We start from the raw sequence: 144,179 nt of genomic DNA, 5'->3' as shown, positions 1-144,179 counted from the left end.
GTCAGAGTGGTTGGGATACTGTCTACCTCGCCGGGATCCACTAAAACCCCTACAGCACTCACCACATGACCTTGAGGCTGAACTTCTCGCTGAAGAAAGTTACATTTCTCACCTATCAGTTTTAAAACCATATTCGATCAACCGTTGAAACACTGCTTAAAGTCTGTCCAGATGTTGTTCGAGTGTGGCAGAGTAAATCCTCAGCCAGCTAATTTTATACTTATCGTCTAGGTATAAAATTAGCTGGCTGAGGTTCATTTCGCCGAAGATTATTTCCATCACTCTCTGAAACGTACTGGAACTATTGTACAGTCCTTGTGGCATCCTTTCTAATTCGAACAGGCCCCATGGAACTCTGAAAGCGTATAAGGTATTGAATCGGGTTGCATTCCAATTTGAAAATAGCCATGAGACAAATCCAGCGAGAACAATTTTACCTCCTCCCATGGCCTCAAGTGGAAATGAATCTTTTACTGTCAGCTTACGATAATTGATTCACAACCGTAGCACTCCAGACTTCTTCACCAACACTTCTGGACTGGCATAAGGGCTTGCAGATCCCCGGATTATTTTCTGGTCCACCATGTCTTGAAGTAGCTGCTTAACCTTCGACATCTGAGTAGGTGGCACACGTCTATATGGCAGTCGAAATTGTGTATCGTATGGCAGCAGACGGCAAAGTCCAAGGTCGAACTCCCCTCTGGAGAAAGCGGTCCTATTCTTGTCGATGAACTCAGCAATTTGCCTTGCATAGTCGAGTTGTAAATGGCTCAAGCTCACCCCGATCGGAAGGTCAATTTGGGTACCATCCTCCATCTCAACGAATTTGCCAGGCCTTCATCCAATGGACCTTCCTCAATAACTGTTGGCACATCTGGTGGAGGACGGTTACTTGGGACGACCTCAGGCGTAGCATCGACAGAAATCTCTACCTCTTCCATAGAACATGGTTTGGGATTCTGCAGATACTCCAGTGGGCACACTTCCCAGAAATTAGACCCCGGCATTGTATCGACATCCTCATCTATCAGACTAACTGTGTTGACAGCCTCCACAGGTAGAACAGTTGTCTCTTCGGCATCGACCCTCACCTCTACCTGAACTTCACTCGAGCTCATCTCCAGGAACTCCAAGCTGTCCAAAGCTAATTCTAATACTTCCCTGCAGCCGGAGTTTCTACATCCTGTCAAGAGCCTCAACACATTACAACCTATTAGGAGCGGATAATCCTCTTTCCTACCACATGCCGGAGACCAACTATCAACAACCAAAAAACTGATCCAAGCATCCCTCCCATTGATTGCTATTGATGTATCAATATACCCTAACGCTGGCATCCCAGTCTCCTCAAGTCCAACAACCAGCACTGGCTTTGGTAGCCCTCTTAATTGGCCATCTTTCGGCTCCAGCTGTCGATGAAATAAGTCAGATGGGATCAGGGATGTCTCAGCTCCTGTGTCCAGTACACAACCAATATCAACTCCTCCAATCGTCGCCATCATAATCTCATTGACTCGAGCGGCCCTTCCACCCTGCCCGCAGTCACTTCTGCTATTTCTGACAGGGAGGTCCACTCGATCAAAGTTGACGAGGAGCTAAGAACTCTGCTCCCTCGCACGCAGGAAAAGGGGGAACACGGCTAAGTGCCTGAAAAGGTCCGTATTTGGAACAAAACATCGTAGATAGACACCTTATCCCTCGTCACCCTTAATGTGAATGGGTTGAGGGGTGCCCCAAAAAAGGTCTCGTCTGCTGTCGGGACGGCGTTCCCCGGATGGGGTTTGGGGTGGGTTGGTTGTTGGGTGTGGGGGTTGTGTGGCCGTTGCATGGTGTGGGTTGGTTTTTTCTGTATGTGGTTTGGAGTTGGCCTTTGGGTCCGTGTCCTTGCACGTGACGTTAAAGGCTACGTTAGTGAGGGATTTGTGTTTGTGGGTTTCGGTTGGGTTTTTGGTGGTTGTTTAACAGTTGGTTGTTTGTGGTGGTTCTTTTACAGACTGATTATTTTTGGTTCTGTTGACCTTTGGTCCGTGTCCGTTTTCTTTGCACGTAAAACGCAGGACATCCTGATCATCAGTGATCCCACTGACAGCTCCGATTTTAACTTCTGTAGGCGACTCCTGCACCTCGTCCACCTCGCCTCTAATAGTGCAGCCTACAATTTTCCCTCCTGTGAAGCTGAAGGTGCATTTGCTTGTGCCTGCGACTGCTGCTAAGAATGCCAGGCCCCAGGTCGAGGAGCCCACCGGTTGGATCCTGATCTGGTGTCACCCTGCTGGTTGCGACAGTTTGATGCTTACATGTCCCTGACTATTACACTTATAGCAAACAATCTCTGGCAGTGTTCTTCTGGGGCCGGATAACTTAGACTTTATCGTGGCAAGTTCCCCGCTTAGACGTTCCACGGCATCGTCAAGACTCTTCTGCCCAGCAAGGAGGTCAGCAATCAGGGACATCTGCTCAGGCTTTGTAACTTTCGGCAATTCCACCTGAGCCTCCCTCGTCCTGATCGTTCGAGCAGGTGACTGCAACTGTTCAGTCTCCTGAAAAAGGGTAAGGGCTTCCTGCCGCATCACGTCGAAACTATCATCATTTGTTGCCATATCAATTCTCTGGAGTTCCCTTCTCACCCACGCATCCCGGGCTCCCTGTACAAACTGTTAGTGCATTGCTTTATCTCTCAAGTGGCGGAGAGTGCTGTTTTCCTTTTCTGTTGGAGCAGCCATCTCCATCTTAGAGTACAGCTGCTTCAGTGCCATACTGAAGTCTGACAGGGACTCTTGCTCTTGTTGGACCCGGTTGTGGAAATTACCGCGAAGATTATGCACGCTTTCGTGGGCACCAAAACACATCTTTAAGGCTGCACAACCTTTGTAATTATCCTTCCGTTCCATTTTTACACGGAGGGGCACCAAAGTATCAAGGAGGGGCACAAGCAATTTTATGAGAAAATAAATATAATGCATTGTGTTCCAGAACGAGACGCATATAATATCATGCAGTTACAGATTGCTCTTGTAGATATATATCACAACTAAGTACTCAAAGCGCTGTTGCAATACTTTCTCCTCGTGAAGTGTTTCCACTACTTCTTTGATTGTGTTTATATTGTCAGCATGCTCATTGAGGACTCCAATGTAGTGAACGTTCGACTTCTCTATACTGACTGCCGCAGTACTAGGGCATATAATATTAATGTCTGGAAGGACAAGCTTCCCTGTGATAAACCAGGCTCTGATGTAGAATGCTTAGCAGTGGCATATTCCATTAACCTAGACACTGTTTGATCAACAGCAACACCGCTCTTGAGGCTGAATACTGAAGCCATAAATTCTGCCATGAGGGCGGGTTGCTCTCTTGCGCTCCCATGTCACACAAGGTCTTGCAGCTCTTCTGAGTTCATCAATATTTTTTACAGTTACAAAAGGTGGCAGCAACACTTCTTGATCTGACTGGCTCTTCTGTGTAGCTGCATCGGAAGAAAAGATAGATGGGAGAATGGCTGAAGTGCTTGACCCATGTCAGAATCGGAAGTTTCATCAGAAACAGCATTTATGAGCATAGTTGGTTGTGGCTACACAATTTGGTAGCTGGTTGCATGAATTCCTCTTGGTCCACCTCCAGCATTTACACTTGCATGAACAGACGATTTGTCAACATTGTCTACAGTTGCAAAAGAGAATGCATATTTGCTGAGCACATTACCCCTTCATACTTAAGCCTCATGTAAATATAATCCAATTCATAGTCCCTTATTTTTTGACAAAGATTACACAATTCCAAACCGGTTCAAGATCCTTACTAACTCATCTGAGCTACCTAATCCATGAAAAGTTTCTCCAATGAGTGTATGAATGGGATATCCGCACTTGTCATCATGGGTATAGACTGCATGGCACAGTCCAAAAAAAAGTACGCAGCTTGTGTCGATAATCACTGTCTTTGTTTAGTTTTGTTTGAAACAGATGCTGCTGTAACATGTCTGATGTTGGAATGTACTCTCTCTCTGCTCTTTGTGTTTCTGTCAGGGTGATGACACAGAAAAAAAATTCCAGACAATAGGTGGCAGTTGCTGAATCTATGTCAAAGCTTCAAAAAAATTTGAAGTCTGATGTTTTCTTTCAATGTCTTGCTGATGTTGTGTATTTTCTTGTTCAAAGTTGTGGCGTCAATTTGAAGTATCTCTGAATCATTGTTCCTCTGGAATTTCTCCGGTGCTGTAGATGTAGTTTATGACTGTTCATTGTTATTGCTTACATTGAGTTGACGTAATAAGGCTTCCACTGCATCATCACCTTTTCTCCAAAGCATCGTCCCAAGAATAGGTTCCTTCCGTATTGTTGAGTATCTCATAAAGTCCCCAAGACAACTTAGTAACTTTGATAGCAAGGTTGCTTGAGTACTATACCAAGGGGAAGTGTCTCTGCCAGTCAAAGTTCTACTAAGATCATCAAGAACACCCTTATAATATGCGCATACACGTCACTCCAAATAAATGGAGTGTGTGAAGAGAGGTTCTGAATACAGTAAACAACAGCATGGTGAATTGCAAGGTTAAAGAGGACATGACATGATTTTCAGTTTACCCTAGAAATTGCTTAAATACCGCGAAAACAACGTGAATAGTTAAGTCTCGTGCATACATTCCTCAAAATTATTCAGAAATGGAAGAATTAATCAGGCAAATTCAGTCCGAAACCGCGAGAAAGCGTAGTAGTCATGAAAATCACGTTACACACCAATTGTCACGTGATAGATGATTTTCATGACTACTACGCTTTGAGACAATATGCCTCATCTCATTGTTGTTGTTTATGCACTGGGTTGCATGTAACTGACGACTAGGCGTACCATATTTGACATAGAATTCTGTCAAATGGAGAGTGATAACAACTCAAGTTTAAGTGAGAGCAATACTGAGTTAATTTAGAGTGTTCCTCTTCAAGTTTTAACGAAGATTCAAACGAAGAAGAGGATATTTTACATGAAGAACATCATGTTTTAGGGCTTGCTTCTTACCAGTTCGAACCGGAGGCTGAGCCATTGGAACATCTCCAGGAAGCAGAGATCGATCATGAAGAACTTTGTATAGAACGGGTCAGTAAGCCAGTAAATACATGGTAGGATACTTCTCATTTATTGTACCAATATTCTCTCATTTCCTAATTTCGACCAAGACGATGTATGGTTGCATGAAGGAAATGCCCACTTCAAACTTCCATGACAACAGAACAGTAGTATGTAGCCTATACAACGAAGCATGTAGCCTATACAACGTAGCCGAACCTGTGAATTAGGTGTAGGCTAGTCTTTAAGACACACGATCGAACTGCTTACTGTTCCGTACGCTGATACTAGTATTACTAGGGTAGGCCTAGTGCTACTGGTACAGAGGACATAACTTTTCAGATCCTCCATTTCTGATTTTTTCGTGACAATTAAACGAAGCCTTGGCAACTTTTGCGATTTGCGCAGCAAACTGTTTCCAAAAGTTCCAAAATTAGTTCGCAGTAATTTTAGTAGGCACAGGGTCTATCTAGTATCAAATAGGCCTGTATATGCTACCTGGGGCCTAATTGTTGCTTTATAGAGCCTACAGGATTTGTATCCAAATTGAAATGATGAAGATATATATGAATTGGGTAGTTTGTTGCTAGCCATTCAATGATTAATGGCGTATGGAGTGTGGATCTAACGTTCTATGGAACGCCGTATTCCATCATGTAATACCACACACGTCAGTGTATTGAAGTGTATCGGCAAACCTGCCGATGTCTAGATTGCGATCATGCAAACAACGGCGCAGGTACATCAATTGGTTTGGTTACGACAGTTGCTCTGAAATATTAAGAATTTTGCATGTAATTAATTCAGATATATCTGTTTCATTTCGGACGATACAGATACATTGCGTACAGACAGTTGGTGAGGTGGAATTACGGCTACCTTGGAAAACACAATAGAGTGATTTTGCCTTCTTGTGGTGTGATGAAAATCAGACAGACTTTCCCGCAGAATTGTATGCTGCTTTCAAATATCCTAACCTCCAGTTTCGGGACTAGAAAGAAGACATGTGTAACCTTCAATACAAATAAAAAACTGCATTGTTTCACTGAAATACTGTTGGAGGGTATTGAGAATTGATTGCACTATGTCAGTCTTTTACATATGGAAAAGTTACCATATTTTTGTCAACCATTCCCTGAAATATATTTTGTACTTCCAGTATCTAGGAAAGATACTGAATAAACATTTCCGTTGGGTTGACAATGCATGGGGTGCAAAGAACTTATGCCAAAGACTTTTGCATGGTGCGGTACATGTGCACATAGCCAAACGCATATAGTGATTGCGCACAGTACTGTTAGATTGTGGTTTCCAGCTTCAAAGTGTGTCATCTGCATGTAGCTCTGTAGATAATTATGTTATAAATTATTTAACAATTAGATTCAATATCATATTCAATTTTATGAGAGGGGATCTTCGATTACAGAGCCTACTGCTGAAGATAAGAATTTCAGTGCACCATGCAAGTGGAATTGATTCAAAGTGCCAGCTGATTGTTATTATTGTTTCATGCACTCATTTATCATTTAAGTTAATATATGAGATTGTTTTCAATAACAAAGGGGATAGACATTGAATTATGGAGGTGTTTCTGTATTATCTTTGTCAGAATTGAATTGTTTTTCTGTACAATACTATCACCAGATACAAAGTTTCCAGCTTAACCAACAGCTAAAAAGGGCATTGAATTTCAAACTCCCTTGAATTTTCACATTACGAGTCATGAAAGCTTGAAAAGTTTTTTATTTATTAAGACATGTCAGCAATTGCCAACCAACCCCTTCCCAATGGCTTGAAAGCAGCCATTGATTGTACCCATGATTGTACCCATGATTGTACCCATGGTTGTACCCTTGGAAGTACCCATGATTACATACCAAATTTGAATAGAAAATAACAAATAATTTAATAACATGATAACGTAATTTAATAACAAATACAAAAAAGAAATTAACTATTAATAAATAATAACTAACAAATAACCAAAAAAGGTACAAATTCCTCTACAAGATATAATAAAAACAGGGTCCACCGCTATTTTGAGGCTGATTCAAAAACACTTGAAGCTCCTCTATTCTTTTGAACCTAGTCATCTGCCGCTGGAGAGCTTCTTCATGTGTTGGTTTAATAATGAGGGTGGGACAAGACTTATGATTCATATGGGGAAAACATGGTCGAATCCATAATCGTTCCAGCAATTTTTCAGAGGGCACAAGTGTTTTATTCAAAGAAGGGCATCAACTCATAGTTTTCTCTTTCCTTTGTCCCATGAACATTTCCATAAATATAATCCCAGCTTCCACATTTTCTCAGCTTCATGGTGTTGGTAGGCTTTGCAAATTTGTAAACTTACTGTATGTGGGTTTTACCAGGCGTTTCCTTAGAGTATAATCTCCACTTTTTGCCCTGGGAAAGTCTATTGAGTACATCAACTGGCCAGCCTTGTTCTTTTGCCTGGGCTCGTTCGGAATTCTCGTTATAGTGAATTGCAGCCAGCAGAATTGTGAAAGAATAGATAAAGATAAACTTTTGCTCAAGCTCTTTGGATATTAATCTTCTGAGGCTGAATTTATCAAATTCCAGGACATACGTTAATAATTAATTTGTGGCATTCCAGCAAGGAAACCCACCTGCATGTCATGCCTTCATATGAGTAAACATTCATTTTTTGGTGCGAATTGGTTGATCAGCGCATGTAATGCTTGGATGTTGGAGGTCTGCTCAAGAGGAGACATCTTCGATACGTCATTCAGCATCGTCTTTTTCTCTAGCTGAATCATCAGCAGTTCACATGCCTTTGTTCCTTAAGATACCCCAAAAAATTAATGAATAAATATAACAATAAGTAAAGCAAATTCAAGTCCTTACTAATATCATTGCAACTATACTGTACATACCAGTTTTCACCCATTGTTTGGGTCTGTCCTGTGGTATGGTGGGATGTAAGCACGAGGTGAATAATTCCCCAGGGTGGTCTGCATGGTTCCCAATCGACAAGAATTTGTGCTTCATCAGCTATGGGTTGCCATGAGGGATGGAGGCCGCACACCAATATACATGGTTGATGATACTCCGTATCCACGGGTTCACACCTTCACATCCCTTTTTCTTGCCAATTGCTGACAGTTTCTTCTTTATTGCTGAGAAATAAATAAACACAAAGTGAAAATTACAGAAATATAAAGAATACATTTTGCAGAATAAGTATTTTTTCTAATGACAGCTAATAGAAACATTTATGAGTAACATGTGCTACTCTTGGAACTACAATTGACAATAGACATAAAATCTTCCCACTTAATAAACTTACATTTTGCTATGTGCCACACATAAAAGTGCCTTACGTTCAATTAGTCAAATTTCCGTGATCCACTTTGCAACTTTACAATGCCGATCTGTGACAATGTTCTCTACAATACAGTCTGAAAAAAGTTTCTCCTGCTTCATGCATGTCACAGCTCTCTATAATCCCTCCAGCTCCATGGCATTGCTGCTGGCAACTTCATTTTTATCTCAATACATTAAATGTATAGAGATATTGTAACAGTAAATGGGACCCTCTCTTCTCTTAAAAATTTTTCAGCGTCTTCATACAAAGTTATTTTTCTCTGGAATTTCCAGAGCAAGCATATATCATAAAGGCCAACAAAAGTCACTATTTTTTATTCCAGAATTGTATCTCATTCTATGACTTTTTCACCGATTTATGTCCAAATTTGGCCAAATCACTGTCAAAAACAGTTCAAACAAACCTTTTTTGCACACGCTCCAAAACTTGTTTGTTTCCTTGTTTTTATTGATGATTAAGCCCCGCCTCCAAGTCTGGTTTGTAGCAGATTGGCTATGACTCATGGCAGCTACATGTTAGATATACGAAAATGGCCACCCTCACGACCAATTTTCTGTACCTTTGTGAGATACGCTGCTGGTACTGGTAGTGTATTGCACACTAATTCCATATACACATTGTTGTACTGCATTTAATTTATATTAGGACTTCGTCTGTTTATAGCTCCATGGTTTTAGTAATATCAATTTAAGGATTGTTCTGGTGTTCAGGTAGTTTTTCAGAGCAAGAGTCATGATAAGTTTGTTTGATTGCCCATCAGGTATTTTGTATAATTACGTATACACTTTGTTGTGCTGCTGAAGGCTTCAAGTTTAGGCTATGCGTAGTACATTCTATATTAGGCCTTCATTTAGTAATAGCCACATTAGCATTGTACTGGTGGTGTTCAGGCAGTTTTGGGCCAGGGTACAGTAAGTTTGTTTGATTGCCTTACAGTGTGTTTTAATTTTAAGTTAAGTTTCCAACTTATTTATTAACTATGACTCCATAAATTTAACATAATGTTAATGGGATAATACAACAACTATTCATTTGGAATAGAGTGTATATTGTGCATTTCTAGAATGAAGCATCATTATGAATTAACAGCTTCTTTGGTATATTTCTTTAACCCCCCCCCCCCAATGAAAAGAATTAAAAACCAAAATTATAATCTATCACAATTTATTTTCACTGGAGTATGTATAAAAGAGGAGCCGGCCATAGCATCACAACTTTTATAAGACTATAAAAATGGGATAAGGTTATGTTTTATTTATAAGGATATAATAGGGTTATAAGAAGTATGTTTACCTTTCTTTTGAACCTGTTATGTTTGACATCAAATATACAAAGAATTAAAAGAAAATACTAAAATGGAGAGGAACTGTGGTGGCTATTAAGGGGAGGAGGAGGCCACCCATCACTTTCGATTAAAAACTTGTAATCTACTTGTACATTCTTTTTTCCAAGTCACAAATCCACGAAATCTTCATGTCAAAAATTATTGAGATGGAAAAACGTGGGTTGTTTTGATACTTGGAAGTGTACACAGTTTTGATGGTAGTCACCACTACAGTCTACAGTAACGTACAGTAGGTCGATAGGCCTAGCTTTCTCAAGGCGGGCATCAAGAATATGGTCGAGTTGTTCGCCTCTTCTTATTTGACTGTTGTCATTGACGTCAAACTGTATGACCAAAAATATTATATATATTGATATTGATAATTGTAGAGACAGAGCAAAGATATGAAACTAGGAATTGAAATAAGAACTTCCAGTATTGAGATATTGCGTCATTGATGCTCTTGTTCTCTTTGTGAGAACATTGAAGTGAATACATATTAATTATGACATGAATATTAACTTAACCATTTAAAGCTATGGATCATTCTATAACATAAAGAGGCAAAGATTCTGTCTAGAATCAAAATATAATTGTCAAACAATATCCAGAAATTTGGAGTTTGACCAAATTGTTATTATTCAATTTCTCAAAATGTTTGGAACAAAAAATTTGGAGCAACCAATTGAAATTGTTTTACATTTGTAATTTATGTGGTATAAGTGCACGAGGGTATCAGACTTCCCCCTACTGATTATTGCAGCAAATAAAATGAAAAGAAGATATTGCAATACATTTCAAGATCACTTACTTGGACTAGCTGGACATCAACAATTTTGTTTGTTTTCAGCTCCATGACATTGTAGCTGCCAAATTTTGCTGTATGACCAGGGCTGCCAGCTCTTGCATCACCTCCAAGGAAAAGGGGCTTTGCTGCAGCTTTCAAGTTAGCAATAGTGACTTTCTGGCACTTCTCCCACACTTGAACAATCCAGGCTGACTGAAGAACTGTTGGTGGCGGGAAAATGTTCTTTCAGAGATGCACTGAACACTGATGTGCTGCAGGACCCTCAGGATTTTAACAGGACTTGCGCCTGCAAACAAGATTGAAGCTGACAATAAAATATTGCCAGCAGGGGATTCTTTCAGCATTGGCTGGCTCTTCCATGTCTGACTCCAGCTGCAGGTGTTACACTTTTGCCGAATGCAAACCATAGTTCCAATGGTGTTGTTTACTTTGGCTTTGCAGGAACCTTTGCATTTGAGACAGACTGCAAAGAGGGCAAGTCAGCAGGACCTGAATACCAACAATTTTGGCTCCGCCCAATCGTAGTTTCTTCGGCACCACTAGAAAAAGTAAATTCAAATTTGGCAAAAATAAATACAAGAGTAAAAAATATGATACATGTCGTGCCAGAATAGTATAAGGGGTTAACACAACATAATAAAAAATCAGGAAAAAAATAAACAAAAGCAAAAAAGAAATTGCTGCCAAAATATGTAGCAAAACTGTATTCTTTTTGCAGCTTCTTAGCTAATGATGACTTACAAAATTTCTTCCATGGCCAGAGTGGCATAATTTATAAGGCTGTCTCCTTTTTTATTATCGTGTTTCTGTACTTTGAAAGTTAAGTATCATTTAAAACCAAGTTGCATATAAGGCTTGCTGGGACATCATGTTTCCTTTAAAATAACTTTTCACTTCTTTTTCCCATTTTGTCTTCTTTCCACATACACACATGACCACACCTGACAACAAAGCATGCGCTGTTTTCCGTAAAACAATCTTTGTGATAAGCATTCATACAGAAATTGAATGTAAAGCAAACTACATAGGGTACTGAATGACCGAATATTGATATCACCTTGTTGACGCACTCTCACTAGAATGACGAGACTCGTCAGATGGATGGTACTCCTCAATTTCACTCTGCTCCCCCTCCACCTCCTCAAAATCAATATGGAGTTCAGGTACACCTTCATGCAGAGGTGAGGATGTCTTGAGACTCTTTATACAGAGTACACTGTACCTTCACATCCACCATCTCCCTAAAAGTTGAAGTAACTGAGTTGATTGTTTGCGTTTCTTTGGAGAAAGAAAAAACCCTCTTGAGTTATACAGTAGTAACAGTACCAGCAATAAACTGAAAAAAAAGGATGAATTGCAGTAACAATTTGTGCTGTGACCATTTTGCATATACACCATACAAGTTCACAATGTTATAAGCTTTTACATGTATGGCATGGTGCATATGAATAAAACATGAACAAGACAAATACTTTGTGCTTGACGTTGCCTATCGCTCGCCCTTAACAGGACGCCAGACCATCACAGGTTAACTCCCAGGCATGGCTGGTACTCATTTACAGCTGAGTGGCGTAGAGCAATCGGAGGTTCTATATCTTGGTGAAGGACACAACACAACAGTTACGGCTGGTACCTCTCGGATAAGGGTTTGACTTTTCACCACTGAGCTGCTGCACCTCCATTGCTGTCAAATGGCCCTAAGAAAGTTATTGACATATAGATCTAGGATATACTCCTACCTTTAGTTTTCATCTTCTGTTTGACCTGAACAGCCTTTGATCTTCTGTACGGTTTCTCCTTAAACACAACAGCATCAGTCTGGCATTCACGGTTCTCAGTAGTCACCCTAAATACAAGTATTATAAATGTTAAATATTCATAATAATATGCTATGACCAAGGATGCAAGAGCTTTAAAAAGAAGCAAACATCCAAGTAGGGTTCAACGGTTAACCTACTGAACGGCCAGCTAAACGTTTGCTGTACATCGTAATGTCAATTACCCAATCGCTAAGGCGCGTCTCTGGATCATGTTTTCCCCGAAATAGACCAAAATATCCCAGAATGAGAGTAATAATATTGTATGAAATATGCAAATGAAAATCAAGCAAGAGAATTACAATTGTTAAGTGTATGGCATATAGCACATTTTACTAGGGCAGCACAGCACACAAGAATATGAAATGTACCTCTTCAAACTCAAAGGGTGTCTCATCTAGTGGTTGACTGCTTTGCCCAGTGGAATTCAGAGAAGAATCGGCCTGACGCTTGATTGCCGCTAGGTCATACTCTGCTTCAATCTCTTTTACTTCCTGAAAATAAGAACTCAGAAAGTCAGAAACTGTATTATACAAAGAAGAAATATAAAGTAATTAGTGAAGGCTGATTGAATCCGAAACTGTTCATTGTATACGATAATTGTAAAAGGCCTAGACAGGACAGAAAATAGAATGGACTTACCCTTTCCTCGCCCTTCGCTCTGAACCGTTGTTTCTTCTCCGTGGGTGCTGCAGAAGGCATAGCAGTGACGTCTGTCGACTCCACTGCAGTAGGGTAAGATATCCTAACACTAGGCTTACGCTCCGAACTAATATCAACACTGCTTATTGATGTCGAAGTTGCGGGTAGGCCTACATGTTCCATACCTGTTTTTTCCTCCTAAATGTTGGGTATTTATCCGGAAGAATGCTTCGGAATCCCTTGCCTGAAATGCCCCCAAAGCCAAACTGCTGTTGAAGGTTTGCAGCAATTGAGAAACAATTCTTGTCGAAGTGATCGCTGCATATCACAGTATGCTCAGTAGGCCCGTTAAAATTAGATCGCGTATTGTTCACAAAGGATACCCAAAGTTTCTTAGTTTTTTCGTCGGTTGGAAATCTATGGGTGCTAATTCCTTTTCCAGAAACGTTATTACACCCATTTTGCAATTTGGTAATACGGATGAATTAGCGTTCCTTTTTCACACTCCAAATTTAGGATTGATGTAGAGTAGGTTGTACACAAACAGTACCCTACAGTACCCATGTGACAGTACTGCCTCAGGTTGCGTCACTTGGTCAGGTGACCTTACAGACCTATTTTTCGGAGAGGGGATTTTGGAGGGAATTTGAAACGCGAATTTTTCACTTATATGAATTTTTTATTGGCTACAAAACTTAGCATTTCGTGGAGTAAATATACTTGAGTATACCAAACAGGGTGATTAGTAAAACCATGTCATGTCCTCTTTAACAATATTTTCGGGGTTGGCTGGGTTGCTAAACATATCCTTGGTACACATCCAGAAGCTTTGATAGACTCGAGTCGTAAGCCTTCTGGTCCAAAAAAGATCCCTCATCATGGAATCTTCTTAGGTTTGAAATGTCTTTCAGACACTTCATACACACTTTCCTATCAGAAGTTAAGTTGGCCCTTTTGTCACCAATTTCTTCATAGTATGCTTTTATCCTTTCAAATTCTGGAACTGTGTGACCTTGAACCTTTTTGTTCAAGTACTTCTGGCACATACCGCATTTTGTGGCCCTTGGGGAGTCGTACCATTTCATATAGTTGCTTCTGCATAGTGCTCCTTGAGTGACATCTACAGGATCAAATTTGTCAAGCCCCATACATGCTGCAAAAGTTGGCCAATTCCCGACTGGTGTTGAAGCCACACTGTATGCATCACACATGTCAAATGACTGAAAAAGACATGGCGCTTTCCCTGCTTTTTCCGGAGGTTGCTCTATGGTAGAATCCAATTCATTGTTTACATCATGTATTTTACTGGCTCCTTGATCACTAACTTCACACATGTATGATGTACTGGTTCCTTCATCACTAGCAACATGGAAGTGTAATTGCTCCTTTGACACTAGGAACCCCTGGTGAATCGTCGCTAGTAACCTCTGGTGTACTGGCTCCTTTATCACCTTCTGATAGCCTTTTTGACATTTTCATGTAAATCCTAGGAACTGTCGATCATACCTTTTGAAATCATTTATATCAGTAAATGAAATTTAGGGAAGAAATTCAAAGAATTATACAATTATACAATATATAGCTATATATCCAGTCTAAAATGTCTATTATTGAATTTATAAAGACTTGTTCTTCAAATTTCCCAAAAAAGTGCGGACTGTTGGACTTCCATGGACACAATCAGTCTTAATGGGCAGGAATGACGTCACAATAACACTAACAGTATTTCAAGTACATCATAAATGAGTTTTGCCAACTACTGTACAGTCTTTTACAGTATAAGATGTATAAGATGTTCGTAAGATAAAGTATGTCTTTGCTAAACCTTTACTCTTCCACACGGCGATCGTATCCCCATTTTGGGTGCCCCAATTTTGACTACCCCTCCGACGCGTGTTTTCAAATAAATACTTAAAAAGTCAAGTAAGGATTAATCAACCAATGGCAAGTGTGCCATCCAAGGGGTCCAGAAATTCAAAAGTTTTTACTTATACTCTATACTTTACGGTAAATGCATAACCACAAACTATGATTAAAATAATAATAATTAATAATAATAATTTCCGTTTTGCAATACATTCAGTAACACACAATGTATCAATAAGTTAGCCACTTCTTTAGACAAGCATTTATACAAAAATCCACTCAAACAATTTTGTCATGTTCAATTGTATTTTTTTCTGGCCCTCAAATTATGTACAACTTTGTTCATAGTAAAGCACTGACAGAGCTTCAAAAAATGATAATTCGTCTCTGGTGAGACCAAAGTTCTGAAATCGACGCGGGGACGCGTTCTCTTTTAACGTGCGAATATTTCAGACGATTCGGAAAAAGAGGGCCCTGTTGAAGATATTGCGGGAAATGCAAAAATAAAAGCATTGACGCGCACGATAAAAAATTGTCGCACGCGCTGACCAGAGAGCGACTATTTTTTGGGGGAGGGGGGGGGGCTAAAAGGAATGACAGATTGAAACTAACCAGTGAAAATCATATTTGTTCAAGGTTTTTTGCTCCTTTGTAATTCTGTCTGGAATGCTGCATGATACAGTTTGCTGTTGTAAGAAAAGAAATTCTTCTATAACAATTGTCTGTTTCTAATATGTGGAAAGCGAACACAATTCAACATTTCACACAAATACAGCCATCAGTGATTCCTGCTATTCTACAATATCCGTATGTACTCTAATAGTGAATTTATATAATTGTTGATGCCATGTACGAAAAAATATACAGTATTTCACTTTTTTGATAGCTAGAAGTAATGATTTTAGCAGGGGGAATTTTTTGGCTACAGCATTTTACCAAAAAATTCAAAAGATAGCTTCAACAAGATCATTAATTAACAAAATGTTTATCACTGATAATTAACCAATTTCCCCAAAAACCAAAATCAACATATTGAAATGTACGCACTACATGAATTCCATGAAATTCTGAGTGTTTCACACATACTTCCAGAGCTAAATTGAAACTTGAATAATGATTACTAAATTAAGAATAATTCGTAAATTTCAAAAAGTAAGAAAATACTAAACAGGAGTTAAAAACTTGTATTCTATACCTCAAAATTACATCTGTAGTGGAAAATTGTTTATTCTTAAATTTCTTTTGTTACAGGATTATAATACAATCGATCGAAGCAGCCCTCACCCTCTTTTTTTGGGAATAAATGCTGGATTTGTGCAGGAAAAGTGAATTTTTAAACATCACTGTAACCGGCTAGTTTAGCTAAAAAATGCATTTTTAGATATGGGGCCACTTTTTTGTCCAAAAAGAAAATCATTAATGTAAGTAGTTTCCATGCATCTGACCATCACGAGAGTTGCAACACACTGAAACAGTGAGGATACTTAAAATTATTTCCCAAAAAATTGAACATAGCTTCGCCGTATGCGGGACTTTAAAAGTAAAGTGCCGCGGACACTTTCAAAAGGTAACATAATTTTCACCATATCTGTCCTTGTTATAAGCATGTTGGTGTAAATATCATAAGGTGTGTCGGAATACGAACATTATTTCCCTGGAATGAGCTTCCCAGACTACAACATAAACTTCCATAGCCTATAGGTCTAGGTTCGATTCGGATTTATTCATTAAGCTTAAAAATAAAGCTTGGAAACTTTGTCATCATTTGTATTTATGAGAATATGGATGCTTGATGACTTGATACTATAGTAAGTACTGAGTACTGAGAGAAAAGTAATGAGATTCTTCCAACACTGATGCCCATAAGAGTTGCATTTAAATAAAATATAAAATATAAAAGTATTGTTTCTGAAATTAAATAATTATTGTTGTTTATACCTAAATTAAAGGCTAAGAACATGTAAAAATGAGAGAATGGGACGGATAGAGTACCCGCAAAACTTACGAACAGTTTTGACTGGGTAAAGGAGGTGTTTTTTACCGGATATAGCAATGTATGTTTGACTGAGGGCCCTCGGTCAGAAACTGAAACCGTACAAATAATTTTTTTTTGGACAGGACAGTCTCTAACCGGTAATAGTTCCATCTCATAAATAAATGCCTAATGGGCCTTATAATATTAATGAAGATTAAACAGTTAACATTTTCAAGTTCCTACTGAAATATATTATTGAGATATGTTTCTCCGAAGGCGCCCAGCCTAGACAAATATATTCCATGAAGTTGAACTCACCTGAAGAGAAAGTTAAACCACACCTGACCCAAATGCAATCACACCCTAGCGAATACAATTAAACCCTACCAAAAATGCTGCAAATAAGACAATAAACAATACGATAAATGTTCAATTGTTATAGGCCTAAATGATGATGTGGATGATATTTGTAACTTTAACATCAAGGATTTGGATCATGACAAAGATACCAACAATGGGTATGCAGAAACTGCAACTGGTACAGCTTCAAAGACAACTGCTACTGGTAGGCCTAAAAGAAATTCCTCCAATCCTTCTAAATCCAGTTCAACAAATGAAGAATTTGCCAAAGATATACCAAGGTTTGTTTATGTCTTAATATTTGTTCATTTTATATGCTTAATACTTCATTTCAATTTAGCAAGAAATCCATGCCAAATATTCTCTTAGCTAGGCCATTGTCATGACGTCGGCAACCCTTAGCCCGATACCTCTACCGAGGCCACCCTTTATTTTATAGAAAAGAATTTAAAATAAAACATTGTTCATCTGTCCTCGACAAAAAAAAAATCACTCTGTATATTGACCGTGTTTGACAATATAATCCATGCAAGTTTTTCAAGACAAATAACAGCATTACTACTGAAATCACTTCAAAGGAATTTTGGAACAAATAAGATAAATAATTAAAGTTAAGACTAGGCCTACTTTGATTTATAGGCTAGGCTAAGAGTAAGATTAAGATCCTGTTATGATACATACTTTGTTTTGCTGATGGTGGTCAATAACAGTTAATGTCTTTACTATGGTGGTCCACTATCATTACAAAGCAAGTTTGTAACAAATATTCGATTTATTGATTTATTAATAAAATGAAAGGGAATGTTATTCCTAGAGCATGTAGATTTTACTTTTATACCACAGGTTAACTTTTGACTTCAATTTCTCTTACAGTACATGCGACAGGTTGGCTGAACAAGGAGATCTTGATGGTATGCTGCTGCACTGCAATGATCTAGAGGAGAGTGGTTTCACAGAATGGTAAGTCTTTTGAAGTTAGGAATTTCTGATTCATATACATGTACTCTTACTCCACAAACAAGCAAAAATCTGTTAAGTCAATCAGAAATTGCTCAGTTATGGTATACACACATGTTTGGATCAAATGTGGTCATAAAATTTGGGTCAAATGTTACAAAGGGGTCATTAGAGGTCATTGTGTAAAACATTGTAAGATTTCAGGATTGGCAATTACGATCGTCGTGTTGTGCTTCTTTCGGGATGTTCAGAAATTTGGTTTATTTAATCCTCGTTTGCTGAAAGTCGGCAGGCTCCTTCTCGAGCATAGACGCCAAACTAGCAATGCCAGTCTCATATGACCATGCACAATTTGTTTTTGACGTCTATGATTGAGGAAGAGCAGATAGATCTCTACAATACAGAAAACTTTACGGCAATTCAAGATGTTTCTAAGTTGAGCAAAAAGGACCAAACATAATGCATTACCCCTCCCACCTCCACTGCCAGAATAGAATTTCATGTAGGAAATCTGCCCAAAGATGTGCACTAAAATTTGTGCTGGTGATAATACAAAAGAATAATGAAATAATGTATTATTACTGTTACAGGGAACCTTCTGAGGATAGATAAGAAATAATAAACCATGATGAGAGCAACATAACTGAAGACATTGAAGACTGACTTGATGCACTGGAAGAAACAGAAATATTCTTTGACTGCCAGCAACCATCAGAAGATGATCTACAAAAAATCAACCCAATTCTGAAGAGAAAATACCACTATATGCAGGTGCAAAACTTACCTTGGGTGAAAGTATGCTCCTGGTGATGCTTTATGCCACACGACATAGTATTACTGGTGTAGCTTTGGTTGACTTGCTAACACTCATATCCTTGCATTGTTTAACCCCTAACATATGCAAGACCAGCCTTCATTTCTTCAATCAGTTTTTTTGGAAAATTCAGAACCCTATCAAGTTTCATCAGTTCTGAAGTTACTGCCATTACCTCCTAGACAAGGCAAAAAACAATAGTTATTGCCCAGTATGTTCAAGACAATTATCATAGGAAAGTAGCATATCCTATTTCATTGAAATCCCAATTCTGCATCAACTTCGATGTCTTTTCAAGAAAGATGGTTTTTATAAAGATCTGCAACATCGGTTTAAGAGATCTAAGAAGTACGATGATAACATTGAAGATATATATGATGGTTTACAGTACAAGCAACATTTCAAAGCAGGTTGAATTTTGCAGGAAAAAAAATCGCATATCTTTTATGTGGTACACAGATGGATGCGCCATATTTAAGTCTTCCAAAGTTAGTTTATGGCCATTATTTTTTGCAATAAATGAGTTGCCATATACCAAGCGATTTCGGAAGGACAATCTAGTCTATGCAGGATTATGGCTGGGACAAAATCCTGCAATGGCTACTTTTCTTAAACCGTTTCACCAGTCTCTACAAGAATTAATGACAGGAATTTTTGTGGAAGTTCCTTCATGTAAATTCACCAGTCACTTTAAAGGCCATGGTATTGTGTGGAACTTGCGATCTCCCCGCAAGATGTTTAATGTTGAACATGAACCAGTTTAATAGAAAATATGGTTGTAGTCTTTGTTTGCAAAAAGGAACATCTACAAAAACAGGAAAGGGTAGGACTTGGACTAACCCATATGATCCAGCCAATCCCAGTGGTCCTAAGCGAACACAAAATATGTTAGTTGATGATGGAAAAAAAGCTTTCAGAGAACAAAATGTGGTTAATGGAATTAAGAGGCCCACATTCCGCACTGGTACTGGTTGTGATGTGGTACATGGGACTGCTGTGGACTACATGCATATACTGTATTACTTGGAGTTGTGCGTAAATGAATGCACCTATGGTTTGACAGTTCTTGTTCAAAGTAGTTATTTTCCCTTTCAAAACATGTAGCTGAGGTTGATGGTAGAATAGCCAATATTAAACCACCACACACAATCTCCAGGGTACCAAGAGGGGTAAAAGAGAACCTTAAATCTTGGAAAGCATCAGAGTTTAGGTCCTGGTTGTTTTATTATTCTATTCCCACATGGTATGGTACTATGGGTGACATGTTTTTCCATCATTTTGCTTTACTTGTAAATGCTATATTTATACTCAACAGCGATTCTATTTCTGCTGAAGAATTTATTCAATGTGAAAAGTCACTACAGTTGTTTTGTTCTATGGTGAAAGGTATATGACTGCTGTTGTTCATCAGCTACTACATCTCACAGATGTTGTCCAACACCTTGGTCCCTTGTGGGTGCACTCTTGTTTTGCCTTTGAAGACACAAATTGAAAACTTCTTGATATGTTCAAGGGGACAAAGAAACCACATCTCCAAATTGCATCAAATATATTCACAATGTTAAAGATTACAGAGCTACTCCAGACAAAATTTATTCAACCAGAAGTTCAAAATTTCATCGAAAACCTTTCAATAAAGAAAAAGGTTAGTGCAAACATGGATTCATTCAAAAACAGGAATTGTTGGAACAACAAACACATTCATCCAAGATGCTCGTTTTGTTTCGCTTTTGACCGAATACTTAGGCTACCTACCAAACAAATGTTTCAAATTTCTTCGCCTAAAACTGAACAATATTTTGTACCAGAGCAGTGAGTATACTTTAGTTCACAAAAGAAATTCTTATACAAAGTACAAAGTTAGTAAAATATATTATTATGGACACATCAATTCTTTTTTGGAAGTGTCAGAAAAAGTGTAGCTGCCTGGAACTAAAATGTTTATGTCCTGCAGTATATCTTGCAATTTTACAAAATTTGGGGACCACTGCTCAACCTTCTTCAATGAAAACTCGTCTGGTGCCAAGTTGAAGCATATTTCTACCGTTTTGTTGCAAAGTCAAACTATCCATGTTATAGAAGTTACGGACCTTCTTGAGTTATGTGTTTTTATTTCATTTCATGATAATTTAGCTAAAGGCTATGTTATTCAATGTCCAAACCTTGTTGAATGCGACTGACTGTTAACATCTGTTAACTGGAAAGTGGGGAGTTGTCAGGGTGAGTGCCTCAGTAAATGTTAATTTTTTCAAAGCACCCAAAATGATTTGTACTGGTAACTGGGACCTACAATCTTGGACAAAATTCCTAATTTGGACACCCCTACTCAATGTTGGTGATTCGCTTATCTAGGGCTGGGGGATGGGTTGGTTAAACGACTGTTACCATCATTTCCTATGAAATAATGCAGAGTGCAACAACAATTTGGAGAAAGATTGTAGCTTGGATGTAGTAAATGTTCTTATGTTGGAAGGAAGAACAGTTGCCTCTTATGAGGCTTCTGACTTACATTTATATTTCTGATTTGGAAAATTGTCAGTATATGAGATATGTTTGTACATGTTGATGGAGTTATCCTGGGCCGACCTTTTACTATCTATCCATGTACCTGTTTAGATGTTTTGATACAACTTTGACCCAATGAACAGTGTAGTAGTCTAGGGTTCATTACGAGATCCTTGAAAACAATTTAATAAATGCCTCCTGCACAATTTGAACTCTTGTTATTATTTTTTCATTGTTTCATGCATATCATAACTATTGGTATTTCAAAAGTATGAGATTAATGTCAAACTAATTTTCTTGTATAAAAATTGTTATGTTTCACTATTATTGCTGCAATTATAAAAAATATATTAACTGCACATTTAAAGTTTTTACAGAGCTGCCAAATGCACAATTCAAATGTTGTCAGGTAGTGCATGCACTCAATTTTTTTCAAAGTGCCAATTGCACGCATCAGATGTTACTTGCTGCAATCGCGGTTGGACCCACCTGATGTGCTATCATTCCAAAGTTTCTACAGTACACATCCCTGCTTTATCCTTTTTGACTAATTTTGACCCTCTTAACGCGGTTGTAACATGTTAAATAAAGGTTGTGGTTGCCTACTCAATGCTGTTCAATATAAAAATGTATGTATGTATGTATGTGTGTATGTATATATATAGATATACATATATATACATATATCTATATATATATATGAATATATATATATACGAATATATATATATATATATAATATATATATATGAATATATATATATATATAGGACAGGTTTAGGGTCGGGGTCAATGGGCAATTGAGGTCAAACGTAAAAATGGTACTCAATGTTCCTCAGGCTATCCACCACAAAATCATTCAAGTGGTAAGTTTTATCCATCTGCTTCCATGTCTTGACATGTTATGACCTTGGATGACATTTGAACAGCATCATAACCATAGTGATGAAAGAATTATGTGAAAGTATAGTGCCGTAATATCATTCCAGCACTGATCATAACCATAGTGATGAAACAATTATATGAAAGTATAATGCAATAATAGCATTCCAGCACTGTTCGCAGGTTAATGCTATCACTGTACTAGTTTCACAAAATTGTTCACACAATTGGATGAATGGCGCTAAGTCCCAATCACAGCATCATGACAAATGGCTCCTGGTTTTTCACAATGGTATGACCACTCACATACTTACAGAGCACACACAGTGACACACACATACAAGAAGCATACAATTCACCTGATATCAAATGAAATAATCAAGACAACAAACTTGGTGATCACATTTGTTTTATTTGATCATGTGAACTGGAATACTATGTGTCAATTGCAATGAATACAACAAGGAGAATACCACTAGGCAATCAATGATCAGTCGAGACCTAAATCAGCTGGGTAGCAGAAAAGGCTAAGTATAGCCTATAAATATTATGTTTAAAAATGTACAATGGACGGAAGAGCTGTATTGACAATAAAGCAATACAACTCCCAGATGACATACAGGAACCCGTATTAGTAAAGACTCTTGAAGGCAGCTGGACAATTGACAAGGATGAGTATAAAAGGATGAGTATAAAAAATAGTTTATAAAAAGCAACAACTGGAATGGCAGGAGTTGAATGGCACTTGTAACATCCGGATCACCTTGGATGCGGTTGGGGATTCAAGGCATGTGTAGCATAAAAAGTAATAAAACAAGGGCACAAGGGTGCAACCACTGGGGAATGTCATGCCCCCAGCCTTCTCGTGAACCCCCAACTTTTTGGAAGTTTTCATACTGTTAGTGTGTGCCTGTTTTGTGACCCCCCCCCATTGGACCCCCAACTTTTATGAAGTGGTCTGTTTGACCCCCCTCCACAACTTTCAACAGGTGGTTGGGCCCTTGTAATAAAATGGATATTATGGATGTACAAAATGGAGGAGTTGCAATTGCAAGAATTGGTAAAGCAATACAACTTCCTGATGGCCTATTACAACCTGTATATGCACTGGGGAGACTGTGAGTGGGGTGTAAACAGTCAAGACTCTCGAAATCAGCTGGAGAAGCTGACAAGGATAAGTATAAAAATGTACTCATAATATAAAAACTTTATAAAACTTTATAAAAACAACAGCTTTAATGGCAAGAGTTGGTACAGCACTTGCAACATCCTGGTGATTTTCTGGGACTATCGATAGATGAGTCGCCTTGGATTCAAGGTATTTGTAGCATAAAAATGACAAAATGTATATTAGGTTAAAAATGTAAAGAATGGAGGAGTTGCAATGACAAGAATTGCTGAAGAAATATAACTCCCTGTTGACCTATTAAAACCTGTATATGCATTGGGGAGACTGTGAGTGGGGTATAAACAGTCAAGACTCTCGAAATCAGCTGGAGAAGCTGACAAGGATAAGTATAAAACTTTATAAAACCGACAGCTTTAATGGCAAGAGTTGGTACAGCACTTCCAACATCCTGACGACCTTGTGGGACTATCGGTAGATGATTCGCCTTGGATTCAAGGTATTTGTAGCATAAAAATGACCAAATGTATCATAGGTTAAAAATGTAAAGAATGGAGGAGTTGCAATGACAAGAATTGGTAAAGCAAGACAACTCCCTGTTGACCTATTAGAACCTGTATATGCACTGGGGAGACTGTGAGTGGGGTATAAACAGTCAAAACTCTCGAAATCAGCAACCACGGTATTTGTAGCATAAAAATGACAAAATGTATCATAGGTTAAAAATGTAAAGAATGGAGGAGTTGCAATGACAAGAATTGGTAAAGCAATACAACTTCCTGACGGCCTATTGGAACCCGTAAGTGATTTGAGGAAACAAACTTGCAATACAGCACGACCAACTTCCTCATGACCCAATGGGACCCACTGCAGATGAAAGTCTCCCCTGGATTCAAGGTAATTGTAGCATGGCAAAACTGTACAAAGTGGAAGAGCTGCAATGACAAGAATTGGTGAAGCGATATTACTTCAGGATGGCTTATTTCTCCATAGGTTAAAGATTGCTGTGATATTCGTACAAGTGTAAAAACGTATAAATGCGCAGTTTTGATGACAATAACTGTATAGCAATACACAACTGCCCTATATCAGATGAATAGTCATTAGCTCAAGCCAGGACCCCGCCCTCCCCTCCCCTACACAAATACCTCCCAAGGAGAAACTTCGGCTGAATATATGACTCTGAAAAATAGCCATCACTGAAGTATTGCACATTTCAAGATGAGCATTCGTACTAGTGTATGCAACACCATGTTTCTCAATGTGGCTGTGATCCACAATGCAAACGTTCTGCTATATTCACTATTCTCTTCCCTAATGGCCAGCTGATTAAAAAAAAATCAAATTTCATTTAACATCACTAAGCCGTAAAACCTGATCTAAACCAACCAAATCGAGCCCATCGAGAATACACATTACACTCGCACAAGTTGACTGGGAACTGTAGGGGTTACTGATATTACAATTCTCACAACTCTGCGCAATTTTATCTAGATCAGGCCTCCAGACAGTCAATTTTATTGTTGAGACTTCCCATCCCAAGACGGGCCCACCTTTTATGGCAGGCATATATACTCTCCGAGATTGTTGGAGTGCATACCAAGCCTTAAGCTACATATGAGCGCTATATAAGCCTATATACATTATTATCAGTATCTGTTTAGGTCATTACCTGACCCAATATGCAACCAACAGGGAACACTTTCCCACCTTGTAGACGTGATCTGTTTGTAGTGTCATAGAATCTTATCTACTACTGGTCGAGACCTCAGCCCCTACTGAAGAGGGGTTCCTTGAGCATTAGCTTATTTTGAGCCTGGGTTAGCAGAAACGGGATGAAGCTGGTCAACCTTTGCCTTAAAGTCCTCGAAATGTAGGAAAATCTGGCCCGGGAGTGAAGTGGACTTGTTAGACTGCTGGCAATACGTCTTCCTTTTGTACTTCTTATGTCCCTGGGTTGATCCCCCCCCCCCCCACAGCTTACAACGATAGGGCGTCATTTGACTTTTCTTGACGGATCCGGACCCCTCCGAAGCCAATTTTCTCCTCCTGTACACAGTGGATTGCGCCAAGGAATGCTGGGATGTTGATGGCGAGTACATAGTTCCACTGGTCCCTGGCATAGACACTGGGAACAAAACAGGTGCTGTGGGAGATGACAGCAGAGTGGATGATGAAGATGCTGGTAGAGATGTCGCAGACGAGGACGGCGTCGGTTGAGATGTCGGAGTTGTAGTTAGTGTAGTTGGCGTGGAAGCAGGCATCTAAGAAGCAGAACATGTTGGTTCAGGAGCCACATCAAAGAGATCCCGCCTCACCTTCAGAACACTCCGTCCGGATAATCGGTCTGCGGCCTAGAGGTCTGGGGTCGCACCTCTGGTAGCTCTGGTGCAGGATGCAGGCTTGCTGAGGAAATGCTGCCAGGCTTCCGGAGAATTGAGAGCCCCTGGTCAGTCACGTTGTGCCCCGACAGAGCCTCTTGTCGTCTGATGAATTCAGCTGCAGACTTGGTGTTGATTTTCATCAGTGGGATGCCAACATTGCAGAGGACAGGGTCTTCCACTGTGATGCGCTGTACCAACCTCTGATACACGTGAGTGATGTACCTCTTGCGAGGAGAGATCCCGGTCTGTGAACTTGAGGTGGGTTGGAGCCAGAGCTGCTTCACAACGAGGGACATCAATCGATTCTTCCTGGAATCGAGCAGATTAGCAGGGGCAAATCGCTTCCCAAACTTTCGCTTCTGCACCAAAGTCGAGTCGCGAGGGTCACCTTTCGTGCGACCAAAGAGGGTGTTTCCCCACCGTCACGAGTAAAGGCTGTCAAAGGCCTCAATCTGTCGGTCGTGGATTTCCAACTTGTTCCAGGCATCGAGTACACGTTGGCGTTGGTCTCCGTTGAGTGACAACCTTCCTTCCTCCAGCCCGATGTCCACCAGGACTCTGCTCAGCTCCTCCACATGCTGGAACCCAGGAAGATGGTTGGGCCCACATACATCCTCCATACATGGGTCCCGCTCTGTAGACACGCTTTCCTTGGTGAGAGTGACGCCAGCTGTCAAGGGAAGAGTCTCCGCTGCATCGGACTTGTACCCAAAGTCCTCGTCCAATTCTTCCAGAACATCAGTCACCTCATCATCGTCGTCCCATCTTGGAGCACCTCTCTGGCCTCAGTGTAGTGGCCATCCACATTAAACGAGCTGGATTGACTGAAGAGGTACTCCAGCCCCAGAAGCTCATCCCCAACTGGCATGGGTGCACGGAAGTTGACCTCCTCAACTTGGCCGAAGAGCTCGCAGCGCTTATTCAGTCGATGGATGAGTGGCGATTGAAAGGTGCGATGCTTCCTCCCCTTCTGTCCCTTGACAGCATCGGACTCGCGGTCAGAATTCCACCGGGCAATGCCAGCCAGCAGATACACCTGAAATGGCACAGCAGCACAGCGAGGACCTGGAATCATGCTGGGGAGAAACCTGTGGAAGCCCTCTAAGCTGTTGCTGCCACGAACTGTACGGTAGTAGGGCAGGGAGATACCGTTGCGTGTGACATGCTTGGTGACAGTATACATGTCCATTCCTGGTGGATCCTGCAAACACTTCAGGTGCTTCTGCTGGTTCGCCCAGACCTGGTCCACGCTACCGTCATCCTTGAAGAGGGCAATCCCCATCCCATCCTTGCCAGCTCGACCCTTCAAGACCTCAAGGGCATTCTGTACTCGCGTGACGGTTTCGTGGGCACCAACTGTGACACGACGTACGAAGTGCTTGAGGTCTTCCCTGGAGATGAACTTGGCGATTATCTGTTCATCAGTCAGATTAGCATAGGTGGATGATCCAGCACGGGTGAGCTTGACGAGCAGAGACATGTCATCTTTGTTGTACGCGAAGAGGACGGCAGATAAGGCAGACTTGAAGAGGGGATACTTTGGGTGATGGTCAGTTCGCACTGCAGCATCGAATCTGCACATCCAGTGAAAGGCGTCCAACCGAATGACCATTCCAGATTCTGACCATTCGCTGAAGAGTTGCTCGATGGAGGAGACACCAAGGACTCGACAGCATCCACGATCAACATACATGACCTGAGGGGGGGGGGGGGGGGCTTCACCAGCTTTGGAGTACCTATCCTGGAGACCCTGTGCCATCGGTCGCAGCTTCTCCCGAGACTCTTCGCAGGTGAGGACACTGGTCAAAACCTGGCTCAGCTCATTCCCCACATTCGTGCACCACTCCGCACTTCCCCGCCCGGCACCAGAGAGTTTCTTGCAGATCTGGAAAGAAAAACAATGAAGCAAGTGAATAAGATAGAATATTGAATTTTGTCTTGTAACATGCCCTGGAAACGTACAGCAATATTTTTTGACCTTCATGAAATATCGGTGAATAAAAAAGAAATGAAGACACATGATGAGTGTGTGTTGAATTAGGGAAACATTCCCACGAAGACACTGGTACAACCCGGTCCATGATGCTACAATGGGAGTAACTTTCTTACATTTTAGTACTGTAACGTCACTTCCCTGTCTGGTGGGGCAGTCTTTAATGATGGGGTTGGCGGAAGAGAGTCTCAACAAAAAGATGACAATGGAGAGGATGCTAAAGTGCCCGTGGCACAGTGGTACCGTTTATTCAAACCTCCGACTTACACTTAGGTTCATTAAATATCCTTACATTAGAACTTAGCCTTACAATACGCAAAACGTAACTGTTAGCGCAGTTCCTAAACGCGGCGTCTAAACGCAGCGTAGAACACGGCACTTAACGCAACACCCAACGCAGCGTCCAACGCGGCGTCACACGCAGCGCATAACGCAACGTACAACGCGGCGCCCAACGCAGCGCAGAACGCAACGTATAACGCGGCGCTAAACGCAACGCCCAACGCAACGTCCAACGCGGCGCCACACGCAGCGTCTAAATAAGTAAACAGATTAAAAGCTATAGGGTTAACTAAACGGTGTTTGAAATACCGTTAACAGATGCAAATATACTAAGAACCAATCGATTGACTAAATGGCAGTAACGTATCTTTCTGATATCTGACCTAGGCTATTCACTTATGTTCCTACTTACGGACTAACTGAAAAATATACAGTCACAGCAGAATAATAATCTCTACTAAAGTACACACATTGCACGCAAATCAGAGCGCTACTAAATAACGTAAAATGATAACAATCGGTCGATAACGTTACTCCTAAATAATTGGGCGCAATCTATCCCTCAGTGAAATATCGCAGTTTGCTAACAATTTATACAACTCACAAATGTACTCGATAATATTCTGAGCGCTTACAATATCTAAGAACAGTTATACACGGTGCCGTGGTATTAGAAACCTACCAACTTGGATAATAGTAAATGATATGATAACGTACCGTACGTAGACGTCTTGCGAGATTTTGGCAAAGAGTCCCTCGTTGCACGTACCAACAGCTCCTTTTATACTAGCCTGAACAATGGCTTAAGTTTACGCGCGTGAGAAAGTTACTACTTCAAAGAGCACCGCCTTAGTGTTGCAGTCACCAGACTTCCGGAGACCGAGAGGCCAGGTGCACGATTACTTACGTCATAGTAAACAACTTAACGGGGATTTCCCGACATAGAATCATAACATTACGTAAACAGTCTATACAGCTTAAAGAATAGCCCTCAAAGCTTAAGTACTATGCAAGTTCGGTTACAGTACTTACACACAGGTAATCAAACCCCAGATGAGGCCCAGCCGGGGCTGACGCTCATGCCATGCAGGGAAGGGACAATATTGAAATGCATACCAATCATGTTTTTATAGTTCCATTCTCTAATGTTGCGCACCGAACAAGACAGCAACAGGTATCATATATGGAGTTTGTGGTATGACTCCACTTCAATCCCAGCCTCCTTCATGGGAAGCGGGCACTCAACCAATTGAGCTAACCACTACAAACTATGGTAGGCCCAAATCAACAGGGACAAATCTCCCCTAATTGGGTACATTGGCATTGTTTCCAGGTAGTCCACCCAGCAACAACTGGGCACCCAGTTTGAGTGGGGATAACGAGAGGAGTGGCGCCCCTCAACATGCTGCAAGTACTCGATACTAGGCATGGGGATCCTTTGAAGTTGAAAGCAGCTCATACCTTCTTGGTGGAATCGAACTTGAGAATCTTCCCGAATGTTGACATAATCTGGGCACGGTAGTCCTCGATGTGCTCACTCTCTGAGAGGAGGAAAGCCTTCCGTAGTAGTCTGGCACTCGGGAGCTCCCTTCGTGGTGGCGGTGGCTGGAACTCGTGGCCCAATGCATCTGAGAATAAATAACATACAAATGATGTGAACATTTTTGTCCAAAGTATTTTAGGAAATTGCTCAATTGCAGGAATCATTGAAATGAATAGAAATTAGCCAATACTTACTTTCTCCGGGAAGGCTCTGCTGGAAGAAAAGTCTGTAGTTCATTCACTGACGAATGAAGAAAATTTAGCTATGACAAGTTGATTACAGTAACACTTACGAACTATAGAGCCTGATTTTGTGAGGGAGGTCAGCAGCGTCGTGTACATGTCCACGCGGTTGAGGTACTTGTAACAGTGACTTTCTTGGACTTGCCTCCATATCCTGACCATAGTGTTGCCAAGCGACCGGTCCAGCATCATCCACACAACGTTCTTGTCGACACCACGCCAGCGAAACAATAAATGAAAAGGAGGGGTATATTAATTTCTAATGGGCAGGCACATCTTCGAGGAACAGTTCAAGAACTTGTCTGTCATTGATTGCCTGGTAATCGCATCTGCAACTGGGCTATCAGGGTCCCACTTCTGAGCTTGGACTTGGGCATCTGGAAACAAATGTTCAGATATTAGAGATCATTCTCAAGCTAATTGACCAGGATGCCTCCTGGTGACAGGCAGGACACTGTGGGGTGAGTAAATAGACATGGGATCAGTGTGATCAACTGATTCAGTGATGTGGTATTCAGCACTCTTGGAACTCAATTATCAATCAAAGCCAACAAAATCCATTATACATTATGCAAAATTCAACGTAATCCGGGTAATGGAATCATATCCATGTTTGCTTCCAGTGTACACACAGAATCCTCCCCTGAAGTTGGAAAGCTTTGAAAAATAGTATCCTTATCACTCACAGCCGTGTCAGTATTGCCGGGAACTGGCCCCGATGAGCTGGGGTTAGTTGAGCCATGATAGAGGGGTCCCAGGATAGGAAACGGCCGAGGTGTTGAGCCGAAGATTCCTCAGAAGCTTTCCTGGTGGACGGTCTCTGAAAAGGTTAAATACATACAAAATGTTATATGGAGGCACAGTGGTAAAGGCCTTAGTTTTAAATCTGAAGGCTGCATGTTTGAATCTTCTGTGGGCCACTGCAGTGTGCTGTAGAGCAAAGTTCTTTGCCAGCGCCAGGCTACCCAGAACTCTGGGGGCCTGTGGAGAACCTGAGCAAATATAATCAGTACTGGATTAGCTGTGGCTACGTACTGTAGTGAAGTCAAATTTAGTTGTTTGCACCCTATGCAAATTTTTTGTTACGTAATAGGCTGTATGTAGCGTTAGTTTGTGCACATAGCTTTTGCACGTGTGTTTTCAGTTCTGTACACGCTGTGATTATGGCTAACAGCGTCTCTGCAGAGCTCCGGGGTTCGCCTCGTAAACCCCTTAGTATTTTGTTAATTTTATTGCTATCGGGTCATAAATTGCCCAGAGACACTCATATCTTGACTATCTGGTGGTCAGTGAGGAGATTCCTGTAATGGTTGCAGCTGGCATGGGTTGCCCTGGCTATTATTGAGGTGGTAAAAGTCCTCGCCTGTTGACAAACTTATTGTATTATTTCGAAGTGCATATTATTTCATTATGTTCATTATACATTTTGTACAGTATTGCGGGTATTCATTCTTAATTGTATTCATGTTGTGTTAATGTTACGTAGTATAGAGTATAGGTTTTCCCCGAGATAGGACAGATTTAATTAGGTTATGCAGTAAGGTCTAAGGAGTTCATTTAGCAATTTTTATTATCATGTAATCATGACTTATTCATATGTATATTTTCATTTTAGAGTTTGTAATAAATAGTCAGCCGTCGTTTCAACGCAAGAACACTCTTGCATCCTCATTTATAACTTGTGAGCTCGAAGCGAAGGACCCTAAATCTGGTAATTTCCCCCACCATCCGCGGTTCGCTTCAGTACTACTTCCTCCCGCCTGATAAACTACAACAATGACATGTTTGAATACCTTTGAGATGCCTTGCGAAGGTTGTTTTTTCTGGAACTGTCCTGTTGGTCTTGCTAGTAGGGTGCCAGATCGACTAGTGGTTGGTGTCTGGAATTGAATCGATATATACATATTGTCAGATATGGGTCACACAATTCATGTACATTGACGAGCATCACAGTCACTCAGTTGACTTACAATTCCTTTGAAATGACCCACTATCGAATCCTCATTGTCAATTAGCCTATGATGAGAGAATGACGAACCCGAATCAGCCTCCTGACTGACAATTTAACAGATGACAACTAAACGAATACAACTGTTCTTGTTGTTCCACTGATGTACACTTGTGCGGTAGCTCCTTTACTGGGTGAGTCATCAGTGCATAAAGGGAGAAATGGAAAGAATACAAACTGATAGTCTAAACCAGGGGATTCCAGCCACAGTGGGATTCCACAGTACAGCGCAGTGTACATATTTTGCCAGGTTTTTGTGTGAAATCAGATCAACTTTCCTTCACTCTCTCACAATTCTAGGAGGGGAAATGAACTACTATACAGGGAGACTGGAACAGATAAGGCAGGCAACTACTTCTCTTCACCAAGCCGACTACATTACCTGTGTGATTTCTTCGCCTTGTCGATGCTGTTTAGGCTTTTCTTGTGTCTTCGTGGACTGCTCATGCGATGTGGACCTCTCCGGAAGTGGTGGAACGTTCCCTGCTGCACTGGATGCTTCAATCTGGAAGATAGATGATGGGGAAGTTATAGGTAATCAGTCAGATACCGTTGCTCTGCTGGTTTAACATAAACCAAGGCAGCTCACATCACCTCAAAAGGGCTAAGCTGTCTGTCTGAAAGCCAAAATTAAATTATTGGTTAAATTGCAGCAGATGCCGTGGAGAAGCTAGACCCATCGATGGGAGGCCCAAGTGGAAGGTCAACACTCGAACATTGCAGATTTGTTTCGCTATCTTGGTGACAAAGTTGGTGGGGGTGTGCAGTCGAGGAAGCTCAGCTGGTCTGGCCATGTTCAACGTAGTGGTAGTTGGGTCGGGAGGAGCACCGACTTGAAGATTGCCGGTACAGCACCTCGAGAAAGACGGAGGAATACCTGGTCTAGTGCCGTGCGTAAAGATCTTGAAGATTGGAGGTGGCATACTCCTATTAGAGTCTATATCAATCCGCTCGATTGTTCTCCTTCAGGAAAAGTGCCGAAAAGCAGCGGAAGAACATCTTTTGTGACCTGTTATCAATCATAATCTAGTTTTTTGTGGCTTGCATGTTGAAGAGCATGAATGGAAGTACATGTGGTGAGAAAATTGGGTCAATTGAGGCAATTTTAGACCCCTTTAGGCCTCCCGGGAGCAGCGTAGGAAATTTGTTTACCACTGAGTGAAGAGGTTTGTTTACAAGTGACGAAAACTTCCGGCTCGGATAGCAAAAAATCTACACGGTCATGATATGGAAAATTGATGGTGCCATGAAAGGCCAACTTGTCAGCTATCCGGTGATGGGTAGCGTTTAGCTAGTGAAAACTTCTATCTAGACTTAGAGACCACATTACTTTTGTGATTTAGTGTGTAAGTCAATGGGGCTTTTAATGGGCGTATGCTACCTGAAGCAAAAATGCCAAATTTTTCATTTTAAGTGCTAGAAGCCCCAATTTTGGATCAAAGTAGTTGCTATGGTGTGTAAAAATGGTTTTCAAGCAAACGTCAGAAAATTTCAAGCTTGGGTGATTTTTACGCATAAATTAGTATTACAGCCTTAAAGTACCACAAAGAGCATGTGCGTTTCTATACAGTAGACTAGAACAGCCTTCTGAGCATTTCTGACCAGTTTTTCCTTCCCAATAAACTATTGGGTCATTAAGCCTTGACCTACCAAAGCTTCCATAGTATGATTCCTGCCTTGAATCTGCTAAGTAGGTGCCAAATGCACGAAATTCAAAATCCTTCAGAATCAGACCAAAATGCCTGCAGTGTGTGTGACGTGAACGACTAAGTTCAGTGAAATTTGACATCTGTGGGCACCTAAAGTACATGGTAATCATATTTTAGGTTATTTTTGCTAAAGTTGGAAGTACCTGGTGTTTAACTAAGGACAAAAACTCAGTTTCAATGCATGAAATACCCCTAATGTTGTTAGCTTAGGCCTAGGCCTCAGGTTCATAATGGCGCTACGTTAGTATCCTAGACCAAGTCTACACCAGCTGTAGCACAATGTTGTATGAGGTCTGTATCCTAAGTGGAGTGGCTGGTGAGTGCTAATACCTTGCACAGAGAATGTTTTGAGTCTTATTTAGCAAATAATCCACAAAGGTATGCATTTTCTGCCCCTGCATATGTGCATCAAGGGGTTTTTGAGCCTACTCACTCCTTATTAGTTTTCTGTTGTTTTGTCAATTTTCAGAGAAAGTTGATGTGCTAAGTCCTCAGCATGCACAGCTATATACTTTGAATGGGTGTGGTATCAATGGACTCAACTGGTTAGATGAGGTAACAACAAATCCCAAACAACTCTGACAGCAGAAAGAGATATCCTGATGCTTCCATGGGAGATCTACTATAGTAACTATAGGAACCAGTGTTTGCCACCAATGGAAAATACGGTAATTTGACGTTGTTGTTCTTTGCCGAGCAACAAATTTGAATGTTTTATCATGAAATATGCCCCCCTATCCACCTCTCTTCTCTTATAACTGTCTTTAATACATTGTTACAACCTATGCACAAACCTGTAAATGGACTGGGTGTGCTATTGAGGTGAACAGTGTATCTAGATAGCATTCCAGTAAGCTTTCCTTTTGACTACTGTAATACTGTTACAGTGAGGCTGTTGTTTACAAATCCCGATGATCCAGTTTTGGCAAAGAACACCTTCGATTCTCTTCTCTTATTCTTAGTAACTTAACAGTTGCACTGGAGTGACATGCAATATCAGTTTAACATGTTCCAAACAGTTCAGGAATACATTGGGGTATGTCCTGTGGGTCAGTTTGGGAGGAATCTGCTGAGTAAACAAAAGTCGTTTTCATCACTTTTCAGAGCCAGAGACGAAAAAGCCCTCCCCGCTGACCCTTCTATGGATGATGTTTCTGCAGGTAGGGCAAGCCAGACCAAGTGGACTGTGATCAGGGATACCAATCAAACCTGCAAGAATCATAGATGCACCCAAATTGGTCAGGCTTATCAAAATTGGTGACTGGAAGTGTTGTTGCAGACATAGACCTGGTTACTGCTTACACAGTATTGCTCATATGTGTATTTACACACTGCACCGTGCATACTGAAATCTCTGAAAATACATCTTTATGGACCTAGAATGATAATTGCATAGATTTCTGTTGTGGTTTATATGGTGACGACTATGAAAAGTATCATTTTGGTGATAAAAAAAAAATCATATCTCACTTAAGGTGGCATACTCCTATTAGAGTCTATATCAATCCGCTCGATTGTTCTCCTTCAGGAAAAGTGCCGAAAAGCAGCGGGAGAACATCTTTTGTGACCTGTTATCAATCATAATCTAGTTTTTTGTGGCTTGCATGTTGAAGAGCATGAATGGAAGTACATGTGGTGAGAAAATTGGGTCAATTGAGGCAATTTTAGACCCCTTTAGGCCTCCCGGGAGCAGCGTAGGAAATTTGTTTACCACTGAGTGAAGAGGTTTGTTTACAAGTGACGAAAACTTCCGGCTCGGATAGCAAAAAATCTACACGGTCATGATACGGAAAATTGATGGTGCCATGAAAGGCCAACTTGTCAGTTATCCGGTGATGGGTAGCGTTTAGCTAGTGAAAACTTCTATCTAGACTTAGAGACCACATTACTTTTGTGATTTAGTGTGTAAGTCAATGGGGCTTTTAATGGGCGTATGCTACCTGGAGTATGGATCCTGCTACAACAGGGGATCGCAGAGTTTGGAAGAGTTCCGTGAGGGAGTCATGAACGGTCCTACACACTTTGAAGTGGATTAATTCAGACGTTTAACAAATTGGAAATGAAAATTTGTGTGAATTTTTTTTTTTGTGGTGTACCCAATAGGCTATACACAAAACATGTGGAATTAAATGGACGTCTTATCAGCTGATGTGCACCTTTTACAAAGTGTTTCCTCATTGTCTGCTCATATTGTATAGTATTGATTGTACTCATTGTTAGGATTAAGGTTTATGTTAGGGATTAGAGATATCATAAGCCAGTTGGGAGAATTCTTGTAAAAAGGTGCACATCGGCCCACATCTCAAGTTTCACCATCAGAAGACAATAAGGAAAATACGTACCTCTTATCTTGTCAAGAATATACTTGCGGAATCTACGCATAGACTGACTCTCTTGATCTGTGTCTGGTCCATGCAGAGCCACTGCTGAACAGAGGTGAAAGCGTCTAGGGCAAGTTTGCGGTCGTGTGCTGTGCCTGCTTGTGGGTCGGATTGGAGAAGTTTGTGCTGGTGATACCATTGCCACATTTCTTTGAAGAAAATGGCTTGAAATGGCTGTACCCACACAACCAGATGTCCACGTTCATCTCCAGATGTGCAGAGACTTGAGGGAAGCACTGCACATACTTCTGGAGACTGTCCTTCATCCAGGCATCATCCTTCTGTTTGCTGTGGGAAACACCCTTCCTGCTTTCCTTGACATGTGCATCGACGAGGCTGCAAAAAAAATGATGGCATGAAGACCTTTCACAAGACTAGTTCAAGCAATGAAAACGTTACATGACGAACTGGCCTGGATACCCTTTCTCATTTCATACATATTATTTTGTGGTTCAGACCGGCATGATTTTAATGAATGCCATCATTCAAATCCTGTACAAAAGTAATTCGGTCAAAAGTACACTACTCAATCATCTCTATTATTGGAGGGAAATGGTGGAGGGAATAAATTTTGGGGTTCTCTTCAATTCTGTTCTTCAATAAAAGCCCCTGTGGGAGAGGGCTTGCAGCTCTTTCAAATTCCGAGATGTCATGCAAAATGGAACCCAACGCTGTAAATAGCCCACGCTGTTCTCACTCACTGATAATGGAGTAGGCCTGCCCCTGATAATGGAGTAGGTAACGAGTGATATTCGTTACTCGCTCCAATATTTCATGTTGTATAATTCTAAAACAGTAGACTACCAAATAGCATTATCATACACAGCGCATAACATTCGTTTTTATATTCGCTAGCGTATATTTTTCAGAAGGCGATTCCAAGAAAACTGGGGGCGAATCGCCTGTCGCCCCCGCTCATTTCCAACCCAGGGCTTACAGCGTCTAAAGGAGAATTTGGAATGATCAACACTATTTGACATAGCCAACATCATTCTGTACCAACCACTGGAAGGTTCTGCCATTATATTTTCCGAAGGTTATGACCAACTGGCCCAGGTACTGTTCCTCAGTCGGGGCTTTCGTGTATGAGTGACAGCGTCTTTTGGCTATAATTTATGGAGAATGAGAGGCAATTTAGCATACATGTATGGGCACAAGGCCGAAATTAAAAATAGTCCTCGAAATACACTACATTTCAATCGTGCATAGTCTTCACAACGAGCCTTGTCATGTTTCTTTCCGCCGCAATATCAGGAGGAACAGTGCATTCCGCAACTGGTTCTTGTAGTTATGTAAGCAGTATCTCATCATCACACAATGTGACATCATGATTCATACAGTTCCATCACAGTGAGGAATTTCCCCATCGCAGTGTTCTGTTTGACGAACCAACATAGAGGGAGGTATGCACTGTATGTATCACGGTCCTTTTATCAATTCAAGTTGCTGTGCGAGCCATGGGACCCAGCCCACAGTATACCAGCTTGGTTTGAATCACTCTAGAGGGGGCAAACTCTCATATATCAGAGCAGTTTGTAGGCCTACAATCATATGCCCTACAAGGCTACAACCTAGGCCCAATGATTCACTCGTAGGCCTATAGTAGACATCCTCCGTTTGTCTTTTTAACGCATCTTCATGCTGTTCACTGTTGACCTAGGCTAGTACTACTCACCTTCGTCAAGGGGGCAGTATCCTTATTGCGTATGAGCAAATCATGGATGGCCTGAGGCGGTAATGACTTTGCCTGCTTTGCAAATCTTGTTGGCAATAGAGAACACCGCTGTCTGTCTTGGGCGATGCTCCTATCATGGATAGACAGCACTGGCAACAGCGGGTCTCGTGTAACTTTTGGATTCTGAGCAGGTGGGCTCCTCCCAGCTGAAAACAAAAGTAATTTGGCTCAATAGGAGGCTGGGGAGGGGACAGCGTGTGGCTAGGCCTAGCACAATGCCAAGTCCGCAAATTGCAATTCGTGATCAGGCTAGCTTGGAGCTTAGCAAGAGGTCCTCTGTCTATGCTTTTATCGTTCACTGTGTGGAGAGTAATTGCATATGTCCCTTCAGCTGCACCACTGTGACTCCAGAGGGCTGCCATATTTGGGTTTATATGTTGACGCTCAGACATACACCTAGGCCTAGTCCTTGAAGTTGAACTGGTCTGTTGATGTTACGGTACACCTTCACATAACAGTCCTACATGTAGTTCAGGTCTATGTATATTTGGCCCACTTTAAATGTTGTGTTGCCCCCTCAACATTTCACCCCCCCTCCCCCACTTGCTCCCCCAAATTTTATATAGACCTAGGCCTAGCCTATTCTGGAATTGTAGTACCCACTGGCACTGTGTCCATTGGCATTGTGGAGCCGACACACTGATCACTCAAGCTTTGGATTATTTAGGGGGTAAAGGGACCGAAGTTACTTCCCTGTAGCTAGAATTTGTACACGTTTCCCGTACATTAGGATAAGCCTAAGCTGAACGAAAATCGGTACCCCCTAAGAGTAAGAAGGCCCTATATCAAATTTCGTTAAGCGTAGCCTAAATTATACGGAATTTGTGTACAAATCCCCACTCACAGTATGCTAGGGCGCTAGGCTATCTCAACGTCAACAGTGAGTCGAACTCGAGATACTTTCAGAAATTAATTCACCATGAGCAATGATTACTGATTAGCCTAGTCACTTTGGGGTGACTATGATGCAGGGGAATTTGCCATCTTTCGATAATGATTGAAATGAACAATAATTACCTTTTGACGATAAAATCTGATTGGTCAAACTGTAGATACTGTAGACAAACTCTAGACTAACAGCCAATCACAAATGAGCTCTCAAACGCAACTGTAGACACTCAAACGCAACTGTAGACTGTTAGCCAATCAAAACTTGGTGCTCAGCAAACTGTAGACTCAACTCTAGACACATTGCACTACGGCTGGATTGACATCTGCACACTCCAAAATTTACAGAGGGCCAAATGCACGCTTCAATGTTAACTGCACGCTTAAAAAATGGACAGTGTGCCAAATGCATGCATGCCCACACAAAAATTTCCAAAGTTCCGATTGCACGCTTCAACCACAGTCAAAATTGCATGCAATTGGACTTTTAAACGCCAATTTCAGCTGAGGAAACGCGCTTCATGTCAACTCTCCCCTATTTGCATGCATGCAAGTTGCATACGAGAATGCACGCAACAGCTCAAGCATACGGAGAGCGTGTAAACTACGTGCAGAAAGCGTGCCCATGCAAACCGGTTGTGTGCTTTTCATTTGCACACAGTTTGCATGATTGGCTAATAATCTTTCCAGGTTTCAGTCCTGCCTTGTCAATCACGTCAATTTGCCGTACTTTCAGAATCGAGGTCATCTAATTTGGTGATATACTTCACCATCCTTGACATAACGGACACACACTGAAAAGTGTTCAATGTTATTCTTATCCCGTGTTCCATCTCATTGAATAGAGAAGCAGTCCCCGTCAGACTGTGCGATTTCTTGTACAATCTGCTCTTGAACACTATTGGCCATTATTGCGATTATTTCGTTTTGAATATCCGGGGAAGTATATTTATCATTTTCTGGAATTGTCATCATTGCCGCTTTTAGCTTTTGATCCTTTTCTGTTGTGAGCAACAAAAGTTGCTTAAACTTTCACCCGAGTAAGAAATCGTCCGGCTTTTGCAATTCCCCCACAGTTTCGTTATTTCCCCGAAGTGCCATTTCATTCATGGCAAGAAATTTAATTACATCAAAGATACTGCAAAGATAGTACCTATTTTCTCCAGTTGTCCTTCACACAGTTGCTGATGAACCCCACTTCCTGTATGACTTTGGATATCTCTTTCTCTCCACAAGTTCGTAGCCTGAATGTGTGTCTCTGGCCCATTGTGCTTAACGAAACCCTTCCCCTTCTCCATTGCAGATTTCCACTGATCAAATCCTTGTGTGGTGAATGTTCTGTCTTTTAATGATCTAATTGGTGCAAAGTTTCTACATGCATAACAAAAAACCCGGTCCGTTGAGATTGAATACTCTATCCATGGGTATTGTTCATACCACCCATTATTGAATGATCTGTGCCTTGCCCCAAATTTTGTAGGCGGATATGACGCTAAAATTGGTCTCTCTGGCAAATCTTTGCTTAGATCTGATGGGCATCCTGAGGAAGAAGTAGGGGCTGAAGACTTTCCCCTGACAAGGAAGCGATCCATTTTGTAGGTAGTTAGGCAAAGCTCCAACTAACACAACTTTACAACAATGTGTCCAGAGTGTTTTTTTTCTTCTTTTGAGCTTGTCTTGAGATTGTATTGTATTGTATTGTATTGTAATGTGTCCAGAGTGTATGATCACTCTGCAACTTTTCGTTTGTATTGTGAAGGGGTGTAGAAACGCGCGTATTATTTGTAAACATTACATGTATTACAGTAGAATGAAGAACCTGGTGAAAATTACAGTAGCCTATACAGGACTTCTATTGAGAGCTTGCAGTTTTAGCAAGAAATACTATAGTGGTTGGGAACGGGCGGGTGGGGATCAGGGCGGGTGGATAGGGAGGCTGCAAACTATACTCTTCGAAATAATTTTTTTCTCACCATCTTTTTACAAGGGGACACGGAACCTTGCACGGGGAGCACGCCCCCACACCACGTGCCCACGCTGGCTACGGGCCTGGTGCAGGGCAGTGAGATACTGTACATACGCTCACTCGGCAACATGAATATTGAATGGGTAAATAGGCAGTATCTTCTGGGCATGTGAGAGTCACATGCAAGGCCAAGTAATGTAACCCACATTTCGACAGATTAAAGTGGCAGCATGAATTTCTACTTTACTACATATATATCTCGAAAAAACAGTTGGTTAAAAATATATATCTCGAAAAAACAGTTGGTTAAAAATATATACATCGAAAAAAATAGTTGGGTCAAAATAGACTTAGTAATGGCACTAAGGGGCCATTGTACGTTTTAGACACAACACACATGTTACATCAATTTTCGTACATTGAAAGTTACCGCTATAGCCAGATAACGATATATAAAGCCTACAATCGCTGTTAGACTGGCTCATCCTTATGGCAAACAGGCAACAGTACCCACATTTGAACTTATGTGAACGCGAATGATATTTATAATCACTGTTTTGTCTATTAAACTATGTGTTCTAGAAGCAAATGATGTCTGTCATATTTTGGGCGTTGGCTCGGTGAAAGACATCAGACACCGTGCCGGGCAGCTATATCCTAGACTCAAAGCTGTATTTTTATCAGTTTAATTGACAGTGATGATAACGGTGAGGTTAATGGGATTAAAACGAAGTCGTAAACCAGTTGAATAATTGTTTACCTATTTTTTGGTTTGAAGGAGGGGGGCGGGTGAATCCCGAGAGGTCACTATAATACATCGAATTCTTCCGCCTTTACAGTGGGAATAGGGCGGATTTACCGAAGGGGCCATACCTTAATAATTAGCTCTTCAGGGTTATTTCCAAAGTGGAAATATCATGGCAAGGCAAGCAAAAACGCAATATCAGTTGCCTTTCCAGAGTGATCGAATTCGTGGTGAAATAATTTTGTTTTGGCCAGCCTTTATCCGCCTATCATGATTTACTAAGTTGAGAACAATATATTTGAACCCCAGTCGAACTGCTTCGAGCATGAAACACAACATTTAACGCAGACAGGATACGAAAAGTTATATTTTACTGCAGTAATAAAAGTATATTATAGGTCAGTCACATCAATCGAATAATATAATCTGGTTGAATGTGTTACCGTAAAAGAAAGCCAAAAATCAGTAAAACACACACACCCGAACAAATATACAAGAAAAAGCAAAGACGGTATAAATATCTATAATTGGCTCATAAAACTTAGTATGAAGGAATATCATACAACTTTTCCTTAATCAAATCAAATGTTCATATTTTTACCACTTTCCTTGTTGTCTCGTGATTTTATACAAATCTTCGTGTACCCATTCTGCTGCATCTCATGTACTTTTCAAAATTAGCTTGTATCGCGCGTCGGAAATTTCTATCGCAGAACTCAAAGGAGGCATGCCCTCTCCCAGGCAAACATATCTAATTGCGTTACAACAGAAAACACCGCAACTGCTACTGTCTGGTTGCAATGTCATGACTTCATTCTTAACTTTCGATTTGCCCTTGTTGCCTAATATATTTGGCAAGTTGCTAATGAATTCCCTTCTGCGCAGGCGGTTAAAAAATTTTGAAGATTATGAACAACTCTTCCATGAGTTTGGTTATTCATGGAATAACGCATAATATGAAGTGGTGAAAATAGTTAATCGGAACTAGAATTACATTGCAAACATTGCAACCATTAAGGTTATCTGTAAAGGACGTAACGTCAACTTGACGCTTCATAATTGAGGCCCGTCCGTTGTCGCTCAACCCAATTGTTCCGAACGGTAGGTACCCAAAGTCTCGACGGGTATTTCCATTGGTGGTATTTGCTATTGTTACTACAGTTCTGTTGTAACTTTCTACGCAAGAGTTGGACAACCACCCTGGTTTATTGTCTGGGTAAAAAGAAATGGTCATGTTTTGCAAAGTACGAGTCAGTGTTTGGTAAAATACGCACTAAGTCTACCCAACTTAAATGTTCCCCGTGTAAAGATACATCATATTCTAGAGGCGGTTTCAACTGGGCCAGAGACGAAACACGTGCAACCTGTGTGTTACGAGTTGTGTTTGCTTGTAAATTTTTCCTGTCAATGTTTTCTTGAGAAATGTTTTGTTTGATGTCATGTTTGTCTGCAGCACTTGTTGGCTTGCTGATGACAAAGCTTCTCTCGGACGACGTACTGTCATCCGCCTTCTCACAGTGGAGCATATGTATGTATGTATGTATGTATATGTATGTATATTAGATCTTCCTGCAAGCAGGAACTCGCGAAGAAGCCTAATTGGCTTATCAAAGCCGCAAGCTGACCGAAGACAGGCTCTTACATTCATATTTAACGTCCATGATTATGAATTGTTAATTGTCAACAACTGTTGACAACATGTTGGTGGTTTGTGTTTTGTGGAACTTGAGTGTTTTTCGTTTGCATTAAAGTCCCATGCGTTGTCCTTGTTTTCGTAAGTCACAATATGGTCGTTGCATCTAATGATGCTATCGTCCTTGAAGTGCAAAGAAATGTAATGTCCAGACTGTAGCGAATGGCCTATGTGGCAAACGGCACATATCACTTTGTACTGTTTCTCAATGCTATTGCATTTAATAGTTTCTATCAAATCTGCCGGGAAATCTATTGACATGTGAACTTTGGTTATAGTCCTGTTGAATCATTACAGACATACCTTTTTAGTTCCAAAACCAGGACTTACAATTTCCTTGCACTTCATCAGGAGATTATTTTTGCAATCACTCACAGAACAGTTGTACCCCTCAAAATACTCGTCGTTAAAGAAGTCGTCAATACAACTTTGGAAATTTGCTTTTGACAAAGTTATTGGTATAGATGACATGACAAAATGGTTGTGAAATTGTGGCGACGTCTGTCGGGCAACTCCATTGGTTAATACCATACAGAACCCTTTCTCTGTTTTTGCAGTTTTTGTGTCGCATTGAAAGAAATGAAAAAGTCTTGTTAAAATGCAGCTGAAAAACTCCGCAACGTCTTCCTGTTGCCTTCCGTCACTGTGCATTTCTTACAGCGTCATCGCCAGTCCTGCTCTTATGTCATTGTGTAACATGCTGTGTTGTGAGAAATCGTTCATTGTATTGACAATTTTCCACAGCTCTGTAAGCGTCATGTCCTCATTCGATTCATTTGGAATTGATGTTTTCTCGCATATCTCTATTATGTGTCTAGCTAATTGCATGCCAACAGCAAACCAACAGGTAACATGGTTGACATTTTCAACACCACGAGTAAAAGTGTACAACGTGAGGGTATATTTGGGTGTTCATCTGCATGTGTTTGTATGTGAGTGTGTATTGGCGATGTTTCACATTCGCCGACGCATGCACAAGTACAGCTTTCCCTCGACGTGACGCACGCACGCACCCTCAGTGAGATTCCCTGTACGATGGACGCACGCACTCTCAGAAAGATCTATAGGCAACTGATCGAAACTGACAGTCGCGTGCACACTTATAGCACTGGTTGCTTCTTACGGTTCCTAAAAGTGTTGGTGCTCTAAGGCCTAATTTAAAACAAGATGAAAGATTTGGTAGGCCCGGAGCCGCCCTGTACTACTTCGTGCAGAAAATCCCACAATTATTTACGTCGAACAAGGGTCTAATCTCTTCAGGTGGTGAGCTAACAAGGAAAACGGTATTCTTGCCCTATTTTTCTTGTCCACACCGCTAGGTGAGTGACGTCAAGGTTAATTACCAACCCGCAGAAAAACTGCCTAAGTATTTAGAGAGACAAAGATACTAAAACCTCACACATTAATGATGGCAAACAGCTACAAACTTTTCCTGGTAAACCAATTAGTGGTTAGGGCCTAGTTAAAAACACGTCCGCACTTATCTGAGTCTTGCTGTGAACTGGCGAACTCTTCAGCACGAGGCAGATTATAAGAGACGCGCAAGTTGCATGAGCGTCCACATGGGCATCACATGTCACGGTAGTGAATTAAGAAAGGTGTCGGGCGCCCTCGATTCAGTTAAATCAGGATGATCGGAGCTCCGTTACACTACCCCCACCCTAAACGTTGCGTCCCGCAAAGGTTACTCGTTCCATAACACATTAAAAAAATGATGAACATAAAAAAAAATGAAGATATATACAAACTTATTTACAATACCACCACTCAACATGGTCTGGTCTGGATTTACACTCTCGTGATCTCTCTTTCCGTGATTTCCAGGACCCTTCCATCGGGATACATCAGTGTTTTCGTCGTAACTTTCAACGTCATGCCCTTCCCTAGGCTACTCATATACGAATTCCTTGTCTCCGTAACATGTTTGTCTCTCTTCGCCTCGTCTTCGGCGGCTTTCAGTTCTGGAAACGGAGAACCAATCTCCAACAGCTTCCCAAGTATAGAGCTGCAGCGTTGAACTGGTGGGGGGCTCTCTGCTCCTTCATCTTCCGCCGCCTCGCCCGTCACGTTGGTGGCCTCATCCTCTTCCTGCTCCTCGTTGTGGTTATCTCTCCTGGATCGGCCCTCTCTGTGTCTGGCGTTCTTTGCCTTCTTTGACTTTCCTTCCTTGTCTCGCGATCGGTACCTTTCTCTACCACGTTTCTCCCGTTACATGACTCCCGTCTGGTTCCTGCTGGGCTTAAATCCCATTCTCCAATCGTCTCACTGGTAACGTCTCGAGTGAGGCGCCTCATACACCCTCTCCTATGCCTGTCAACATCAGCTCGTCTCTCGCTTCGATATCGACCGCAGCTGTCACAGGTATACATCTTAAGCCCGTGTTGGTTAGTTGCATGCTCTCTCAACCTATCCATTGCCAGGAAGCGGGACTCGCATTGGCTGCACTTGTACTCGTGTCTGTGGAAAGAGAGAAAAAGGACAATGAGATAAGCAAAACAGACTTTGTAATGGAGCACCAAGTGAACCCGCTCCCCCTCTACAGATTTAGCCTATCGGGGGGCTTTTTCTTCCACACAGATCGACGATCGAATACCCCGACGCCCTCCTTAACTATCGACTTGGGGAGAATCTTGGGCTCTTTAGGACACGGCAAAGTGGGACCCTCACCACTCCCGTCGATTTTATTCTCTTCGTCAAACAAATTCTGCAACTTCCCAGTGAAATAACTCTCATTTACACTCGGCTCCTGTTCCATAGTAAGAGCTGCCTCGACCCAATGTGGTGATTCCCCGTGAACCTCTTGAAATGAAACAACTTAACAGATCTGCCGGCCCCTAACTTCACTCTGTAGAGCACATCATTCAGCCTTCTGATGACTACTCCTGGCCCTTGCCATGGCTTATTAAGCTTTCCCACTGCGGGATTATGAACCATTACCAGATCACCGGGACGGTATATGTATTCGATTGCAAAACGATCAGCCTGACGCTTCTGTCTTGCACCCGCTGAGGCTAGGTTATCTCTGGCTTGCTTATGCATTTCCTTTATCCTCGAACGTAGCTCCTCCACGAACTCCGGATACTCAACACCCTCCCCTCCTCCTCTTCCATTTCTGGTCAAATTATATCAAGCGGAGACCGCACAGCCCTTCCAAACATTAGTTCTGCGGGAGAAAAGCCAGTCGATTCATGGACGGCAGTATTGTAGGCCAAGCTAGCGTAGGGCAACCACGTGTCCCAATCTTTTTGATTCGGCGCTACAACCATGGAAAGCATTGTTTCTAGGGTTCTATTGAATCTCTCCACCATTCCATCTGATTGCGGGTGGTACGGTATGGTCCTGGTTTTGCGTATCCTGAGTAGTTCACATGTCTTCTGAAAAACCTTGGACTCAAATTGCCTCCCTTGGTCGGAATGAATCTCGTCAGGGATCCCAAATCTATAGATGAAACTCTCAATGAGGATTGTAGCTATCGTCACAGCTTCTTGATTCGGGATTGCCGCCACTTCCACCCACTTTGAGAAATAGTCAGCTATCACCAAAATGTATCTATTCCCCTTCGGTGTAATAGGCAGTGGCCCCATGATATCTAATGCTACCCTTTGCAATGGTTCACCTGTTGCATATCTACGGAGCTTGGCTTTCTGCTTCGTCTTGGCACCTCTCCTCTGCTGGCATTCGGGGCAAATCTTACACCACTGATCTATATCTCGTGATAGCCCACTCCCATAGAACTTCTTTCGTAGTCTTATTCCTTGCCATGAAATGGCCAGACAAGGGATGTGAATGAGCCAACTCCCATATTTTCCTCCGCAACACTTCGGGCACTACAAATTGTAACCACACCTTGTCACCCCTCTGGGATTCAAACTTGCGATACAATAGGTCGTTCTTTAAAACCAAGCTTTCCCACTGCAGCCAGTATTGTTGTAGTGTCCTACTTCCACCAGAAACTTCGCTCCACAATGGTCTCTTTAGGGTCTCCTTTCCTTGCAAAACTGGCAATATGTCTGGATCATCTCTTTGGTACTTTTTCAGGTCTTCAAGTGACCAGGGAGGCGGATGTGAAGTTTCCTCCTGCTCCACCTGCCCTTCTTGGATTGCAACACCACGACAAGCCTTTCTGTCGCTACAAATGTCAGCTCTCCCCTCTAGATCAGAGATTTCAGCACTCAAGCACTCCCTCTTTTCCAGCTTCTCGCAATGGGAACAGTCACAACAAGTTTATATTTGTTTGTCAATGACTATCGTGTCGGCTTCGTGCACAGTTTTGTATAAGCTGTTATAATGGTGTATGCCAGTATAGGCTTCGTGTATATGCCTGTATAGTACTTAGTGTTATAGACCTACTAAACGTATCCGATTCAAACGATCATTAAGCCCTATGCTAAAAACGTTGAGTCATTAACAAGATATTTACAAGAACACAGATATTATTTGATACTTCATAGCATTGCCATATTTCTCAAATATTACCTTAAAATTACAACCTGAATGTTCCCTCATCGTGATTCAGCAAAACCAACATAATCAGAACGTCTCTGGACGTTGAATCGATTTTGTACAGTCAAGTGAAATGCTCATTAGCTAGGCTCCGGCTCCCGTGACCTACGAATATTTTGGTAATTGCCCAGGTGATTGATGAATGATCATCAAAAATCATGACTGAGATCAAATAACTCAGCAAAATGACTTAAATTAAGATATCAGTGACTTCAAAGACCCGGTTGATATCTATCGGTTGTTTTCTTACTAATTTCCAACAGAAGAATTGACAACGTTAACAAGGTCCGCACACTGACAAAACCCATACCAGTTGGGAGTCTGACCCCGTGACCTCGAAGAATGATCAACGATCACGCATATCATTAAATTTGAATTTGCCCGCATTTTACGTAAAGTCGGTCCTACGTTTCACTCACAGAATTTACAGACATTGATAGTTTACAACTTACCGGAACCTCACAGAATGGATAGAAAGTAATTCCAATGTATGGTAGGGCAAAGATACCCGAGAAAAAATCAACGAAAACCTATGAAACAACGATTGCAATCAAACTTAGTCCTCACACATGTATTCCTAACTGACACAAAATAGGTCAAAACGAACCAACGAAAGAGAGTTACAGCAAAAAAGTTCTCCCATTTGTGGGTCTTGTACTCTCCTACATGATGCTGTAAAGATTAGGTGAAATGGTTGTCTAAGACGGCCAGTCACAAAACGATTACCTCGACTCGGCGATTTTGTTGCTGTCGCCGCCATTTTGAAATTAGGTAGACTTTCGCCAAGCCGTTTGCATGCTATGGGCTACTACCGACAAGACTTCACTCAAATCGTTTTCAATGTAGTGGAACCCATTCCTTTAGTGTACGGTCTATTAGGAATGTTAGGTTTTGTGGCGTAATTTAAGTTGTGCTAAGGTTTGGAAGAAATTTTGTCCCAAATTCTAATATATGATTAGGTAAAATGTGAAATTACTGAGAGCTGCGTATGGGAGGGGTAAGAGAGACAAAATGGGGAGGGGGCAAGGGAGATGGTGTTTCCTTTCTAGCTAAATTAATGGTGGTAACTATTAAGGTAACACAAATTTTCCTGAGTCTGTTGTCAAAACTGAAGGGGTCATACCACATGTCGAATATACAAAGGTAACATGGCCTAGGCCAAACCTTATTTCTAGTTGTTTTCTAAGGAACTTCCAACAATTCCGAATGATTTATACCAAATGATTTATACTTACCCACTTACCATAATTCCACAGTAGCCCTTACTCAGTGAGATTCTGCAAAGCTGGGTACTCATCTGTTGCTTATATTCATCAATAAATATCAGTTAACAGTTTTCCAGTCAATACCAATCCTTGTTTGGTTCATGTATCACACTACGTAACCACTTGTCAATATTGGAGTTAAGTACTGTGGCTTGGGTAGGGGTGTGTTGTTTAGGGGAGGGGTGTGGTGTTTTTAGGGGTTTTGGGGGAGGGAATGTGGTGCTTAGCGGATTTGGGGAAGGGTTTTGAGTTTCCCAGCTTTGGGATGGGTGTGGTGTTCACCAGCTTTGGGAAGAGTTAGGGTATTTTGGAGGGATGAGGTGGTTTTGCCACATATGGGGACTTTAATTAAAAGCGGACTTTCAGTACACAGGACGTGTTTGGATACATTACGTTCTATGGATACTCTGACCAAATATTTTGAGTAGGGCTGTTTTCTTTTTCTTTTGCACATGCATAGTAGAACATTAGTCAACAGTGGAAATAGAGTTGCCTGGTCTTTTATTGATTTTATAACTGTAACAATAAGGCACTTTAAGCAACAGACAAAAGAAAACAAAAACATTTGGTGTGACACTCTCCATGAAAGAACATGTTTTAATGTCCTGTGAAAATATGGCCATTAAATATAAATTACTTCGATCACTTCAAAGTGAAATACTTTGTTCAAATGGAAGGAATAGCTAAACAAAATTTGAATACTTCTTGAAATGAAACACACTTCATACTGTGAAGACTTCATACAATAATATTGTCTGAAAAAAAAATCACACACAGTGTCAAGTGCATTATGACTGGAAGGGGTATTTCAAGGTGGCATAGTGAAGGCATGACATAGCAACAACAGTTCAGGTGGCAGGATGGATAGTTTTGTAACTTTGAAATGGTGAGATATACCTGTGACATATAGCATAAGATATAGCATAAGATTACAATCAAAAGACAAATATATAAAAGTAAAAGGTAAGAGTAGAAACTAGAAAGTAAATTAATAAGTCCAAACTTGACATATAACTTTAACAACCTGGTCTTCTTCAGAAATAGGAGCACCAATAGCAGCCCAACGATCCATAATTCCTTTCATATAATTCAAATTATTTCCAACTGACTTGCCCTCTGCCATTTCAGTTCTGAGGTACTTTTTCTTGAGCTGAATTTTGTTGGTTAGAGAATCCTTTTCGAACAGAGTACGCAAGGCATCCTAAGCATCACTTGGTTTGTCACTTGTTGTAATTAATTCCAGCTGACTAGATGCTATTGCAAGCACAATGGTGAAAAATGCCAGTTGTGTCTTTTTCAAGTTTGCACTCTTCTACTTCTCACATACAGTAACCCCCAACTTTCCTGAGCCATCCTCATAGCCCACAGGTCTTTTGCAAGAAACAAATGTCTCATCTGGAAATTCCATGTCAGCCAGTTCGAGCCATCCATTTGGTTAATTTTCCACGTCATATCTTCTGTTGTTCCAGCCATATTGGTCAGTTGTCACGACTAAATTAACCAATTTAAGTACCGACATTTCCCAAGAAATGGTTCCAAAATCAGCACATAAATGCCAAACAACAATCTATTCTACACAGTTAACTTCCAGTGTATGTGTCTGGGCCAATAACCTGTTCGAGTTAGCTAGAGAATGGGCATGAGACTGCTGAGTATATTACAGCCTGTTGCTGCACACAACTTGTTCTTTCTATAAGAGTATAACAGAAACTGAGGAAAAATGTAAATTACATATATATAGAAAACAAAATTGCTTAAAGGTAGCACACTAATAATACAACCTGATTAAACAAACAATAGTTTGGAGCAGAGTTGTAACAACAGGCACTTAACTGATCCACAGGCTGCATTCCTTGTTACTACGGGTACATATAACAGAGCTAGGAACTTAAAGATATATAGTATTAAATAGAATGTGAGACTACATTTATTAACAGATTTCTATAAATAAACTCTTATATGAAGACTTCAGATATGAGGATAAAAAACATGGGGATGTAATAAACTCTGGAAGATCTCTGGGCTAATACTTAATACCAGTGGAACTGCATTTTGCAATGTTAGTCATTATACATAACAAAACAAATTTAATAGTGAATAAAACTTTTCTTCTTTTTGGGAATAACTTTTTTTTGGTCATATATACATGGGAAAGCACCTTAGAGAAATCTGTGTGTAACACACACACACATAGGGAAGACTGTACGTGAATGACTAAGTACTTCTACTACTGTACCTATCATAGAAAACAACTTAACAATAAAAAGATCGTAAACTCTCGTTAACAGCAAAACATGTTGTCACAAAATGATCCCTGATATTGTTTAAGTCACCTGGAATTATAAGTAGCTATGTACAACTACATGGCTCTACGAGGTGCAATTGTTCTCAAGTACCAGCAGTAGGTCTAACTGTAATGCAATAAGTATAAAGTGTAAGCAGTATAAAGCAAAGTAGTTTTATTTCTGTGTTACGTATCTTGCTCTACCTAACTACATATTAAGCATAGGGAATTGGGCCTAGACTTAAGTCATGGATCTAATAACGGTCTTGAACACTTGTAACAAAGTGACATTGAAATGGATCCCGATCCCAGAATGGAGGAAATTTTCACCCAGTCCAGCTTTAATAAAACTCATAATAAGCCATGATCTTAACTTATACATAGTACAAAGGCAGTCTACTAGTACTACTAATAATTTTTGTATAATAATAATAATACTAAATTGTATCTTATGCAGTCCAAATCTTTTCAAGAACAGGCCCCTTAGAATTATTACACAAGGACAAGAAGGCGTAGGCTAAGAACTAAAGGTTATAAGCCTTAGTCCGTTATTAAAATTGGACTAAACTATTCAGGTATTCTAGTATTACTAAAACTAGGCTAGGGCCTACCTGTAGTAAACACTTGTCGTAGTATATTACTTTAGTAAATACAAAAGTACTAGGCCTATAGGCTAGCCTAGGCTTGTACTAGTAATATTACTGTCCACTATGCCCTCGAATTTTTAAATTTGAACTATTTAGTAGCCATAAGTAGTACCGTGACTTATCAACTCCCTGATTTTTCCATATTAACGCAAAAAAATGAAGGGAATCTATGCCGAATAGAAAGATTACGAAAAATACGAGACGTTGCAAATCTAGCAACGGTTTGCAAAAGCAAATCTTTTACGGTTAAAAGTTGTCTAAGACGCGAAAGTCACATAACGATAGACGTCGACTCGATTTGACTTACCTTTATGTTTTTGCGTTGATCGTCGATAAGAAAATGCACTGTTCTATTGGTAAAATCTTCGTTTCTTTCCGGAAATGATCGTATTTGAGTCTCTAAAGTATCCTTTATCGAGCTACGATACTCGTAAACCCGAATGACATTGGGATGTTTGCGAATTTTACCGATTACATCCATACATGGAAGTAGCGAACCGAAGTCCGTAGAACCGGATTTGCGCGAAACAATTACTTCCGGGTCAAGTAGCTGTGCTCGAAAATTTGCTAGTAACGGTCATATATTGAGGTCAGACTTCCAACTGATACGTTTTGTACGTGCAAATATCTAGATGATTTACACACTGACTGTTCGTGGAAGAAAACGTGACTAGCATTTTCAACTTGCTTCAAGTTGACTTTCGCCCATGGTTGGACCACTGATACTATAGAAAATTATGGTTGGCCTACGGGAGTAAATATTGATACGATGTAATCAGCTCCACCTACCGAACCGAAAACAAAACGAAGCTAATCTAGTCAAAGATACATAGGAATATACAATCGCAGAAGCGCAAAGCCTATCCTAAATCAAAACATACGGACAGGTTTTGGGGAAAATTATGATTTGCTTCCTTGCATCAAATCAGGTTACGGCGGCTTCAATATCAGATTGATGCCCGCTATAGACATGCATAAGCATTAAATATATTTAGACTTTTATAAATGAAGCTCAACCGACAGACGTTTCAAGCCAGTTTGCAGATTGTTGTGTGTAGTGCAATTAACCTCTTCCGAGAGGTATTCCGGCTGTAGAACAGTACACATTACTGCCGATGTGAATTAAATAAAGTGCATATAGGCCTACCATGATTGCGACGTATTTTTTCATAAATTTTAGGCGGCATTTAAGTGATCTATGATCATCAAGGAACCTAACACCATGTGACCCGTTTGAAAATGGATTCTACTACTAGGCTACTACGGCTGTATCTTAAAACAGCTGTATATTTAAAAAAAAAAGTGATGAACAATTCTTGTCGGAATTTTCTTGTGTTTATTTAGTTACCACGCCTTCACTTTACATTATGGCCGGCAGTGTTAAATTATTTAACAAGTACATTGATTTAATTGTAATTCTGACCACTATGTAGATGCCGCCATCGCATCCTTAAACAACTAGCTGTGATTATTATGATTCAAAGATAAACATGCATACATTCTCTTTATATCCGACGTACATTTTGAATTCATTTCCAGAACACTTATTTAAAGTGATGGAACACGGAAACATACTTTCGAATATTTCAAATACATGTCAATATTATAAAAGAAAACAAAATATTATGATTATGTTCATAAGTTCCAAAATACAAACTAATCGAGAAATAAGCAATCACATATAGGATATAAATATGCATACATTCCATTTATATCGGACATACATTCTGAACTCATTTCCAGCACGCTTAATTAAAGTGATGGAACACAGAAACATACGGTACTTTCGAATAATTCAATTACATGTCAATATTATAATTATGTTCATAAGTTCCAAAATACAAACTCGTCGAGAAATAAGCTTCACAAATAGGATTCAAATATGCATACATTCTATTTATATCGGACGTACATTTTGAACTCATTTCCAGCACGCTTATTTAAAGTGATGGAACAGAGAAACATACGGTACTTTCGAATAATTCAATTACATGTCGATATTATAAAAGAATACGAAATATTTTGATTATGTTCATAAGTTCCAAAATACAAACTCGTCGAGAAATAAGCTTCACAAATAGGATATAAATATCCACGATGATCATGTTTGAATAAAAAGACGCTTGAATGCCATGTATCAACTATAAAATTTGATTCTCATTTACAGTAAAAGTTAAAATTTCAACAACGACTGTTGAGGCTATTTGGGCAATTAACAAACGTTTTTTTCATCCGTCTTCATACCAAGTCTCTGCGTTTTACGTTGTGGAGTAACCGCATGTGGTTTTGTTTGTCCGTAGCTGAAAGGAAAACGTATGATTTACACGTGTTGCAACTCCCGAGTGCTCTCTCGCGATAGCGAATAAGTCCTTCATCTGGTATTTGGTATTCTGCGTTCATGGCGTCGATGTAAGTCCTGTAGTGGGGAGGGAGGTTGGGGTCTACAGATGGGGAGGGTAATCCTCCGTGGTTCCTGATTTTCTCTAATACGGTGGCAACTTTATTTGATGGGGGGGGGGGGTGATGAACAGTAATGACAGGTGTCTTTGTTGCACTTCTTCATTAGGGTGAACTCGCCATTTCTTCTGTCTCCGTGCTCCATGGCAAATTTGAAATTGTTCAACAATATTAGGGTGTTGCAGTGCCTTCGTTGGTTTTTCGTGAGCTCGTGGATTTCCTCGTAATCACAATATGGTGCATTCGTTTCATCACTCATCTGTCCCTTCGATGAAATTGGAAACCCATCAAACCGTTTTCCATCCCAAAAAGTCTTCAAGGACTCAACAGCATTGTCAAAAATCTCCTTTTCCTTCGGTTGCCGAACAGTCTCTGCTAGATTTTTTTGTTTCGAGAGCGGACTTTCCCCTGGCAGATGGTCCGAAAAGGTAACCCCTGTCAGAAGTTTGGAGAGTGGGGACCATAAATGTTCGATCGGATTATATACGCACTTTGGCCGGGTGCGTACGATGTCGAACACAACAGATCCATGTTGCACATTCGGAAAAGTCTAGTCATGAATATTAACACCGACCATGACTTGGGATTCCAGTCTGGACCTCCATCCACAACTAAAATACACATTGTTTTGCCCTTCGCTTTCTCTTCCTCCAATAAAGGCACCAAGTCGTTGACATGGGTCTCCACAGTAAGCGAGTGGAACTTCTGGGCCCGATTCACGATAAACGAAGGGCCAAGTCCGTGGGTAAAAGTAGTGGAGTCGTTCAAGTTCATCATATACAAGAAACTTGTCACTTGACTTTCCCTCCTAAATCATGTGTCCAACCGGGGTTATCTTGTACCTCTGCCCTGAAGGAAAGTCGTGGTCGGCATAATTGGGAGAATCCTCCAATGGATACAGTCTTTGGTGTTGGTGATACCTGCTGACGGCCAGTGTCCCAACATTAATTTTGTTCATAGTGTCATGTGAAATTATCGAACAGTTCTGCCTGTTTTTCACTCCAAACTCTACGCGATATTTTACACGACTTGCAAAATAGTGGGCATCCAAGTTCTCCCTCCTTACACAGTTTTTCTTTGCTGGAACTTTCGCTTGTACGCTTTCACTGTACCTTTTTGATGAAAATCGTTTTTTGTTCGGTGGGACAGTCATTCTCAGCAGTGTTGACGCATGAACTGTCCCAATTTCAGGCACATTTTCCTTCACGTGGACCTAAATCTGATTTAAAGTTACTCCGCAACTTCCAACTCCGCAACTTCGTCTCTTACACTGGGCTGAAAAGCCATGCTGATTGACAAATGAATTGATGGCCGGCACTAATTCCGGAAATTTTGTCCGTAGTGGAGGCCTTCCTGCTCCCGGTCTGGCTTTGTTATTTGTGGAAGTCTTTTTCCTCGGCGACGGCACTGTGATAACTGGTACAGATACCTTAACCTCATCTCGATTTCTTTCAACGGAAAAAATATTAAGACTATCCGTCGAACATGCTGTCGCACGAACTTTCGTCATTCACGAACAACATCTTGAACTGTTATGACAAGATGTTGCTGTTTGAAATTTGCTGGCAAACTGCATATAAAGCACTCTTTGTCAAAAGTATGTTTCATTGTAAAAAATACGCACTGACTGGAAAATCTTGGCCCAATAAACTGTCATACATTTATCTTCAATTAATTGCCGCTTTGTGAAGACTTGTAATCATTTGCTATAGTTAGCTTTAATAATACCGACATTTCTATTCATTGATCACCAAGCGTAACCATAATACAGATTGGATTAACGCAGCGTCATGATGAGCTCGTACCCAAAGAAATACAAGCTATAGGTTTTACAGATTATGAGAAAATAGCAAGGTGGACTGCTTTCAAAAATCAAACTTTCATTCGATAAATTTATCGTGCATCGACAAGATATATATCTGTTTCTCTATTCGAAAGTTAAAATCATATCAAAATAAAGTACCATGGCAAAAATTGGAGTGACTTGGCTCGAACCTGAAAGGGACATTGGAAAGACAACGTTCAACGCCGTCCGCGAATTAATGTGCGATCGATCGGAAGACTTGCCAGCAGGATCCGTAGTTCTGGCAAAGTGGAAGTCGAGTGGACGTTCATACAGGACCCGGCTACAAAGCAATCTTTTATCTAAAAGGGTCAAATGTCAAAGAAGTTACCACCGAAAACACCAGAGAGTGAAGATTGTGACGAACTTGAGATCCCAACTACATCGCCGTTATCAGACTCTGACTCTGAGGATGATATACCACCAATTACGAGAAGGGACGTAGGAATACACTCAACAAATGCTTGTAGTGATAGCTGTAAAGAGCGTATGGAGAGCCTTCACAATATTGTCGGTGAACTGAAAGATGAAGTCAATGTACTCAAATCTGAGCTGCTTGCCATCAAACATGGACAGGTGTTGTATTGTTCTTGGGTTCATATATAATTACGAATAAATAGTAAGAAGTCAGGATGCAGAAGATTGCTCTGGTTTATTGAGTGGTATCGTTAAATCAAGATTGTTGGACGGCAACCATTGTGCAGAGAGGGTGCACATCAATACATCTTCCTTTCTTTAATGAAAAGATTGAATACAACAATGAACAACAATGAAGTCAATAACTGCATCTAAAACATATCAAGTAATAAAGCAATGAACATGTCTAGGTTAACATAAAACAACACATGTTTTATCAAGTTTCAATAAGGCGAGTAGGTGGTCTGATTTGTCGTTTTTTGGGAGGGGAAGATAGTGGATTCAGTGGCCTATTAAGTTGACCAGTGTCAGTTACTGTATCACCGTTTGGAGGGGTGGGCTGAGTAACAGGCTCATTAGTTTTTAGGAGATCACGTCTGTTACGTCGCATCACTCCATTCTGTTCAGTCTGTATCAAATACGACCTAGGAGCAGTCTGCTCAATCACCTGTCCCTTATGTGCCCATGATTTATCAGCCAGAGGGAGGGAGATCTTTAGCATGGTTGTCATAGTTACGCTGTTGACGAGCACTATGCTTCATGTCGTTAGGTTTGCTGCTACGGTTGTGATTTAACACATGTTTTGGATTGGGTAAGTTTGACCTAGGATTCCGATTCATCAGGAGTTCCGATGGTGATTTGTTACATTCAAGTGGAGTGGTCCTGTAAACCAATATAGCTTTGTATGGGTCCTGTCCACTTTCTTTTGCTTTTTTTTCATGAGATTTTTGAGCACCTGAAGTGATTTCTCAATGAAGCCATTTGATTGGGGAAAATGTGGGCTTACTGGTGGTGTGGGAGAATTCCCACTCTCTAGAGAACTTTGAAATTCTCTACTAGAGAATTGAGGCCCATTGTCAGTGACTTCTTCAGGCACCCCATGTCTGGCAAATACTGATCTCATTTTATCAATAATTGCCTTACTCGTTGTTGTGGAAAGATAGCATAATTCTGGATAATTGGAAAAATAGTCAGTGACTACAAGGTATTCTCTACCATGGAGACTGAATAAATCTGCTCCAACTTTTACCCAAGATTCTGTAGGGACGGGGTGCTGTTTGAGCGTTTCCTTCTGTTGCTTGTACCTGTGTGTCAAGCAAACAGAACATGTTTCTACAACATTAGTGATGTCATTAAGCATACCCGGCCAATACATTACACTTCTAGCTCGACGTTTGCACTTCTCCACACCTAAGTGACCCGTGTGGATCCTTTGCAACATCTCATTTCTCAAACTTTTAGGTATGACAATTCTAGTTTGCTTAAAAATAACACCATCAACAACTGACATTCCAATATTCAGAAATGATATTTGGTACTTTAGCTTTAACGTCTGGCCACCCAGTCAGGACTAGCTCAGACAGTGTCTTTAACACTCATCGTTTGTTGTTTGTAACCTAATTTGTTCTAATTTTAACTCAGATAATGGCAAAGAACTAGTTATCATATCAACATATGTTGAGACATCCTCCTCAGTCATACTTGTACTGGCTGTTGTATCGACTGCTCTTGACAGTGTGTCAGGTGCTACCAATTGTTTACCTGCCACATACGACACTCTCAGATCATACTTTTGTAATCGTAACATGAGTCGCTGTATGCGCATAGGACACTCATTTAGTGGTTTCAGAAACAAAGGAATTAAGGGCTTATGATCAGTATCAACAGATGCTGTGCGACCAAAAATGTACTGATGAAACCTTTCGCATGCAAATGTTAAGGCCAATAATTCCTTCTCAATTTGGGCGTAATTTGTTTCTGCGCTGGTCATTGATCTGGAAGCATAAGCTACCGGTTTCCAATCCTGTCCATAGAGTTGGAGAACGACACTCCCTAGACCTGACTGAGATGCGTCTGCAGCAATTTTGATCTCCTTTTTACTGTCATAATAAGCTAAAAGTGGTTCTTTTGCAAGAATTTCTTTTATTGAATTCCATGCCTGGTCAGAATGTGACTCCCATGACCATTCATTTTTTTCCTCTAATAGGGAACGAAGGTGAGTAGTTTTACTAGACATTTCAGGTACAAACTTCCCTAGATAATTAACAAACCCAAGAAAGCGTTGCGTTTTTTGATTGTGGTTTCTGCATGTTTTTCAGTGCAGAGACCTTTGCTGGGTCTTGCTTAACCCCATTATCTGTAAGTAGGTCCCCAATAAAGATAAGCTGATTTACTCCTAGTTCACACTTAGCCTTATTAAGCTTTACATTCATCTCACGCGCAGCGCTAAGAACTTGTCTTAACCGTTTGTCATGCTGATCCTTGTCGGAGCCCCACACAAAAATATCATCCATACTGGTATCAACCCCTGGAATACCCTCAAATATTTGGTGTACGGTTCGGTGATACACCTCTGGGGCTGATGCGATGCCAAAGGGAAGGCGCAAAAATCGAAACCTACCAAAGGGTGTAATAAAGGTACACAGTTTTGAGCTTTCCTCAACAAGCCTCATTTGCCAAAACCCGCTTGATGCACCAAGTTTTTAAAATACTTTTGCATCTGCAAACTGTGACATTACATGTTCTCTGGAAGGCAGTTTGAAATACGCTTAATTACTTTGTTTAGGCTACGGGGGTCAAGGCATACACGCAAATCCCCATTCTTCTTTCTAACAATGACTAAGGGATGCACCCACTCAGTAGGTTCTTCCACCTTAGTAATAACGCCTAATTCCACCATTCTTTGGAGTTCACGCTTAAGATCATCTTGTAATGCAAATGGCACTTTGCGACATGGGTCTGCAACAGGCGATGCTTGGGGGTCAATAACTATTTTATGCTCTCCTGGCAAACATCCCAGACCCTCAAAAACATCAGCATAATCTAGCCAAATGGTATCATAATCTGATGTTTCATTAGTATTAGATAGACCTAACGCCTGAATCCTGTTAACCCTCTTGATTAGGCCTAATTTAACACGTTTCTACACCCATAAGTGGTTGTACATTTCTAGGAACAACGTAAAATGAAACGAACTGAGTCTTTGATTTATGATGCAGTTTAGCAATGCATTGTCCCATAACTGGTACCGGTGTACCTCCATAAGCTGTTAACTTCACCTTGGTAGCGTAAAGTTTCGGTTTGGGTAGCAGCTTGTCGTACTCGCTCACTGGTATAATGTTTATCTGTGCTCCCGTATCCAGCTTGAAGTTGATCTCAGAATCGTTCACTATCAGCGGTTGGATCCAGTCAACAGTCTCCCTGTTGATTTACCACATCGATGAAGAACTCCTCCATTGGATCCTGGTTGGTTGATGTGTTACCTTGTTGTTCAACAGTGTTAATCCGCTGCTTCCCAACTGCAGCAGAGCGACAGCATCTTGCGTAGTGGTTCTTTTTTCTGCACTGGTTGCAGGTCTTCCCATAGGCGGGACAAGCTCCATAGGCATGTCGTGTAGCACAGTTCCCACACAGCTTGGTATTGGTGTTACCTCTCTCTCCTTGATCCTGATAACGGTCATGTCGATAAACTGCACTTCGTTGTTTTGGATTGTGAGTTTGTTTACTTATAACGTCAACATTAGTAGCTTCCGTTTGGTGTAGTCCTTGAACATGCTACTTTGTAGCCTCGGATGCCCTACATGTCTGGATGGCTGTATCCAGTGTTAATTTTGGGTCCCTCAATAGCCTTTCGCGAAGTGCGTTGTCGTGGATTCCGCACACGATCCGATCTCTGATGAGCGAATCACACAACGTACCGAACTCGCAATTCTTACCTCTCGTGGGGAGCTCTGTGATATATTGGTCGATTGTGTCATCAGATTGTGGTAGGCAGGTAAAGAATCTATGCCTCTCATATGTTATGTTATGTTTTGGCGTACAATAGTTCTCAAATTTCTGCATGACGACATCCAACTTCTTGTCATCGCCAGTGTCAAATGAAAAAGTGTTATATATCGCGAGACCCTCTTCTCCGATGATATGTAAAAATATTGACGTCTGTGTAGAGTCAGTTTTGCTTAATCCGTCCGATGCTTCTAAGTAAACCATAAATCTTTGTTTAAAACGCTTCCAGTTCTCAGCGACATTACCAGTGAAATTTAGTGACGAAGGTGGCGTTAATCCAGCCATTATGCAGATATGTTATGCATTCGTTGATCCCCAGGCAATGTTTTAGGGGAAGTAAAAATGAATCAATTTGAACTCACCCAATTAAGTTAATTAGCTGGCATAGGTCGAAAAGATTCTGAAAACTGGAGTATCCGTGGATAAAATTTAACACAGTCCCGAAATATCCGCAGAAAAGAATAAATGATATATGAAAGTTCCGTACGGACAAATCTCCATAGAAAAGAATAATGGTATATAAAAGTTCCGTATAGCTAAATCTCCAGATAAAATAATAAAACGATGGATAAGAGTAATCCGAACGAACACGCGAAAGAGTGAAATTTACGGCTGAGCTGAGCGACTACCAACGTAGGTGTTTACTCAGTGCTAGCGAGGCGGCGAGTGTCGTGGAACAAAACTAAACGAGGAAAACGTTGCTTCAACGATTCTCCCACGTTGTCGCGACGATTAAACAAAGGAAACGTTTCTTTAATGAATCTTGCTTCCGGAGTATCGTTGTAGCGACGATTCGGCCGTAAAATAGGGGGCGTAACAGCCGATGGCGAACCCGCTACATTAGCCCCCTCCTAGATCACTGGTCCGTAACAACATGAAATGAGCTAGTGATCGAAAAAAGAAGATAAACAAAAAATAAGAAGTCCTTACGTCAGCGGAAGGTACCTTTGAGGCCAACGAACGTGTCGCCCCGACCGTGTCGTGCGGGGAGCCGCATGGAGCGATGGCTGGACGACCTCCACGCTTGGAGAAAAGAAAGGCGTGCTTTCCGCGGCATCTCGAGCGGGAGGAAGGGCGAAATCTGTGTATGCTACTTTAAGGCGATCCACCGAGACTGTGTCGTGTCGTCCGTTGATATCGAGGGTGAAAAATTTGTCCGAACGTGAGAGAACTTTATAGGCGGCTGGAGAGGTTTCCGCGTAGCGTCGTGGCGGACGAAACCATTAGAGCAGGTCCGCAGGTTAGAGTCCAAAGATGAAGTGTGATGCCGTGATTCCTTTGACAAAAGCGGACGGAGACTTTTCATCGACTCCTTCAAGTTTTGAATATAAGTGGAGGGATTAGAAGACTATTTGTGACGTCCCGTCAAAAAAATGACCGGGTAACCGAAGAGTGGTGCCGAACACCATTTCGGCGACGCAATGTCCTAAATCGACCTTAACCGGACCCCGAGAAATGAGTTGACTTTTGAGTGTGCTTTTTACGTGCAAAGAAACGGACACGGATCAAAGGTCAACAAAACTAAAAACAATCCTAGTCTGTTTAACAACCACCAAAGACCCAACTGAAAACCCACAAACAGAAATCTCTCACTAACCCACAAATGTAAATAATGTAACGTCTAACGTGACGCGAAAAGGACACGGGGCCAACAGAACCAAAACAAAAAAGCTCTACAAACCAGCCACAAAAAGCCAACTCCAAACCACAACAGGACCCCCCAACCCATGTTATGTAACGACCACACAACCCCCCCCCCACACCTAGCAAGTAACTCACTCCAAAATTCTTCCGGGGTACGCCGTCCCGATAGTAGACGACAGGCTTGCGCATTACCTGCGAAGTTTTCCCAATACGGGTCTTTTCAGGCTCCTGGCAGTGTTCCCCCTTTTCCTTCGAGCGAGCAGAGTTCTTAGCTCCCCGTCAACCTTGATCAAGTGGACCTCCCTGTCAGGAACAGTAGGTCTACTAGCGACCATCGTGTCCCGTATAGCGGAAGCTACTGCTGGCAGGGTGGAAGGGCCACTCGAGTCAGTGAGATCAGTGGCCTGTTTCTTCTCATCAAACCAATCGGAGGACTCCTTAGCCACAACTAATAAGGCTGTAGTGCAGTCCTCCATTGGCGAGTCAGAATATGGGCCACTTAAGTCTCTTGGGCCGGTTGACTCGGGGCACGACTAGTATCACCGATAGCGGGCGTAGCTACCGGTGAACCAGTACAAGCGGCATCCTGCTCCGCATGCCACTCCGCTAGTACCATCTCCGCCATTTTGTCCTGCTCTGCCTCCGTGGACAGGCTGGCAGTCTCGGCAAGTTCGACCAGGGAAGAGGTCGGACACGAAAGGGGGAACAAAGCCTTCACCGGGGCGCTAGTGTCGGACACTGGGGCGATGATAGGAGCAATCAGGTGGTACGGTGTCAGAAGCCGGAACGGGGACCGCTTCAGCCACGCCCGTAGCCACTCTCGCGGCGTATGAGCGGTCTGGGCATAAACGGGCGGCGAATATACTCAAGTATATCACATGCTCGCTGAGAGCCAATCAGAATCGAGGAAATAATTTCAGTGTCAGTTCAGTTTGGGAAAAAAATATTCGCAGCCCGCCACACCACAGAGCAAACCACCAAAACGCGAGCCATGTGTGACGTCATAATAACAATAACAAACCTGAAAACGCTCTACACTAGTTCTTTAGTTGGATTTTTTTTCTTCAAATTTCAAGGACCGTTTAAAATTTCGAAGATGGAAAAGCCTCGTTATGAAATACATATTTTATACCTTTTAAATTCGGGGTATTTCCCTCCATTTTTCTATGGCCATTGTCAGTGTCCAGTTCTACGGTCAGACGGTAGGCCTATGCCTATAGGGTTGTAAGGCGGGAATTTATCGTGGGGGTGTGTCTTCCCACAGTCACGAATTGTGGGCGTACTAATTCTTCGATTTTGGGCTGGGCGGTCCAAAACTGCATGAAACTCCCATCATATAGTGAGTACCGGTTTGGTAGTGCCGTTTGGCCGTGACGTTTAGATTCCCGCAGGGCGGGTCACGTAAAAAGTTTCTGTTTGTAGTTTGGGGGTTGTTATACAGACTGGGATTGTTGTTGTTTTTTGTTGACCTTTGGTCCGTGTCCGTTCTCTTTGCACGTAAAAAGCAAAAAGTAACCAGATTTACATACTACGCGAACGAACTCACCGATTGCTGTAATTGTCCGCTAGTTTCAATGCGATCTTCAGCGTTCCAAAGCAGCTGGCTTTTCTAGTTACTAAACTCTGGTTATCCGTACGAAGCTAGCACTCGAAGTTCATTTAGATACTGCAACCACGTACAATTAGCCAAACATCATCCACATGTTCCACGAATCTAATTACGATTCAGGATAGCCGCAACCGTGTGGCCAAGGTAACCAAAGATAAGTTCGTAGGCCAGGTTCTCGAGTAGACATGGCCCTAAAAATTACTATGAGAAACGTTTGGCCTTGGTCTACTAGGCTAGGCTAAAGTTAGGCTAGGCATACTGTAGGTCACTAACGTTTATACAACGAGTGACAATGTGGGTTTAGGCCTTGTCTATGCTGAGGCCTAAGTCAGCTCTGTGGTACTTCTTGGTATACTGATATGAACAGTCCAACATTTTTATCTCGGTCACTTAACAAAGCTCTTCAACTCTTTTTACTGAAAGTAAGATTTTTGGAGTATTGCAGTTTCATAAGAGGTGCACTTCTGTACACATTAAAGTGCCCAAGTTTGTTTTGCAATGTTTTTATAATTATAATAAAGAATGTCTACTCATATGACATTGTAATATACCTTGAAACATCTGTATCAACAAGTTGAACAACAATTCAGTTTATTCTACCAACAACATCACTGGAATATGGAAAATATGCTAACTGACAGTACATTGGATGTGTTTTAAATGTGGGCCGGTCGCGTTGTTGGACGGTGACAAGAAGGTAGCATGTTTTGAGGGTTGGAGGAGAAGATGAGTGGTGGGATGGTGGTGAGTGGTGGCTTGCATCAAGGGTTGGTTCTGGTTCTCAACAAATTCCCTGTTTCAAACCGATGGATAGGATTAGGATGCTAGACGGACTTCTTTTCCATATTGGCTGTAGCCGTTTCTTGTAAAAGTTAGTTGGATGGTTTCTGGAATTATGTTACGTTTCTGCTGGTAGATGAGGTCCCCAAATTTCCTTATCTATGCCGGTGAGAGGGGGTCCTATCCAGGACACATGGGATGTCTGTTTTAGGCAATGGTTGTTACTGTTTCACAGTTTGTATCCTGTGGCAGATGGTAGGCTATATATATATATATATATATGCATGCTCTGCATTGTGTGGCTTCCAAGTTGTGTGTTGTATATGGGCTAAGGCTGGTGTCTCATTTATTCGAAGAGTGGTGTGATCATCATCTTGTAAATCTTCATGGTGATGCTAGCGGGTCCTCTTCAGTTCCGGCAATTCTGAAGTTCGTTTGACAAGTTGTTTGACTTTTCTCTGGTGAGACGATGTTGGTATCCAAGTTTGAGCCAACATCATAGTTCTATGATCACTGTGTATCCTGTGTGCTCCTTTATATGAGATTCAATGTCATTAATGATCAACTTGCTCCATCTGTAGTCTAAATGATCTTCTCGAGATATGGATATGGGATTACAAACATTGAATTAAAATCTGTCCATGACTGAGGTGTCTATGTTGGTTGGACACTTGTAAGAAAAATATGGTTCACTTGATCCATGCCAGATCCTCAAAATAATAACAAAATGTACAATATCAGTGTAGTATTATTCACCACCAAGACCAGAAAATACAATCTGATAGAGTATAAATCTGAATGCAGGGTATCAGGTTATATATGGTTATTTTTAGGGTAACATACGATATATAATGTTCAACTTACCCTAGTTTTTCTTACATGCTCCGATAGGCCTCCAACCTGAAGGTCCTCCCAAAGAAAACAGATGAGGCGCAACCAATTCAAACTTTCATCTTTCCTTGCTGGCCATAATCAGGGGTCGAAAATGTGACAATCCTCCACAACTATCATCCTGTCTACCCAACATACGCTTTTCTAGTGACTCAATTAAGGCTCCATGGCTATTATTGCAATTTCTTCCTCAATTGTTTTGCCACTTCTCCCAGGCATGTATATATAAGGGCAACATCCATGTAAGTTTTCTCTGCTGTTTCATGCTCAGCTCAACTTGTTTGCTAAATGTTCACAGAATTCGCTGCAGGGATTTTACCTTCATTATGCACCCTTCTATCTTACCTTTCACCTCAGGAAGACAAAACTTTGTCATCTTTGAGTTTCACTCAGATAATTGACAGAGGAGAAAACATCCAGCATGAAACCTACTGTAGGTACCTCAGGAACTTAACAGATTTTTGGCTCTTTAGAAGACCTAATGCTACTGTAAGGAAGTATGAGGAATTTTTTTTTTTTGTGGCTCCTGTTGGCCTTTGGGTCCGTGTCCCTTTTGCGTCCACGTTAAACGCTGCGTTAGTGAGAGATTTGTGTTTGTGGGTTTCAGTAGGGTTTTGGTTGTTAACAGACTGGGATTGTTTTCGGTTCTGTTGACCTTTGGTCCGTGTCCGTTTTCTTAGCACGTAAAAAGCACACATGAGGAATCATGAACATTATCTTAGGGACACATATACAGAGCATATAAATAAGAAACTGGACAACAGAGGGCAGGGGACTGAAGTCGATAAATATAATTTATGATCATATTTTACTATATTAATATAATATTTATATATTAAAACCGATAAAAAAATTAGGAATATGATAGCCTTACTGTTGGGGCGCCTCCAACAAAAAACATAGCAATATTACGAATAAACAGTTCTGTGTAAAAGATGTTGCCAGGTGGTTCCTCATTCTGTAACTTTATGGCTGCAAAGAGAGTGCCTGCATCTTTATTGTGCGTAATGAGAATTTGAACGTCATCTTCATTCAGTAAAATATAAAGCAAGTATATCACAAAGAGGTAGCTGGAGTAACTCTGTGTAGAAAGCTTCCCTGCATCAATTTATATTCTCCAGCAAACAAAGCGTAAGATAAATCCGTGACCACACAAAACAGTCAACAAAAGAAGCACCAGTGGGAAAAATATTTCAAATTTGTTTTGACAAAGAACCGTTACTGGTTTCTTGGTGGCCAAATAAATAGGTGGATGAGGAGTTCAATGAAGGGGGGACAAACTAGAAACCCTCCCCCCCCCCCGAAAGAGTTCAGTAATGATAATACTGTTTAGTAAGTTGTGCTACTAACCATCTAAGTTTTCTTTCATTTCTTGAAATGCCTTGTCCAGCTAAAAAAAGCGAAAGTAGTGATTCTCACCAGCTGAACCTCTGCAATAAACTCTATATTGGACATGTTTCTGTCTGATACTGTAGGTTCTTTACGAACTTTTTTAGTGTTTCTGCTTCTTTCCGAAGATTTTGGGCTTTTGAGTGACTACAGTTCATATAGTCTGTAGCTCCCTGTTGGAGGTGCGGAATTTTTCGGCGCTTTTATTAGCTTTCACTGATCGGACATTTGCGTCTTTTAGATGACGATGAGAGAGGTTGAGAGAGAGAAAGTACATTTTGCATGTTGGAGGAGAGGAAAGTAGGTCTTTCTAGAAAATTTGTTGGCCCTAAAAAGGGCCGTCTTCTCGAGCACACTCCTACTTCTACCTTTTATAAGGTTGCTTTCGGTTCTTGGCCTTTGGTCGGCGTGACACTCTGGTCTCCTCTCTTTTCGCTGACTTCTGGAGGATGGTCTCCAAAAGCCTGTGTGCCTCCGGAGCTTCCAGTGTTGACTCTAAGTCCGTCTCTGCTCTAGATCTCTTTTCAAGAAACCTGTCCCGTTGCCTTCAGCTTGGCGGGATAACTAGTCTCTCCAGATTCTACGGAGGTTCCTGCCTGCTCGGTGGAGTACTTGATTCCAGGAACAAGTAAACTCCTCCGAGTGGTTCAGTTGCGCCGGGAGTCTGGGTGGGTTTCTCTGAACCTTGAGTTGGTGATAAGTAGCGTTTTTACCGCCGTCTATGCGGGATATCTCTTTAATGAGAGTGAAAACTGGAGCCCCTTCAACGTCTCTGCGTGGCTTTTGACCTTCTTGTAGGTACCTCTTGCAGCTTGATCCTGTTGTCGTTCCTTTTAGTAGGAGTTCTTTGCCCACAGGGTATGTCTTTTTCTGAGGAGAAGGATGAGTCTTTATTGACTGGTGAGGCAGAGATCTCTGGACTGAGTGAGTCCATGACTGGATATAAAGCAAGTATATCAGGAAGAGGTAGCTGAAGTAACTCTGTGTAGAAAGCTTCCCTGCAACAATTTATATTCTCCAGCAAACAAAGCGTAAGATAAATCCGTGACCACACAAAACAGTCAACAAAAGAAGCACCAGTGGGAAAAATATTCCAATTTGTTTTGACAAAGAACCGTTACTGGTTTCTTGGTGGCCAAATAAATAGGTAGATGAGGAGTTCAATGAAGGGGGGGACAAACTCGAAACCCTCCCCCCCCCGAAAGAGTTCAGTAATGATAATACTGTTTAGTAAGTTATGCTACTAACCATCTACGTTTTCTTTCATTTCTTGAAATGCCTTGTCCAGCTAAAAAAAGCGAAAGTAGTGATTCTCACCAGCTGAACCTGAACGCTACCCCCAAGACCAGATAAACAGGAAGGATATACCCTATTTTGTTGATAGTTTAAGATAAGATAAACTTTTTTAAACCCCAACCTTTATTAAACCTCTACCTTTATCGAAGGGTTTGACAATAATAGAGCGGTCGTTTTTAATTGCATTTAGTGCAAAACGCTCCGCTTTATGCGTGTTGCTATTGACGTTTCGGATAGTAACACTTGCCATTTCGGTTTGTGTTGCTTCCAAGTAGTCCTCTAGGTTTTTACTAAGTCATGTTAGGTGACCATGTAGAGGGTAGACGGAATTTTGTAATCCCTTTTGCATTTTATTCTGCATGATGAAGCGGATTCTCATTTTTCTTTTTAGGTCTTTTAATGATTTGAGAAGATCACTTCGTTTAGGTTTTACTGGAGTTGCTATGAACTTCAGACCTTTTCCCAGCTCAATAAACTCTATAATGGACATGTTTCTGTCTGATAGGTTCTTTACAAACTTTTTTAGTGTTTCTGCTTCTTTCCGAAGATTTTGGGCTTTTGAGTAACTACGTATAGTCTGTAGCTCCCTGTTGGTGGTGCGGAATTTTTCGGAGCTTTTATTAGCTTTCACTGATCGGACTATTTGCGTCTTTTAGATGACGATGAGAGAGGTTGAGAGAGAGAAAGTACATTTTGCATGTTGGAGGAGAGGATAGTAGCTCCTTCTGGAAAATTTGTTGGCCCTAAAAAGGGCCGTTTTTCTCGAGCACACTCCTACTTCTACCTTTTATAAGGTTGCTTTCGGTTTTGGGCCTTTGGTCGGCGTGACACTCTGGTCTCCTCTCTTTTCGCTGACTTCTGGAGGATGGTTTCCAAAAGCCTGTGTGCCTCCGGAGCTTCCAGTGTTGACTCTAAGTCCGTCTCTGCTCTAGATCTCTTTTCAAGAAACCTGTCCCGTTGCCTTCAGCTTGGCGGGATAACTAGTCTCTCCAGATTCTGCGGAGGTTCCTGCCTGCTTGTTGGAGTACTTGATTCCAGGACTCAGTAAACTCCTCCGAGTGGTTCAGTTGCGCCGGGAGTCTGGGTGGGTTTCTCTGAACCTTGAGTTGGTATTAGGTAGCAATTTTATCGCCTTCTATCCGGAATATCTCTTTAGTGAGAGTGATGAGATTTGACTGGAGCTCCATCAAAGTCTCTGCGTGGCCTTTGACCTTCTTGTAGGTATCCTCTTGTAGCTTGATCCTGTTGTCGTTCCTTTTAGTAGGAGTTCTTTGCCCACACGGTATGTCTTCTTCTGAGGAGAAGGATGAGTCTTTATTGACTGGTGGGGCAGAGATCTCTGGAATGAGTGAGTCCATGACTGGATATAAAGCAAGTATATCAGGAAGAGGTAGCTGAAGTAACTCTGTGTAGAAAGCTTCCCTGCATCAATTTATATTCTCCAGCAAACAAAGCGTAAGATAAATCCGTGACTACACAAAACAGTCAACAAAAGAAGCACCAGTGGGAAAAATATTTCAAATTTGTTTTGACAAAGAACCGTTACTGGTTTCTTGGTGGCCAAATAAATAGGTGGATGAGGAGTTCAATGAAGGGGGGGGACAAACTCGAAACCCTCCCCCCCCAGAAAGAGTTCAGTAATGATAATACTGTTTAGTAAGTTATACTACAGTACTAACCATCTACGTTTTCTTTCAGTTCTTGAAATGCCTTTTCCAGCTAAAAAAAGCGAAAGTAGTGATTCTCACCAGCTGAACCTGAACGCTATCCCCAAGACCAGATAAACAGGAAGGATATACCCTATTTTGTTGATAGTTTAAGATAAGATAAACTTTATTAAACCCCACAATGGGTAATTGATTGCTCGTGTAAAACAAGTGTATAATAACATCAAAGTATGAAAACGTGTACAACAGGAGGAGCGAACAAAAATCGGAAACAATATAATGCACTGTGAGGAGAGGACGAAAATAATAACGAAAATACCAACAGGGCAAGCATTAATGTCTGAGAAGTAGGTTGTGTAGTTTCATACATTGTGGAATGAAGGAAGAGGGGTGTCTGTTACTGTAGTTCTAGAAAACGGCAGCCTCATCCTACCACTTCTAGGGATGATCGCTCTATCCAGAAACTCGTGGACTGGGTGGTCTTCATCAAGAAGGATCTTTTCCAACTTAACCCCCAGTTGGTGTTGATAGGACGAGGCCAAGGTTGGCGGACCATCCCCAATGATACGACTTGCCTCTCTGATCAGAACATCAATACGATGTGCATCTTCCTTCCTGACGTTGCCTACTCATGAAATCAAATTATACTGCCAAACACCACAAATAATAGAGTTATAGAACATGGCAAGAATGTTGTTATTAATATTAAACTTGTTAATCATACGCAGACAATGCATCCTAGAATTCAGTTTCTTCATTAACATATCAACGTGATCATGCCAGACGAGACGATTATCAATCATGATCTCAAGATATTTATCATTATCAACCCTTTCAACAGTACTTCATTTGACAGTAACTTTCTGTATACCTCCTCAGATTTCCAAAAATGACCAGGATGACCAGGAGAATAAAAGAGTGGTCTGAATCTATGTGATAATATGCCCCCAATCGATATAAGTTTGATCCCCAAACTGAAGAATACACCAAAATAATTAAATGAGAACAATGTAAATTGTGGAATTACTACTTTAATGAAAATTGAGAAGCAATTGAAAATTAATGCAAGTAATAAAAACAATCCAGAATACAGTATGAATATGAGCTATACATGTAAGCATGAATACTACAGGAAATGTGATAAGAAGTCAATAAAATTTTGAAAATAAATAATACAGGAAATAAAGTACACAGGAATATAAGAACTTCAAATGAAAATAAATTGTACAGAAACAAAAGTGTACAGGAATATAAGAACTTAACCCAGGTGGCAATTAATCGACTTACAGGTACTTAAACAGCTGTGAAATAGTTATGTTTTTGCAGCCAGGGCCTTTTTCGCTTTTTCCCGTCTAGTGTTTTGCTGATGTGAAATTCTCGTTCAGGAAACCAGAGATATTTTCCTGAAGTTGCCAAGTAGTATCAGAATGGTCTCCCCATTTCACTTTATAATACAACTTCCCATTATATCTTTTGACATTTAAACAAATGCTTAGCAATCTTGAAAGGAATGTTTGTTATTTGGGTGTGACTCTCAGCATTCCCTGAGCCTTTGTTACTGCTAAGGCTAGACTGAGGTGCATTGTGTTTACTGTACTGAATATCTTCAGGAGACAGCTCTTCAGTATTAGGGAGTGGGTCTGGAGTGAAATTGGGCCTGTCATGAGGGTCAAAGTAAATTAGGAACCTATTGTATGATGTACAGTACAGTACCAATGACTGGACTTCTTTGTTGTCTTTGCAATTCAGAAGCTTGGACCACAGGAAGCTTGGACCACATATATAAAAAGGATCAGTCCACTTTAATATGTACAGAACAATCTTGCTGAAATTCCTTGAGGAGCTTTCCTACAATAAAGCCATGCCCTGTCTCCAATGGTATACTCTGGTACATGTGTGTTCTGATCATACAGGGCTTTTTGTTTTTCCCTAGCAGCCACTATGTTTTCTTTAGCTATGATACGAAACATCTCAAGATCCTGTGTGACAGTGTCAAGATACGACTAATCATCTCCTGTAATATTATCCTTAGGAGTTAATTGATTATCAATAGGTGTACGCATCTCCCTACCAAATAGAAGAAAATAAGATGAAAATTTACTGGTATGAATTTCAGGAGATAGCCTGTATGCCATCATGACTGCAGGTAGGGTAGAAGCCCAGCACTGGGATTCTTTTCCACAGTGTGCAAGAATTGTCTGTGCAATACTAGAAAAGGTAGTGATTCTCGCCAGCTGAACCTGAACGCTACCCGTAAGCCATATACCGCTAGCTGGATCTAGAGCTTGTACCCAGGGTTTTAGTGTAAACTTAAGGTTTTCCATCTTTCTTCTGTGAATGCTAAATGCAGTAATAACAACCAAGAAGCAAATTTGGTAATAACTACTGTAATGAGGTTCTGTATTGTTTAATGGCAGGAATAAACTTTTAGTGATTTCTTAGATCTAATGAACTATTGTTTCTTAAAACAATCATTGTTACGCAATCCGTTTACGAAGCCTTATCAATGTACTTAATGAATCAAGAGAACCAATAGAACGGTTGAAGATACTTGAAAAATCAGTTAATGGAGCAGAAAGAAATGTCAGCCCCCATGACTCCAACTACGTGTCGTAACCATGCGGGAAAGGTTGAGAGTGGGGAGAGAAAGAAGGGTGACAGCAGGTAATGAGAGAACCACAAGAAAATACAATTATACTGAGGTAGCCAGTTTAAGCACACGTCTATTCAATAGGATAACTGTAAGGCAAGTGGTGAGATATATACAAGAATGAATGAAGCCTGGTGACGTATATCACAATAGCGTAGGCTGGGAGGTTCAGCCGTTTGGTGTAATAACAAACAATTCATATGAAACTATGAATCTACTATATTCCTCCCCCCTTAGTCAAAACAGTGAATTTAAGAGTTAAAGGGAGCATACGCAGGTACTGTATATTCATTTAACGGCTGTAATATTCCGGTGGCTTCCGGTTACGTGAAGGATATTCCTTTCTAGTGGAAGAATCTCCCGTGGGACCTTCTTCCTGAGTACGCTCATTTATTATTGCAGTAGGAGGTGTCTTGTTTGACATTGCTGCATCATCATGAACGTCGTCGGTATCCTGACTGGACATCAAGCTCCTGAACAATTGGCATGGTATCAAATGCGGCTTCGGGTCAGTCGTCAAGTTTGGATTCTCAGGGGTGTTTGCAGAATGCTTTGTAATCTGATCTTGGTGTCGTTTAACGGTTATGTCATTATCAAGTTTGATTTTGAATGATACAGGTCCTGTCACTTCAATAATGTTTCCGGCGAGCCACTTTGAGCCTCTTGTCTCAAAGTTACGGACGTACACCTTTTCCCCCTCACAGAAATTACGAGGTTTTGTCATGTTGCTGTTGCTGATTCTGTTGTTTTAACAGGACTCTTATTTTGAATGTCCGGATGGACCAGATCAAATCTTGAACGTAATTTCCTCCCCATTAGGAGTTCAGAAGGAGAAACACCTGTGACAGTGTGTGGAGTTGTAGTGAGGTGAAGTTTTGAATATTCAGAGCTTGGTACTACAGTGGTGTTACGTCGAGGTTGACACTACACGACTATACAGACTATACCGTACGATAAATTTCAATTTAAAATTTTTAAAAATTCTACCCGAAAAGTACAGGTGTTTTAGCCTGACGATAATTCAAGATGCAGACCGACCATTCATGAAAGGTTTAATCGATCGCTATTGTTAAATTTTCCGTCGGTAGCGTCGGACAATCCCGACGATACCAGGCCTACAGTCTGTTCATAAATTAAGAGAACTACTGCACTGAACTGACATTGCTAAGCGGCTTAGCCCAAGTTGGGGACCGACCATTCATGAGAGGATTAAATCGATCGCTATTGTTAAAATTATAGTCAATAGCGTCAGTTAGCCCAGACGATACCAGGCCTACAGCCTGTTGATGAACTAAAGACAATGCGCTTCTAAACTTACTGTACATTGCTAGGCGGCCTAGCCTAAGTTGTCTACAGTATTATCGCAACACGCACGAACTTCGATGCAAAACAATGTAACACCTCACATATATATAGCCTAATGTTTTACTACTTTCCCTGTAACAAAATAATTACCTTGTGTACCTTTCCGAGTGCAACGGTGTTTAATGTTTACAATCCACTAACGATAATATAGTATTGATGAAAGATTTGTTTCTTTACCGGCAATATCTTACAATATAAAGGCACCATAAGGTGAAGAATTAAACATCTGCAGACCGAACACAAATTTAGTGGATGTTATCCAGAATGTTAACAGTGAATTAATAGATTTAAACTTCCATTTAATTTTGTTGTTACGACCTGACAATGCAATGCAGACGCCGCGGCGCCATTTGAATGTAACATAGTTAAATGGTCGGAACATCAAACACACCCGCAGCAATTCCCACGCGCGTTATCCAAGGGTCGACTTCAAAGCTTGAGGGAAAGTGGAGGGGTGGGGGTGGGTGGTTACGTGCTTAAACAAAGACCTACAGGTAAGCGTACATCGTTATTTTCATATGAACTGATTTTACTACAGACACTGAAAAGTATTGAGAGAAGATTTAATTTTTGAAAATTTATTTTGAACCAAATAGACTGACATCAGAGCACATTACGCAACTTTAGATTAACTTAAAATCGAATTTTAAAATGCATTGTAAGTACTGTACATGCTATATATCAGTACAATTTCGGAGCTTGACCAATATGATCTACTAAATAAAATCACACTCATGCTATTCGTAAATTGAAAAACATTTTTTAAGGCAACACCTTTTATACTTTGTAAACTTTAAATCACTCATAACTCGAAAACGGAAGAAAGATACAGACTTTTATCGGCAGTATGAGGAATCGTAAAATGCGTTCAAAATAAGCTCTATCTACAGTAAATTGTTCAACATTCTTTAAATATAGAATGAATAAAATGGATCTTGTTTTGTGTAACTACTGTAGGAGACAACTAAAAAGATACTATTTGTGCTGAAGTTCAGTTTAAACTCACAGAAAATTGTTACATTACAACTAGATAAGGTTATATACTGTCGCATTAGCCTTCTCTCACAGTTGCTGCCTGTAGTGCCTGTTGAAGAGATCGATGGTTGTCTTCAATCGTGCCCACTCAGCTTCCTCTGCCTGATGTGTCGGTAGCGGTGCAAAGTCAAAGATGGATTGTCTTATTTTCTGTAGGCGGTGTTGATCTAGTTGGGTCTTGCCACGCTTCCCTGATGTGTTCCCATGTACTCGCTCTTCCGCCGTAAAATATTGTACAACCAAAAGTTTTGCCATTTGCCTTCGATCCTGGCAACATTTAGCCAGGAGAACATGGATGGGGCTATCTTGCACTTGCAGTGGTGCGGGTGCGGGCGAGGAAGACAGAGTAAGTAGAGCATTGCCGACTGCACTGGATAGCTCAATTGGTGGCGGTGTGGCAGGTACAGGCATTGGGGAAGTTGTTGGTGCCTGCTGAATTAACCCTTGCTTCCTCTCCATCTCATCCACTCTCTTCCTTAACTCTGCAAGTTCTTCGGACTGCGCTAACATCTTCAAGGTTAATTCTGCAAATCGTCCGTCGCACACGGCTGAGCAACCAAAGGCTGGAGTAGCCCTCGACCACTCATCCGTCAAAGGTGGGGGATTGCCCTCTGCTGTGGCTGACAATACCGCTGACTGAAGCGCCATTGTGGCAGCATCCGCGCATCCATATGCCATCCCTTCTGCTTGTGGCGGACCTCCATCATCCCCTGGGGCTGCCGGCCCAATGGCTATCCTCGTTGCAATCTGTTAAAACAAATGAATAAACAAAATGAAGGTTACTGTATTAGGTATGCATCGTTTAATCAAGTACGTTCCGTCTGTTTTTCTGCTTTAAAAGTTACTGTAGGTGTACTGAGTAAAGAATTATTTTACAGGGACTGCAGAGAAAACTCTTTTTTTTTCTCTTTTTCTTTTTCTTCTATATCCTCCAGGGGGTCACACTATTGACCAATTGCTGGACACCCTCTTCACCCTACATAATAGTATCGTACCACAGTTAATGTAGTAACGGCATTGTACAGTATACATGCACATTAAATATTTAGGTTCCATCAGCGAACTGTATCACTACGCTGAATGGAAGGCACGCTAGCGTGGTGCATCCCATATTGCGAGCGTGGGTTTCCACTTTCCAAATAAACGAACGAAGTAAAGTGAAAATATATCTAAACACAAGTAAAAGAGAAGGTATTGCAACTTGGTATCAAATAAGATTTGGAAGATTAGATGTTCTACTCGAACATTCAATACTATGCCGCTGTACGAAATCTTCAATCCAGTCCTCCTTATTGTTGCTCAGTTTTTTGGTCCAAGGGAGTGTAAAGCTCATGGCCAAATGACATCTTAAATGGTGACAAACCTGTCACTCTATGTGATGTGCAGTTGTAGACGAATACAATGTGGGTCAGTAATTCAGGCCAGTTTCTCCTTTTCTTTGGATCCAGTGATCGGATCATTCCACAGAGGGTCCGAATAAACCTTTTGGTTTGCCCATCCCCTTGTGGGTAGTACGGTTTGGAACGTGTCTTCATTTTACCGTAGAGTTTACACACCTCTTTGATGAGATTACTCTCGAAGTTTCGACCTTGATCGGAGTGTAATCCTAATGAACTCCATAATGGGAAAACTGGTGTGGTTTGGTTTCTGCAAGGTATCGACTGAGCAAATTTTGTGAATGCGTCTGTGATGACCAGCACATCCTCGTAACCACCCACAAACCGGATATGCCAGTAGTGGGGTAGTTGACAAATGTTCTTTAAGCTAGTTGAATGCTTCATCTGCTTCCTGGGACCAATCCAATACTCTCTTCCTTGAACTCTTCCCCCCTATTTCCGTCGGTTCATGACCTGCTGACATCTTGGCAAAGCCAGGAATATTTGTTGGGACGTGGCCAAACGGGAGAGGGATGGAATGGGTAAGCCTGTCAGTAAAGAACGGTGACAACAATAAACGCGACACTCTGGTGTTAACGTTACCGTCTTCATTTTATTTAGTAAGGGAGGAAAAACAGCTTCATCCCAACGAGATCATTTAAGTATCAGATCCAGAGTAATGGATGACAGCGGCCTAGTATTGAATGTTCGAGTACACAGAATCAAACATCTTATCTTCCAAATCTTATTCGATACCAAATCGCAATACCTTCTCTTTGACTTTTGCGTGCAGAGTAAATAAAACTTCAATCCGTAAGCCTTCACACAAGGTTTAGGTACACACAGAGGTATGATTGGTGGAACATAACGTTTGTACAGGAAGTTAAGATGATAGAAGGTTAGCAAGACACACATGCTGACGTAAATCATGAGCACGAAATGCAAGTAGGAGTAATATGAACTTCAATAGGAAGCCAGTGAAGATAATTTAGAATTGGGGTGGTATGACAACTTCTCTTTGCTCCTTTGATTATTCAATCTGCAGTATTTTGAATCTTTTGAAGTTTCCGAATTTGGAACTCAGGAACTCCACCTAACAAGTTATGTACAAGAACTGTACATGATCTCTGATCGACGTACTTCCTCATTAGACCAATGTTTCTTAATTTTCAATTAGTGGAGCGACAAACATCAACATGCTTATTAAAAGAAAGATGTATCTCAAAGAAAGGCACTGAGGTTCTTGACTGTAGAAGATACACGTACAGACTCATTTCACACAGAAAGTGGAGGGTAGTTTCATCTCACAACACAATATTTTGATTGACAAACAAGAAACTCAGTTTTATCATAATTCAATTTGAAAATCGTTTGAAGTAAATCAGCTATGATCTTTCATACCTTCCATTCTGCTGAAAGCATTTTGTAAGTTGTCGTCATGAAAAGACAAGGAAAGAAACAGCTTGGTATCATCAGCAAACTAATGAAACTGTTGTTAAAGAAGGTATTTGTAGGAAAGTCTGCTGTCTAGTCTTGCAGATCAGTTTCTATACACATGCTAATATGATTCACTCACTAGTTGTATATACACTACTATGTTCACTCACTAAACAATGTTCACCATAATGTTCAATTGAAAGTTCAATTGTATGCTCACTTGATTGTTCACTTGATTCGTCTTCGTTACGGTGACACATCCGCAAAAAGGGACAATATCTCACCACACACACGCCAAGAGAGTAATTACTGTAGTTAAATCTGACACGAGTACTGATATGAGTGACAGGATTCACAGAACCACTGGAACTACTAATGAGGTCTGAAGGCAGACTATTCCAATCCCTAATTGTATTTGGAAGAAAACTATACTTATAGCAATTGGTACTGGCATACAATTGGCAGAAATGCATATCGTGCATGTTCCGACTCCTACGCAGAGGCTTCCTTAGGCAGTCAATAGGAATCTGAGCCTGACCATGGATGCCCTTAGCAAATAAGATGATTAAGTATAGATTGTCCAAAACTTACTCAAAAACCCCACCAGTGATCCTGTAGGAAGAGGAGAAAACAAAGTCAACACTAACATCTGTGATGACGTATAATATCATGTACTGTATAATATAAGTTCAACGGGATACAAGGATAAAAGTAATGAGCCTAGTGGTACACCACAATCAAGTTTACGAGATGCAGAAAGAACATTTCCAATTTTCACATGTTGGTGACAATCAGAGAGACAAGACTGGAACCATCAAAAGGCAGATCCCTTTATCATGTACTTTGAATGAAGCTTACTCAATAAAATGTATCAAATGCTGATGAAAGATCCAATAGAACCGAATAACCTGTTGGTTGTTATCAAGCTCCAATGTAATATAGTTGTGGACTGCATTAAGGGCAGTCTCAGTGCTATTGCTATAAGCGGATTGATATATGGTCGAGTAGATCTTCCTGAACATTTAATATTTGCAAAAAGTCAAATATATATGCAAAATTATATGAAAATTAATGAAATGATAGTAATAAGTAAAAATATATATGCCAAAAGTAAAATATATACAAAATTATATTAAAATGTATAAAATGATAGTAACAGCCTACAGGAACACATAATTTTATGTTGAAAGATAGTAACTCCTCAATTGAGCAGAATGGTTGTCAGGGTTTGGCAGTAAGAAATATAAAAAACCATTGCATTCACAAGAAGGATATTTTACGGCAAGGAATGTAAGATTTACACTGAAATTCCAGTGCAAAACATCTTCAGCTAGGACTAGGTCCTGAGATGGAATTTTGATACTCTTTAAAACTCTACAGTGGCCCATAATCTTTCCAGGGTTACATGTGCGGTTGCCTACACACTGCCTTACTGTACCAAGCGCTACAGCTCAAAATGTATAGTAAATTGTCAACTGTGCATTAGTATAAGGTATCTTTACCCAAGTTTCAATATCTTTCATTTTTTCTTTTTTTGCCCATAGAGTTCCATCAAGCAGTATGGCTGCGCCGGAGTCGCTGGATAAACCTTTCGATCTGAAAGGTGATTCCGCCGATTTCAGGACCAAAAAAGTTGATGTGTTTGGATCTCTGGACGATATTGAAAAGTCTTACCAGTCTAACCTCGCAGTTAGATCAGAGGATGATCAGGACGCAGAGGCAGACTCTAGCGAATTAAGAGACGACGTCGTTTCCAATTTTGACGACGGTGGCTTTAAACGGCCTCGGTCACCAGGACGTTCCCATAGGTCCGCCTACTCGCGCAGAAGAGAGTTTAGAACCAAAGCATGGTCCAGGAGGGAGGACTCCAAATGGAGGAATAATAAAACAGCAGACTTTGAGCAGAATCCTGCCAAGTGGAAGAGATATTCTCTGGAGGAGACATCGGTCTGTGGGAATACCCAGAATTCCAGGGTAGCATTCGACCTGATCAGACAGTTGAAGCAAAGACGAGAGGAGGGAGAGGGCACGAATCAGGACTTGGCCCCCGCCGACCTCGGTCAGAAAATAGTCTTCTCGAAACCGGAGGTGAAGGTCGACGTAAGCGAAAGGCAGGAGAGCTGCAGCGATGTCCATAAAGTGCAAGAATATAACTTTGGAGTGAAAGTTGCCAGACGAAAGGATCACAGACCTGCTCAAGGTGCCACCGATGATACAAAGGAACATTCTTCGTCTGGCGTCACTCTGTCTTTACAGCACCTGGAGGATGAAGTTACAGGTGACCGACCACCTGATGTCTTGCCTAAGGTAGAGGACAATTCAGATACATCCCAAGCAGCAAACCCAGAGGAAAATGTGGTGGTTTGTAGCGATTCGCCAACAGCAGCAGTAGTAGGGTTCAAAAAGAGGAAAGGAAAAAGAAACGTCAGGCATCGACAGGAAGAACAGGATGACTAAAGAGAAAATCTGAAGAAAAAAAAAACTATGTTAACTGAGAGTAGTTTCAAGTTGAACATTTTAAACAGTTTTAAAGTGTAGTTAGTTCTATTCCTGTTAGGTTTCAATGCAATGGACATGTTATCATCATTGGAATGTTATTTTTTAACCATTGATGTATAAAAACATTCATGTGAAAGAGTATTTTTCAGTTTTGGTTATTGTAAATCAGGAATTTTGACCCTGTTCATACATTACAACCAAAAACAGTGTATGCAGCACTGACTAGCAACACTCCACAAATTTAACAAAAGGAAGTATGGGATTAATGATAGGCCTTATATGAGATAAGCTTATTATGATTATTATCACTGTTAGGTGTGTTCAAAATTACTTCAATGTTTTCAGTGATAAGTTGGATGGTGGAAAGCCTCTTGAAATGCACCTCCCCTCTCCCCCCTCCCCAAAAATAATTACTGTAGGTTGCTGGCCATATTTGAGTTGGGTGACCCTTACTTTGCATCCTCAGGGATAAAATCTAAATGCACAACCAACCTGGTGGTAATAATTTCAAGAATAGGCAAACCCAATTGTTGTTTGCCTGACGCTTCTGACCAGTGGCAGAGCTAAGGATATTGGTCAGAGGGGGGGGGGGGGGCGAGAATGGTCTGTAGGGGCGCTTTCAACACTATTTAAGCGGAGCGCCACCACAGGTTGGCGCGGAGCATACAGAATTTTTTTTGAGTAAAGATACTCCCTAGATCGCCGGAAATGACCCTTTCCGGGCCTTGCTATTTTGCAGATAAACGAAGAATAAATAGGTGTCATCGCCATTTCATCAGAAAATTACACCAACAAAATGTTGCAAATGTCAATACTGTAGGTATTTGAGAGCGCAATAAAAAAGTCAGTAATCACGAATAAGTAAAAAGTGGTAAAAAGCTGAAATGGGCGCCAGCAGTCAATTTGAGTCCATTAGTGTAAAGATGCTCTGCCACTGACAAACAAATCTATTATTGTAAGAAACATATTTTGGTTTAAGAGAAACAACTGTTTAAAATGTGGTCAGGGGGCTGTCGTACTGTCTCCCTAGTCAGAGTAACACTAGTAAGTCTATCAGGGGCTGTCTAACTGTACCCCTAGTCAGAGCTACACTAAGTGCTGTTAGGTGGCTGTTGTACTGTCTCCCTAGTCAGAGTGACACTAGTAAGTCTATCAGGGGCTGTCTTACTGTCTCCCTAGTCAGAGCTACACTAAGTGCTATTAGGGGGCTGTTGTACTGTCTCCCTAGTCAGAGCTACACTGAGTGCTGTTAGGGGGCTGTTGTACTGTCTCCATAGTCAGAGTGACACTAGTAAGTCTATCAGGGGCTGTCGTACTGTCCCCCTAGTCCCCCTAGTCAGAGTGACACTAGTAAGTGCTGTCAGGGGGCTGTCGTACTGTCTCCTTAGTAACACTAGTAGCTTTGTTAGTTTGTCTTGCTTATAGAAACATTTCATCATAGACTTAGTACATAGCATTTGGAAAAAAACTCAGATCTATCAAGGAATATGTTCAAATTGTCAATATGAATGGTCCAACGATTGTTCATTTAATACTGTGTACCAGCTAACAGTTATTGAAAAATCAAACATGACTATATAATAAAACCCCAGTTAACTTAAATGTGATTGCTGATATCTGGAGGTTTAAAGTCTGTGCTTTCATTTCTTTATGCTTAAAGGCAAAGTATTGATTTTTGCGTATTAAGCCCAACAAGTTTCTACGTACTCTGGTTACAGCCTTTAGGAAGGTTGGAGGTGCTCTCTAGGGTTATCTTGCTCAGGTTGTTGATGATTACCCTCAGTATGTTGCTGTGGCCACAAATATGACTAATAACTAGGTGGGGATGCCTCCCCTGGGGGAGGGGATGGAGAGGGGGATGGACAGATGGGGAGAGGAAGTAGTATCCACCCAATAAGTTTCAATAAGATGACATTGTGGCCATAAATTACAACATGTATTTTTGTGCTGGCAAATTTACAATAAGAGAGCTGATTATTGGTTGAAATACTTTTGAAGCGTGTGTCTTTGTTATATCAGTTGCAATCTTGCAAGGAGGAATAGTTGGTGAAGTTAAACCGGTTTCAATTCTGTGACCCAGATTGCCCTAACTGTTTTATGCAAATCATATTGTGAAAAATTTGCATAATATTTGGTAGGTTATGTTCCAAAGCTTTGACAAGTGCTGTAATCACCAAAGAATCACAGCAGGCTTTATATTTGCAAATATGTTCTCAGTTGATGAGGTTAACCGTTTTGAATGATTGCCCTAACTGTTTCATTCAAATCATATCGTCAACAGTTTGCATAATTCCTGGAAGGTTATATTCAAAAGCGCTTTGACAAGTGCTGTAATCACCAAAGAATCACAGCAGGCTTGCAAATATGTTCCCAGTTGATAAGGTTTAATTGGTTTCAATTCTGTGACCTAGATTGTCCTAACTGTTTTATGCAAATTATATTGTCAAAAATTTGCATAATACTTGGTAGTTTATGTTCCAAAGCTTTGACAAGTGCTGTAGTCACCCAAGAATCATAGCAGGCTTTATATTTGCAAATATGTTCCCAGTTGTAAAGGTTAAACCATTTTCAAGTCTGTGACCCAGATTGCCCTAAACTGTTTTATTCAAATCATATTGTCAAAAATTTGCATAATACTTTTTAGGTTATGTTCAAAAGCTTTGACAAGTGCTGTAGTCCCCAAAGAATCACAGCAGGCTTTATATTTGCAAATATGTTCCCAGTTGATGAATGAGGTTAAACCAGTTTCAAGTCTGTGACCCAGATTGCAATAACTGTGAATGCCGTGAAAGACCCAGTAAAACTTGTATGGAAGCTGTGTCTAGGAATTTAATTTTACAGTAGTTACAAATGTTCTTATGTCTTTAGTTCACAGTGTCATTTTTGCTGTGTCTGTTTGATTGCAGAAGGTTAATATAAAGCATTCTAAATGAATCAATAAACTTTAAGAGAAATTTTACCTGTTTAAGTGTATGACTTGACTTGAGTTGTAGTACCTTTTATTGTGTGTGCTGATCCGGGACAGGGAAGAATAAACTAATCCACATTTGTGCACACACCCACAAATTGAGAAGAAATTAAGAAATGAATAAAAAATGAGGGACGGGCTTACCCAATATTACAAAATTTCTTGTGTACAGTGCATAAATGTATAATATGAACAAGTGCTACATCATAAACAATTTCAAAAGTTGAAAAAAAATCTCTATGCTACATCTATGTAACCTTATTTCAACAAAATTGCAGAGGGGAGAAGAACCCCTTCCTTCACCCCTCCCCTTTTCTACGCCCCTCCCTGGACGGTTTGACATTTAACCCTCTTCCCCAGTACAGGACTCTGATGACAACAAAGAAAAACTCACAGGGTGTTTTCATTCCCGGGGTAACAACTTGCAAATCTTGATGAATACAAATATTCTAGCTACCTAGTCGGTTGTTTCAGTTAGCAGATGGAATACCTCATTCTGGCCAGGTAAAGAAAACACGACGTCTACGTGGTATGAAACTTTCACCTAAGTTAACAAACTTTCATCTCTGCTGGGTGTTGGTAGAGCCGGTACGGAAAAGTGATCAAATCTCTGCCAGGATTTGGCCGTTTGGGTTTATTTTTGGACCTTCATGCGTTTGCTTGTCATCATGGCACAAATAATCAGCACGTTTACGAGTTTAGGTGTTTTTATGGTGACTTACCTCCTATTTTGCACGGTTTGTAGTCAATTACAAATTGCACCTGGGACAACTTACGATGAACTTTACACGACGGCCATTGACAAATATAACGAAGAAAAATGGGAAGATATGATATTTTTCATGGAGAATGCCATCAAAGAATTCAAGTTTTATCGTGTGAAATTGACAGAATGCCGAGTCAAATGCAACAAAATTGGCCGGATCGCTCTTCCAGACAAAAACTCACTTAATGAACTGAAGTTTTTCCAAGCCTTGTTCAAGAAAGCTGCATGTCTGAAAACTTGCAAGTCAGCAAAACTTGGTGACCGTCCTGAACGAATCAGCGAAGAAGCTACCAACAAATTTCTGACAATGATGCCATACAGTTACCTTCAGTTTGCCTATTACAAGGTTTAGTATTAAGAATACATGAAAAATTACTACGAACTTTATAGAATGAGGTATTGAAGGGTAACATTGGTCTTTAGGCCTACCACTTCATGCATACCACTACCAAAGTACCTGTACGTGTACAGTACGCTATACTGTAGCCTATGTTAGGCCTGTCAGTGTCAGCATAATGTAGCTCCTTGCGTGTAACACTGATTGATTGTAGTGCAAACTTGTGTACAAGCAATGGCAGGTGAGGTTGGATGTTCATACATAGGGACTAGGGTGCAGTTTAGAGACCAATCATGGTGCAATACCTTTTAACTGTATGTTACTTTAAAGGAAAAGGTTAGGGTACTGTTATACTTGGAGTTGTATGTCATTTGAAGTTAATTTGCAAAAATGAAAAAGAAATTGAAAGAAATCAATTGAGATTCAGAAGCAGATTCCATGATACTGTGCAGAGTTGGTACCCTATTATTAAGGGTGGGGCTTATTCGCAGGGCAACCCTGCGAATAGCCCGACAAACATCTTATTCGCAGGGCAGCCCTTCTAATAGCAGGACACAGACACCTTATTTGCAGGGCTGCCCTGCGAATAGCCAAACACATACATCTTATTCACAGGGCAGCACTTGCGAACAGCCGGACACATATACCTTATTCACAGGTGAAGTGTACTAAGGCCATTGTTGTTGTTTGTTATTGTTCTGTTTTGCACGTATGCTGCTTACGTGACCAGTTTCAGGGTTTTGTGAACTGCCGCTGTTGGATTTCTCCATTTGCCGAAATTGAATGTTCACTGCCTCCATTGCTCGGGCAATTTCTTGCGCTGTTTTCAGGTTTAATGAAGTTCCTTTCCCCAGCAATTTCCGACGTAACTCTGACGAACTGCATTTTTCGATCAGTTGATCCCTGATTTGATCCTTTTGCGTAGTTTCAAAGTCACAATTTGACCATATTGGCTTTCAGGCAATGTCGGCTTTTGGGGAATCCCAAGATAAGCTCCCTTAAAATAAGCTTTTAAAATTGAACTGCTGGGGTTCCAAACTTAGCTTATGAAGTGGCTAAGACTATTTGGGCCCAACAGGTTGGCTTTTTCAAGGCCCCTAAACGGACTGGTATCAATAGCAAAACCGGCCTTTCAAGCCCCTTTAATATGGCTTAAGTAGAACCTATCTTTGACGTTATGGGGCCATAAAGATTGGCATAATTGAGGACCCCAAAATTGACTTTTCAGAAGCCCTTTTTGCATCTCATAAATCTGGGACCCTTAACACATGATACTTGATGTCCCTGAAATTGGCTTTTGCCTTGAACATACACATTTTGAAATTGATATCAGTATGGGGACCCGAGAAACTTCCTAATGAGCCAGTTTCCTGGGTCAGGGGTGGATGGGGGAACCACCCTCGCCTCTTTAAGCTATGCCGTTCCTTGAAAGCTTGTAAAATGATGCATTAACTGGCCGTCTACCTGTAACACTGTTTTTTATACAACAATTTTTTTAGTTAAATTTATGAGAAACGATAATTGGGTCTGATGGTCTGCCATGAATTTTTTGGTGTTAAAACCTCATCTAAGATTCCTGAGAAAGTGATGGAATATGGTCATCCTTCAAACTATGACTTTTCTGGGTTTAATAGCTGCACTGGAAATAAGAAAAAACTTCACCCCATTCACCCCATTCACCCCAACCCCTGCATAGTGTCAACCATACTTTCAAAGCTATATTTGCAATTTACATATTCTATGAAAATTAAGAAATAAGAAGGCAATATTAGCATTTGTATCATTTTCCTTTGTATTTATAAACTATTTACTGTACATTACACACAACTCATGCACACAACTCATGAAAGATACACTTTTTGTCTCAAAACATGATATAAATTGGCGCTTTAACGCAAGGAGCAATAAGAAAAGGTAATGGATGGTAGCATTTAATCTCTGTGGATTATTCTAATCCTGGATGAAGTTTGAGAAACATTTCCACAATTTTGATTCAAATCTGTTTGAATATTTTTATCTTACAGTTGATATGTCAATTTCAAAAGGAATTGATGCATATTTTTTTAAATTTAATTTAAGGGAACGAATCGTCTGTGACTGGTTGAAACTGAATGAAGCGAGCCAATCAAAATAATCATCACTACTGCACGAACTGGTACTATAACACTGAAGAGAAAATGACCTTAAAATTACTCTTTGACTTCCCGTCAAGTATGTGGCAGAGTGTGCTATTCTTTCAACTCTCAATCAATAAGTACCTGGTTCGATCCCCACTGAAAGAACTTATTAATCTTTATTTTCCCCCCTCTGCAGTTAAATGTAAATAATTTGGGGTTTTAACTTAAATGTAAATTCCAGTTTGTAAAACTGAATTACTCATTAATTTTGTTGAAAAATACATTTTATCTGTGGAAGGGTCAAGAAAAACACATTTGGGAAATTTTTCTCATGTCTATATTCCCCTTGCTACATAATACCTACAAGTACAAGTATAAAGGAAAACCAAAATGCTAATTTAACTTAAAGGGGCAACGCCATAAATAGTTGATTTGGTGTTTTCGCTTCAAAACCCCCCAAAATAGTAATAAAATAAAATAATGAGTCACAAAAATTGTTTGTGTTAATTAACTTGAACTGAAACAGTCCTGGAAACTGATCTCAGGAAAGGCATTTTAAGATGACCCCCATCAAATAATTTAAATGGCATCCAACTAACTCTAATTTCTAGAGGGACAGCTGTAGGCAATCAAAGGCAGCACAAAAACCCTTTGAAGCTCCAGTGAATTTCAAAGATTGCAGTAACGTTAACTTGTAACTCGTTTTGACTGCAGCACAGTAATGTGGTAGTCATGAGTGGAACGAGATTAGTATTTGGGTCGCCACATTCTGATAAGTTAACCCGGCCCGAAGCTATCTGGATTTGAATCAATAAAGTGTCATCAGATTTTAATTTTATAATCATAACTTAAAAATGGAATAGTTGCTCATAATTCTGTTCAACTTCTTGGTTTCAGTGGATATTACAACAACACCAGGTGTAGTTGAACATGAGAAATCAAAAACTTGTCTTTGATAGGACTTGCACCATCTTTCGGGTATCCAGTTTTCATCAAATTGCAGATTTTCTTGTATAGTAAGATGGGGTAAAAAAAAAACGTTTCCTTAAAGTTTAACATAAAACTCGTTAGGTAGATGCTTAGGTAGATATTTTAGCATTGTCAGTTGACAAATGGGTATACCTTCCTAAATAGCCATAATAAAAATTTCAATCACAATGAGTAAAGGAGAAATTCCAGAAATGGGGTGGGTTTTTTTTACCCCGGCTGTTAGTCATTTTTGGGGTAAAAAAAAACCCTGCTGGGGTAAAAAAAGTCCACACTGTTAAAACAACATACTACCAAAGAAAATGTGCAAAAACCACCAGAAATAGTTTCAGCACACTTTAGAAAAGCTTTATTTGGGCATTTTCAATCGAGTTCTGCATGAATTAACCTATTGCCAAACGATAATCTCCGGGAAACACACCCCACCTTCCGAGACTAAGCAAGATTCTATCAAGACTGTTTAATACACCCTAAAACATTATTGACCATGTTTTAAAGAGTTTTATTATATATATTAGTATCACATCCAGCTGTGGGGTTGGGACTTAGGGTAGAGATTAATTTAGGACTCTACAAATAACAAGATAACCATATATACAGCAGACATATATTGTGTTAGGCTATAACACTAGGCTAACATAGCAATAACTTAGGTTAAGAACAGGCAACAGTTAGTTATAAAAATGTAAATTATTATATTGGTAGAAATTAGAGGAGCATAGATGTACTCCCGGTGTCAATCATATAGCAATTCTAACATTCTGTGATAAATATAAACCATTTGGGAGGAAATTAGGACTGGTCTTTTTTTACCCCAAACGGACACTAAACCGTGGGGTAAAAAAAAACCACGTCATTCGAGAAAAATGTCAGATCGTGCGGGTAATTACATTACTGATTCATGTAGGTACACCTCTTGTTATCATAACCAAGAAACAAAAACCTCTATATCAGTTCTAATATTTTTGCGGGATAAAGTTAAAGGACAGTGTTCAGAACTTAAATATTTGCTATTTTTGGAGTATGGGAAAAATCGGCGCTAAAAGTATCGGTACGCCGATGGAAAGGAATAGTAACAATCAATAAAGTATGTCAGAATTGACTTGGGCACCATGGTTTTCACATACACCATACAAAAATGTGTTTCTATTTCTCACGACTTGTAGTGGGGGTGGGTTTTTTTTTACCCCAACTACCCTGTGTTTTTTTTTTACCCCGTCTTACTATAATGCAATGATACATATATGTCGACACGGCAGTTGTGTGGACTTCCAAAAACGCATGAACAAGAACATTTCGGGTTAACTTCAACTTCTGCCAAATTGCCCTGAAGCGATACTCAATAATGTGATGCCTTAACTGCACTGACAGCTGCATAAGGCTTTAACTGTTGTGCCAGTTGATATTTATCGTCAAGTTTGCTGCATATTGTGTTGCAACATTCTGGATTTGTTTTATTGTGTCATTTGTATCATGGACATTATATGACAAACCAAAGAAAGAAATTGACACTGTGTAGTTTTGTTCAGTTGGATAGCCTTCCTTAGTATCCCCTTGATGCAATCTGAAATGGTTATTTGACTTTAAAACAGTTTTCAATTCCTTGTTATGACGCTCTAAGCGATTGTTGGTGTGGTTTCTCAGGTTCTGGTACGATTTTGTTTTGAAAGCGGCCCAAAGCTAAACACAACCGCTCCAATTGTTATGAAAGTACTAAAGTCAGCTGTGGCAACTTCCTCCATATTCTTCACTGACTGGTTAAATGTCTCCTCATAGTTGGCATTAACAATAGACTGTATGCAAGTCCTTATTGTCTGCTTTACATCTGAAAGTACTTAATAAAGTCAGCCGTGGCAACTTCCTCCATATTCTTCACTGACTGGTTAAATGTCTCCTTATAGTTGGCATAAATGTAACCCCTCCTTTCCTTCGGTCAAGGTAATTAGGACAATGGGTCAGCAATATGTGTATCAAGTGGGCCTAGGCTTCAAGACAGGATAAAATTGTCTCCATGTCCGAATGGTTCAATGCTGATATTCAAAACAACTGCTGAGTCAGTTCTACACAGGTTTACAATGAAAGACACAAAACACAAAGAAATGTACCATGAACTACTTATATTTCCAATCCTCCAATCGTGGGAAATGGGGATGTTATAAGGCTATCAATGGCACAAAACAATAAAAAGTATCTACATTACAAAATATGTCAACTCGACCACACTCCTAGATATTAATTCTTGCAGTTACATAGAACATACTGGTTACTGTGGTACTGAACACTGTACATCAAGATGCAGCACAGGTGGTAAAGACAATAATAACAATAGTAAGGTTACAGTGTGCACTGTACTATACACTGAGCATTTAGAACTTAGAAAACTTAAACTTATTGTCTATGGCCATGACAAAGGTTACAATAAAAGAATACTTAAACTTATCTGGTTTTACACTGGTGCTGTCGCGAACTGCTCGCTTTCTTGCTTCAACGCGGAAAGTTCATTTTCGCGAATTAAGGTTCCGGTGTACATCAGTGTGCTCCATAATAGACTTGGTAATATACTGCAGTCCAGCGATTTACAAAACGGTATGACAATTTAACAAAATAGTTAGGGTTATAGTGACGTCTACAGCTCGGTGGTAGCCATCCGGTTCCTTAGATAAATGCAAAGTACAGGTAGACTCCAAGAACAGCAATTAAGTAAAATATAAAAAGTCCATGGTAACCATCTCGGCAAGATCAGGAACAGTGGCCACAAAGATACTAATATGACATCCTCATCATAATTTAAGAATATAACTTTACATGATGAACATCTTCGAAACTCCCTATCTATACAACACTTTTTCCTTTAATAAAAATATTATAAGTACAATAGATCAAGCAAGAGAAGTCTTGCTCTCTCCAGGTGAAGAAACAATCTCTAACTACAACAAGATACAATGTTACCAGAACTATGTGACAACATCTCTAGGCCACATGGCTTCCCCACATCCTATTGGTTACTTCTAGCAAAGATCCCGTTGACCAACTAATAAGATGACCAATCAGTAATTACATGATGGATTAGTCCTTATAAATATTCATGTCACCATGTGCCTTCCCTTCCCCAGCTCTGGGCTATTTTGTAACCCTGTCCCACCAATACACTGTGACTCTAAATACCATTGTCCCAGGTATAAACCACAAGCGCTATTGTCTAGCAGGCTCAGTTTATCTCAGGAGAGATAAGTAGCAAAAATACATACAAAAAGGCTTTGTGAAAGTAAAATAACCATCACTAATCTGCAATATACTCAGCAGAGGCAGGAAGTATCTGTTTACTCTTTTTAATTAAAACTATCTACACTATTGACAGAAACTGCTTCTACTAGCAAGTGAAAACAACAAACCCACTGTGTCATTCATGACACCAGGGTTACACCTTCCTCTTCTGAACATAACATCGTCCCGATGTTCACATGAATATATCCTCAAAACGGATTTACAGCAAAACAAATAATAAAATTAATACATGCATAAAAGAAAAACAGTAAACAAAATATACGTAGGAATTAAACTCAACTCAGCACTTGAATGGATTCCAATGCACAACAGAAACTTAGATGCCTGTAATATTACATACACACCAGAAATGGAATTATCCATTTTGCATAACATTTAGTATTAACTTGACATAAGGATCATCAGGTGACATATGTGCCAACTTCTCTTTCACCATTAATATATAATCTACTTGATGTTGCCAAGGTAGTTTATCCTCACGAACAGTAGTAGCCTGATGAGAATATGCCCATCTGTCAATCTCTTTGGTTTTCCTACTAGACCTTCTAACATATTTACAAGTTTCATCGTCATACTGTTTAGCATCATCAGTATCAGACTCTATAAGTTCATCATCAGCTTTGTTTTCAGTAGATATGACAACAGCCTCCTGTGGAGCTAGGCTCGCATCAGGTACATAACTTACATCCCCCTCAAGAGGTTCACTTTCAACTCTCTCATCTGCAACTATCTGCTTACTTTGCTCCAGTGAGCTGCTTAAAGAGTCTTCCTCTTCTGACTGGGACAGAGGCAGCTCTTCATCCCTAATACCCAGGACACTAACTATCTCAGAGGGGAAGTTTGGGTACTCCTCCACGAATGGTAGCTTTTCCTGGTGAGGAATAAATACTGGGGCTTCTGGATTAAAGTTAATAGATGGACAAGTCTTAATCTGATTCTCATGTGTCGGTTCATACCCTATAGCCCACAGAGGAGTTTCTTCTTCCTCAATACTGTGAGGCACTTCCTCTATCAGATCAGAGGATCTAGAAACCACCTTTCTGTGCGTACCCTCCCTGGTACGGGGAGCAGGTTGGGGTGTTAACCTAGGTCTGGGAAGGGACTGTAAAGGCAGCAAAAGATTCCTGTGGAGGGTTCTTTCAGTACGAGGGGAATTTCCCTCAGGCCTTACAACATAGACTGGCATGTCTTCCCCTAGCCTTCGTACAATTCTATACACCTCTTTCTCCCACCTATCTGCAAGCTTATGTTTCCCTTGAAATGCTACTTTCTTCACGAGGACTCTATCCCCTGGACGTAACTGCATTTCACGTAACTGCTTGTTATAACGTCTGGCATTACTATTTCCCTCGCCCTGTGCTTTCTCTGAAGCAAGCTTGTAGGCATGTTCTAACTTTTCCTTAAGAGAATTAGCATAGTCTTTACAAGTTCTAGCTTCACTAGAAGGGGTCTCTACCCCTAAGTAGAGATCAACGGGTAACCGTGGATGCCTCCCAAACATAAGGTAATAAGGTGAAAAGCCTGTTGCATCGTTTTGTGAACAGTTATAAGCATGAACAAGCGGTGCCACATAGGATTTCCAATCAGCCTTCTTCTCCTCAGGGAGAGTTCCTAACATAGACAACAGTGTACGATTAAAACGCTCACACTGTCCATTTCCCTGGGGGTGATATGGTGTTGTCCTGGATTTGACAATTCCAGCCATTTGACAAAGGTGTTTTATAACTGAGGATTCAAAATTCCTACCTTGATCGGAATGCAATCTTGCTGGGAAACCATAGTGGACTATAAAATTTTCAAATAGAATTTTGGCTGTGGTTTGGGCTGTTTGGTTCCTAGTTGGGAACGCTTGTGCATATCTTGTGAAGTGGTCGGTCAATACAAGAACACTTGAATAACCTCCCTTAGACTCTTCCAAAGATAAATAATCCATACAAATTAGTTCCATTGGTTCAGTGGTACTAATGTTTACAAGAGGTGCTTTGTGATATGGAGGCTGAGTAGCTTTTCTCCGTAGGCACCTGTCACAATTCTTAACATAGTTTTCAATATCTTTTGCCATACCTGGCCAGTAAAACCGTTCCCGGGCAAACTGAAGAGTACGTTCTAATCCCAGATGACCCATGTCATCATGTAACAAATATAACGCTTTCTCATGGTAGGTGGAGGGTAAGACCAACTGGTAGGATACAGGATTGTTTCCCTTTTTCCTGTATAAAACACCACCCTGGATACTAAGACGTTTCCAATCCCTAAGGAGATGTAGAGTTTCATTAATCTCTTCCCTACGTTCTGCCTTATTGGGACATCTCCCAGTCGTCAAGTAATGTAATACCCGAGCAATCACTGGGTCTAACCCCTGATGCTCCTGCCATTCCTTAGGTGTAACACCTGGGAAGGAGGAGTCATCAACACTATCTAATAATACATCAGGTACTGCCCCTTGTCCCATTGCTACAGCTTCTACAACAGGCCAATAAATTGACTGTGTGTGGGTGTAATCAAGATCCACTCTATGAAAACTACATATTGCCTGTATAGCCTCAGGTGCCACTTCTGTAATACTGTTGTTGACATTGCTTTGTTCATCAATGAACATCCTAGAAAGTCCATCAGCATCACCATTCTTAACTCCTGCCCTATAGTTTATCTTGAAGTTATATGCACCAAGTGCAGCTAACCATCTATGACCAGTTGCATCTAATTTGGCTGTACTAAGCACATAAGTAAGGGGATTGTTATCAGTCAGTACAGTAAACTCCCTGCCGTACAAGTAATCCTTAAATTTTTCTGTTACTGCCCACTTTAGGGCAAGAAATTCTAACTTATGAGCAGGGTAATTTCGCTCTCCTTTTCTCAAGCAACGGCTGCCATAGGCAATAACCCTTTTCTTTCCCTCCTGGATTTGGTACAAAGCTGCCCCGAGTCCACCTAGGCTGGCATCGGTATGCAGTTCGAATGGGATTTCATAATCCGCATATCCTAAAATTGGGGGTCTTGTTAGTTTCTCTACTAGTTTCTCAAATGCTTCTTGGTGTTCCACACCCCATTGCCATTTTGGTTCTTTTGTAGTGTGCATACGCTTTCCTCTTTGTTGTTTTGGTCTGTTACCAGTGAGCCCATGGAGTGGGGCTGCAATATTGGCGTACCCCTCTACAAACCTACGATAATACCCAGTGAAACCTAAGAATGACCTCAATTGTTTGACATTCTGTGGCACAGGCCACGATTTGACTGCCTGGATTTTTTCAGGATCAGTCTCTACTCCATGTTCGGAAACTACATGCCCCAAATAGGTGATACTATTTTGAAGGAGGTTGCACTTCGATGGCTTAAGTTTCAGGCCAAAGTCAGTCAAGCGTTTCAAAACAGCTGATAACCGTTCTAGGTGTTCTTCAAATGTCTGTGAGAAAATGATAACATCATCCAGATAAACAAGACATTTCTTATAGTTCATGTCACCCACACAATGCTCCATGAGCCTCTGGAATGTTGCAGGTGCATTTGTCAAACCAAAAGGCATACGGTTGCATTCGTAAAACCCCATTGGTGTTGTGAAAGCAGTTTTTGGTATATCTTTCTCTGCCACCTCAATCTGCCAGTAACCTGATTGAAGATCTAATGAACTGAACCACTTAGCCCCCTTCAAAGCATCTAATGATTCTTCAATACGTGGCAAGGAATATGAATCTTTAACTGTATCTTGGTTCAGTTTCCTATAATCAATGCAGAGCCTAATTGAGCCATCCTTTTTCTTTACAACAACAGGTTCTGGTACGATTTTGTTTTGAAAGCGGCCCAAAGCTAAACACAACCGCTCCAATTGTTATGAAAGTACTAAAGTCAGCTGTGGCAACTTCCTCCATATTCTTCACTGACTGGTTAAATGTCTCCTCATAGTTGGCATTAACAATAGACTGTATGCAAGTCCTTATTGTCTGCTTTACATCTGAAAGTACTTAATAAAGTCAGATGTGGCAACTTCCTCCATATTCTTCACTGACTGGTCAAATGTCTCCTCATAGTTGGCATAAACAATAGACTGAATGCAAGTCCTAATTGTCTGCTTTACATCTGAAAGTACTTAATAAAGTCAGCTGTGGCAACTTCCTCCATATTCTTCACTGACTGGTCAAATGTCTCCTCATAGTTGGCATAAACAATAGACTGTATGCAAGTCCTAATTGTCTGCTTTACATCTGAAAGTACTTAATAAAGTCAGCTGTGGCAACTTCCTCCATATTCTTCACTGACTGGTCAAATGTCTCCTCATAGTTGGCATAAACAATAGACTGAATGCAAGTCCTAATTGTCTGCTTTACATCTGAAAGTACTTAATAAAGTCAGCTGTGGCAACTTCCTCCATATTCTTCACTGACTGGTCAAATGTCTCCTCATAGTTGGCATAAACAATAGACTGTATGCAAGTCCTAATTGTCTGCTTTACATCTGAAAGTACTTAATAAAGTCAGATGTGGCAACTTCCTCCATATTCTTCACTGACTGGTCAAATGTCTCCTCATAGTTGGCATAAACAAATTAAACAATAGACTGTATGCAAGTCCTAATTGTCTGCTTTACATCTGAAAGTACTTAATAAAGTCAGCTGTGGCAACTTCCTCCATATTCTTCACTGACTGGTCAAATGTCTCCTCATAGTTGGCATAAACAATAGACTGTATGCAAGTCCTTATTGTCTGCTTTACATCTTCTGTTGTTGCCAATTTATTAATTGCCAGGCGAAAAGTTTTAAGCACATGGAAAAGGCAAAGTTGAATGTTGGCCACAGGAAATAATTCACTCAAAACTGCTATTTCAGTAAAATCTTTGTCGATAATAAATGTTCTTGCTCTGGTCATGCCCTCATTTGAATCTTTTAGAGTCTTCAGAAAAAATGCGATACTTTCTTTCGACTGATCTTCAATAGTGCATACCCGACGGGAACAACATGTCCATTGCCATCGTCCACCAGAGCTGTATATATAGGCAGAACTTCCTTTTATTAACCCTGTAGGTTCCATCCATGTGAATCAACTCTGGGAATTTCACATGACATTGTTTGTGTTCCACACTTTGGAGAATGAAATATTTCCTGGAGCTCTCCATCACTGCTTGTCTTCAGTACCACAGTATTCTCTTCATGATCCTGGCTAAACTCTTCTAAAACTTCCAGAATGCTGTTCAGTTCATGTTTTGTTTTCCCCTCATTTCTTACATTCTGAATATCTTGAACTGTCAGTATCTTACCATGCAGTTTGGCTATATGTTGGCAGATATCAGCGGGAGCCACAGATAATGCAGATAAAGTACCTACTATTTCCTTTCTCTCTTCAGACAGTCTTCTGCTTTCTGGATATCGCTGATAGTGTTCTTCACTCGTCTCATGCGTGTGTTCAAACTCACAAGAAACAACAACAAGCTTGTCTTTTACTCTGTCAGCAGCGAGATGAATGAATGACTTGCAACCAGTTTTGAAATTTCTGAGAAAAAGAAAGTTAATGTTCTTTGAAATAGAAGGCAGAACTAAAAAGAGCAGAAGAAATTTTGTTGTTGTTAAATATGATAAAATGGTAATACAATAACCAAAAGGTTATGTGGTTCCAGTGCTGCTGTTTTCACATTGTATACAAAAACAAATGGAACACTTGACTGTCAAATTATGACCATTTAAAGAAAAGCACTTAAAGCCCTGCTCACTCATTAATATGCATGACATTGTTACCACAAACAATTTGCTATTCAAGGGCTACCCGTGTTCCAAGTGAGATAACAATATGAAAAAAACAATGGACATTCGGTTGCCAAAATATGTCCATTTCATGATTTTCACTTTAAGCCCCACCCACTGCATGGAAGAGGCAGGTTGATGATAGGATTTGGAATGGGATTAATGGGAGGGCTGGGGGCATTCTTGATCAATTTGAAGTTCGAATTTGGAATGTTCTTTGAAATAGAAGGCAGAACTAAAAAGAGCAGAAGAAATTTTGTTGTTGTTAAATATGATAAAATGGTAATACAATAACCAAAAGGTTATGTGGTTCCAGTGCTGCTGTTTTCACATTGTATACAAAAACAAATGGAACACTTGACTGTCAAATTATGACCATTTAAAGAAAAGCACTTAAAGCCCTGCTCACTCATTAATATGCATGACATTGTTACCACAAACAATTTGCTATTCAAGGGCTACCCGTGTTCCAAGTGAGATAACAATATGAAAAAAACAATGGACATTCGGTTGCCAAAATATGTCCATTTCATGATTTTCACTTTAAGCCCCACCCACTGCATGGAAGAGGCAGGTTGATGATAGGATTTGGAATGGGATTAATGGGAGGGCTGGGGGCATTCTTGATCAATTTGAAGATCGAATTTGGAATTGACATGGGGCTCTTGTCGATCAGGTTTGGATGGAGCGAAGATCAGATTCGGGTTTTGGCAATCGGATTCCCCCTGAGAATTCCATGATTTGAAGACCCCCCCTGCTTCCTGCTTGGAAAATCTGAGACACTTTTTGAAGGACTTAAAAATGAAGTTCCAGTCTTTTGTTTGCATGTAGATGTATTTATTGATATAGATAATTAATAAATGGTATAAAAGCAGCAATTATTTATACTACGACATAATTTAAACCTACAGTTCAGATTTAATTTTCATTGAATGAAGTAAACTGAATTGAACTTGATTTTGCTATTCAAAAACGACTGGTACTTCATCTCTAGAGGGCCTTCAAAAAGTGTCTTGGATGTTCCTCATTTTTGCTTAGACAGATGAAAGTTTTGAATATATAGTTGTGCAGGGAATATACATGTGTAAAAGGAATTTATCTTGCCATTTCTAAGAGTTTCATGACCAGCGGTGTGAATAGTTTTTGGTTCCTTGCTTTAGCAAAAGGAACCTACTGTATGTAGTCAGGTTGGCGTGTGTGTGTGTGTGTGTGTGTGTCTGTGTGTGCGTCTGTGTGTGCATCTGTGACACTTGCTTGGGTACACTGTAACTCAACAAGGGAAAGTTGGACTTAACTCAAACTTGGTATATAGATCCGCCATAGTGAGAAGGTGTGCCCTATTGTTTTTGGTACCTGTGAAGGTCACCAAAGGTCAGTTAGAGGCCAAAAACCCAAAATATTAAAACTGCAATAACTCCCAGTGCCAATGTGCGACATGGTTGATATTTTGGAACAAGTTGTGAACTGGTTAGGGGAACATTTTGAAACTTAACGGTCATGTGATCCAAGGCCACCAAAGGTCAATTAATGTTAAAAAACAACTATTTTTGCGATAACTTGAGAGCAAAATGTCCGTTAGGGTTGGGAGTTGCTTCAATGTATTCCAATTGTCGACCCGCATCTGGGTGACCCTTGACCTCAATTTGACCTCTGGTGACCTTTACATGTTTTTGGGGATTTTTAAAGTTTTGATGCTATTTTCAGATGTCAAAGGTACCTTCTGATCATAAATGTCAATAGGTTGACCCCGTGTGACCTTTATGTGCGAAGTTATATGGGGTCAAAGTTTTTCGCCCAGAGTTAGGATGGTTGTACAGACTTGTCGTTTTGTTTTTTGGAATCAGGAGATCAAACTACATCTGAAACCAAGGTCAAAGGTCACATTAGAAAAAATGTGCTTATTTTGGGAGGAAACGAGCAAAAAAGAAAATGTTTGGTTTTGATGCTAGATTTGGATACCAAAGGTACCTTCCGATCAAAAATGTCAATGGGTTGACACGCGTGTGACCTTCGTGTGCGAAGTTATACGAGGTCAAAGTTAATTTTCAGACATTTAATGCAATGACTCCCAGTTCCAAGGTGTGACACGGTTGATATTTTTGGACAAGTTGCAAATGGTATAGGGGAATATTTTCAAACTTAACGGTCATGTGATCCAAGGTCACCAAAGGTCAATTAATGAGAAAAAACTAGTATTTTTGCGATAACTTGAGAACGAATTGTCAGTTAGGGTTGGGAGTTGCTTCTATGTAATCCAATTGTCCACCCACATCTGGGTGACCCTTGACCTCAATTTGACCTCTGGTGACCTTTTCGTGTTTTGTGGATTTTTACAGTTTCGATGCTATTTTCAGATGTTAAAGGTACCTTCTGATCATAAATGTCAATGGGTTGACCCCTGGATGAGCTTTGTGTGTGAAGTTATACGAGGTCAAAGTTAATTTTCAGACATTTAATGCAATAACTCCCAGTGCCAAGGTGTGACAAGGTTGATTTTTTTGGACAAGTTGCGAATGGTATAGGGGAATATTTTCAAACTTAACGGTCATGTGATCCAAGGTCACCAAAGGTCAGCTAATGTTAAAAAACTAGTATTTTGGGGGGGGGGGAGAAAATGGGCAAAGAAAAAATGTTTGAATTTGTACAGTTTTGATGCTCTATTTAGGTCTCACCGATCAAAAATGTCAATTGGTTGACCTACTGTACGGGTGACCTTTTGTGTGTGAAGTTATGTATGTATGTAGACATTTAATGCAATTAAATCCCAATGCCAAGGTGTGACACGGTTGATAATTTGGGACAAGTTGTGAATGGGGTGGTGGAACATTTTCAAACTTAAAGGTCATGTCATCTGAGGTCACCAATGTTATCATATCTGTTGACCCGCTTGTAGGTGACCTTATATTTCTTACATTTTCGACGCCATATTTAGATCTCAAAAGTGCCTTTCGATCAAAAATCCGATCACATTTTGTGATCACAAAAGTGTTGGCTATAGTGTTGGTTACTTTATGGGTACATGTAGGACCACAATTACTTGGACTATTTGAGCCCAATCTTGCTTGATAATATTATGTGTATTGTCATATACCCCAAGCAAGGAACCTCAGTGCCCTTGGGCTCTTGTTAAAAAAAAAGCAAAAATCGGCACAATTTTAGGTTTTTCCTATGCAGCCTATCGCAAAGTACCGATATGAAAATCAATGGTAGCGTGCCCTATATGTTAATGAGTCAAGAGTCTAGATTATGATGAATGATTAATGCACTTGTCAATTGTATGACAGACCACAGGACCAATTGGTGCGTCATGTCCAGTCAAATCTGGACGCAGGGGTGCGTCAAAGTACACTAATGGTCCGTCACGCTATAACAAATGGGTGCGTCACTTGTAAGTTGTATTTCCCTATGAAATGTGGTATAAAAGCAAATATTGGAACGTAGTATTACTATTAGTATTACACAGTGTATGTGCGTCATAAAGACATGCAGTCATTTTCTCCATTTCGTGCATCAGAAAATAAAATTTAGGTGTGTCAAAAATAAGCAATATTCAGCTTAGTAAATATACTATGCAGGGGTGTGTCAAGACTCAAGGATGCAAATGATGCACCCATCCCAGGGGGTCATTAAACAAACCTTTGATTTGGGCGAATCCCTTTGCTGTATTTCCTTTTTTCTCACACACACATACTTGACATATGAGTAACTGAATTTAGCAGCGTTGAAGGGTGTTGAATCCTGTGGCAAGTTTTTATTGGCGTAGGTGGCTGTTCTGCTGTCTCCAATACAATAAATATAGTTCTTTGTTGAGCAAAATTCTTGAAAAAAACCCTGAAAACTTGCAAAAGATTCAAAAATTTGGGGCCAACTGTTCCATCCTTTCATATTCTTAATCACTGCCTACACCTAACGTTAAGTGTAGCATGCCTAGGCAGTGGCTAACCGTTGGTCAGCCCATTTAGGCTAGGCTACCTACGTTGGGCCTAGGCCCCTAGCTACAGTAGGGCTGAATACACCAAAACTCACTGGTTTGGTGATGTCGCATGAGGACTTCAGCTGCCAGAAGGAAGGTTGACGCGAATTTCATCCCAACTCGGGACGACTGGTCGAGCTCGAACAGTGTATTTTCGAGTCGCTTACGGTGTGGGTCCTTAAAATTCCCACCCGTCTAACCTTGTTCCACCTGAAGGCTGTCAGTCGCGTCCCGCGGGATCGAAGGCGGGTGGAAGAGGTTCTTCCAAGTATCCTCCGGCACACAGAGTGCTTTGTCCTGCTTTGCAGGGAAGGCTGTCCACCTCCGTTGTTTCTGTAGAAATTCCACCCGTTCGAAGCAGAGCTGGTCTACAGGGATGGAGGTGGAATCGTCCTCCGGCGCCTCGTTAGTCGAGCGCAGTTTCGACGATGACTTTGGGGCCGAGGGTCTGGCTGGGGAGTCCTCTAACCCCAACCGTTGCTTGAAAATGTTCGTGACTTTCGCGATGAGGTCGGGTGGTAGGGTAGTACCCCGCGGTTCCACCTCCTCTTCCGATTCTGTTTCGGGGAACCGGTCGCCCTCGAAGTCTTCGAGGCGGTCCCCGAGTTCTGAAAATGCTTCAGAGGCCTGAACCTCCAAAGCATCTGGGTCCGGAGCGATAGAGGACAGATTCCTCGTTGCACATTTGATTGAAGTCCTCCCGTCCTTAGACATCCTGAATTGTAGGAGGAGAATAAGTCGGGAGAAAAAAATAATACGAAAACCGCGAAAAGAGCGGTTTGAATAACGTGACCTACACAGAGTTTTCTGAAACAAAACAAGAGCTCCAAAGGGAGCTCCCGGGAGGCTGTAAAATCCCCCCCAAGTACTTCCCGTGGAACTCCAAGGGTAAAGAGAACACGGGGGAAAAGGACCTAGACAAGTAAAAATCAACGGAAAATACGTGAATAGGTCTTAGCGGTACCACACGTAAGTGCAGTGTACAGGTGTCTCGCACAACCCATACACGTGTGAGGTACCGTAATGCAAAAATGAGGCGAGATCCTAGTTGTTAAAAGAGGCAGAAAAACTGCCGAAAACAAAAGGATACTTAGCGGAAACTTGGAAAATCCTGTTGTAAACTTTGTCAAGAACCTTCGTCGTTCAAGAGAAGCCGGATTCCAGCAAGCAAAACTCAGTTTGGCGTTAGAGAAAACGGAGCTCGAAAGACACGCGTTTTCCTTCGGAATGGTAAATTCGGAAGGGAGAGAGGGTGCGTGGTGACCTATGTCAGTCGGTTCAAAATATATTTGAATAATATTTTTCTAATAATTAATGACTTTTAAAATAAATTTCTTCATAGAAAACAGGCAAAGACAATGAATCTGATTCTGAAAGCCTGAAACTGAAATACATGAAATTGAAACTTTGAAACCTGAAACTGAAATTTTTGTTCAAAAAATTTGTATTGGCCACTGTGGATGGCAAATGTGGTTATTGGCCTTGACTGTTCATGCGATTTGGTGAAACCCACATTTTAGATTTAACTTACTAGAAATCGTACTGCTATTCAAGTTGTGTATGACCCCATCAACAGTCGGAATTGGAAATCATTATTATGGCCTCATTAGCCTAGCTAATGTCCCCTGAGGGTTTTGGTACCACTAAAATCGGGCTTACCCTTTAAAATATCCGGGGAACTGGATCAAGGTTTACTTAAGCTTAGCTCTTGGTTTGGTTGTGTGTTAAAAGTGCACACTCCATGCCCCATCAGAACCCTCACTTGCATAGGTTGATGTTTTACCCAAGAGAGATGGGCCTTTGCTGTTTAATACTTGAATTCAACCCTTTCGGCTCTCACACCTCTTGCCGCTACAGTACATCTGTGGTAAACTTACCAATTAAATTGAATGTTCTCTGGTCCTCCCCATTTCTTATCTATTCTTTGAGAGGTACACTTTATCTTACTTGCCTTTAATTTCGTCCATGTATTCTTGGTCAACAATGTTACATGTAGCACCAGAGTTGATGACCATATTTATATTCACTCGACTGGCTATGATGTCAATGACTCCTTCCGCTTGTTCTGCTTAGTCACCCTCAAGAACGGATAATGAACGTGTATCTTCTTGTTCCCACAAAACTGTTGTGTTGCTTCTATTCTCAATACGCCCCCAACTTCTTCCTTTTCAAGATGCCCTATGTGACGATTGGTCAGCATTACCATCGCTGCCATTATAACCAGATTTACCTACCATTGAAGCAAAATGTACGATAAATTCAAATTTCTTACATGTTTTTCCTCTTGCTGGACAATTAGTCTTTTGCCAAATGACCTTCGCCACCCCAGCGATAGCAACTTGTTGCACTGATTTCCTTCTACCTTTCACTGCCTGTCCTCGTTTCGCATCGGTTGTCTTGATGATTGCTAACGCTGTAGCCAATCATGTCGTCTCCTGAGGGGCAGGGCTTGCCTTCCATGTGTGAAACTGCACGCCAACTGCCTCCAAAGGTCACACCATGTTTATGTGCCGATTGCAGAGTTTCGTTTGCCCCTTTTGACAGTACAGTAGTCTGCGTGGTTACTCTAAAGATTTGCATTTATCGTTTTGTGGGAACAAAAGTTGTTTTATATCTTGGGAAAGGTGTACAGGTTAAGAGACCTGGGAGGTTCCAAGAATGACATGATATCAAGTACCCGGAGACGGTCTTTAGTGGTCAACAGCCAGAGTGTGTCTGAGTACTTTATTTTCATTACATTATTAAACACAATACATTGGTAAACATGGCCTTTCATAAGGTATGCACGGCCGTTAATAATACTTAGGGTGGTGTGCACACGATCTACATATTGCACACAAACTTCTTTTATTTGCACTTGTCACTAAAATATATAAATATATAAATATATAAAAATAAAAATATAAATATAAAAATAATAAAAGTATAAAAATATATAAAAATATATAACAAGTCGGTCCCTTATTTCATCGTCATTTGAATCTGAAATAATCGCAATTTGCTGCCTGTCGAGTTAGCCCTCGCTGCAAGTTGATCAGTTGATTCTCCCTCTCCTTGAGACATTTTCTGAAACATGTGTCTTAGGTACAGTAGGGAACATCCAAAGTTCTCAGCGCTTATTCATATTACTACAGTAGTACCTGCGTTGTCAGTTTGATCTTCTGGTACTCTGGGGTCTTCATGGTTTCGTCGGTTCTTGTATTGCTGGGCTTGCTGAATGCATAAGAAGAGCCTTCTTTTGATCGTCTTTTTCAACCCCCTTACTCAAAGAGGTTAAAACTCCAACCCACGTCTCCAGCTTTTCCATCTTGCAGCCAAGCTGGTGATGTCACTCCCGAAATATCAAACTGTGAAATATTGTTCACATCCACTTGGATGGCCATTACTTCCAGACAGAGGGCCTTTTCCTGGCTTCGTAGCCAAATGTCGTACGTATCTCCACACATGATTAGAGAGGTTTCAATGAGAATTGAGAATGGAGAGAGCAGATTTCACTTGTGACTTGTTTATAAATAATGGCTAATGACAACTTCCAATCCATGGCGCTATATAGAAATATTGAAATATTACGGTAACAGTTTAGATAATAATTTTCAATGAATATGCTACAAATATCCCTGTTTGAACTTTTGTGGGACATGCCCGCACAAATGATGGTAACATTTTTCAAATGGAGAATATACAGTAAGGGCACTTGCTATTCACATCGCCTGCCAAATAGGACACAATCAAAACTAAAAACCATGCAACTTTGCTCCAACCCCCCCCCCCCCCCCTTGCCATTAGGGAATGTTTCTTTCATGTTGAAATAAAACTGAATAAAACACATGAAAGGGGAAGGCTGAAACTAGTATCACTATCAAATTTTATCTCAAAACCAAGAAAAAACCTTGCCAAGGTATTTTTGATATTGAATGACCAGAGTCAACACATAATAATGCTATGTTCATTATGCTGTGAGCTTATTGTATCAACTCGATATATCATCATAGGGAATTGGGTCACTTCCTTATCAGACGTTAACATTCAAACTTGAGACGAAAGATATGCGCAGTTCATCAAGTTTATCTACAGACCTACAAGACATGTCTGTAGGTGTGAAAAACTACTGTAATCAACTGGGTTTGTAAGATCAAGAATGTTCATGAAGGATGTGTTTAATTTCTGTTAGTGATGATACTAACCTTACTGTGCAATAGTCACTGTAGGGCATAAAAACAGGGATATATTTGTAACATTTGGCAACAGGTTTAGAATTTTGACTCATCCGCTATGAATCCGACAGAACTTCAACATACTGGAGTATGTAACCTTCTCATCTCCATATTCCTCTATATTATACTTTGCTCCAGCCAGCTTGACGTTAGATAACATCTTATGGCTTTGGGGGAGGGAGGGAGGGAGGGAGGGGGGGCGAGATGCTTTCTAAGGGGAGTTCAATGGTGGCATCTTTTTCTTAATATTTGGAGCGAGTCGAAGTCAGAATCTGCCTTCATTCTCCCATGTTGTTAAAGTCATATTTTCAGACTACATAGGTCACCTTGTGTTTTGTGGACTTATGAAAAGTTGCCACAACAGCCTGGACAAGCTGCTGGAAGACTATATTTACTGGCTGACATGTAAAGGGTTGTGGGTTCTTTGACTGTGTGATATATTTGTGAAGGCTTGATGGCTGTCATATACAGGTACCAAAGCTTGTGTGTTCAAGTTTGTGTGTAGAAATGCTCTGGTGGTAATTCTCATATGATGTGTTTAATGATGTCAGTATGGTTGTTGGTTTCACGCTAATGTTTGAAGTAGTGTTTGTTTGTTTGTTTTTTGTCCATTTAGCAACAAATGATACTATGATGCTCCATGTGCTGCGTGTCAAGCTAATAAATGACTTAGTGTTTGTTGTTTTGTTTTTATGCTCCCATTTAGCAACAAATGTACTATGAAGCCCAGTGTGCTGCGTATACATTTGTGAAGGCTCACCCTAATGATGAGGTGATGAAGAACAACCTTGATTACTATTACAATGCCTACGGAGCACAGAACAAGACCATCAAAGATCTGGAGGAGAAGCTTCATCAGGTAATTAAAAGCTGAATATTACAGTTGACAGTGCAGAAACTTTTGAACTATTTGGAGCAAAGAATTTTGATTTTAGTTACTAGATCTGTAGAATGGTTTGTTTTGTGGATACACAGATGAAGAAAATCATAATGATGCGCAACCATGCATTACCAAAGCATCATATTCACAGGCGTTAGGTTATGATATTATTCATCAAGATGGTAACAGGAATCTGTTTTTGCTGAATGGAGATTGGTGTCTAGGTCAAAATATTTGAAACGTTTTCTCCAACAAAATATGTTTGTTTTGAAGAAGTAATATTATCAGTTATGAACTATGGTTCAATTTTGCTAATTTTACAGGTGCCAATATTGGTTCGATATTGGCGATATCGACCAATACCGATAATGACAATATGCCGATAACAGACCGCAACACTAAATGTGTCCTCTTTACCTTAGAAAAATGATATGCAAAATGGTGACATTTCTATATAAAGATGTAATGCAGTATGTTTTTGCACAGGAAACATATAATTTATTTCAATTTCAAAACTTCTGCAAAAACTTATTTTATTCCCTGCATGGAGATCTATGTTCATTACTGTGGTCTTGTTTTCTGTGTTTGAGTGCAATTTGACTGATGTCTTTAATACAGTAGTATCACATTTTAGGTGGGGAGGGGGGGGGGATTGGGATATTATAAACTGTGACAGGCTTACTATGTGTCTCGAGTATATGTGTTGGTTAGAGAAATGGTGAGAGAGGAGGCGTGGGGAGAACTTTGACATAGAATTGGAAGTATATTGATAGTGACAGAACTTCATACCTGTAATTGCACTTGTAAGTTTATGTTTATGTAGTTTAATGCCTTGAGGTATGTCTCTGTAAATGTGCTAGGGTGTGTCTTACACTTACTGTATATCTATGTAAGATAAGTACTAGGGTAGTCTCCCTAGTAACTTGTGTGTAACCAAGGTAACACTCTAGCATACTGTAACTTGTAACATGTAGTTTCATGCCTTGAGGTATGTCTCTGTTCTGTGAGCAGGTATGTTTTACACTATATATCTACGTATGCTAAGTACTAGGGTACAGTATACAGTAGTCTCTTTAGTAACTTGTGTGTAACCAGGTAACACTCTAGCATACTATATCCCGCATGGCGGGTCACGTAAAAAGCACTCTAGCATACTGTAACTTGTAACATATAGTTCAGTGCCTTGAGGGATGTCTCTGTTGTGCTAACAGTTACTGTATATATGCCACGTACTGTGATAGATTCCCTAGTAACATGTGTGTAACGAAGGTAACACTAGTCTTGCATCCTGTAGTAGGGCAAGTACCTACTGTATCTAATACCAACTCACTGTACAGTAGCTTCCTGCTAGTACAGTACTTGTTGAAAAATCCACTGGTCAGTAATATAGGCAGATACTGTTCTTGGTATGCATACAATACAGTAATGTACAGTGCTTCTCAATAAGGTGAAGTAGAAGGAAGAATTCTGTGAGGAAAGTGGTCAATTCAGGTCCTGTTATTCCCCCAATTAATACTGTGTACTGAGATACCAGTTGTGCTGATATTAGTTAAATTTCATAGAGTCGGCCAGTATCGTATGCACTTTAGGCTATACATTTCCAGAACATGTATACCGTAAAGTGACAAATAGCATTTACATTTTAATGCACAGAACCGCCTCTTTGTATTTCTGCGATATTTCATGTGATACAGTTAGTGTGGTTTGGTATTGGTATATTGTAATAGTGAAATACTTTAATATATATAGAAGAGAATCAAAGATAAAGACAACTGTGTGTGTTTTCTCAGACTTTGTCAGTATAGCATTTATAATTAAACACCCAAACCGCGTTGTGGCGGATCCATTTTATGGCAGATATGTCACAGTTTTATTTATTATGAGATGTCACAGTAGTTACATATGCATCTGCTGGTAAGTGTGTGAGCTGATATGATTTTATATTTCGTAATGATGGTGGTGTTTTCTTTCTCCTTTTCCACTTTTCATAGAAATATTTATTGGAAGGGAATGAAGCCCACGTGGAGGCTAATTACAGCCTGGTGATTGATTTGATTGAGTTGGCGCTACAGCACTACTGGTGGGCAGATGATGAATGCAGGGCACTGTGTGAGGGACAGTACGACAACAGACAGTTCCTGGACCTCTACGAGTCCATCGCAAGTAAGACAATCATTCTATGCAGCTTTATGTAAACAAGCATTACAGAGTAGTACAGTCCGCTGACATTCTATGGACGATATCTAAAGATCCATGGATTTCATTTTAGGATCCAATCTTGAAAGTCATTGGTAGTCTTTTTCCTGACTCCAGGCAAGTTATGGACCATATGTCCATATGTTGTATTATCTATGAAGAGAAAGAACTTTGCTATAGATTTTTCAAGTCAAATTACTTGAAATTTTCATGAATAGAGTCACGGCTTGTTTCCATGTTTCAGTTGGCGATATCAAAGCAGGGCATTATCTAAAATACAGTACCGCTTTTAAGTAAATTGGAAGAGATTAGCGCGATTCAGCGCAAAACGCAGCTTAACTGTACTTAACCGCGCTCCAAATAAAGGAACGCGATTTCCCCGCGTTCCAAACAAAGGAACGCGAATTCCCCTCGCTCGCTATTCACCACCGACACAATGGGAGTGAACCGATCGATACAACGCTATTCATAGCGTGGAGGTAGTTTTATACCTGTTTATTTTATTCCCCGATATGTTCTGGTAACCAGAAGTAATAAAAAGCAAGAAGGAAGCTTTGTGTCTTATCCTTTCGCCATAACATTAACGGACCATTTTTTGTAGTATCATTGGGCCTCGCGTTTTGTGTTGAGTTTAGGAACATTAGGCCAGTGTACGAGGACGAAGTTCACGACTTTGACTGAAAGTTTTAAACGAGAATAGTTTCGTGTTGAAGGGCAAAACCTTTTTGATACGTTTTTATTTTATTCCCCGATATGTTATGGTTACCAGAAGTAATAAAAAGCAAGAAGGAAACTTCGTGCCTTATCCTTTCGGGGTAACATATCATTTTTAGTAGTAACATTAGGCCCTGCGTTTTGTGTGAACTTTAGGCACATTAGGCCAGGAAACGTTGCACTAATTTTATTTTATTTTTTATAGAGTTCTGTTCATAGGCTTACGAATGCGAAGGTTGTCACTAACTGAAAGGAGTTGTAAAGAGAATAATTGTAGTTATATCCTGGAAACCAAAATGAAAAAGCACAAATGCTTGTTTTAAAAAAAAGCAAATTATTATAAAATAAGAATAATCATGCAACAGTGTTAAAGCTTAGAAATGCAAACTAAAAAGAAACAAACAGTCTGTATTTTCTGTAAATCTTTTAAAAATTCTAAAAGAAAAGTTAGGCACACATTAGGCTTGGAAGCTTTGCACTCACAAAGCAAATAAATTAATACTATAAAAGAAAACAGTACAACAGTGTCACGCTTAGAAAAGCAAACTAAAAGCAACACACTGTCTATTAGACTAGGAAACATTGCACTTACAAAGGCAATAACATTGAAAAATACAATATGTAAAATATTAAAATTACCATGCAAGGGATCAAAATTAACATGTAGTTCTTTTTGACTACAGTCTTCAAAGGTTTTACATCAAGAATAAGTTAAATATATGATGACGAAAAATAGAGGAAAATGGAATATACCAAAAAATACTGTACTTCAAGATTTGACTGCCATTGCTAAGTATCTCTTAGCATTTCTGTTGGCTGTGTCCATCTTTTTAACGCACTGTTCCCAAACTCTTTTCTGAATGTGAAGTGGTACATGAAACTGCTCCATAATACATTTCCTAATTGCAAATACCCTATCCTTATCAAGTGCATTTTTCTTAATCCCATTAACATTACAATTTAAAAGCTCATATGGTGTAAATATTTTATGCATTAAATATCTGGCAAGACCACATGGATCTCCCTGTTCAGAAAGAGACGACAGCACAACGTCAGGTCTTATTTCTGTTATGACGGTGGATAAGTTTACTTTAAATAGTTGGCAACATTTTGAAGAAATAATAAAGTGTTACTAAGCGTTTCTTGTGTGAATTTTTGGTTCCTTGCTTTAGCAAAAGGAACCTATGCAGTCAGGTTGGCGTGTGCGTGTGTACGCGTGTGTGTGTGTGTCTGTGACACTTGCTCGGGTACGCTCTATCTCCATAAGGGAAAGTTGGATTGAGGCCAAACTTGGACTATAGATCTGCCATATGGAGAAGGTGTGCCCTAGTGTTTTTGGTGCCCACAAAGGTCACCAAAGGTCAGTTATGGTCCAAAAACAGAAAATATTAAAACTGCAATAACTCCCAGTGCCAATGTGCGACAAGGTTGATATTTTGGGACAAGTTGTGAACTGGTTAGGGGAACTTAACGGTCATGTGATCCGAGGTCACCAAAGTTCAATTAATGATAAAAAAGTAGTATTTTTGCGATAACTTGAGAACGAATTGTCCGTTTGGGTTGGGAGTTGCCTCAATGTCATCCAATTGTCCACCCACATCTTGGTGACCCTTGACCTCAATTTGACCTCTGGTGACCTTTACTTGTTTTGGGGAATTTTACAGTTTTGATGCTATTTTCAGATGTCAAAGGTACTTTCTGATCATTAATGTCAATGGCTTGACCCCCGTGGGACCTTCGTGTGCAAAGTTATTAATGTTAAAAATTAACTACTGTTAAAAAACTGGTATTTTTGGGGGGAAAATGGGCAAAGAAAAAATGTTTGAATTTTTACAGTTTTTATGCTCTATTTAGGTCTTATCGATCAAAAAGGTCAATTGGTTGACCTCCGGGTGACCTTGTGTGTGTAGTTATGTATACAAGTTCAAAGTTAATTTTTAGACATTTAATGCAATTAAATCCCAATGCCACGGTTGATATTTTGGGTGGTGGAAGATTTTCAAATTTCACGGTCATGTCATCTGTGGTCACCAATGTTATCATATCTGTTGACCTGCTTTTAGGTGACCTTATATCTCTTACATTTTCGACGCCATGTTCAGATCTCAAAGGTGCATTTTGATCATAATCCGATCACAATTTGTGATCACAAAAGTGTTGGCTATAGTGTTGGTTACTTTATGGGTTCATGTAGGACCACAATTACTTTGACTATTTGAACCCAATCTTGCTTGATAATATTATGTGTATTGTCATATACCCCAAGCAAGGAACCACAGTGCTCTTGGGCTCTTGTTTATATAAATTACCATTGGTTCCAATAGAATGAAAAGAAAAAAGAACTTCCACCCAACAAATTTGAAGCAGGGCCGGTTAAATTCAAAACATGTTTCTTGTCAGCGCAATTGATGGGCCTCCTTTTTCCTGATTCCCGAGTTTCTTTTCGGATTACAAGAAATCTAAACTAAAATTATTTTGTAAAGGTTGGAACATATTCCAAACTAGTAGCAGCGCATGAAAAGAAGAAAAATGGCCGCCCGTTTTTTTCAGATCTCAGTACGAGAAACATGTATTTTATTTGGATACTATAGAACAGCTTTCGTTCCCTAGCTGTATGTCGATTTTTTATAAAACCTTCATGAAAATTTAATAACAGACTTGTTTGAAAATGGATTTTGAAGCTCAGTCAACAATTTAAGAAATGCTTATTGTTCAATACTGGTGTCAAACAATACATTTCAAATTTATTCCAATAAAGATCCGCAAAGGATAAAAATGATGATCAGAGCTTCCTAAAGAGAAATAGAAACTGCATGTACATGGTCATTTTAAGTATCCAAGTACTATACAAAGAGATCGAGTTCACCGAAACACCCCTTTTCCCTATCGCCTCAGGAAAACCGTCTTTTAGAAGTTATAGTAGGCCTACCATACAGTACTTTACATTTGATACAAAAGTTACTTCTACAACACACAGAATTTGTGTGTGTCGCAATAGTTTAAGTTTTAACCGCGCAGTACACTACCATTCATAATTTGCATATTACACCAAAAGTTATAACTTGGCATCCAGATGGCGGGAAAATGTACAATCATGTACAATCATGCAATATATATATAGAAGTTTTATGTAAGCGGAACGAATTCGGGGCGGCTCCTTGATTGTGAGGAAGCACTTATCTAATCATCAATTTTGTGAAAAATATCCTACGTTTTCAGAAAATGTACAATCATGTACAATTTGTTGTGTCGTTCCCATGGTGCAATGAACTTGGGCAAGTTGCCAAGTTCGAATGTCGATGACCTTCTTATGTTCCGTGACCAATGTCAATGGGAATTCTGTGTGTAAAAACTCGGGTTTTCCACGTGCAATATATATAGAAGTTTTACGTAAGCGGAGCGAATTCGGGGCGGATCGTTGATTGTGAGGAAGCACTTATCTAATCATCAATTTTTGTGAAAAATAAAAAAAAATATCGTACTTTTTTCAGAAAATATTTTTGACTAGTAATTGGAAACTCAATGTATCAAGAAGTACTGGGGGTAGACCTTATCATTGCATTTTGAGGGAAGTCCGATCTTCAAGTGCAAAATATTGTTTTTTCATTTAAGGTTATCGTGGTTTTCTTGCGAGGTGTATGCGGCGTAACTTTTAGTAGGCTTAGAGGTAGGATCGGCCCATGCATACTAAATGAGAACGTGCAAAAACGTTTAAAGTGTTGTTTTGAACAGTGCCCGTGAAGCTGTATACTTTGAGAATTCCAAGGGCAGTGACAACGTGCAATGTCTCAGTGCAGTATACAACTGAGTACCAACTCAGTTCCGTAATGTAACATGTGCGCGAATAGCCCGTATTACTTGCAAGAACAGTATACTGTACTGTTCTAGCCCCGGGAAATGATCAATTCGGCTTTCTCACTTAATCTGTGGTAGGAAAAATCATGATTCCTGAATAATTTTCAGGAATATTGTTATTTCCGAACGGACGTTGAGAACTGTTTGAATATTAAACAGCAATTTTTATTGGTCGCAGCAATCGCGGGAATTTTGTTTGCTAACGTTTCACTCATCAAACCAACTGTTTTGCTCCCACTTGAACATTTGTATTGTACGTTGAATTTAAATAGTGTAAGATACGTGCTTATACACTATCCCTTCCCTTGACCGAGTATAAACCTTCGGTCTTCTTTCTACCGGGGATGATCGATATTCTTTTGTTACCGGATTGGAAGGAATTAAGTAGGATTACAGCCATTGACCGTCTGACAGTAACAATGAACTTCACACTTTTAGCTGACATGAATAGAATTAGGGAAGCCTTCCGACGGAATCTGCGCTCTGATAAACAGTTCCCCGCAATTAACTGCATTTCAATGCGGGTTTTAACAAAAGATAGAGCGCTGTTTAAACGCACAGAGCGCAATTAAGAACGCGGTTTTCCAATTTACTTGAAAGCTGTACTGTAATGGTACATATTGATGGTATGAAGGTAACTTACTTGGAGAAAGTAAGGGTGGGGGAGGGGTGTGGTGTGGAAGGGGTGGGGGTGCAGTAGATCTTGTCTTCTCACATACCAGGGCAGCTGTAAATTTCTGTTGCCCATGTTATCTATTTTTTTTTTTTTGGGGGGGGAGGGGGAGGGGAAGCAGGCTCTACTGTTGCTTAAAGCAGTGGAAGTTATTCAGCTAGGTTTTGCCATGTCATGTATATGTATGGGGTGGTTCATGTGTGAATTGTGGTCTATGTCAAATATGGTTGTAAGAAACAGTGTTAACTGCAAACTTAGTTTCAGGACAGTAGATATTGTAATACTGAAATTGTAGTAGAACCAAATGAAGCTACCATTTAATGCAGTTGAGTGGTAGCATAATTTAGTAAGTTAGTAACTGTGATCTCTGAGATATATTGTGTTTCTTGCAGAAGAAACATGTGAGTTTTCAAGTTAGTGACGACATACCCGCATTTACTCCTTTGGTTTAGTTAAAATGGATTGTATACCAAATTATGTGTGAACATGTATGACCTTTTGTGACCCTAACAGAATGCCCAATCTACAAATACATCAGGAAGCGTCTGTCAACTTTCAGTGAATTGAATCGTTCGGATCAGTGAGATTTAATGGAATTCTACTCCTGTTATTAACCGATTTAAATAACAATTGACACATTGACTTAATAAGAATATAAACATTAGTCGTGATAATAAGCTTAATGAATAGATTCACTCATGAATATGCATGATGGTTGTTGACACAGATCATAGCCAGTTGAACAGTTGTACAGTGAGTACCGCTGTGTACGTACCATTTTCTAATATCATTCTTCAAAGCAGTCTATTGGCAGACTACCAAAACTAATTCTAATGCTTATATCACTCTATACTGTTCTCTAATATCATGCTTCAAAGCAGACATACTGACAGTATGAACAGTGCCCAAACTGATTCTAATGCTAATATCACTCTACACTGTTCTCTAATACCATGCTTCTAAGCAGCAGAGTATAAAATGATTGTCCCAAATCGGTCACAGATAATAACCTTCTTTTCGTCTTATCACAGGTCACTACGCCCATACTATGAATTGCAAGGAACGCTGCGATGCCCTCCTAGCAACGGTTGACGGTGAAGTTATGGAGGACTACCTACCCTTACACTACAGCTACTTACAGTTTGCTTACTATAATGGTAAGCATACTTTTATTCTTTTTAACCTTCAAGCAAATTTAAGCTTAAAAATGCTTTTCATGTGACGGGATTGAATCTGTAGCTAAAACAGTGACACTATTCTTCTGATGTTTTATACATTTATAACGTAACTGAATAATGGAAATCTCAGTGGGAAAACTTAGACAATGGAAAAGAGCAAATGAATTTATGGCTAGAAAGGGATTCGATAAGAACCAATTACCTCCCAGGGCTACTGTATATCAGCTGAGCCACCCAGCCCTTGATTGGTAGCAAACCCTAACTAGCCATTTATTTGCTGCATCACTCATCAATCCCTTTCTCATATTAGATGGTGGTTTGTAGGCATGTGTAGCACATGCCACATTCAGGGATGTTTAATAAATGTCACAATGTTACACCATGTTCCCTCTTGCCGTATTCCCTATATCTGTGTGTAGCAGACTGGGGTGGTATTCGTGATGCCACAGCTTAATTAAAAAAAAATATTGCTTTGAACTTTCCTTCAATTTCTGATTTCTAATTGTTACTGACCAATAGTATTGATTGTTATGTTTTTTTTTTATCATTTGGTGGTTTGGTTTCCATTGGTTCAATGTGATTCTGTTATAGCTGACATTGCTCTATCTCTGTGTGTGTATAGTTAAAATGCATGTTTTCATGTCACATAGTGATGCTGTTGTCACTATTAATGCAAATGGTAACCTACATATTGTTTGTGTAATAGCAAAATCCTCTGGTATATTTAATTTTTGTTCCTTGTATGTGTGTAAGTGTAAAATATGAACTAATCTAACATGTTTAGTGCAAGAACCCTATAGTTAATGGATATAGGTCAAAGGTCTTATGAAGGGTAATAGAGGTCAACGTTTGGAAACCATATATAAGAACAGTAATTCCCAAAAAAATAAAGCTTTTTGATATCTGTTAACTTGAAACACTTAGTCTTGAACTAGCACTTGGATGTACAGTAGATCTACCTAAATCTCCACATTAGTGCAAGAATATTTGATGTCAACTCTAAATATTCGTGGAGAATCTTTTGGATATTTATGTCAGTTTATTACGTTCTTCGGTACATTAACAGGGTTAGGCTCTCTCTGGTAATAGAGGGTGATATCTTAGAATAACAACAATCATTACATCAACTTTGGTAGAATAGAAAACAAGGAAGCACTATGCCTTTTGTACTTCTGGGTCAATTTTTCTTTTCGCTGCAGTCGATAAAATTCAAGAAGCTGTGGATTGCGCCGCCACCTATCTTTTGCTTAAACCACACGACAAAGACATGGAGAACAACATGGTCTTCTACGAGGAACAGATGGGTGTGAACAAGTACAAGGTGAAAATCCGACCAAAGGCCCAGGCCTACTGGGAGCGCAGGCTGATGGAGGAGGAGATGCTACAGTTTGCCAAGACGTACTTCTGGCAAGAAATGGAGGTAACTAAATCCAACAAAACTATTAATGTTGTGTACTATGACAATGGCAATACTGACTTTAACGAGGAGGAGGAGGAAGGAAGCCAGGGAGAGGAAGCAGATGAAACAATGGAGGAACACACAATAGGAGGAGAGGGTGAAGGAGATGGAGACAAAATGGAGGAAAAAATAATGTAGGAGAATCAGTGGAGGGAAACACAAATAAGAACCACGGGACTTGACAGTGTAGGGGGAACTTATATATTAAAAACAATGGGAGGGGGGGGTAGGGTGAAAGAGAGAGAAAAAATAATAGTAGAATTTGAAAATGTGGACAATACAACAGGAGAACTGAACTTTAAAACAAGAATGATTGGTAGAACAGATTCGGAAGGTGGAATTGGTAGAAAAAAACACAACAGGAAAGATTGAAAATGTGAAGAAGAAAAACGTATGGCCAAAACATGATGGCAAAGGTTCACAATGTAGGAGACAATAGGAAGCTTAAAGGTCTACGAATCAATCTAATGAGCATTAAAAGTTCATGAAAATAACTGCATCTTCCATCAAAATCCATCAAAAATTGACCATTTTACAAGTCTTTTCTTAGTTCTAGTTTCATTTAATAATGAATAAACATCAGCTCATTATGCACATTGATGATGTGAAGTGAATGTCATAGTTTGCACATGTTTAATGGAGTTCCCCAGAATTATCAAAACTTCAAATGTGTTTATGTTGGAAACGGAAGTGCTTTTCAAAAATTGTCAACAGATTTCACACACAAGAAATGTACTGAATATTGGACAAATTGACTAGGTGTCTGTAGTACTTAAAGCACATAGGAGAAAACACAATGGTACAGATTGAAAACATAAGAAGAAATAATGGTTAAACCATAACAGTAGAGGTTAACAATGTAGGAGACTGTAGCAGCCCTTATGCAGCACAATAGGATAGTTTGAAAAGTGAAGAGGTTAAATATATAAACACAGACAGCAGAACAGTTCAAGATATTTATTTACCTCTTTAATCCATGTTCCCTCTCCGCGCCAAATCAGAGATGATAAATATGTATGTAAAGTACTGGTACATTTATGCAAATATAATTATTAATAAATTATAAATAATTATCAATAAATCAACTAGGAATAATACAAATGAATATGCAAGTTATGGTTGATTACTTATAAAACAACATTTAACATAGCCTTGTTTTGTCAGCAGAGTACAGCATGAATATGCCCAAAAAACAATGTTTAACTTCTGAGAACTCCTAAATATTTACTGTAGCAGGCTAGCAGCATACATTGTCTCTTATATAACAGCCATTTGTATCAGTGACATGGTTTCAGTGAGAGCTGTCTTTCATAGTCCTAGATGTCCTTGGTTACTGATTCTGAGAGGATTAACATTCACTCGTAGGATATATCCATGTGACTGCATTTCTGTTGAAAAGTATCTGACTCGGTTGCAGAATAACTTTGTATTGGTCTCTCATAGGTTGTCTACTTTTGAAATCAAACTGCCAGCAGTTACTGTTCCCAATGTTGATATTTAGTCAACTTCTACAGAAATTTAAGGAATTATGCAATGCAAAATGTCATGAAATATCTGCTCTTTCATATTCTATTACTGTAACATGATCTGTCTTGATTCCGATCCTCAAACTGTTCATTGGTCAGGCACTAGTTCTGTAGTTTGCAGTGAACCAATTATGACTTTTCTAATCTTGCCAATGTTCATTAATTCAAAGGTAATATTCTTAACAAACTTAACCTTGAATTGCAGACATCACATTCACTTTCTGCATGATGAAACAGTGGATGATTTGCCATTGTCTTGCTGTTACCTTTAATGAGAGCTAGCCTGAAAATTCTGCCTTGATGGTAGGCATATAAATACGTATGCAAAACCAGGAAAGAGATTCTGTGTGTAAACTGTACATTTCAGGGAATAATTTAGCGTTCAAATTTTGTAAAACAGCTTTGACGGCTCTGAATTTTGTTCCTCATAAGGTACTATGGCTTAATACAGTACAAAAACTTTTGGTTTCTCAGTACAAAACACTGCAATATAACTTTGCACTTGTATAAATAGCAACTTGACCATTTTGCATAAGAATTTTGTGAAACCATACCAGATAAATTATTCCCTACAAATGTCAACACTATATTTGATAAAATGCACGTATGAAATTTGAGTGTTTAGCATCAGTTGCAAAAACAGGCTGCAAAATTAATCTCTATGCAAACTGTTGACACCTTCTTTATACTCTGTTCTGTGGTATAGATATACAGTAACATTTGCCTTATCTTGCCTAAAACTATTATTACCTTGCTCAAGTAAGCTGTTAGTTTTGATACTGGTTATTTGCGCTGCCACGTGAATCATATTTTTGATAAATCCTTTGCTTTTATAATTTAATAACCTTTCTGGTATTTTGTAATGTTTGAGTTTATATTTTACAAGACAATTCAATATATACTAAAGATAAGAAAAACCATAAACAAATGCTGTTTTTTGAATTATGCACTGTCCTGTTTCAGTAGATAGATATATACATTTCAAAGAATTTCATACATGCATAGACTACCAGAGATGCCAACCAGTACGATAAAACAAGTGAAAAATGATAATACGATATTGCCTCTTGAAAATACGATTTTTCATCTTTCAAAAAAACAAAAAAAAACAAAAGTAACCCCCCAAACCCTGACAAACATGTTCAACAAGGAGCCTACATGGGCGAGAAATACGCGGAATCTGCAGCTTTATAATTTTCTCATTAAATGTTCATGAAAAAGCAAACATTTTACTTGCCCGTTCTTACCAGTAAAACATTTTTCTGACATTTTACTGGCCCGGGGCCAACGGGCCAGTGGTAGTGTCAAGTTTTCGTGAAAATCTGATTTTTCTCTCCAAAATCTGATTTTTTCGGATATTCAGTCTGTTTTCTTGTGTCAAGAGGTTGGCATCTCTGGACTACACAGTGCTTGAGAGTTACACACTCAGTATAATGTACATACTACAGTCGTCATTGAGTAATGCACTGCCCCCTAACACACCCAGAGGTATTACATTCCTGCATAACTTTACTGCAGTAGTCATTGAGAACTGCACTGCTCCTTGCATACCCAGAAGTATTTCTTTACTGTATAACTGTAGACACTACAGTAGTCATTGAGTACTGTACTGCTCCCTAACACACCCAGAGGCATTTTTTTACTGTTTAACTGTAGATCAGGGGTAGGCAACCTTTTGAATGAATGGCCAGATATAAGGGGTGAAAAATTGAATGGGCCGCACCTAACCATGACCTGCTGTTGATGTCAAAACTTTGATTCAGTGGACTTTCAAGCAATGTCAATACAGTACAGTTGATAATAATTCGGGATAATACTTTAATAGCCCGACCAGACAACATCATTAGTGCCGATAAATTCTAAGCAGCTAGCTTGTTTTTTATGATGATGTAAAATAGATTGATTCTTTTTCTATTTCTTGAGACATCTCACAGGCCGCAATAAAAAGTCACTGGCGGGCCGCATGTGGCTCGCTGGCCGTAGGTTACCCACCCCTTGACTACACAGTGCTTGAGAGTTGCTATCAGTAATTTCAGCATATCTGTTAAGTCCTCTGGAGGTTGTGGCCTTTTCCTGGGGATTTGCCAAGCCTGGGTCATGCTGGCTCTTTTTAAGTATTTCCTATTACATTCTTCTCATGATTTACCTGGGTGTAGTGATCACTCCACATTTTCTTTAGCATGACTCTTTAAAACTTTCAGAAGAAGGTAAAACTAGGTTATTTGAATACACCATCAGTACACCATTGATACACCATCAATACACCATAAGCTGACTGTTACAGACCTACTACAGATTAGGTATGAGAAGAGTGAGAGATATCTGTAAAACATCTCTTGATCCAGTTCTCATGTGGTCCACAATAACCATATTCATTATCATACCATATTACACAGACTTTGTTTTATTTAGTGACTCCCAAATGTATTCTGCAAAATGTTTCTATTGCATGCTAGAAAGTTAGACCTGTATATGGAAAAGAGATGCTTTATACTCCAAAGAAAGTTTCGGATTGTTTTGTAAGGTCTTCCAAAAAGCAAACGTTTGTTTTCCCACCAATGAAAATTGACATTCTTTATACATTGTCTCTGAGATCAACAACCCAGAAGGGTAATTTTGGTTGTCCTGCGAGTAATCACTGACGATGATGTTCAGCCCAGGTAGTGTGTGTGGAAGCTGTACAATTGTACACAGACCTGTGTGGTGCAGCACTGCTGGTGGCTCTGTTTGATTAACACTGTTCTGTAACACTATATAGCTGTAAACAAACCTGTGGATGGTGAAGAAAGTGGTTCTTTACACACTGTTCCTTACACACTTGCTTACACAATGCTCTTAATGAACTGTTCTTTACACTGTTCCTTACACAGTGTCTTAAACACTGTGCCATACACACTATTCCTTTCACATGATTCCTTACACAATATTCCTTACACTGTGTCTTACACACTGTTCCTTACATACTAATACACACTGTTCCTTGAATTACACTATTTCTTAAAACCTACATAGATGTTCACAGACCTGTGTGTGGTGCACTGCTATACCATGAAGCTTTATAATGGTACAGTATAAAGTTCTGCTTTTGACACAGGTCTGTATTCCATATTTGTGTTGAGATTTGAGCTTCTGTTTACTGACCTTGCCTGGTTATGAGGCATTGCATGTCATATAACATGCCATATGCAGAGACTGTACAGATTATTATGTACACAAACCTGTGAATGGTAAAGTCTAGTATTCCATGAACATAGAGATACTGTACCTAATAACATAGTGTGTATAGCCATGTGTTTATAAACACAGGTTTGCTCAGCCTTACTTTCAACAGGTAACTGTACTTCATAGCTTGTTTCTTTCGGCAAGCGTGGCTTATATACTGTATCACTATCATGGCACAGCATGTTAAAGATAATTCTGCATAATAGTCTTTCATTTTAGTAATATTTGCTTATTTTTGGAATTGATAGGGAAGTTGCAAGAGAGATGAAGTCTAGCTGATTGCCAGTGGCATGGTTGTTAGATATTGGCTAGGTGAGGGGTGTGGAGGGATTGATGGTGACACCTAATCATACCAGAATCGTTTATGATGAGGACTTACATTGAGAATGGCTTTAGGGAAGCCTCGCAAATCTAACCGCCATGTCCGGGCCGGTGGATTTTTCCGCGGCTATAATGAGCACAGCCACAAGCAGATAATGAGTCACACTTGAGTGCACACTCTCTCCAAACCACCCTCCACGCTATACAGTTACATTCACAGCCGCGGTCAAGTTTTTACTAAGCCGATTTGAACACAATAGTGAGTTGAACAAAACATCATAGCTAAGTCTCAAGGTATTCAAACGTTTCAAAAAGATAGTATGTTTATACGCCGTATTTTAACCTACTGCAGAAGCAAAACTTCTATGAAAAATAAGTAAGGAAATGTGAATTTACACTGCAGGAATCTAAAATGCTATCTTTCTTATTTTCCCAGTCGGCCAAGTAGGAACAAAAAGTTTCGTTGCCTTTTTGCAAGGACATTAAGTTTCCTGAATTTTTAAGATTTAAAAAACTGAAATCACAATCTCACTTCTTGTACACGTACACATAAGCGTGAACCAGAGCCTAACATACGGGATGACTAGAATAATCCTACTAGGTTGTATAGAACAGGACCTACACTACCTAGCTAGGTGAAAAAAAATCGGTTGACTGTAGGAAATTTTTCGCACTCCAGCGGAGCTGTACTTTTTTTTTAGCCAGCTAGATCGTAGACATCATGAGGATTGAACAAATGATAATTTCTTGTGAAAGAAATTTGAAATAAATGTGGAAAAAATGCGATTATCCTTTCTCCGTTTTAAGTGTAAATGTTATTCTAGCATTCCATGGTTAAGAAAGTTGAAAGAAATAAAGTTTATCAACTTCATTTACTGACTTTTGAACTTCGTAAAAAAAAAACGTCCTTTACTACTCTGAAAATCAGTAGAGAAATTAGCAATTGTGTACGAACAGTAAGTTGGTACACCTTTCAAATTTTACGAAAGATCGAGCAAAATACTTTCGAAAAATTCACGCGAAACTGGCATACCGTGCTAAATGCAACTAATGTCATGTAGACAAGGCTCTAGTACACCCATTTATGAATAAACCATACGACCACATCTGGCGGGGGGAAAAGAAAGTATTTTCTAGAATTTCCACCAAAAAAAAGGAAAAATTAATATCCTACCATAGTTAAGTGTATAGTAAATAGCCTAACCACTTCGCCGGTTACGGATCTCACGTAACAACAAAAACACAACTAATTGTATTTTGCGAAGTTGACGTTTTCTACAAGGACATGGAAACAATATTTAGCATTCAGTTAATCATGCCAAGTGGCCTAAAACATGGGATTAAAAGGTTTACTTTCATAAAGATAGCCATACTGTAGCTATTGGGGCCTTGATATCGTGCTTTGTCTGTATGGTATAGACTCGTGTATCATGGGGAATAGAAAGTTTTGTTCATGCGGAGGAGTCGGTTGGCTTGAGGTGTTTTACTTACCCTAATGTTACGGGGATATATACTTTTCTTGAACGTCTAAGATAATATTTCGCATAACTTTACCGATCCTTTACTGACTTACCTTATTAATTCTTGAGTGGAGCCAAAATAGTTTACTCCATGAAAAGTTTTTTGGACACGTGCCAAAAATGATAAAAATGAAAACGATGATATTTAAGTAGGGGTAAACACTGCAGTTGTAAACTGATGTACGTATAGTAAAATTTTCACCGAATAGTAACTTATATCTCTAACCACATGGCAGCCTAACACACTAAGTCAATGGGAAAATCAAGCCTCAAACATCTTTTTATTCTTTGAATTTGTGTCGCAGTTAGCTTCAGAGATCAACGTTACGGTCGATGTTCTCTCTTTAACATACATATGTGGCATAGCTTAACTATTGTTTTGTTTAAATTCTGGTTTGTCAATATGGGTTTTCTGAAGTTCTTGGGGGGCATATATTTAATGCAATGGCTGATTCAGTTTTTAATTCATAGTTACGTACCACTCGTTGAACAAGGCTCATAATGTATAGGCCCAGGTAAAGGCTGCTTTTATCGAACTTTCGAGTAGCGGAGTTTCACAATTGTTCATAAGAGACCCAAGAAATTTTATTTGTGAGGTTTGATAACGTGGAAGATTTGCAAGAATTATATAAAGTACTGAATCTCGGACATTTGGTAGTGGCGGATTTTAGTGTATAAGTCAATTTGCAACATAAACTACCGCTCTATTGACTGTCAAACCCGCAAAAGTTAATCCGGTCACTTGGTCAAGTTTGCTCATTGTTTGTGAAGAATAACCAGCCTTGTGTTGTCAGGACGCTGTGCTCATTACTCCGGCTGGCAACCAGCGTGTGTGCATTCAACCATGGGACCAATATGCACATGCATAATGAGCAAGGGGTGCGAGATTTCCGCCGGCCCGGAACCGGCGGTTAGATTTGCGAGGCTTCCCTTAGTTTAGTTTGTGGCGTTTGAGTGGCTTTAAAGGTATCGACAGTAAAACTTTGGACATCCAGGTATGTGTTATATTGTCATTGGTTTCATTTGATTTTCTTTTCTGTTGTTTGGGGGTGGGGGTTGCACAGAGGGATTTGTGGGGGGGAAGGGGGAGGTGGGGTAACCGTGGCACTGAAGATGTAGAAGACTGATCAGTATTTATGAAATCTTTAAGAATCTTGTTTCGAGGTAACCCTCCTGCATAATTACTATTACTAACAGTTGTGGCATTTCTGTTATCATGACTATTACCATTTGCATTTATATGTAGCTTGAAAAGGGGCAGAGGGGAAATGGTTTCACTACAGTACAAGTAATCATTATAAAAAGTCTATCAAGTATATTGGAAATTTACAGAATGAGATATCAGTACATATTGTATCATATTGTACATATCAGTACACTCGCACAGCAAAAACCAGACTTGGAGGTATCTATAATTTTCTAGAAAATTAACCAAGTTTTTTTTTTGAGCTTTTTAGTTTCCTGTGATAGGAGGATGGGAGGCGATCGTTGGCAGTCAATGTGAAACAGAATGGGGGACTCTAATATCACCTAAAAGCTAATACAAAGGCTAAAACAATAAGTAAGTCCTGATACAAATTTAGCATACAGATTCTATATGTATTTGTTTGTATTCAGTAATTGCTAAGCAATCCCCAGGGAATAATTTATCAGGTATCACGTAGTAAAGTACCGTGCAATAGTCTGCCAAATTAGCTACACAGAAGAATATATAATTTTCAATATTTAATGAGGAAATGAGTTTCCTTAACCTAATTAGTATTAAACAGAAAAATGCTAAATTATTCCCCGTTTTCTATGTCACTGTCAGAGGTCTGTTTAGAGAAACATCTTAGTCTTATCTTCATATCATAAATATGTTTTACTGTACAACCTAGCCACGCTGATCCAGAGGTCGTTTCTTAAGGTTCTAAGTATCTAATGATAAAGTATGAAGCTCTACTCTATGGTTTCTCAATCTGTGAGCAATTTTAATCAGGCCTCTAAAAGAAATTGCACCAGATATGGGTATGCGCACACATTTTAGACTTGAGCACCCTATGATACTGTATCTGCCCGGCACATTTGATATGTCTATACGTGTAGTGAAATTATGCTGATCAGTTGCCTTTTGCTTCACCCAATGTTTCTCTGACAACCTTGTTCTCTCTTAAAATGTGTCTTGCTCAGTCGTTGAAAAACAGTCCACTAAAGTAAAGTTTTCTCTCGTCTCTAACTTGTCCAACAAATCTGACATTTAACCATGGAGAATCTTCACAATATTACTGTCAGTGCCTGTGCTTGTATCTATATCTACAGTATATGATGATATACATATTTACAAATCTCCATTATTTTCTGTTAAGTTAAATTCCACAAAGTGTGCAAAGTGGTACATGCGTTGTAACTCTGTGTGAATTTAGCTGCTATGCCATACAGTAGCTAGATTAAGTGAATGTTTGTCTTAAAATCAATTTGCTATGTTCTTGTTGACAATGAGTATATCATACCAAATACATTTGTTTTGCACAGTAACGATTTACAGAGATACTAACATAAAAAATGTAACATTAAATACATAACGACTGTTCTGTTACTGCATTTTGCAATATTGAAATTGTCCCACTTCAACATACAATTTATTCACATTGATGAATTGATTCTTGCTAACAGATAAGAAGGGATGGGGGTTGGTGGGGGGGGGTGGGTGGTGATCCGGGTGGAGAGGGAGCATAGTTGGATATTGCGGATGTGTCTTTTTTTATCTTGTTTGTCTTAATTACATTAAAATTTGTAGGAGATTACAATTTCTTGCTTGTCTTCACAGTAACAGTAACTTGTGTTGCTTGAAACATGCATGCTAAGCAAATCTATCTATTGCCGTACCATGCACAGGTCTGCATGGCACTGTACAGTATCTACACATTACATAAACATTGTACCATTTTCATGTAGGTTCATTCCAAATAAAGATTCCCCACGAAGGTGAATATGGAAGGAACTAATACCCCATGGCTAGGTTCCAAAAGTTGTCCTACTTTCTTTTAAAGTTAACTTTAATTTCAAATTTGTACAGATAAATGGTTTGACACAGACTGTACATAGTAACTGCTTATCACAATAGCTACTTTATAGAGTGGAAATTTAAGTACCTGCCACATGACTCAGCCACTACCGGCATCTATCACATCCTATAGCATACCTATCATTGTTGAGTTAATTAATTTTGGAATTTTAAGTTTAAAATTTAAATTTAAAGTTTGAAAGCTAACTTACATAATAATCTTAAGCAAGTTTGCCATAAATCAAAGATCAGAAAATATGGTCACAGACGGACATACAGACAGGCCTCTGTACAAATACTGTATTATGTTCCATACTTACATATCTTTGCATGCACAGCTTATTGATTTAAGATGAGGCATAGGGTCTACATGAGACATACACTACTTTACCATCTCTCTGTTTATATTCTCTTCCAGGAAACAGATTCTGACAAGAGCGGCTATGGAGAGGCAGAACCGATCGATCCTGCAGAGGTCCGGTTAAAGGAAGGGAGGATGTTAAAGATGATGGAGGAGGATGATGAGGAGGAGGAGGATGATGAAGATCTTGTGAACAAGCGCAAGAGAGGGGATGTTGGATCCCTCTTTGAGTTGGGGCAAGATGAGTTGAGTAAGTCAACCACCTTAACCATTACTTTTGGCTAAGATCATGTGTAGCATCTGTTACCTTTCCAGGGGATCGGTGATACACACCTGACGATGATCACACAGACACAGTCCCGATGCAAGGGGGGACTGGGTTTGAGAGCGGATCAGTCGTTCGGAAGTTTGGTTTTTGTGCCCAGGTTCTCTCCTGGGCGACTTTTTAAAAAAAAAGTATTACAAGGATTGTCCTAGAACCCATAATGTATGGACTGAGCTTTCAAATCATGACAAAGTCTGCAGGAATGCACGTATTATATATTAAGCTAGCTTTCCATTGCCAAAAATATAACAGGCAGAAAAGGGGGAGGGGTGAGGCATGTAATGAAACACAGGGATTCCATGGCAATGATGTACACAAGAGGAGAGGTGTACCTGTAGCTTCATAGTAAACAGTGACATAATGTAAATGAAACACATGATTTAGAAATTGCTACTAATATTTCATTTGCAGGATGAATGTTGAACCACAATAAAGCCAGGGGAACAGTGGCATGTGCAAGGGGGGGGGGGGGATGGGGAACATGGCCCATCCCCAATTGTCATTTAGGTGTAATAGTTTATTCAGGAGATTGTTGATCAGACCACTACTAGAGGTGTAATGTCCAAAGAGTGGTCATTCTTATTTTCATCATCTTAAGTTTTCTGTGGAGTCTATCGTCTGGAACGAGTATCCCACTCGGATTGCACTCTTACATAAGGCACTCATTACAAATGCTCGGTATGTAGATAATCACATACTATTCGGGAATACGGACTCGGTGAGAGAAAAAAATCATGCTGTTCGGTCGTCCACCTTGAAGGAAGTATTTTCACCAGTGTAGAAGAATAACAGAACTCGCCAGTAACTTAAATACTTGAAGTGTAAATAAATTAGTAAAATTCATAGTTTAAAATTTATTTGATATCTCTTCACAGATTTAAATGAGAGGATTGAAAAAGGAAAAACCAATCTGGATAAAAAGGAGGATGGTGAGGGTAACAAAGATGATGATGACAATAATGATGATGATGAATTTGAAGTTTATGATTATGAACTTGATGATGATGAACTTGAAGAAGATGAAGTTGGAATGGCTGTGAATAATTATTATAATGGTGATGGTGATGATGATGATTACTTTGATTATTATGACTATGGAGAGGATGATGATGATGAAGGTGATGATGATGATGATGAGCATGATGATGATGATGATGATTATTTTGAGCCTGAACGGCATCACATCACCTCTAAAAGGAAGGAGAGAACAAAGAAACCATCCGATGCGAAAGAAAAGAAGAAAGATGTCCCATTTTACCAGAACTTTCGTACAGGTGACGACGACGAAAAATTGACATTGATGGAGCAACGTTATAAGGAGAGGATGGCCAAATTATCTCAGCCAAAGTTACCGACAGGTCCCACTCAGAAGGACTATTACAGGGAGGACATGACACTGCTGTATAGGCCTTCACTGACCTTTGACATCACCAAGCAGCTGGCCCGCGATACGAGTCGCGTCCCTTATCCGTCACTGGCTGGGATCACGATGCACAAAGACCCAGAGGCTCTGAAGATGAAAGGCAGGGTGGCGGTGGATGGCATGGCAGATGAAGAGGAATGCCAGGCACTCATGCAGTTAGTTAATGTAAGTACTGAAGTGTAAGGGTAAGTGCTGGACTGGGAGTTTGCAAGGGGGAGAGGGTACGATGGTGAAGCTTTAATGAGAGGACGTCAAGAGTAATATACCAACATCAACCTACATTTGTTGACGCAAAAGTGCAAATTTCTTTAGTCAAATTTGCCATCGGGTAGGGTGGGAGAAGGTGGGGGAGAGTTGTGATAATCTGGGGCTTGAATCTTTATGGAAGGAGAGGGAATGATGGTGAAGCATCAATGAGAGGACGTCAAGAGTACATTTACCAACATCAACCTACATTTGTTGACACAAAGTGCAAAATTCCTTTAGTTAAATTTGCCATTGGGTTGGGGAGAGTTGTGATAATCTGGTGCTTGAATCTTTATACAGCTCTATTCTTGACATTCTTGACTGTTCTTCCCTTTGTCTTCTATTTCCTGTTTCAGACTAGCTACATAATAAAGAAACCTAGTTAATGTTTTCACTGTCTTCTGGAGACCTTCATTACCAAAATGCATTGGCATGATTATCCCGCCATGATATTCAAATAAAAGCATTAGCATAAGCATTGACAATAAAAGAATTGGCGTGATATTCAAGTAAAAGCATTAGCATAAGCATTGACAATAAAAGAATTGGCATGATATTCAAATTAAAGCATTGGCATAAGCATTGACAATAAAAGCGTTGACATGATATTCAAATAAAAGCATTAGCATAAGCATTGACAATAAAAGAATTGGCATGATATTCAGATTAAAGCATTGGCATAAGCATTGACAATAAAAGCGTTGACATGATATTCAAATAAAAGCATTGGCATAAGCATTGGCAATAAAAGCATTGACAGTTAAGCATTCAGCTACCTTGCCACTACTAACCTCTTTCCATAACATCCGTTAGCACTTCATATGTGTTGCTATACTGGTTGACATTAAAAGGTGTTCTAAATGTTGTAACACAATTAGCTACCTTTCCACTAGTAACCTCTTTTGATAATATCCATTAGCACTTCATATTAAGGTGTCACTATACTGGTGGATATAAAAAGGTGTTCTAAATGTTGTAACACAATTGTTTTATCTGTAAGCAGGCAACTCACTACAGTTGTATGTTTTCTTTGACAGGAGGAAGCCATCTATGGTGATGGCTATAAGGGAATAACCAAACCATTCTCAGAGCATGAGAAATTTGAAGGCATCACTGTTAAGGATGCTGTCAATGTAAGTATTAGGTGTTTAATTTTATAAGGGAAAACCCAACCATTCTCAGAGCATGAGAAATTTGAAGGCATCACTGTTAAGGATGCTGTCAATGTAAGTTTTAGGTGTTTAATTTTATAAGGGAAAAACCCAACCATTCTCAGAGCATGAGAAATTTGAAGGCATCACTGTTAAGGATGCTGTCAATGTAAGTATTTGGTGTTTGATTTTATAAGGGCAAAACCCAACCATTCTCAGAGCATGAGAAATTTGAAGGCATCACTGTTAAGGATGCTGTTAATGTAAGTATTAGGTGTTTGATTTCTTTGATGGCAGAACGAGCAGTTTCGTTGTTGTTATTGCATTCCTGTTTCCTTCTCTAGCACTGAAGTTTATATTAACATAAAAAGATATTGTTAGTCAGGGAATGCATTATCTGGTATCGCGAAATGTCATACAATATGGGCAAGTTGCTATACAAGGGTAAAGATGTATAGCAGTTTTGGTACAAAGAAACCATAGTATTTTGTAAGGGAACGTTCAAAACTGCTACACTCAGAGCACTAAATTATATGCTAATAAAATGTATCCATGCTGTTGAAGCAACATTTTGCATTTGGTTGCTACGTTTTGATACACAAACAAGGCCATTTTGATACATAATAAGATAGAGATGTACATCGTTGTACAACCATTTGCTTCCTCACAAATGAATATGATTTTGATTTGTTTTATGGGGTTTATTGTTTTGCAACCTCTTGCCTGATTTGACCAATTCTGCTACAAATTTGGTGGACTAAGTTAAAGGTACTTACCTTTTCAGGGACCTTTTGTTTTCTTTGGTTCAGTATCGTCAACCCAGATTATTGCAAATACAGATCCTCTCAGACCCTGGTAAACAAACTTTTTGCTTGGTAACCAGCAATTATCATCTTGGTTACACTCCAGTGGTGGATGTTGTAGCCTGGGGGAAAGAGGCTCTGTATTCTTCAAGATTTATGAACGAAACTAGCCAAAAACAGACCCAGGGAGAAATTTAGGGAATATAATGTTTTCTGCAATCAGGAATATTGAGATGCTGTACTAACTGGGTACGTTTGATTTAACATGAATGTTAGAGCATTGTGAGGGTTTTACCACATGGCATGGTCTGCACACACACTCAATGAGACTGCCCCAAGTCCAGAACCGGTGGGAATGCTCATTCCTGTAAAGGGTTACGTAATTTAACAGTCTTATACCAACTAGATGTGTATTAGATAATTGTTGTTTACTGCTGCATGAAACCTGACCGTCATTCTAGGCACTGAATATTCATGAAGAAGTCACATGACCAGTGTCCACTTTCTTGAAATATGGCATAACGTTTCTTGTTTCAAGGCTGTTGTTTCAGCTTGTTGTTTTACTAGTAACACTTCATGCATTCACAATGTTTACCCAATAAAGCAAGCATACTTCTTCATTTTATTTTTTAGGCTGCTGGAGAGAAGAGGGTCCCACTGTTCCTTCCTGCCATGTACGTATACCTGGCTGAAAGATCACGTGCGTTCGTCCAGCGGTTCTTTGGTCTTTCAAATCATCTCTATTTCTCTTTTACTCACCTTGTCTGTAGGCAAGCCAAAGATGGTAAGTAAAATTACCCATTACCTTCTGACAGTGGTACAGTACCGCTCAGGTATAACTGGACATGTGTATGCGCACAGAATCGTATAAAAACGTATAAACAAGTACACTCGCGTATAAACTCGTTGACAAACAAATTGCCGCGTAGACGCCCCGTAAACACCGCGTATAATCCCTCTACGAGTTTATACGCAGGAAATGCTATTGTGCTCAATGAATAGGGATTAGAGTCGCCGAAAGAATTAGTGAGATGTTTGAAGCAGCCGTTCCTTACATCGTAGTTTAAGTTGTGATATTCACCTAGCAGTATAAGGGACGCAGGTAAAGTGTTCGCCGGCATAGAACTTAACTGGTTTTGGTTAATTGGGTTTCTATTCAGTGTTTCTTTTCCCGACTTTTTTTTCAGTTGTAGAGGTTTTGTTCCACGGAGGATAAGTTTACTTTGAATAGTTGGCAACATTTTGAAGAAATAATAAAGTATTAATTAGCGTTTCTTCTGTCAATTTTCTATATAATTTACCGTTGGTTCCAACAGAATGAAGAAAAAAAATTCCACCCAACAACTTTGAAGCAGGTCCGGTTAAAAACAAAACATGTTTCTCGTCCCCGCAAGGGGCCTCCCTTTTCCTGATTTCCGAGTCTCTATTTGGATTACAAGAAATCTAAACTATCCTTAAAAATTATTTTGTAAAGGTTGCCACATCTTCCAAACTACTGTAGTATCAGAGCATGAAAAGAAGAAAAATGGCCGCCCGTTTTTTCCCAGATCTCAGTACGAGAAACATGTATGCGTCCAGATGGCAGAAAAATGTACCATCGTGTTCAATGTGTTGTGTCGTTCCCATGGTGCGATGAACTTGGGCAAGTTCGAATGTCGATGACCTACTTATGTTCCGTGACCAATGTCAATGGGAATTATGTGTGTAAAAACTCAGGTTTTTCCACGTGTTATATATATAGAAGTTTTATGTAAGCGGAGCGAATTTTGGGGCAGCTCGTTGATTGTGAGGAAGCACTTATCTAAGCATCAATATTTGTGAAAAATATCATAAGGTTTTTTCTTCAGAAAATATTTTTGACTAGTAATTGGAATCTCAATGTATTAAGAAGTACTGGGTCTAAACCTTATCATTTGTTTTGGGGGAAGTCAAGTGCAAAATATTGTTTTATCATTTAAGTTTATCGTGGTTTTCTTGCGAGGTGTATACGGCGTATCTTGCGATTAAGGCTAGAGGTAGGATCGGCCAAGGCCTACCTAGTTCTCATAGATTGTTACCTACATTCAATTTAATGCCTAACGGGAGGAACTCGTATAAATAGTAACAGACTGGGGCACATTGTCGTAATTAATATAGTTTCCTTGCTAAAGTTTTTGCACTGATTGTATCGTTGTTTGTGCTCATAGTAGTAGTAGCGCTGCTTTCTTCGTTACTCTTATTCTTATCGGCTTAAGTATATGCTAACTCTGTGGTTGAATATTTTGGAAAGTCATTAATTGGGCTTGGTGCGATACTGAGTTTACCGACTCTTTTCTTTATCACAGTTTATTCTAACCCATAGAAGCTCTGCTATGCAAAGCAGCTGCTAAAACCCTACGTTTACAGATTATACGAGATTGTTCGTCTTTACGCGCGTATAATCCCTATTCAGGGGCACTAGAGCGAAGCCCTAAGCCGCGTAGAAACGGCGTAGACGCCGCGTACAGAATCGTATAATCGCGTTTAATCGCGTAGATAAAGGTAGAGTATACGTCTACGCGGAGTTATACGTGAGCGGTACTGTACGTGCAGGATTTTAAAGTTTGTGGAGGGGGAACACAAAGTTCCCTGATTGATTATGTAGGGGGTGAACCTTCGTGGATGTACAAGAAGCAAATGAAGAATTTTATAAAGGAGGGGGTGCTTGCCTGGGGTAATGGAAGCCAACTCCCATGTAGGAAGGGTATGTGGACCCTACTTTAGACAAAAAAATAAAACTTATAAGTCAAATGGTAGAATTTAGGTCTATATGGTAGAATATAGGTCTAGATTTAAATGCAACATTGTGGTAAATATGGGTCATTGAAACCCACTCCTAGGGTGCTTGAAAGTTAATCCCAGAAAAAAATAACATCTATATGTCAAAAAAATGCATTCTGAGGTGTCACGGGGTCTAATTCCCCTCCCCCCTTCTCCTTTGGGCACTGCTATGAAAACTGTTTGGTCAAAGTTTACCCTGAAACCACTGTTTCTGTTTGGTAGCCAGACCTCCCTGTACTCTCTTACATTATAATGTAGTACCACAAATGAAAGTACTATTTTTCGTTTTGTAGCCACCCTCCTTGGTAAGTCGGTTTTTGATAGTACCCAAAATTCCGCCATGTTTGCTAATGACAAGCAATCTGCGAGATATGATTCCAAAAACCCATCTATTATATCTCCAAATATGTTTGCAGCTGAATAACATGGTTGCTCTCCCACTTTTGATTATTTTTAGGAACGTTTAAAAAAAGACTTGTGTTTGTTATTTCAGGTGCACCATCCAATAGGTCGGATCTTAGCCATCCAGTCCACGCTGATAACTGTATCGTTGATCATCAACATAAGGTCTGTCATAAAATAGATCCTGCCTTCACATGGCGAGACTACAGTTCTGTTCTCTATCTGAATGACAACTTTGATGGAGGAAACTTCATGTTTGCAAATTATGACAATACATCGCAGGTAACGACAAAAGTGTTGTGGCACTGCACACACATTCTTCTATTGCATGAGGCTTAAAGGTGTTGTGGCACTATACACATTCTTTGATTGCGTGAGGCCTAAAAGTGTTGTAGCACTGTACACTTTCTTTCATTGCATGAGGCATAAAAGTGTTGTGGCTCTATATACATTCTTTGATTGCATGAGGCATAAAAGTGTTGTGACACTATACACTTTCTTTAATTGCATGATGTGTTGTGGCACTATACACATTCTTTGATTGCGTGAGGCCTAAAAGTGTTGCGGCACTATACACTTTCTTTCATTGCATAAGGCATAAAAGTGTTGTAACGCTACACTTTCTTTGATTGCATCAGGCCTAAAAGTGTTGTGACACTTTACACTTTCTTTCATTGCATAAGACATAAAAGTGTTGTAACACTATACACTTTCTTTGATTGCATCAGGCTTAAAAGTGTTGTGACACTATACACTTTCTTTGATTGCATCAGGCCTAAAAGTGTTGTGGCACTGTACACATTCTTTAATTGCATGATGCTTAAAAGTGTTGTGGCACTATACGCATTCATTGATTGCATCAGGCCTAAAAGTATCGTGGCACTATACACATTCTTTCATTGCATGAGGCCTAAAGGTGTTGTGGTCCAGTCAAATTTTCACTCCTTATATCTGTCCTGGCAAAAAGATCCTTTGCTCTTTTCAAGTTAGCTTTGTTGTTCCCTCAATCTTGTGCTTTTTCTCGTTGTTCATTTTGCTTTGATAAGTTGCATAGTAATCAGACTACCAAAAAATGGTGAAATTAGATAATTCAAATGATATGTGTGAAGTATCTTTAATATTAATCCCTGTTGAAGGCCAAAAGTGACATAATTCAAATGGACATGTGTGAAGTATCTTTGATATTATTCCCTGTTGTAGGCCAAAAGTGACATAATTCAAATGGACATGTGTGAAGTATCTTTAGTATTATTCCCTATTGAAGGCCAAAGGTGACATAATTGAAATGGACATGTGTGAAGTATCTTTGATATTAATCCCTGTTGTAGGCCAAAGGTGACATAATTCAAATGGACATGTGTGAAGTATCTTTAGTATTATTCCCTATTGAAGGCCAAAGGTGACATAATTGAAATGGACATGTGTGAAGTATCTTTGATATTAATCCCTGTTGTAGGCCAAAAGTGACATAATTCAAATGGACATGTGTGAAGTATCTTTAGTATTATTCCCTATTGAAGGCCAAAGGTGACATAATTGAAATGGACATGTGTGAAGTATCTTTGATATTAATCCCTGTTGAAGGCCAAAAGTGACATAATTCAAATGGACATGTGTGAAGTATCTTTGATATTAATCCCTGTTGAAGGCCAAACGTGACATAATTCAAATGGACATGTGTGAAGTATCTTTGATATTAATTCCTGTTGAAGGCCAAAAGTGACATAACTCAAATGGACATGTGTGAAGTATCTTTAATATTAATCCCTGTTGAAGGCCAAAAGTGACATAATTCAAATGGACATGTGTGAAGTATCTTTAATATTAATCCCTGTTGAAGGCCAAAAGTGACATAATTCAAATGGACATGTGTGAAGTATCTTTGATATTTATCCCTGTTGAAGGCCAAAAGTGACATAATTCAAATGGACATGTGTGAAGTATCTTTAATGGTAATCCCTGTTGAAGGCCAAAAGTGACATAATTCAAATGGACATGTGTGAAGTATCTTTGATGGTAATCCCTGTTGAAGGCCAAAAGTGACATAATTCAAATGGACATGTGTGAAGTATCTTTGATATTAATCCCTGTTGAAGGCCAAAAGTGACATAATTCAAATGGACATGTGTGAAGTATCTTTGATATTAATCCCTGTTGTAGGCCAATAGTGACATAATTCAAATGGACATGTGTGAAGTATCTTTGATATTAATCCCTGTTGTAGGCCAAAAGTGACATAATTCAAATGGACATGTGTGAAGTATCTTTAATATTAATCCCTGTTGAAGGCCAATAGTGACATAATTCAAATGGACATGTGTGAAGTATCTTTAATATTAATCCCTGTTGAAGGCCAAAAGTGACATAATTCAAATGGACATGTGTGAAGTATCTTTGATATTAATCCCTGTTGTAGGCCAATAGTGACATAATTCAAATGGACATGTGTGAAGTATCTTTGATATTAATCCCTGTTGTAGGCCAAAAGTGACATAATTCAAATGGACATGTGTGAAGTATCTTTGATATTAATCCCTGTTGAAGGCCAAAAGTGACATAATTCAAATGGACATGTGTGAAGTATCTTTAATATTAATCCCTGTTGAAGGCCAAAAGTGACATAATTCAAATGGACATGTGTGAAGTATCTTTAATGTTAATCCCTGTTGAAGGCCAATAGTGACATAATTCAAATGGACATGTGTGAAGTATCTTTAATATTAATCCCTATTGGAAGGCCAAACGTGACCTAATTTCCTGATTGGATCCAAACTGATTTTGAGAAAAACATTTGTTATTTAATACAAAACAATTCAACAAATAAAACCAATATGAGCTAAAAATTGAACTATCAAGGATTCTGCAAAATGGTTTCCTTATTGTGTATTGTCCTCATTTCTTTCTTTCAAGTTGGAAGGCTTTCCTTACTAGTGTATCAATTTTTTCTCTCTCTATAGTTGATTTAGTTTTGGTATCAATATGGGTCATTTGTACTCTCTCAAGTTTGTTTTTATTAACTATACAAACCCCTTTGATTTGTACTTGTATACTTGTTAGGTTGAAGTGGAACCCAAATGTGGCAGATTAGTAGCATTTGCTGCCGACGATCTCCACGGTGTCCAGCCGCTCTTGCGTGGTCAGCGATGTGCGCTCGCTATGTGGTATACATTGGACCCTCTACATCAGGAGCTGGAGATGGTCTCAAGCTGGAATAAAATTGAACAGTTATTGGAGGAAAAGAAGAAAGAGGAGGAGGAGCCGAAAGAAGGGGATGAAAGCAATGACAATTCTACAGATGAAGAGCACGAAGAGTTATAACACTTACGAGAGGTGGATGTTGTTTATTTTCCTGCTGATTTCGAGGTCTTCAGCTTCTGCCTTTGACCTCAAGACTGGACTCTGCTGCAATTAATACATAGCACTTGGAGAGAAAGCCAAGATGGACGTGATTAAAAGAAATAGGTTTGCTTCGTGTTTGAAAGTGCTGTATGACAACTTGACAAGTCTAACTCTGGCCGTCAAGTCACAGATGATGGTGCGGTGCTAGGCATTGGCTTGTTCAGAGGCTGATTCTAACAGTCTAGAGAAGTTGAGAGAATAGTGTTGTTCTGGATGTGGTGAGGAGTAATATTGATGTGTCTGGCTCATTAGGTGTATATGAGTATTGAAAGTATTATGGAGGTGGCAGGGGGTAAATATGCTATAACTTAATGGTCACTAGATGTGGTATGGGGAAACACAGTTGCATCATTTAAAGACAGTCTTTGGTAATCTTTGTAACTGTTTGACCAGTCAAACCCTATCCAACCAAACTCCAGGTGAATGATATGGAGTTGTGCATTTATTTGATAGCAGGGTGAGGATATCTTCATATTTTTGCTAGCAATTTCTTATCTGATTAAAGATATAGATGATAGGTTTGTACACTCATTAGTTGACTTGGCTTACACTGGTAACAGTGTTGATGGTTACTTAGGACTGTAATGCTTTAAAATGAGCTAGGTTGTATTGTGTGGTTTGTAGAAATTATTTCTTCTCAGTGCATGTATATAGATAAGGTTGAATCTGTGTATCTATAGATAAGGTTGCATCTTCTATTTTGTTTATTTATGAAGAATATTTTTCTAGAGGAATGTAAGAGTTATTAAAATGATGGTTCCTAAACCATCACTCAGGATCTGGTTGCAGTGTTGATGGTTACTGAGCTTGGTTGTATTGTGGGGTTTGTAGAAATGATTTCCTCTCAGTGCAAGGACCATTTAAAGTGTACCAGAAATGTCTATAGATGAGGTTAGATCTTCTATTTTGTTTATTTATGAAGAATATTTTTCTTTTGAATGTAAGAGTCATTAAAATTTATCGTTATATAGTGATGGTTCCTAAACCATCACTCAGGATCTGAACAGACTTTGCTTAACCATACAAACTTACCATAGATGTTAACTTCAAGGATATAATAATGTCGACTGGTGATATCCAAACAGTAGAGACAATTTTATCAAAAGGTAATGTCACTGCCTATTTTTGTTTTAATGCCGTTTACCATCAAAGATATGTAATGTTTTGAAAGCTCTCCATAAAGTCGATCACAATCCTTCCTTAATTAGTTTTAGATTTAAACGTGAATCCAGTATTCCATAAGGTTTAATACGCTGAAACCAAAAGTGTTTTTTTCTCGTTTCCAGTTGCCCATTTTGTAAAGGGTTGGGTAGCTATAATATGAAGTACTTATAATGCCCAATTGTTTTGTCTTGCCTAATCAAATGCAATATAATTACTCTAAATTTGTCTTTTCTGATGTAAAGTGAAACAGATGCATACAATTTCTTAGGAAAAGCAGCAGGAAGTTATGTCCCTGATTGTGAAAAAGGTGTGGAAACAATGCAAGCACGTCAAATTCTTCAAATTTTGATGCGCTTAAATTGATTTATAGTTTCAAAGGTCCTGGCTTTGTTGTATCATGATGTTTAAAGTGATAACAACTCCTGCTAAGTTATGTAGCTAAAGTTGGGGAAGTGGGCAATCATCATGTGTGGCTGAATAGTGCTGGTTGGCAAGACTGTGTTAAGCATGCCTACTGCCTCTTAAAATATGAGGCTTAGTGATAAATTTGTGAATCTGATTAGAAGTCATGACTCTTTGTATGTAATAACCACAACCCATATGTTTCTTGAATCTACTAGTTTTCCATTTCCTATTGTGTCCTACAACTTTCTTGTGCTTCTAACATGATTATGACCCACTTCAGTTCCACTTCAGACCCACTTCACCCACTCCGTATTGCTTCAGTTGTTCAGAGGCCGGATAAGGAAAAAATTTCTGCTGCTTAAGGTTGTAAACTTGCTGCTGTTTGTAATACCCTTTAGATCTCTTTAGATTGTGTCATTTTTACTAATGTTGTGATATTTATTTGCCAAATATTAAAGTCATATTGTGTGTGATACTATGAATTCTAGTAGTTTGAGATGTTTTAGGAGTAAACTTTAAACCGGTCAAGAACACATCAACAAAAGTGTTCACAACGTCTTTGGCGATTGATTTTAAATCTGAAATTAAATTATGTCCATGTCTAAATTACATTGTCAAGGTTTTTTTTTCTCTTTTGTATGTTGACAGAATCAATCCACATCTATTTTATCTGTCAAACAAAAACCAACAGTTTCTGAGTCAATTCTAGTTTATTTTTTCTCTCTCTGTAAGTTCAAAAACTAGGAATACAAAAGCAAGTAGAAATAGGACTAAACCTACCATCAATCTAAAATGAACCGTTTTAATATGAAGCTGATTGTATTAATATGAAGTTCATTGTATTAATATGAAGCTGATTGTATTAATATGAAGTTCATTGTATTAATATGAAGTTCATTGTATTAATATGAAGTTCATTGTATTAATATGAAGTTCATTGTATTAATATGAAGCTCATTGTATTAATATGAAGTTCATTGTATTAATATGAAGTTCATTGTATTAATATGAAGCTCATTGTATTAATATGAAGTTTGTTGCTTTAAAGTGGACTTCATTGTATTAATATGAAGTTCATTGTAAACATTTTCTTGAATGCATGGGTGAATGTATATGTTTTGTTATCTATCCAAATTTGTTTTAACGGTGTGTTTATATTTAAGTGTTCAATGTTAATTAAGTGTAACTTGATCATCTTGCCAATAATGTTAATCATTCCATACTTGTGCTATTAATAGAAAACAAAATGCCTATATTGGCAAATTTGAGAAATTGCCAAATAGTATACTACAAAAATGTCCTTTTTAAGCATTCAGGAAGATGAGTAAGAAAAAACATTGATTTCTTTTACTTGTGTAAATATGTGAAGATATTGAGTATGTTGGTGTTAATGTAAGTATTAGAATGAAAAGATATCCAGCCCTCTGTGTCACGGCCACTGGTCATGGTCACTGGTCATAATATTTGATGAAGATGTTCACAAAACCTTCTCAGTTACACTGTTGAGGATTTGTTCCTGTTGGATGTTCATGTGTTGAAGGTCGTTAAAGGTCATTAAGGCCCTTTGAGGGCATTTGCACAGGTATATTCAAAGTTCAACTTGAACTTCTTTCAAGGAAAAGATGGATCTGGTCTAAAATTGTGCACTATAAATCGGTAGTGATGTATCCATTACATGCCCAGAAATGTATGGTCTAGACTATCTAGGTGTTATTAATCAGGCATGGATACTGGGAGTGTGCATCTCCCCTTTAACGCTACAAATAAAATTGAAAGTAGTTATTGGTACAGCTTTGTGTTTACACCTATTTATAGACCTAATTCCAGTCTAATTTTGCCACAGAATAAAACATTGCATGTCTATGTTTATTTTATGTGGGAGGAACCCTGCCCCTCCTACATCGGAATTAAATATGACCAAGTGCAGATGATTAGTAAGAGAAAAAAAAGGGTAAAATATTGGGTCATAGGGTAGGAAGATGTTCAGGCATATCAGGGTAGACACAAAGCAAATTCATTAGCATTACAACTAGCAGAGGTGTCACCTTGTAACTCGGCATGATGGATAACACTGTTAAAATGATGGCTCATCTTTGGTGCTCAGAAATCTCATGGTCTAGCAGAATCATAACTCTCATAGCTTTTTTAAGTGCAGTGTCAATGGTATGGGGTTTGGTTCCATTGGTGTTCTAGGTTTTCATAAGAGCAGCAGTGGTGATGGTGATGTGAGACACCTCAAAAACTCATTTGAAAATAGCATTACCAGTTGCAAGCATTGTTTATCAAGATGGCCACACGTACTGGAAACTGTAGATGTCGGAATTGGGGCATCCCCTAATTTTGAAAGTGGGGAGAGGGCTGGAGAATGTTCCTGCTACCATATGCCTGCTGGGGACCGATGCTCTCCAAGGGTCTGCTGGATGAACAAGATGGAAAGGAATGACATGAAATGATTAATGTAAGATATCACGTAACCATTGAAGAACTATTGGATAAACAATAGCTTTAGTAAAAATGTTACAAGACTGTTAAAATTGCCCTTGGGGCTATTACAAGTATGAGACTTCTCTGAGGAAAGAACTCAAACCTAGCCGTGTCTGTGTACTGTATTATGTTTACTATTACTGGACTGTATGATGTTACTGATATTATATTTGAAAGCTTCCTATGCCGCTACGATAAATGTCCGTGTGAATACCCCCAAAAAATGGATGGCAGAGTTAGATTGACTACATTTTCTTCCACAGAAGCAATGAGAATATTTCTATGAAAGAAATTCTATTTCATATAAATTGTACACACACATTTAGCCATTTGTCTTACCGATGTGTGCAAAAACTATTTTTGTAATAGAGATTTTCACTGCTATGTTTTTATCTTTTATTTTTATAGAATGACTAGATACTATATTTTGAATAAATGTCTAAAAAGTGCATAAATTTACCACTACTTTGTGTGCTTTGTTTATGTCAGCGTGTTATAAGTTAGGAAAGACTTGGGCCTTCTGGTAAATCGTTATTAGCGGCAATCATTTCAACAATCGTCAAAATAAATACATTAATAAAAGAGGATGGAGCTCCAAAGGGCATGTACTTCTAACAATCAAATGGTCTGCAATTATAAATGCACTAAATCGTAGTAATTTGCAACACTCGAGAAAGCCGATAAAAGTATGCAACTTATATAACGATCGATAAGGTTTTAAGAAGGATATAATATTGGTGATGGAAACGAGTGACGTGTTCTTGTCAAGCGGTAACCATTCTCAGAAGCTTCTTAGTATTGCATCTTGTCAATCCCAGGATTGTTTAGACGGCGTTCCTTGCTACACAACACTCTGCGTGAAAAGAAGAAAATAAACTGTTCTTGCTCTACCGAATTCTTCAGTGGATTGACACCTGGTACAGCAAAAATAGGGAATGTGAGGCTGGGGGGGGGGGGGGGGTATTCATCATATTAATGATGACAGACCGAATTGAACAGGGGTGGGCACGAAGTTTATCTGGAGGGTCCCAGTGAAATTTTGCAGCACAATCCACGTACCCAGTGGCGTATAGTAGGCGGGGGGGGGGGGGGGTCAGGAGCGGTCAGGAGGTGCCATGCCACAGCCCCCATCATAAGAAGAGGGAGCCCGGGTACCGTTACGGATTGGGGGGGGGGTTAGTCACTTAGAAAAGGGGCCACCGACTTTCATAACTATTGTTTTGCTCAAAAATTACAGGAAAATATCCGGAATTTGACCGAATTTGTAGCTGTATATAAATATAGTCTGTTTGGCAGTAAGGTTTTAATGTGAATCTTATGTATTAACATCTACAATATTCGCTGAGCATTACATGTTCACTCCCAGCATCTGTGATATTGCCAGATTGCGTATGTCAGTACCGTACTGTTTAGAAAAGCACATGCTATTCGCAAACATGACACTTTGTTCTTCGTATGTTTAAATTTTGAAAGTATTTATGGGGATGCTAGTGGCGAACTATGGAAATTTTCCTTTTTTTGGGGTAAACGATTCTCGGGAATCTGATTCCAACCATTCTTGGGGGAGGGGGTGGAAGATCTTTTTCAATTGCTGCACCGCGATTGGGGAATATGTAACCACTTGTAATCAAGACGGCTAAGAAAGTCTCCTTAAAGGTTAAAACTCACCTTATGTGACTAGCTCTCAAAGACACTTTACGTTAATGTTGTTGGATTTCATTGGTTTTTGCGCCCTTGGCGCCCTTTCCTAGTTGGATACGTGCGAACACATCTTAAGTTTGTACTATTATGACTAAAATTGAATAATTTGAATAAACAATAGGAACAATTAAGAAACGTTCGCTAAAGATTAAGAACTCCTAACCATATAATTAGTTCAATGCAATGCCAAAGGTATTTTAAATGCATTAAGGCCTAAGCCACCTTTCATAAACAAAGTTTCTCACCCCTCCCCTTATTCCCCTCCCCCACGATTTCATCCCCTGTACGGGGTGACAAAGGACGGATACGCCCCGGCTGCCAACTATTCTAGGTACGCCACTGCAGATACCGTAGCTCATAAGGTAAAACTAGTCCCGTGACGGATTAGATATTATATTACATGGGTGATAATAATGATCAGAGGTTCTACATGCCTGACATTAGGTCCGTCGCTAGACAGGGACACTCACGGGACACTCAGAAACTGGTTTGTGACCACCTTAATTAGTTGTTGGTACCAACACGTACTTGGGTCTTCATTATGGGAGGTTGGTTGCCACACCAGCACCAGTATTTCGGTTTGAGAGACGTCATGAAGTTTTTCTGGAAAGTAGGTTTCGGGAACGTGTAAAAATAAAAATCGAAGTTATATGGTTAAATGGTCAATATTTTATTTCGCAATTCGGTCAGGCTTTGCTACTTTCCCTTTTCAAGGCACCGATATACCTGTAGTCAATTGACTCTTCCGCAATTGCCTACGATGACGAAGCGTTGTATTCCGCGGACGAGATGCCGGCCCGACGTCCTCTTGTCCAGTGGAAAGCACATTAAGGACCCCCAAAAAAAATCATTATTAGCACCGATATCTATCGTCTTAAACACATGAAATTTTATTTGAGCATGCTTGATTACCGAGTTAACATGATTTTGGTACTTCCAATATTTCATGCTGCTCAGGTTACAGAGTTATATTCTAAAATAATGATATACTTCATTTCTGTCCTGTGCTGATGAGTAGTTTTCGTCAATGCACACTATTAGTTACAAACTCACTGTATTTAAATAAAAGTTTTAGCAATTGCAATGATATCAGAAGACGTTACAACCGGCCAAAGAGTTGAATGGTACTTGTACGTATTTCATTAATTGTGTTTGGAGTTACTGCCATCCTGTATACTTTACAGATATAAAAGCATTTTTTCTAAATCTATCAGCCATGAGCTCTTAACAACGCTTCCCTTAAAGTCAATCGGAAGTTGGAAATTACAAATACATCTACAGATTCAGTTTTGTTGTAGCTGAGGTTATCAAATGAATACAGGTTAATGTCTAGATTGAAATAAAATGAAATACCTTGCGTATATTTACTCTGGTTTTCATTGCATGTAGTTATATACCCCTAACCTGTAAGAAATTTGCTTTAAAACAAATCTGATTTGTGCATTCGTTTTCAGATTCATTCATATGTTAGTATAGCAAAATGTCTTCTTGTTTCTTTATTAGCTAAAAATTAATATAAATATATCAGGATAATTTCTTTGTCCATATATGATAGGAGTTAGCAAGTGCGTACATACCTTCAACTTCTAATGAATACTTCATCTTCAGCATATCGTTACAAACGCATTCATAGGTTCCTTCGTGTGACAAGGAAGTCTCACCAATAGTTAAAGATTTATTATCTGAAATTGTAATATTCCCTCCCAATCCTGTATTCCGCAAGATTTTATTAAAAGATAAAATTTCTCCGTCAAACATCCATTTTGTATGTACATCCATTGGACAACAGCCTGCAAACGTAACAGATTCCGAAATTGTTACAGAATATGAATTTCCACCGCTGAAACAACAAACAATTAACATACTCAGACAGTAAACTGTCTTCATCTTCATTTTATAAAATTTGTCACGATTTAATTAAAAACAAATCCTTTTGCTTTGTTTTATGTTTCTGAGTAGTTTGAAAATAACGATGTGATTTTTCTGGGCATTTATTTATCTTGCATAACACTAGTTGTGTAGCTGAGTTGAGTATCACGTTTGCATTGTAGCATACACATAATTTGGGTGTTCAGTGTATTTGAATATGCATGAGCACCACAACCAATCAGAGATAGGATCGTGATATGTTTATTCATATCCCAATAATGACATGTATTATTGTTAGTAAAGGTACTCAAAGATATTTTCAATCGTGTCGTGAGAGGTCTTCAAATATGGAAAGTGAATGCTGCTCATATAGTAACCGGATATATGACAGTATAATGTTTTCAAGAATAAACCACCCCTTTCCCTTGGAGAGGGTGTCTGTATTTGAATTACCGTTCTCCCCTCCCCTCCCTCTAGAGAAAGGAAACTAGTTTGATGAGTTTCTGAACCCTGTTTGACATTGGCATATGTTGTTTATTATTGTGACTAGGTAGTTCTTATTACAATA

At 39.7% G+C, this 144,179-nt stretch overlaps 3 protein-coding genes and 3 long non-coding RNA genes across 13 annotated transcripts in view; 4 read left to right on the top strand and 2 right to left on the bottom strand.

The window, feature by feature from the left end:
* The window catches only part of LOC139981934 (uncharacterized), a 22,469-nt gene extending 10,737 nt beyond the window's left edge, over nt 1–11,732 (bottom strand). Inside the window, exons 1-3 of the long non-coding RNA XR_011797936.1 lie at nt 11,603–11,732; nt 10,549–11,084; nt 7,418–10,081 (exon numbers count right to left, since the gene is read on the bottom strand). This is a non-coding gene — a long non-coding RNA (uncharacterized lncRNA). The remainder of the gene's footprint in view (nt 1–7,417; nt 10,082–10,548; nt 11,085–11,602) is intronic.
* A 5,012-nt stretch (nt 11,733–16,744) lies between these two features.
* On the top strand, nt 16,745–18,871 carry LOC139981936 (uncharacterized). The gene is made up of 3 exons (XR_011797938.1): nt 16,745–17,486; nt 18,079–18,165; nt 18,753–18,871. It is a non-coding gene; the product is annotated as an uncharacterized lncRNA (long non-coding RNA).
* A 7,728-nt stretch (nt 18,872–26,599) lies between these two features.
* LOC139981919 (uncharacterized) lies at nt 26,600–40,301 on the bottom strand. 3 transcript variants are annotated; one of them, XM_071994341.1, is made up of 5 exons: nt 35,993–40,301; nt 32,324–32,446; nt 29,984–31,813; nt 29,610–29,776; nt 26,600–27,758 (listed from the first exon to the last, which is right to left on the bottom strand). In XM_071994341.1, exons 3-5 carry the CDS (start codon nt 30,123–30,125, stop codon nt 26,616–26,618), a joined length of 1,452 nt encoding a protein of 483 aa, XP_071850442.1. In that variant the 5' UTR covers nt 30,126–31,813; nt 32,324–32,446; nt 35,993–40,301; the 3' UTR covers nt 26,600–26,615. The 3 variants fall into 3 exon arrangements, with proteins under 3 accessions (XP_071850442.1, XP_071850441.1, XP_071850443.1); XM_071994340.1 differs by having other exon boundaries at nt 29,984–32,446; nt 35,993–36,367; nt 37,707–40,301; XM_071994342.1 differs by lacking the exon at nt 32,324–32,446.
* On the top strand, nt 32,438–34,218 carry LOC139981933 (uncharacterized). Its single transcript, XR_011797935.1, has 2 exons — nt 32,438–33,752; nt 34,120–34,218. It is a non-coding gene; the product is annotated as an uncharacterized lncRNA (long non-coding RNA).
* A 23,137-nt stretch (nt 40,302–63,438) lies between the features above and the next one.
* Nucleotides 63,439–83,043, top strand: LOC139982693 (uncharacterized). Of its 5 annotated transcripts, XM_071995741.1 has the most exons (3): nt 63,485–63,876; nt 65,404–65,645; nt 79,163–80,388. In XM_071995741.1, the coding sequence occupies exon 3, from the start codon at nt 79,179–79,181 to the stop codon at nt 80,073–80,075; it is 897 nt and encodes a 298-aa protein (XP_071851842.1). In that variant the 5' UTR covers nt 63,485–63,876; nt 65,404–65,645; nt 79,163–79,178; the 3' UTR covers nt 80,076–80,388. The 5 variants fall into 5 exon arrangements, with proteins under 5 accessions (XP_071851845.1, XP_071851842.1, XP_071851841.1 ...); XM_071995744.1 differs by lacking the exons at nt 63,485–63,876; nt 65,404–65,645 and adding an exon at nt 63,439–63,462 and having other exon boundaries at nt 79,163–80,389; XM_071995740.1 differs by lacking the exon at nt 65,404–65,645 and having other exon boundaries at nt 63,489–63,876; nt 79,163–80,358.
* A 644-nt stretch (nt 83,044–83,687) lies between these two features.
* On the top strand, nt 83,688–140,256 carry LOC139982360 (prolyl 3-hydroxylase 1-like). Of its 2 annotated transcripts, XR_011798149.1 has the most exons (12): nt 83,688–84,197; nt 105,199–105,351; nt 107,364–107,535; nt 113,842–113,967; nt 115,188–115,408; nt 125,498–125,690; nt 126,641–127,353; nt 128,472–128,567; nt 130,022–130,172; nt 132,681–132,871; nt 135,647–137,376; nt 137,421–140,256. XR_011798149.1 is itself a non-coding variant. In XM_071995105.1 (11 exons), exons 1-11 carry the CDS (start codon nt 83,736–83,738, stop codon nt 135,905–135,907), a joined length of 2,739 nt encoding a protein of 912 aa, XP_071851206.1. In that variant the 5' UTR covers nt 83,688–83,735; the 3' UTR covers nt 135,908–140,256. The 2 variants fall into 2 exon arrangements, 1 of the variants encoding a protein (XP_071851206.1); XM_071995105.1 differs by having other exon boundaries at nt 135,647–140,256.
* Nucleotides 140,257–144,179: the final 3,923 nt, after the last annotated feature.

This window comes from Apostichopus japonicus, chromosome 16 (assembly GCF_037975245.1).
Source record: "Apostichopus japonicus isolate 1M-3 chromosome 16, ASM3797524v1, whole genome shotgun sequence".
Classification (NCBI taxonomy): Eukaryota; Metazoa; Echinodermata; class Holothuroidea; order Aspidochirotida; family Stichopodidae; genus Apostichopus; species Apostichopus japonicus.
The sequence above is the reverse complement of the archived record's forward strand: the minus strand, read 5'-3'. Positions and strand labels throughout refer to the sequence as shown.

What these genes read in the sequence shown, in the direction of transcription:
- LOC139982693 (XM_071995739.1), top strand. Translation starts at nt 75,565, where the DNA reads ATGAATAAACAAAATGAAGGTTACTGTATTAG. An exon ending in AATGAAGGTTACTGTATTAG is followed by an intron (nt 75,597 to 79,162) that starts GTATGCATCGTT and finishes TTTTGCCCATAG; the next exon opens with AGTTCCATCAAGCAGTATGG.
- LOC139982360 (XM_071995105.1), top strand. Translation starts at nt 83,736, where the DNA reads ATGCGTTTGCTTGTCATCATGGCACAAATAATCAGCACGTTTACGAGT. An exon ending in ACAGTTTGCTTACTATAATG is followed by an intron (nt 113,968 to 115,187) that starts GTAAGCATACTT and finishes TTTTCGCTGCAG; the next exon opens with TCGATAAAATTCAAGAAGCT. An exon ending in CTGTTAAGGATGCTGTCAAT is followed by an intron (nt 128,568 to 130,021) that starts GTAAGTATTAGG and finishes TTTATTTTTTAG; the next exon opens with GCTGCTGGAGAGAAGAGGGT.
- LOC139981919 (XM_071994341.1), bottom strand. Translation starts at nt 30,125, where the DNA reads ATGATGCTGGACCGGTCGCTTGGCAACACTATGGTCAGGATATGGAGG. An exon ending in AAAATCAGGCTCTATAGTTC is followed by an intron (nt 29,777 to 29,983) that starts GTAAGTGTTACT and finishes ATTTATTCTCAG; the next exon opens with ATGCATTGGGCCACGAGTTC. An exon ending in AGTTCGATTCCACCAAGAAG is followed by an intron (nt 27,759 to 29,609) that starts GTATGAGCTGCT and finishes TTTTCTTTCCAG; the next exon opens with ATCTGCAAGAAACTCTCTGG.